The following is a 144,179-nucleotide window of genomic DNA, read 5'->3' on the forward strand; positions in this document are numbered from 1 at the left end:
TTTTAAATGAGTTTTAAAAGTACACTACCAATAGTAGGGGAGGTCCTGATAAGGAGGGGTGGGCTGTTCCAAAGTCTAGGAGCAACCACAGAGAAATGAATACAGTAAATAACAATGCTATCCTGTGGGGTTCCTCAGGGCTCTGCTCTTAGACCCCTTGCATTTAGCTTTTACAGTATATGCTTTCTTTAGGACAAATTCTACAGAGCTGTAGGGGTTAATAATCAGTGCTACGCAGATGACACACAACTATATCTATCACCGAACCCAGATGACTATGGTCCCATTGAGGTGTTGTGTGACTGCTTAGAAAAGGTAAACTGCTGGATGAGTGAAAACTTCCTGTTTAATGTTTTCTGTTGCACTTTTTAATAAGGCAAAGCACATTCAATTGACCTGTGTATGAAATGCGCTTGCCTTGCTTTGCCTATCATCAATGATAATAACATTTTGTCTTATTTTTACATTTTAATCTGTTGTTATAATAGTCAGGGCTTCGTCTCAAAAAAATATTTTACATAAATTCTACACATATTAAGTAAATAATTGTTTGTCCATGCACTATTCTTGATTAACTTAAAGGTATTGTGGACAATGTTTAGCTTCCGGGTGGATCATCAAGACTATTGGTCCTCCTAATTGTCAATCATGTTTACGAAAGGCCATCGTACGTGCTCGTGCTCGGTTCGCACCGGGTCCCTTGAAAATGGATTTTCACTTACCGGTGGCGAGTCTGACATAGTGGGAAAAGTGCAAATCTTCTTTTGTAAGGTAAGCTTGTATGACCGATGCCGACTCCAACTTGTAAACAGAGCTCGTGCACGGTCTCCCGCACACGTAGGCGTGTTGCGCATGCGCATTTTTTTTCAAAACGTGGAGAGGGCGTTTCTTTTTTAAACATCGTCCACAATACCTTTAATTTAGCGTGCCGATTGGACACATATTCTTGATGTGTTTAAAAGACTCCTAAAGGTTCTGTTTGTGATATACAGTATAGCATTTGTACATGCATGATGACATCAAATAGTGCAAAGTAGTGGAAATAGTGCTGGGAATTTTCCTTTTGCATTTTGTGTCATGCTGAGAGCAACATTTTGAAGGTTTTTTGCTATAGTTATCACTTTCTCTGGCTTCATAAGACTATTGATATTTCTATCTAGTTAGCAGAGTTGACAGTTTTGTCATCAGCGATGATGTTTCCATCTTCTGCGATGGAATCCTTCAGCCTGTGGTTATCTGAGTCTAGGCATGAGTTTGTTACGTGGCTTGAATTCAGGCAGCACCAGCCAATATGTCCTGGTACAGGAGGTCAACGCTGTGATGTCAGTTCCCTTTCCTCTCCGGATATTCCCAGCATTCTCTTGCCAGCAGCCGGGAACTCTTGGTAGTGAGAGCTGGATAACAGGCTCCTTCACATAGGCCAGAGCGAGAGAGGTGAGGTTATGTGATGATTTTCTAACACTGAATGACTCATCATTAGGTGAGAATATATGAGGATCTGAATGGATCTGATTGAGCTTGTGAATTGAAAGTTCCATATTATGAATATTAGAGCTGGCCAGTTGATCAAAGAACCAGATTAAAGATTTTGATTCCTGGTCTCCATAACCTGAATCATAGCACATAAAGTCAACAAACTCACCAGAAAGTTTAACACGGTGGGTTCAGAGGATTCAGTTCAACCAATTCACTGTCAAGAAATCAAGTACATCGGGTCATAATGACAAGCAAATAATATCCTTACTTTCTTGTCTCGTTGAACAATTATTTCAACTTTTTTTTCCAAAAATAAAATAAGTAAAAAATGTTAAATAGACAGCATTTTGTATTTCTGTTTTATATTTGCTCTTGGGTAATTTACTGCCCCTCTGGACCCCCTGTCTGATCTGGATCTATTTGGTGAGTGACTCAGATTAACCTGAATCACTGAAACTACCAGTACTAGTGTAAACAGAGCAGTACTGCCTCCTGCTGTTTGCTTAAAGTAAAGTCAATGAAAATGAATTTGTTGTACACATCAGTGTTCATTTTGATTTAGTTTTAGTCATTGTACAGTATTTTGACTAAAAAATGGGGTCAAAATGTAGTCATCTGTTTATTATTTAAGTTATAGTCTAGTTTTAGTTTAGTCAATGTCATAACATTAAGGTCTTAATCGACTAGATCTGTTACAGTCAAATAAAATATAAACCATGAATGTGTGCATTTTTTTTTTTTTTTTTGAATTTCAATAGATTTATTTGCTATTTATCAACCTGATATAGAATGATATTAATGTTTGTAAATACACACAGACAGATTTCATGTGATCAACGTGTATTGGATTTCGTACCATATGTCAGTGTTTCCCAAACTTTATTGCCCCACGTACCCTTTAGCCTTTATTTCTAATCACAAGTACCCCTTAACTCATGTTATACATCATTTATTTGTGTCAGCAGGCTCGTCTAAACGCTTTCCTGTGTCTCGTCCAACATTTACCTTGAATTTAGACCTTTTTATTCGTTTATTTCTGATGTTTTTGCTCGTTTTAGAATTTGAACTTTTAAAGAGGTTTTCCTACAAATTACTAATGAAGGATGAGGAAAAAGTCAAGTTTGGGAACCACTGCCATATGTGACAAAATTATAGTTTAGTTTTTATTAGTTGATGAAAATAATATATTTTGATATTGTTTTTCTTCACATGCATTTTTTTTAAAATTAGTCATATTTTCAATGTAGTCGACACAAATTATGAGAAAAACTTTTAGTGAACAAATGAACACTGATACACATGACTTGACTTAAGTATCCTCTTTGATTGTATTACTTTCTTCCCATAATCTGTTAAATTTACTGAATATTTTGACGTAAAGCTTCTGCCGTGTCCATATGATGGACTGGCGTCTGATCCTGTGTGTACCCAACCCTGCCATGATGTGTGGTGTGTACCCTGAAAATGTAAAAAGGGAAAGAAAAAAACCCAGATGTATATTATTTTCTCCCTTTTCCTTTTAAATGTGTTAAAAAAACAAACTTATAATTGCTTAATACTATTAAATATTCAATCATTTGAAGGATTGTGTGGTTTAAGTGATTGTTGTAAATATAGTAAAAAGGCTGTTGTCTTGTTCTGCCTTTCTTTCTAATGTCTTGTGTCTTCACAAGATTTGAAAAGCAGACAGGAAGTCAGGTCGACACGTATAGTAAAGCGTCTTCAGGAAGTGAATGGTCGTGAAAGCACAACTTTCATGCAGATCAGCAGATATGAAGTTTCTGTACTTTTGAACTTGATAACCCCATGAGCCCATCTGGCAAATTTTGGAGGACGTCTCTGATTCTAAGTCATCATTGACTAACAGTTTTTTTTTATTACATTATCTTAGCACGAACGTGTATAGTAGACATTTATGTTTTAGTGATAGGAGATAATATAGGCCATTGATAACGAAAAGCCCAATAAACATGAATATGGCACATTTACAAAACATCGTCGACAATGACTCCAAGCTGTCATTTTTTTTTTTTTTTTTTTTTGATGAACACTGAAAACAAGAATTTTGAAGTGTATGTTTAAAACTCCATTTACAGTCGAACATTTCGATGCACTGTAGGCTGAGATTTTTTTGATGAATTCAAAATCTGTGCTGATTATTTGACAGCCTGAAGATGTGCTGTAGCAAGTTTGGTATCAGTTCAGCAAAAATGTGGGAGGAGATAGAAAGTTTAACAGTTTTTGAAACAAACAGATTGAATCAGAGACTCCACAAGTTTAAACTAAAAAAAACAAAAAAAAAGTTGAGCTGGAGTTGGAGCTACTGAGTGAAAGTTTCAGATCTGTAGCAAATGATTTGTTATGAATATTTAAAAACTTTAGAGGCCTGCTGTAGCACCACTTTTTGAACAATTGGCTGTTTATGCAGCTGGGGCTGGCATGGGACTGGATCTTTAATCAAAATTTGGTGATTTTTTTTGTGCATGGGATGTAGGATTTCCTCAGAAGAAGAAGTAGATAGATGACAAATTCATCTTTCAGGGTTTTACTTTGACAGATATTCCTTCCTAATGCCCTTATGGTAAAGTTTACAGGAACAAAGACTGAGGTCTTTGGACCAACATAGGGCGATAATTATCTGATTATCTTAGATAACTGTACAGGAAGTCTTCACTGCTTTTCCTGGAAAGATGCTGTTGGCTTTAGATTTCACTCTGTTCAACAGCTGGATGTGATCCATTGCTCTTCATGAGGCTTTCTGCAGCGCAGAAATAAGATTAAAGGGTCCATGTTACGCTAAATAAACTTTTCTGTGCTTTAAACATCATAAAAGTGCTACATGGGCTTCATACACATGCCCAAAGTGTTTTTTTCATTGATTCCCTGAATCTTTAGTTAGAGGGTGATTTGCTCCTTTCTCACTGCAGGGTGAACTAAAACTCTGGAAAACAGGCAAGTTTGGGAAAATAAACCACAAAACGCTATATTTTTGGGCTTTTTAGAACAAATGGAGATGGGTGAAAAATAGCCTGGCATGGGACCTTTAATATGTGAGACATCTGAAGCATGCAGAACGGTGACTCTCCAGGAACACTAAGCTTCATTGAAAGCAGGCAGGAGTGAGGGAGAACTCATGTCATTTGCGCACAGAAATACAACGTTGACATCTTCAAACAGTAAGTTTATGTGCAATATTTAATCTCTCTGATTTACAAAATCATAAAATCAATTTAAACTACTGGTTAAAATTGTATTAGACGCCTCACATTTGCACCAATCAGGTTTCACATTTTCAAGTATTTGCCTCACACTTGTGTGACAACTCTAGTCATCTTGTTTTTTTGTTTCCATTTCCTCTTTACACTCAGGCTCTAGCAGGTTGAAATGGTTGGTTGTTTGAGGTGACACCGGAAGCCAGGTCTGCCCTTCCCTTGTTGCTGCTGCACGCGTCTCAGTTTCTCTCAAAACCAAACATTGTGCCATGTATTACTTGAAAAGAGAAGCTGTGGTTGCCTCTTATTTAGAGTCATTCTGCCTTTTCGTTCCTCAGTCTCAGATTGTCCTGTAGTTTTCTGCCTCCAAGTGAGATACAACATGAGTCTATGGAAACTGAGTGAGTACTGTGTTTGGATGGGTTAAGGTCTTTAAAACAGAGCATCACAGTGTTAAAGTAACACAATATCAATGTGTGTTTTTAAAACCTTTCCTCAGTGATAAAAAGCTATTTAAATGTATAGTTTTCTTAAAATGTGTGTCGAATGTAAAAAAAACCCAAAAAAACCAAAAAAAAAACCAAACAGAGGCCGTGTAAAAGGCACTACAAAATCAAAGTTACGTTGATTAAAATAAAACTCTTTGGTGGTAATAACTCAGTAGGTGGAGATATGAAATTTTAGGTCTTGCAAGACGAGGGTTCAGTTTTTGTTTCCAATTCTTGTAGAAAGAAACCCTCATAGAAGCATTTTTTTTTTTTTTTTTAATTTTCAATTTCAATTTTATTTAATTTGCATTTTTTTTCAGTTGTCCTATACAAATGAAGATTAATATTTACAAAATTCTTACCTGATATTACATGACATCATAAACCTAAAACAAATATATCTACATTTAACTGTCTTGCTATTTAAATATTGTCGAGAACATGGTTCAATGTGCAGTTTTTTTTCCATCAAACTGACATATGGTAGATTTGTTACATTTATGCCTTATTCATGTGTTGAAAGTTGATTAAGACTGTAGCTTACTCCAAGCTTTTTCAGCCTAACCCTTATTATTATCATCATTATTTATTCATTTATTTGACCATATATCAATGTTTTACCTCCAATGACTTACCATTATCCTTTATTTTTTTCTCATGAGGTATGAAATGGTTTGGGAGCCTATCAAATCTCTCTTTTCGTCGATCCACTGAGAAACCAGACCATAAGGAGTCTGGATCTGGAACAGAATGTTCATCTTCAGATGATACTGTAGACTGCTGTCCTGCTCCAGCTTCAGACATAGGTTTTGTGAATGAGACCACTCTGGATGACATGCAGGTCATACGCCCTCGTACTGCCAGCTATGTTCGGTCCAGTGAGAGCTACACACATGTGGGTACGCTACCACGACTGTGGCAAAAGAAAAAAGACAGGAGGCGTGAAGGTATCGTTGGAAACACACTCTACAGTGGGCTAGGATAATTGTTGGTTTATGCTCAGTCTTTCTGTGATATTTGTTTATAAGTGTAATGAACTGACCCACTTTGGGAAATCAGCCATAGTTGATAGGTTTGACCAGTGTTTCTCAAATGGGGGTATGTGTACCCCTAGGGGTACGCAATGGCACCACATGGGGTACTTGACAGAGAGAGAGTGTGAGAGAGAGTGGAAAATTAACAAATAAAGTGTCAATCTTGGTCCCACCCCAGGCATGTGATGACCCGAAATGATAAAAAACTATAGTAATTAATCTGTTCAGGAGCCACTATATCAATGTTTTTCAACCTTGGGGTCGGGACGCCATGTGGTGTCACCTGGAGTTTAAATGCGGCCGCTGGAAATTTCTAAAGAAAAATCCATTTTGAATTTTTTAAATTATTATTCTTTCTTTAAAAAAATAAAAATATAAAACAACACAACCTTAAACACCTGTAATTCTATACTTTCACTTTGCGAATCTAGTTCAACTAAAATGCAGTAAAAAAAAAAAAAAAAAAACTATAAATATATATATTTGAGCTCCAACGTGATAAAAAAAAATGTCTTTGGGGTTACCAGAAATTCTTGATATCAAAATGGCAAAATGGGGTCACAATCCAACCACTGCACTAAATAGTGTTTTTTTCCACTTGTTTACAGAATGAGATTCTTTAACGTGTGCTATCACTCGTTCATTCCATCATTATGTCATTATGCTCTATAGTTGTTTTTATATAGTTGTCCATGCAAAATGTTGTAGTTGGACAAAGAGGGTACTAGGATTCATAAATAGGAGAAAGGAGGTACTTGAGCCACTAAAGTTTGAGAGCCACTGGGTTAGACAGTAGCACTGCCATGAATAATCTAAAATGCCTTAAACTATAAATAAAGAATGAAAATAGAGAACCATTGAGCAAATGTTTTCATCTTTCAATCTGTTCTCATCACTTTTCCTAGAAAGCACCAGGAGTCAGAAAAAGAGCAAAGACAAGAAAGTTATTCACAGAAGTCAAACCCAACAACCAAAAGGAGACCAAAGCCAAGATTCTTTAGGAGTCACTGCTGACCCATTTCATAAGAAAAATTCTCCCTACCAAGATCCCATAGAAGATCCAAGAGTGGAGCTTTGTCTACCAGATAAACAAACCATGGCCTCAAGCCCTATGGCTGCCTGTGAGGCTGCATCACCATCTCGTGGCTATAGCACAGCTCTCCAATCAGAAACAAGCATGGACAATGGAGACGTCAACCATGGAACCATGACATCATCACCATGGACGCAAGAAGAGGACGAAACTCACACAGTTTGGCAGTCCTGGTCAGTCTCTAATGTTCCCATACTTTTATTCCTGTTGTTATTGTCTTTATAAAAGTGTATGTTCAGACACATTTGCAAATAAGGAAAGGAAATATGTGCAAGTGCCCCATAATGGCTTTAAACACATTTCTAAATGGTCTTAAACCAACCAAAATGAAAGAACAAAAACATATAATGGCAAATATGCCATTATATGGCATTTAAAGCTATGGTGTGTTTTGCTTCTTAAAACTGAAATATCAAAATTCCAAGCTTTACTGAACAGAATATATGGTCACACACACACACACACACACACACACACACACACACACACACACACACACACACACACACACACACACACACACACACACACACACACACACACACACACAATGATTCACCATGACGGTTAAGAATTGGTTGTCCTCATATTGCGTATTAGCGTTTCACTAAGATACATACTTTACATGTACAGTTTATTTATACTGAACATGACATGCTGTATCACTGCAAAGTGTGATGAATGGCAGCTACTCTTTAGATTAATGTCTAATACAAAGACCCTCAATATTTAAACTTTGCTGGAAAGCCCACGTTGGACGCATTGGCTCTAAATTAGCAAGAACTGTTGGAGTGTTGGGTTGAGCCAAATACCTCCTGAATGAAAAAGCATCATTTATTTTATAGTGATCACTTAGTACTACCATACCTGCTATATTGTGTTGACGTGTGGGGGAACACCTACAAAACTGCCCTACAGACATGATGTACTGTATATTGTGTAAAAAAAACAAACAAAAAGGATTGTACACAGGGCTTTAAATTAACTTTTGAGATCACCAGCCAGCATGGCTAGTAGATTCTTAAAGTTACCAGCCAACCAGATTTTCCACTAGCCAATTTTTTTTCCAGCAAAAATAAACTACATTATGAGTGCCACAGAATAGATTTAAGCGTTCATGTTTCTTTAAATAGTTTTAATTCAGTTGATTGCAGAAATACATTAAAAGGGTAAAAATATATACATTTAATTTAAAAACAATGTTAAAAACATTTTAGTAAAGTATATTCTCATAACTTAATAAACAAACTTAACTCAAATGAAAATTGGATCCATGGAACAATGTTTGAATAGAAGAAATCAGTATAAAAATGACATGTACAGTACATTCTTCCTTCCTACTACTTTTTGGACCATATATATTGTATGGGGTGTATGGGAGTTTAGGGATTATATTTTTCATTATTGTATATTTTAGTTATTATGGTATTCCATTGTTGTTTGGCCAAAATAAATAAATAAAAAGTTAGAACGTTCAGAGCATCGGTCACCAACCTTTCTGAAACAGTGAGCTACTTGGTACTGTATATTCTGAAGGGCTACGAGCTAGAAAAGCACATCTTAAATACTACATTTTCACAGTTTGACATTAATTAGAGGCTAAGATAATAAGGAAGGCTTGTAGTAACTTAAAAAGGTAGGAAATCCTCATTTATGCAGTTGTTTCATTTTCATTACCTCAAAAATAATCGTTTTCCTCTTTGACTAGGTACCAACAAACAACTTTTAAGTAATCATGCTGTAACATTTGTAAAACTGAACAATTATGTCATATTTTACTCAAATCTACCTTGCGTTTTTAAAATATATCTAACATATATGATATTATATATAACATACTACAACCCATACACCAAATCTGCAGCACTGAGGTCAGTACGTTTCAGTTCAAATGAACATTTAAAAATGGTTCATTCAACACTAAAACTTTATTATTTTATTCTATTTTAGCAGTATTTAACTCTACTATATATAATTATATCTGTCATATGTAGTTATATCATATGTGAGTTGGAATCCTGGAAAGTAAATCAAGATTTTAGATGCAGCTCATTGGTGACTAGAGCTCATGAGGGCTCCTCACATGGTCCATGAGGGCGACCTGGGGCCCGTGGGCACCGTGTTGGTGACGTAAGGATTATGTGGGGGTTCCTTGAAAGGTTTTATCCACTGTAAAGGGGTAGAGCTGGGCGATTTTGCCCAAAAAAAAAATAAACCCGGATTTTTTTTTTCAATGTAGTTAAAAATGACTGCAGACATCAGATATATTGTCAAAAGTGCAATTTTACTGCCGTGATTGTTGTGAAGAGTTAAAATGCATAGAACAATCCCAAAATTAAAAAAAATAATTAAATGAGGATCTGTCATTCAACAATTTCAAGCTTTAACCCAGGTTTAAGCAAAAATGCAGCAGCAACTTCACAGTAGCTTCAATTTTCTGATTAAGAAATCAGATACCTACATATTTTATAACATATAACATTACAATTTTAAAAATTCCCTTAGCATCTCAGCATATTGTGAATAAAAATAAAAACATGCCTGTGGCACACATATACAGTATATGGGAGTATTAGGGCCACAGAAGACAAAAATAAATAAATAAATAAAAAAATTTAAAAAAACAACAACTGGAAAATCAATGTCGAGATTATTTAGGGCCACTGGACAAACAGTCACCATAATTAAATTACGATTTTCGACTTTTTTTTTGGGAGTGCATGATTTTTTTTTTTTAATTTTACCTCCGATTTTTTTTTTCAGTGGCCCTAAAAAATCTCGACTTTTTTTCTGAAATGTACGAGTTTTTTTTGTTATTTTATTTAAAAAAATTTTAAGCCTCCGTATTTATTTATTTTCTTCTGTGGCCCTAATACTATCCGTACATATAGCCTACTCAAAGGGTAAACAAAGATGGGGCTGGCTCACATGGTGCTTCGGTAACCCACAATGACGGAACGCTAAAAAGTTAAGAAAAAAGAAAAGAAAAAAAAAAAACTGTCGTGGGAAAAATAAATAAATAAAAATCGTTATCTACAATTTCGATAAATCGATTAAATCTTTTTTTTTTTTTTTTGCCCAGTAAGGGGTCACTGAATCCAAACAGTCTATAGATGATTATAAACGAGTCTCTGATAGTTTTCATAGCGTCCTAGAGAAGAGCTTTCAGTGTTGTGTCTTGTATGGACGCCAGAGGGCGCTGTTATTCGTGTAAAACCTCTCTCAGCATGTATCGTTCAGTGTGAATGTGTGTGTATATAGTGTGTATACACTTCTATGGTAGATTCTTCCACAGGCAGGACTGTTGTTAAAGCAGTGAGGGAATTACAGGATTCATGACTCTACTGAAGCTGCAGGTAAAATCAATTCTTATTATTGATCACAAGCTGTCGGTGTGCCGAGGTTTTGGAGATTTTTCATTTCACATCGATTTGTACTTACACACACACACCCCAGAGCCGCTGAGATATGAGAGGCTTTTTTTTGTGTGGTTTATTGAGCCTGCTTCATTAATGCTGTGTAAGATTTATCGGCGCACTCACACCTTAAGGTGTTTTGAGGGAGTAAAAATTCTCATTTGCCATTTTTTTTTTTCTCCCTTGCAAAAAGACACTTTAATCTGTCTGCGCAGAAAAGCTCTTATGTGAAGTCTCGGTTTTTCTGGAAAAGCCTCTAAAAGCCGCTTCTCTGGCACCGTTGGGTTGATTCTGATTAAAAGTGACGGAGTTTATGGAAAAACAGCCAAGACACAAATTAGACTTATTGTTCCACAGAGTAAATAAGTTGGTAACTTATTGGAGTTAAACTCATGCTTGAGTGTAAAACTCTTCATGGAAGTAGAAAAAAGCTTTTATATTAGAGTCCATATACATACTTTTTTTTTTTTTAAATAATTTTTTTGTATTCACACCTGTGTAACTAAGTAATTAGTTGATGCGCCTCACCTGCAACCATTCATCCTGTGGCCATGTGTTCACTTCCTACTGGATGTTGCAAAACAGTCATTTATTATAGCTATTACCTCGAGTTTGTAAACGTTATGTGTTATATATGTATTTCTTGTTTAAATGTTTTTTTTTTTACTAATCGAAAACACAACAAAAATTGTATTTCTTTCTTCATCTAGCATTTTTTATTTATTTTTTTTAGATTAATGTGCAGCGGTCTGTTAATCGCCCTGAGTGGCACCTCAGCTGGCCAATCAGATTCCAGGGTTGGCCCATAGGGTTGGTCCGTTGTTTAAAAAGTACCACACAGGCCTGTATTAGGCCTGTAGTGTTGGTTCTGAAATGGTAACACAAGAAGCAGAGAGGATGCATTGCATCCACATCAAGCACAACAAGAAAATATAGCCGCAAGCGGCGATAAACGGCCCTCACTTTCGCAGCGCCACATTCAATTTGCCGCAAATCAGAGTTCGTATGTGCAAATGGGAGCTTTTTTTCCAAAAATTTAATATTTTGTCATTTTTGCGCAAAATTCACGGCTCTGCCCTGCACACACCGTAAAAGTTTTCAAAAATCCATGGACAACTTTCGATGACCCACTTCTCTAGATGATCTCCAGTGATTTTGAACCTCGTCACTGAAACGCCCTAGGAGTCGGAGAAATGCGTTAAAATACAAAAATAGCAATTTTGCCATTTTCAATTCAAGATTCTGGACTTTGTGTATTATTTGGCATGGTCTTAATAATAATTTTTACTTGTCTTGTCATCGTCTACTTCTGTGTCAATTTTAATGATTCGACGATCATTTTTTTGGCAATTCCTATCTCGTAATGTATTTTGGCGTAATTGAGGCTATGTCAAATTTTTGCATTTTTAAAATCGGAATTAGCCAGAAATTAGAGAATTTAATTTCATTTGAATTTTGGATGAAAAGTAGGTGGGTTGGTTCCGACACCGGGAAACAAAGAAGAATGAATAATAATCCAACCCAATAACAACGTTTCCCCCTTTTTGAGTACCATGAACTATACATTGCATAGACTCCGCCTCTTCCCTCGTAGTGTGGCCACTATGAGAGCAAGAGGCCCTTCGCCAGCTTGTGGTGCTCAGGCCTGAAAAACAAACAAAAAAAAAAAAAAACTGTCAGACAAATATGTATGGGTCTTACATATTTGTGTAATGTTAGCTCTTGTTTTAAGTTGGTTCAAAGTTACTGACATTTTTTCAAGTATCAAAGTGTATGGTGTTAACCCATGCATCCACAGGGAAAAGTTTTCAAAATAAGTCATGAACTCGATACAGCGAGACAGTCCATTGTCCTGGGTAGGGATAGACAGATATGGATTTTTTTAGGGCATATGCTGATTTATTTATTTTTTTTCATCAGCATTAGCCGATGATCGATACGGACTGCCAATTTTCTTTAGCCAATATTTGGAGCTGATACTACTTTTGCTCCCGCAATTTACATCATAGAAATTACACAATGATGATAACAAATGGTACGAGTCTCAATTTGAAAGAGTTTGTTGAAATTAACAAAGGTGAGGTAGAACGACAAGTAAAAAAATATTTAATAAATATTAAAAACAGGTGATGCAGAACAAGAACAAGAAAACATGTTTAATACAGCTTAAACAGGTGATGTAGAACAAGAACAAGTAAAACATATTTTATAAATATTAAAAACAGATGATGTAGAACAAGTAAAACATATTTAATAAATATTACAAACACATGATGTGGAACAAGTAAAACATATTTAATAAATATTAAAAGCAGGTGATGTAGATCAAGAGCAAGTAAAGCATATTTCTGCTCTCTGTAAATAATGCGGGTTGGCGAACGCAGCAGCCCGCATCGGTCGATGCCGATACACGTAAAAAACGCAAAAATCAGCCGATAATATCGGCTTATCGCAAGTCCTGGAAACAAAATGCATCAGCTAAACCAATAAACAACTGAACGATTTTTCTCATATTTTTCTCTGGTACACTGACACTCTGTTCCTTTGGTTTGAATACACTCACACATTGTGCACTGTTTTCATGACTTCAAGGGCACTGAGCTTAGCAGAGCAGAGCTCGACTGCTCGTTGATACTGTATATGGCTAAATCACGTTTGTACCTCCTCTTTGTATAAAGGGGGCCCAGCCCAGGAGATAACTGTGCTTGCTTTTTTACTTTTGAACACAGATAGAGATGCACAGAGAGACATAGGCTTCTTCTGCTTGCCACCCATGTGCATTTTACTTATGACTGTAACTAGAATAAGCCACAAATAGAATTAATCTTGTCAATTGACCTGTTCAATTAAAAGATCCAAGATGAAGGTAGAGAAAAAGACCTTATAAGACTACTTATCATTTTGACATTGACAGAGTGATTTTACTGCTTTTTGATCATTTTGGTGCATAACATTTTCAGTTATATTTTGCAACATTTTTAAATTTAAAAGTACTTTCATTACAACCGAAACACTTAACACTACCAGTCACATTCGCTTCAAGGACACATCAGCATGTATTGCCTTGGAATTGAACCCCCAGCCGCTCGATCATCCCTATTGCAGCTACGGTCGCCCCTGAATGTGAATTGATGCTGTAGGTTATTGGCCTGAGTTTACCTATATTTTATTAATTTATTTCACAATATTGCTGTACAAACAATATTAATTGGTATAGCCATGAAACTAATACAAAAACACTTCTTTGTATGTCACTAAAGTCCTCTTTGTTACTTCATTGGCCTGCTATGGTAACAATAACAAACAAAGCCAAACATCTTGAATCTTGTACTGTAATAAACTTTGATATTCATGGTAAACTTTTAGATCAGATAGGAAATCAATGCAATGCTAGCAGTAAAATATATGATCTATTATTGTTTTAAAATATATCATAAAACATTTTTAAATGTCACTCTTATGTATGTAATTTATTCATGAAAAACTATAGGTGTGTTATGCATGGAATGTTATAAACACGTGGATGAGTAAGTTTTTACCGTGACATATGTAAAGAATAGGAACACAAATATCACCAATTTTTTTCACTTTACATCTTTAAAAACCATTATTAGCCGTCCTGTAAATTATTAGCCCCATTGCTAGTCAGTGTATTAATTGTATTTATTGTGTCACCTGTCATGTTTATCTGCTGTATCCTGCTGTACTAACTAATCTCTCCTTATATTTCAAGCTCATCTGAACTACTGACTTTACTCAAGTTATTAGTTTTTTTAATTCAACTTGTGTGTGACTTACTTTCTTTATCGTTAAAGTATTGTTCACATTCATTGAATTCAATACAAATTCTCGCCATGTATTGATGGAATCCATTTAAATGTGTATTCTCCTAATTCCCTGAATAGTTCGTATAGGGAATAGAGCTCTACTACCCAGCTGGGGACCTATTAACATTCCCAGGCATAGCGCCATGTTTGGACTGTTTGATGTAAGCGCTCCGTGCTTGTGTAACACGGCTTTGTTCTGAGCCCTATGGACCCAACATGCCATTGGGAGCTGTGCTGATTGATCCTAAAACCTTTCTGCTTGTGTAATTGCTCCTTTTGCTTTGTCTCACAATGCTGCACAGCAGTGCTGTCACAGTTATGGCACTATTCAGGTTGAGGAGGCCTGCATGAAATGTACAAAGCCTATAGGCTCCATAGAGTTGGTTTGTTTTCCATCTTTAATTGGTTTTGTATTCCCTAAATTCCTTTATTTATCTTGTATAATATGTTTCTTTTGCTTTATTCAAACTCTAATATTTAATTTTCTATATATTTCAGCCCCATGGATCTGACAGATTACCAGACAGAATATCAGCAGGTAAGATGAGCCCTTTCATATATGTGCATACAGGTGAGCAAGTATGACATAACAGATGGATGATGTGCGCAAACGTTTGCTTTTTCACCACTGCAATTTAATTCTTATTTTTCTTTCTTAAAAATAACAGTGTATAGTCTGTGTTCTGTTAGAAGAAAGGGTTAGAAACAGACATTGGTGTTCCTTGTGTGTCGTGGCAGCAGAAATAATGTGGATACATTATGTTGGGCATTATTAGTGAATGCAATGATAAGCACCTGTCACCGATTAGAGACTTCAACATTGTTTTTAGATATATTTTCTGATCTAAAGGTGGATTCTGTAATCCTTTTTAGAAACAATTTTTGTTAAACTGGGTGAAATTGTCCTTCCATCCTAACCCGGGGTTTACACTGGATTCGTCTCCGCTGTGCCACAGCACCGATCCGGTTTTGCTCCGCTTTCCGCCTTAAGGTAATCCCTACCGGTTGGGTTTTGAGTGCGCCACGGTGCACTCAGGTTGCACGGAGTTCTCACGATATTTATATAATCGCGCAAGAACGCAGTTAAATGTATGTGTTATGAACGCAACAATAAACAGATAAACATGTTCCTAACGAAGGAGAACAAGAAGGTTGGACTCTCTGGATTTGTCATAGCCACATTTTTTTGCAACAACCAACAGAGAAGAGACAAAACTGCACCAGTAAAACATGAACTAAATCAAAGTTGCTGCAGTTTACAGTGCAGTTACAGTATGAGGAAACAATATAGTGAATGTGATTTTTGTTTTTACACATTATGACGTTTTGGTGATAGTTGAAATATAATCTGAACTGTTTTATTTAGAAAAGTAACTGGATATTTTGTTGCGGAGTAAGTGCTTAACTTCCTGTTTAACTTAATTTGCTCTGTGCTGATTGATGCGTCGTGCTCTGGTGTCTGCCAGAAATATAAGCCCTGCGTATATCTGGCGGAGGGCACCGGACTGTCGGAGCTGGGAAGGAGCAGACACGCAGTGCAGTGGACCCCGTGGAAATGAACACATAGACTAAAGTGGAAACCTATCATCTCCGGTGGCGCGGCGGAGACATAACGCAGCGGAGCCACATCCAGTGGAAATTGGGGGTGAAAGTAGTCAATACCTTATGAATTCAGAAAAAGAAATGAAAGGAATCAGAGCTCTGTAGCAGCTGCAATCCTGTAACAACTCTGACCAATCCCTGCCATTTGGTCCAAACGGAAAGAACCAATCAGATGCCTTTATGTCTCGTTCTGCCCACGCCCCCTTTGTCTTTCTTTTGTGTGCACACTCATCACATCACACAGTTTCTGGAAATATTGAGCACAAATGAGGATGTAGTGATGCAGAGGTTGCTGTCTTTCTGTTTGACAGTTCACTAATTGTTTTGCTCTGGGAATGGAAAAAAAAAAATTATATTGGTGTTTGTGGGGGCGTGGCTTTTGACGAAGCCCTGACGGGTGCATCTGGGAGGCAGAGGACGGTAGAGGATGTATTGGTATCTCAAATCGTGCTTGCTTTCCAACATCGCAGATTGTACCTTAAAGGGATTCTCCACAGTTTTTACAAATGTGGCCTAAAACCTTTGAAATGTCCTTTTTAGAAGATCTATGCCTAACAAAACACATTATTTTGCACCATATTCATTATATTAACTTTTAAAACTGGGAGAATTTTACCCTGTGTGCCACCATGTTGAAATTACGTCATTGATGACGCCAATTGCCCCTTTCAGCACATAAAGTTCTATGTGCTGAGCATTCAGGATCATTTAGCTACTTTTTCAGTCAAAATGACAACTTGTGCTGCTTTGGGTCGCTCTAAAAATCTGTAAAAGTTAAAAAAGTCGATGTAAACCTCTTTTTGTTGCCCTGAAAAAATCTGTGACTGCAGGGGGCGACAGTTCCAACTCTGCTGTTTTGTAGACGACATGAAGAAAAGAATAAGAGCAAAAAATCAGGACTTAAACCATACCTTCAACCATTTCTGGCAAGAATACTGGTTCTTTGCAGGAGACAGATTCTACTTGAGTCGGCATTAATGAGCAGTGGTTGATCCTGGTTATCTGTACTTGCATGCACGGAACTCTCCCGGCGATCGGCGTCATCAATGACAACATTTCAACATGACGGCGCACAGGCTGTCAAACGGTAAAGTTAAAATTAATATGGTGCAAAACAATGTGTTTTGTTAGTGTCACGGCAAATTTGCGGTTGACCTCATTTGGAGACATGATTTATTGCTCTGGTTGAATGATGAAGTCCAGGCGAGGCATTGATGATTTTATAAAAAAGATTTATTATAAAATAAAATAAAAAGGAGTAAAAAAGAAGCTTCCATCCTGAAAGAATGAAAGTCAAAAGGCTCGTGGCAGAGCAAAAAGGCAAGACCCGCTCTAACAGTTTCACAGCTTAAGCTTTTATACAGATAACAGAAAGGTTCCACCCTGAGGTGAGGAGAAGGAGGGAGTCAGATGCCCAACAGTGGAAACATTTGAGGATGATGAAGACGTGTATATTATGAGGAAGATTGGGCGCCACTCTTATCTATCCTTGATAGTGTGTGCGTTCGTGTATATCTGCATGTGAGTTTGAGTTTTGGCCTTCAGCAGAGACTCTGTGTTGCACTGAGTACAATACGATCTGTACTGTTTAATCTAACATGATTCAGCTGTTCAAAAGTGCAAAGAGTAATGGAGTCATCATGTATTAAAACATGACAAATTGTACACATGAACATACATTTGACGATATGATGATGAATGTAAAAATTGCCATAACATTAGGCATAGATCTTCTAATAAGGACATGTCAAAGGTTTTACGTCACATTTGTAAAAACAGTGGAGGATCCCTTCAAGGCAATACAAGAGAAAGGAAAAAATATATTCAATAAATAAGTGCACTCCTCCTAATGGGAATCAAGCATTGCTTTTAAATTGTTGTCCAACAGAGTCATTAAAAACAACTAATAAAACTGGCCTGTACAAAAATGACATGACTCTTAAAGGGATACTCAACCCTTGTGATTACTCAAGGAAATGCACCATTGCCATAACTCCAACTGGTTTTAATGGTTCAATTCAATTGCACTTTAAATGTACAATTTGTTTTCATTGGTTTGAGGTGTTTTGCGACTGACACTAAGCTTTCTGACGCTGGGCAACACATTTCGCACCAGAATCTCCAGACTGCTTTGATAGTCTTGAGATCTCATTATATGCCTGACCGAGATACAAGACACCTTGTGCCAAGTGCAGCCAAGCAGCACTAGAACATAATGGGACCTCCACCATGTTTCAAGGGAGGTACACCTTTCTTTCAGTGGTTCATTTGTGTGTGAAGGCATAGAGCTAATGAGAATTGACATAAATCTGAAATTGTATCTCCTCTATCAATGGACATTGTCTAAGAAGTTTTGTGGCTATTGGCAAATGACAGTCTTTCTTTCTTCATGATTCACCTTCAACAGTGAAGTCCTCCTTGGTCATCTATTTTTAAGTTCACTTTGGCTCGAGTACAGATACTATGACATGACACTGATGTGGCCTGGCCTTGGAGTTCATTTTAAATCTGTTTGGAAGTTGAAATGATCTGGCTCCAGTTTGTTTTATATCTATTTTTCTCTTGCGGCCAAGTCCAGGAAGGTTACAGGAACATCAAGCATCTTAGGGTGTACTCACACTGGCAACCAGAGCCGTTCCTAACCAGCTCTGTGCATGTATGAAACCATGGGGGGCCATTGTCTGGCCTGCGTAGGTGTGAACTGCACAGCAGGGGGGTAACGGCCCGATGGTCCTGCTGGAAGAGGTGGTCCAAACACTGTGCCAGACTGGTATTTCCGAGGGTTTAAATATACATATAAACACATATTACTGGTATATTAAACCATATAAACCAGAAAATATGGAAATAGGACATTTTACTGCTGCAAATGTGTAACATATTACTGGTATTTTGTGGACAGGACACGTGTGGTTGGCTATTATATAACCCAGAAAAAAATGGAAATTGGACATTGTACTGCTGCTAATGTATAAATAATATAAATATATATATGGTGTTTCAGTGTTCTGGGACACATACTCACAAACTCTGTAGAATGAAAACAAACAAAGTGTCTTGGGGAGCAAAGTGTTGTGTATTAATTTATTCATCTAAATGTAACCAAAAACAGAACATCACAAATACAAGCCCAAATAAATGAAATGTCTGAAAGAAAGGGTAATAATTTTCCAAACAAAAATCAATAAGCCAGAAATAAAGTGCAACCTTTTGCAAAATGTAACATGAACCTTAAAAACAAAACATTTAAACATTGGAAGTACAGTGAAGAAAATAAGTATTTGAACACCCTGCTATTTTGCAAGTTCTCCCACTTAGAAATCATGGAGGGGTCTGGAATTTTTCATGGAAGGTGCATGTCCACTGTATGAGAGATAACCTAAAAAGAAAAATCCAGAAATCACAATCTATGATTTTTTAACAATTTATTCGTGTGATACAGCTGAAAATAAGTATTTGAACACCAACGTTAATATTTGGTAGAGTAGCCTTTGTTTGCAATTACAGAGGTCAAACGTTTCCTGTAGTTCTTCACCAGGTTTGCACAGACTGCAGGAGGGATTTTGGCCCACTCCTCCACACAGATCTTCTCTAGATCAGTCAGCTTTCTGGGCTGTCGCTGAGTAACACGGACTTTCAGCTCCCTCCAAAGATTTTCAATTGGATTTAGGTCTGGAGACTAGCTAGGCCACTCCAGAACTTTGATATGTTTCTTACGAAGCCACTCCTTGGTTTTCCTGGCTGTGTGCTTTGGGTCATTGTCATGTTGGAAGATCCAGCCACGACTCATCTTCAATGATCTGACTGAGGGAAGGAGGTTTTTGGCCAATATCTCACAATACATGGCTGCAGTCATCCTCTCCTTAATACAGTACAGTCGTCCTGTCCCATGAGCAGAAAAACACCCCCAAAGCATGATGCTACCACCCCCATGCTTCACAGTAGGGATGGTGTTCTTGGGATGGTACGCATCATTCTTCTTCCTCCAAACACGCATAGTGGAATTATGACCAAAAAGGTCAATCTTGGTCTCATCTGACCACAAAACTTTCTCCCATGACTCCTCTGGATCATCCAAATGGTCATTGGCAAACTTAAGACGGGCCTTAACATGTGCTGGTTTAAGCAGGGGAACCTTCCGTGCCATGCATGATTTCAAACCATGACGTCTTAGTGTATTACCATGGAAACAGTGGTCCCAGCTCTTTTCAGGTCATTGAACATGTCCTGCCGTGTAGTCCTGGGCTGATTCCTCACCTTTCTTAGCATCATTGAGACCCCACGAGGTGATATCAGTGAACTTTTTTTTATTTGTATATTATTCACTGGAAGCTTCTCTGGGGGCGTGTGCAGTGGTTATTATTATTATTATTGAATGAAGCCAACATTACTGCAGCTCTGCACATCATTGTTGTCCTGTTAAAGTATTTTTATACAAAGACTTAAAAACAATCTGAAATTAGTGCTGACTCAAGTAAATCACCTTTATTATGCATTATAACAATCTGTTCCTTAAGTCTCTAAATTATTGAAACAATTAAAAACATCTCCTAAAAAATAAAATTACAGAACATTAAATAATCATTTAATATACATTTCAATAAATAAGTGCATCCCATGTTGACTCTGAGCTTTATTCTGTCTGTTGTCTGTAGAAGTGATGGGTCTAGATCAGATGATGGAAACCAGGATCAGCTCATGGTTTTAATGTCCAGGGAGGGGCGTGTCCACTCTGCATGGACTTAAAGAAGAAGAACTAAAAGAAGAGTTAGATAATGTCATCTAAAGGAAAACTGAAAGTGATGGAGATAAATATGCTCAGATGGGCACACAGACACACACACAGAGTTTAAACAAACACACAAATACTCTGTCCTAAATTGTCTCACACATTAAAAGCATCTATTTACACTTATATTAATGTACACAAAGACTAGCTCCACAAAATCAGAACGACATTTATTGATCCAGAAATTAAACTGATCTTGCCTTTATAGGCTCAGTTTCCTCCTTTGTTTTCAAATCCATTTGAACCTCCATTCATGGTGGTTTTTATCGTCAGAGAGAGTCTTTCATTTTTAATAAATCCACCGTTATTTGGTCTGTTTTAATCTTTCTTTCTTTCTCACTCACTTGGTTCTCTCTGTTCCTTGTGTCGATTTCGTCAAAACAAAGCAGCATCTTTGATGTTTCCGTTACGTGTGAGTAAAATTACCGCAATATATCGACACTGGCTGTAAAGAGCAACTTCTTATCTTTCATAAACTGGTGGAATTTCTCCGATAGAGCAAATATGAGCAGAGTTACGGTCATTTAAATTAACGTGATGCGTTCAGGGACCCTGGGAAACCCAGTCTGTGAAAAGAGCACGTGTCTGGGCAAATCTTGGTTTATAGTTACCCTACGCAACAGAAAATATGACATTAACAGAATGTACTGTCAACAACAAACCCAGAGTCGCTTTATGGTGACGTAACGCCATACGTGTGTCATAAATTAACGTGATGATGTGTTTCTCTGTGGGAACCGAGTTGAGCTGGTGATCATGTCCGTTCTACCTTGTCAGAAAAGGGACAGGGAGGGGGGGGGATTCCTGCTGTGAGCTTGGAACGGCCCCAGTTGCCAGTGTGAGTACACCCTTAGAGATGGTCTTATAGCCTTTTCATTGTACATGCTTGTGTTTAATTTTATCTTTGATCTCAGACAACGTTTGCCTTTGCTTTCTTTGGTCTATGGTTAGTGTGTAGCACACTATGAAACTAAACAGCAGAGGGAATACTTTTTACTCTATGAAACTAGGCAGAGTGACTAATTGCAAGATTGGAGAAACCTGTGATACTAATTATGGGAAAAACTATAGTTTAAAGTGTCACTATTGTGAAAATATCTTCAATCTCTTCTTGGGGTACCAAATAATTTGACAGGTTAAATAAATCCAAGAGTTAGGTCCACATTGACTAGAAGTTTATTCATTCTGCAAACAGTAGGGGGCGCCATCTAATCAATTCATCAGCTGGAGTCCATGTTGTTGAGTTGTTCAGCTGTTCAGTGACCTTGGACGTGGACATAAAGGATGGATGGATGCACTCACTGTGTGTGCACACTTCAAACAAACGCTACATCACAGATCAAAAGTGGGAAATGATGAATAGAAGGTATGTCTTGAAAAGAAGATAAAAGAAGAACAGGAGAACTGCTGAGCCCTTGGGATCCGTTTTCCAATCGATTACACATCACAGATGAGGTGTTAAAAGCCTTCTCTTGTGACCCTGACCTGTTCCCCTTTTGTAAACAAACATGTTCAACATTCCCTGGCCACAACCAATTGACTGCTGGTAAATCCAATGACTCCTTTTCCCTTTTGAATATATTTAAAATTAAATTCAAGAGCCTAAAAATCCGAGTTAAATCATTCTTATAGACATTGATGTTAAAATTAAATAGATCATAGGCTTTTTCCTCTGCTTTTAAATAATAGAAACATTGGATTTGTTAAGTACATAGAGATTTTGGAGTTGATTACATTAATTTAGCATTTCTTACAGATTCTTCCTCTGCCAAGCCTGGCCAAAACTGGCCCACAAAGTTTGGAGCAGGAAAAAAGAAAATATATAATGCTAAAGTTTAATGATAAGTATTTTTTTAACCTTAACTTAAGACATCTTTAAAATCCCTGAGAACCAGGGCTAGGCTGTGACAAATGTGATATCAGATTATTCAGATTCTAGCTGGCATCGTGTCATGACAGAGGATAGAAAATTTACTGCACTAATTTACTATAATTTAGTTGATATATTGTCAAGTTGTTGGAAATGAAGCTGCAAAATACAAGTTACATTTTTGCTGTAAGCTAAGCTGGTTTTATTCCAACATTTCCTCCTGTTTTGGGCAAGATATCAACACCTGTACCTGGCAACATATTACACTGAAAAAAATCAATTTCTTTAATAAATAAATAAATAAAGTGATTGCTACTTTGATAATGTGATCATCCAGACTTATAAAAGAATGTTTTAAATTATAGTTTTTCAAAATTTGCTAATATGGTGTTATATTACTCAAAGTAAAAAAAAAAAAGCCTCATTGTTTTTATTAGTATATTTTGCCTTTACTCACAGTTAATTCCCTCTGACATGTTTAATACCTCTGCCAGAGATATTTTCACTGGCGTTTATTCATTTGTCTGTTAGGATTACATCGAAGTACTTTAATCAAAGATGACCCTTATGCTATGAAAGATTCCATTACATTTTGGAGTAAATGTTGGTAAATCAATTACCCTCAATTATAAAGTCACTCTTTTTCTCTATATTTTTCTATTTTTGGTCAGGTTGTTGTTGATGTAATGTGTTTGTTGATGATTTTAAATGTTTTTACTGACGACTTTAAATGTTTCTTTTTTGTTGCCGACTTTAATCTTCTTATTGATTTTAAACTGTTAAATGTTTTCTGTTGCACTTTTTGATCATATAAAGCACATTGAGTTGCCTTGTGTATAGGAATTGGATTGTGCATTTCATTGAAAAAAATAGGGGTGCCCAATACATTTGGACCTACTGTATTGTATTAGAGCTGGGCGATTTTGCCTATAAAAAAAAAAAAAAAATCTCCAATTTTTTAAAGAAAAATTTGAGTTTCGATTCAATTTAAGATTTTTTTTTTTTTTTTTTCAATGCACTTAAAAATGACTGCAGACATCAGATATATTGTCAAAAGAGCAACTTTATTGCTGTGATTGTCCTCAAAAGTTAAAATGCATAGAACAATTCCAAAATAAAATGTAAATGAGGCTCTGTCATTCAACAATTTCAAGCTTTAATCCAGGTTTAAGCAAAAGTGCAACAGCAACTTCACTGCAGCTTACGTTTCTGATTTAAAAAAAAAAAAAAAAACGCTTAGCATCTCAGCATAGTGCGAATAAGAAATTAAACATGCCTGTGGCACACATTTAGCCTACTCAAAGGGTAAACAAATGTAAACAAAGAGGGGGCTGGCACACATCACGCTACGGTAACCCATAAGGACAGAACGCAAAAAAGTACCAAAAAACTGTGGTGGGAAAAAAAATAAAAATGCATTTCTTCCTTCCTTTAAAGTGTGAATGATCATAGTATGATGATCAGGATCACTGATCCAGATAACTGCCAACATCTGGCACAGAGGATATTTGGCGCGTGGCTGAGGTTTATGCTCTCTGAGTGCTCTTGTTATTAAAATGCAAAGACTGTGAAGCACGGTTGGTGGTGTTGTTTCCATCTTTAGCCCCAGCTACTTTGTTTTATGACACTTTTAAGCCTTTGTCACCCAAATGTCTGTCCTCTTTCTGTTTTCCTCATTTCCCTGCACCAAAACAACCCCTCCCACCCCGAGCTGGGTGTGATGGGAGTGGGGGCCTTCCAGCTCTCTGAAACATTTATGACAGCTGATGTTTAAATAAGGAGCTGGCAGCACCGTTCTCTGCTATAGGACAGGCTAATGCGTGTGCTTCAGGGGTGTTAGCATGTGCAGGCTCAGCCACGTGTGTCCAACGGCACACACACACACACACACACACACACACACACACACACACACACACACACACACATCAGCTCAGAGCTTTTATTAAGAGATGCAATGTTTGTTCTCTTTTTATGAAGTCTTGTGAGAGAAGTCAGGCACACACTTAAAATGGTTTGTGGGAAATGTGCAAACTTGTGTCTCTGCTCACTCTTGGTTTGTTTTTATATGACGTGCACGAGTGTGGTTACGTGGGTACATGATTCTATTTGTGTGTTTATTTTTGTGTGTGGCCCAGCCCTTGCTTTGTCTCCAGTCTCATTTATTGGCCTGGTTGTGCTTTGAGGGGAGGGGTGGGTTGGTTCGGTAGGGGTTTAATTAGCATATGTGTGGCATGGGACACACAGGGAGTGTTGGAGAAATGTGTGTGCGCGCGTGTGGGACATGGGCTCAGCTGTCTATGCATGTGTTACTGCGTGTTTGATTATGGTTTGAATTTCAGAACTCTAAACGCGTCTGTGTGCCGCCTGATGAAATTACCACTGTGTGTGTGTGTTTGTGTGTGTGTGTAAGTGACAGTAAAGTGAATTATGTGGCGCCTCTGTAAGTGCGTGGCGGCATCAGCTGTTACACACCCCTGTAAAGTGTTTAGTTTCTCATTCTTTTTTCCTGCAAACATTCTGAAAAATACACAGGGCAATGAGTTTTTATATTAATAATGAAGATGATAAAAGTCAGCCTTTCTCAAAGTGTGGTGTGCGGACCACCGATGGCCTGTGAGGGAAATTATAGTTGTTTTTTTTTTGTTGTTTTTTAATTTGTGTTCCTAAAGTGCCACTAATATGATTTATTTAGGCTGTTTTCATGTCAAAATCACATGGTTAAAAAGTCTAAGGTTATTTAAGATGTTTGAATTGGCTGTTTTTTTTTTTTTTCTTTCTTGGATTGAGTGTTTCCTAGTATAAAAAACATAAAAAAAACTGATAAATGTGATTACAGTGTAAATAAATGTCTTTATCCTTTCAGTTCAAATCAATTTTTCAAAAACAAATTCCACTTTGTAATTTATTTATTTTTTTTACAGTTTGACCCTCATGGTAAAATTAACTCTCGAAACCCAGACTAGTGGTTTCTTTGGTCTTGTGTTGAGTTCCAGCAGTAGCTTTGTAGTTCACAGTGATATGGCTCAGCAGGTGCAACCCTTCATTTTTCCAGCAAGTTCATTTTGTCTTTTTTTTTTAAAAAAAATAATATGTTAAGGTTTCATTCATTCAGACAACTTTTTTTCAGGAAATGTACTGTGAAATTAACTTTTATCTCCTGCCAACCATTTTCTGAAGGATAACCTATTTGCCTATTTACAATTGTAGAATGTGTAGCATGTTCATCTTTATATTCAAGGATCTTTGTAGATGCTCAGGCGCGAAACGCAGATACAATATAGAGGTGAAATCTTTTCTGCAATTCCCTTAGGTCACATCATTTCTATGGAATGGGAATGGTTTCCACTGTGGATCATGTGATTGTGAGTTAATGGAAGTGGGAATAATAATTAAAGGTCATTCTAATCTTCGACTATGTCGAAAAAATTGAAATTCCTGAAGCAAATTGTGTGGCTTGAGGCTTTGTTTGATTAATCTTCAGACTGTCCATTTCTCTTATCTCATTCGGTGCCAGCCATTTTCAAAATTTATACCCACTCAGTGCCAGCTGTTTTAGAGCATTTTGACTAATTTTTAATTTTTTTCTTTCATCAGATTAAAGTCTTACATCAGGTAAAAAAAAAAGGAAAAATATTTTTGTTTCTAGCTTGTTTCGTTCTTCCGTAATCAGCAGTTGAATAGAGGCAAGTTTCACACAAATTGCCAGTTTGTGACAAAAAGCTGAGAAAAGTGGCTTTTTCTGAAAAAACCTATTAGTGACTTTAAAGCATTTTTTTTTGCTTTAGTGACACCTCAACATTAGTTTCCTTCTATAAAACTACAAAAAAACACTGAGACTGGGCATTTGATGGCAAAATGATTATTATTTTGATATCTATGTCAGAGTTGAATTAATTTCTTACTGTGTTTTGGCCGTCCTCCAAATCTATCCCCCTGTTAGTTCCCACACACACAACTTCCTCCTCACAATCCAAATCAAGCACTGACTTCAATGAAACTTCACAATATTTGGAGGATCGTAATTTCCTCATGCTTTTTTCACTTAACTGCAGTCATTTTAAATCTCAAATAGTTCAAAGGGCTCAATTTTCCTAAAACAATTTTTCATAATTTCAATAAAATTCAATAAAAATTAGTCACAAAATCAATGAAATTTTCAAAGTAAAAATCTTACACGGAATGATATCTGTCACTTATTGCTTGGATAATGTTGGTGCTTTACGTACTTTGTTTCATAAATTCTGCGGCCCACCTAAGATCAAACTACTTGAATGAGTTTGACACCCTGCTCTAGCCTTTTAGCTATAAAGTAGCACTGCTACAACTAATGCACCACAGAGCAGCCATTGTACAAATAACAATCGTTTTGGGGGGAAATTGACTATTTACTGATGAGTAACTTACTTTTCCTTTTCAAGGTTAGCAAACATGTCACTGAGCAGCAAGCTAAGACACATTTGTGTCTCTTTGATGTTATCACACACTGCCTTATTCTTGGCACTACTGTTGCTACAGCAACACATTTGTATAAGGTTGGATTTTTTTCCAATGCAACTAAACCTTGACAACTGAATTGTAATTGCCACGTTTCACACCTAAATGAATATTTTTCTGCGTGTTTTCACAAACAAAGTCCCAGTATTCCCAGCAGGCCTCTCTCTCCTCTTCTCTCCCGCTGCATCACTATAGCAGGCAGATGTTTTAAGCAAGCTTTGAAACACATCTCTGTGGTTTTGATACGGATTAAGCGGTCGGTGAGCCGGGTCCACCCTGCGACAACACACTGATGACAATCAGACACACGCAGGCCATTAGCTGTACCCTCCTAACCCCCCAGAGGAGCACATATACACACACACACACACACACTAGAGACACACATAGAGACGTGTTTGCACATATAATCTTGATATACCCTCAGTGGAAACCTTTTCATCTTACTCACACACACACTTTTTAATCTTCCTATGTCTTTCCCTCACATGCACACACAGTGTTTCATTAGTAAAGCTGCTTGCAGGCACATGCAGGGATTCTCCATTGTGCTCCCTATCAGCCTGCGGAATGGGGCTCACTAATTAATATTTAACTGAAGACCGCCTACGAGCAGGGGTGATGTAGCGATAGAAAGCTGAAAGGCGGTGAAAGTAGAGGGATGGCAAAGGAGGAGAAGGGAAGGACAGATGGGAGAATAAAGAGTGAGGCAGGCTCAGAAAAAGGCAAGACGGAGGTTAGGCAATTGATCAGAGGGATAAGGTGGAGGGAGAGGTGAGGGGAGGTGCTCAATTATAAGGGCACTTGGAGAAAGGATGGATTTGATAGAGCGTAGTGAGAGGGATACAGGTATAATGAAATGTAAAATGCTACGTGAGTAGATTCCAGCAAGAGCTGACATGAAACCTGACAGAAATATTTTAGGATTAGAATAGATTTTCTGTCTAAAGTTGTACTGTACGTTGTACTGTACAGTGTACATGAAAGAAAAAATGTTTAAGGGGAAGCAATACTGAGGAACAAAGTGAAGTAGTGGCCAGGAGGAGAAGAAACAAGACAGACAAGTCAGGGTAATGACGTGTAAAAGACAATAATGTAAGAGAGACTGGTTTTAGTGTTGTCCGGCACAAAATGAGATACATCACTTCTCCCTCAACCTGCAGAGTTCTTACTGCACAGTAGATATCCTTAAATGATGCATAGCTGGAGGCTTATATAGTACGAGAGGGCCAAGCGTTATAATAAACTGTCTGGGCACAAGGGAATGGGTTTCTCTAATTTAGTGTATGATTAAATTTTAATGTATTTTTTGATGTATTTCTTTACATTTTCACCATATTAGTTGTAGTTCTACTTCTAGCTGAAGAGTGGTATAGAGTATTCTTTATTCATCCCACAGTGGGGAAATTTACTGACATGTCAGCTCAATAAGAAGTGCAATTAAAAAAAAATAAAACAACAGAAGGCAACACCGAAGAAAAAAAAACATATATATATATATATATTTTTTTTTTTTTTTTTTTACAGACAGTACAATGTCCTAGACTGTTTTATTGTACAGTGGTACAGCGGTAGGAATGAGTGACCTGTGGTAGCACCCAGTCTTGCACTGTGGGTGTTTGAGTTGACCTCTGAAGGAGCTGCTCAGACCCTCCACAGGGGTATATTGTTCTCTCTGATTAGATTTTGTAGTTTTTGTTCCTTTTTGTACGACCTAATTGTGGGGAAAAAGTCTTAACATTTTGTGCATATAGAAATGACTCATTATCAATAATGCATGGGCTGTCAAACTGTTCATTCCTCCATAGGTACATCTGGAGTTGTTGTAAAGCCAACTAACCAAACACAACATCTGATCAGCTGTTCCCTCTCAGCTGTGGGAATAAGCTTTGGAATTTTATTCATGTGGTGTCATTAACCAAGGTTTTAATCTAATTTGTGATGAAGTGAATATGAAGGATTGTGTAGTCTGTTGTCTGGTGTAATATACTTAAGGTTGGTTTTTGCTCAGTTTATTTAATTTCACTTCCCTTTTTTGCCAAAGGAACATGTCTCTCACCAGCACGTTTCTAGATTAACACCCACACAGGCACAAAGTGTCTTTGATTGTTGAATGACTAATTTTTAGATCAGTTTTATTACCACTACTTTGTACTTTGCTTTGATTTACTATGCTAATAATGATGGCCAATGGATAAAGGCTTAACCTTAATTTCAACTCACTTTTAAAGTGATTATATTTTGTGATTGTGAATGGAGGTGATTTTCCAGATTAATGTTAAATCAGATAAATTAAACACGCTTTAATTTTCATCTTGACAGACAAAGAGATACAGGGATTATACTGATACACAATACTCAATGATACACTAAGATGATTTTCTCTATAACACTTACTCGATTAATGGTTTTTGACGAGTTCTGACTTATAGAGGACCTTAAAATCCTACTTCTGTGATTTTCTTCACTGTTTGACCTCACACAGTTTCAGTAGTGTGTGTAATTTGCAGCAACACAACATAACTCCCTGTACGTTGTGATTGTTTTTGCTGTGGCATTACATCGGATTGAGAAAACTGACACACATGGCCTCTTTTGTGTAATCTGTCAAATCCAGCACTAGATGGCTTAGGACAATGCAGCAGAGCTCTCCTAAGGGGCCTTTACTCTCCCTTAAACAGTATACGACCGACACTCTGGTGGCTGAAGTTAGCGAGTCATCACGGACTGTTGAAGAATTCCCACCCAAAAGGACTTCTATCATTCTATCGACAGTCCGTGATGACTCGCTAACTGCAGCCACCAGAGTGTCAGCAGCTCACCCTTAGGAGAGCTCTTCTTCTCTGCTACTTTGTATACTACCAAACCACATAGTTGGAATCATCGCCCCCTTGCGGTTATAGATAATTTTTCGAGCCACAACTGTTTTATCCTCTTTCGGTAAACCTAAGGGGGTTACGTCAATATTTTTAAGTTTTCCTGATTATTTAGAGCAACCAAAAGCAGCACAAATTGGCACTTTGACCGAAAAAGCTGCTAGATGATCTAAAAAAACAGGCTGAATGCTTCACTCCAATAGAAAACAAAAAAATTTAAAACAAGAATTCCACTGTACTACAAGAATTCCATTCTACCTATTCTTTTTAACTTGTACATATGGCAATACATTTTATTCTATTCTATTCTAAAACAATGGGATGTTTACAGGCAAACGGGGCTGTGTGACGTCTTCAATCACATGATTTGAAGATGGCATAATACAGGTTTTAAAATGGTAAAGTAGTCACATTTTTTGAAGTTATTAAAACAAATACAGTGCAAAATAATGCATTTTTTAGGCATAGATCTTTAATAAGAACATTTCAAAGATGTTGGGCCACATTTGTAAAAACAGTAGAGGATGTCTTTAAGAAGAGACGCTACATCTGATGAGTCAGTGTTATATTGTATTGCTTTTTATCCATCTACCACTATTCTCTCTCCATTTACTCATTTGAGAGGCATACACGTGTTTGCAGCAGTTACTCAGAGACAGATAGCTTCATATTAACAAATAAACAGTAATAGTTGGAGTTCATCACTTGCTGTCCTGCTGCTGCCTTTATTTTATTTTATTTTATTTTATTTTTGCAGTGGTGCAGAACAAACTCAATGCAGTGTTTTTTTTAAACCAGAAAATCCCAAACTATTGGACACTTGAAGCATCCTTACGAATGATGTCACTCATTCATTGCTGAGGAAACAGAGCTCCCCCTCTCCTGTCATTCTCCTGCTGCTGGTATGTGTGCACCTCTGAGTGTTTATAGTTGTGTGTGTGTGAGTGTGTTTGTGTGTGTGTGTGTATGTGTGAAATGGGCCGATGAAAAGCACACCATGTTATCCTTGAAACACCTGCCTGTGTGTTTCAGTTTATAATGAGCTGTCTGCAGTCTGCATGGCTTTTTAGAGACGCATCATTATATTGTGATACACACACACACACGCGATGCACCTTCTACTTTCTTGACATAGACATGTGTGTGTGTCTGTGTGTGTGTGTGTGTGTGTGTGTGTGAGTGTGCACGTATTTTTGTCACATTGTAGATGAAATAAAATGTGTGAATACATTCATGTGTGCCTGTAGGCATGCAGAGTAGCCCGTTGGGCTCCTTTTTGTGGCAAAAAAAAGGTTGGAGGAATCCTTTGGGAGGCTGCACACGTCCTCCTCATTCCCTCCTGTCCTTGCCATCTTCTTTCATCTTCTCATCTTTTAATTATCTCCCCTCCCATCTTCTCCTCACTTTCTTCTTTACCCCCCCCTCCCTCCCTCCCTCCCACTGTCAGCATTGTCTCAGTGCTGAAACAGGGGGTCATTGGTGGGTGGGTGGGGTTTCCAGCCTGCAATTCGACAGCACTCCTCTCCACTTGTGCCTGCTAGCGTTCACCCCTCCTCCCTCTCTCCCTCCATCCATCCCTCCGGTCCACCCTCCCCCCACCCACACTTCTTTCATCAGAAAGCAATGAGGTAATCCCTAGCAGCCGAGTGAAGTGCAGCAAGTGCAGCGAGAGGGAGAGGAGGACGAGCAGAAGCGAGAGAACACCGGCGCAGAGCAGAGGATGTCAGGAGCTGCGATATTATCACTTGCTGTAATCAGCATCAGCTGTTAGCAGGAGGCCTATATGTCGGTAGTAGCGGATGCTGGAGCCGGTATTTGCAGACAAGCCGTAAATCTCTGCTTGGAACCAGTTAACTTGGAGCCCTGATTTTTGGAAGTGTAGTGGTAGTGGCAATATGATGAGAGGCTGTTGAAGGCACCAGGCACAGATGGGACAGCTTTGAACCCTGGGTATAGTTGGTGGGGTGGAAGAGGGAGGAAAAAACAAGAGGATAAGGAGAGGAAAGGAGAAAGAAGAAGAAGAAGTGAGGTTTAAGAGAAGGCACAAGCTCAGAGAAGGTGTGTTCCCACCATGACGGAGAGGTGTAGTCTGTGGAGCGCCCTGTCGGCTGCAGCATGCTGCTTCTACCGGGGCTCCTTCATGCAGGTGCAGGTAAGAGGAAATGCATGTTTGTTTATAGGAAATGGGCCATTTTGAGACATTTTTGTGTGCTTTGGAATGAAAGTTTTCTGTCATTTTGGTAATTTGTACTGTTCTGTGTGTATATTTGTGTTGAAACACTCTCCTCTGTCCCAGCAGCCACTAATATCAGCCTGCCTCCTAGTTGGCAGATTAATGATATCATAGACTGTACTGAGGGAGTCACAGGGACTGTGGGAAAGCACAGAGTGGAGAACAGTGAGAGAGAAAGTGTTCTGCAGGTTTTAAAAGTGAGTAAATAGGGTTCTGTGGTTTGTTTGTGTGTGTGTGTGAAGCAGGAGAATGCCAAGGGTACAGTATCAGTTTTACTTGGCACTATATTTGGCTTGAAGCTTGAAATCCAATATCTGAGCCTATTCCTTCAACAAAATGACTCCCACGCATTTGTGTGTGTATTCATGAAATTGGAGGTAATGTTTTGCTAAAAAGCATTTTCTGTATTTTGCACATTTTAACCATGAGAAGAAAACAAAACACTAAAGTTGAATTCTGTGCAGATGAGATTGTTGTGATCCTGTCTAAACATGTCAAATGTGGGGTTTATCAGTAGGAACAATGACAACAGAAGACCAATAATGATAATGAACATAGACATGGAGAACTGTAATGTTATTGCAGGGTTATGATACTCTGGACTCAAGTTTTCTCTACACATTTAACCTCAGCGTTTTCTTCATGAATCACTTGGGTTGGTTCGCTCCACTTTATAAATCTAACCCCCGTCTCAGGAGAACTCACTGATTTACATTCACTCCTCTTTTCTTCTCACGTTTTGGAGGCTCCTGCTTTTGTTCAGTGTGAAGTCTTTCAAAGTGCAAAGTAATGAAGTCAGTCTAATTAGATCTGTCATGGGGCTCTGTGTAGTGGTGCTTGTGTCAGGGGTCCCTGGGTGTGAGAGAGCAGGAGGGGGAGGACATGGATTTACACTCAATGAACAGTTTGGGTTTAAAAGAAGCTATTTAGATGGAGAATATCAATAATTGTTTCATTCTTGTTTGCTTTGGTTTGTTTCCAAACGCTGTAATTCTGTCTTTGGATCAATATTGCTTCTGCCTTTATTTATTTATTTATTTATTTTTGTCAAACACAGCCTGCAAAGAACAATCTTTCCTGTCATGTAGCCCAAACTCTCTCACATCTGAGGGAAGCATTACTTTAAACCTGGCATGGACAATCGGTGGCATGCTCCCAAATGACACAATATTAGCGCACAAAAGAACAAAGTGGCAACAGAAACAGACAAAATAACAAAAATAGTGAAAAATACACCAAAAAGAGAAAAATAAAAAAAACCTTAAATAAATAACGAAAAAAAAAAAAAAAAAACTCATCACAGACAAAACAACACAAAATGACAAAAATAAACAATATGATATAATAACAAAACAGAACATGACAGAAAAGTATACAAAAACACAAAAAACCCACTCAGAACAATAACAAAAATGACAGGAACACACAAAATCCATTGTTCTTTCCTGTAATAAAAATCAGGTTGGTTATTATTCCAAATGCTGACTTGAAGTTTAATAATGTAGCCCTTGGATCTGACAATCTCATTTATGTGGCCCCTACTGTGATTAAAATCACCCATCCCTGCTTTAAACAATGCTTTTCTTGTTCTGACATCCAATGCCTCACTGAGTGATTTTTTATCTTAGTTCCCTATCATTGTTTCATCTCAGACAAACCTAAACAAACAGCTTCAAAGTCCTACTTCTACCTTTTTGTAGTACAATTTGACTAAACATCACTGTCAGTTTATACATACAGTATATCTACTATTTTTGCTTGTTTTCTAAGTAATGTCTATTTTTCCTTCTTTATTTTGCACTCAAACAAAAATAAGTACATAGACGTCACAGTCAGATGCACAATATATTGATTAATCAAGTATTTAAAGATTCTATTCAAAGGCACAAACTGCTGCCTGTAATTGTTTTAAAAATCATTTTAGCACAGCTGATTTAGGTGTCCCAAAATTATTTTCAAAACAAAGCAACACTTTTCTTTTGTTAAAAAGGTTTTGTAACTCAACTGTTTTGCACTTATCAAATAATTCCATACCAGCTTGAATTTATATACATTAACAGTTGTAATGGTTTCCCTTCTGTGCTTCTTTAACGAGTACCGTCTGTTTTGTTTATTCTGGTTTTTGCCTCATTGGAGATATTAAAGAAAATGCCTCTCACACAATATTATGATCATAAATAGAGCATAGAGCGGCAAACAAGGATTAATTTGTCACTGCTCTACACAAGGACTGGTGTTTGTTACCTTCATCAATCGAGGTACAGGTCATTTTCATTAGCTTTTTGTTTGTTTGTCTGTCTGTTCGCAGTATTACGTCATGGTACTAAGCAGATAAAAAAATAATCAAAGATAGAACTTACGTCATACGAGATTGATACAAATTTGGAGAAGATCTGGATCGATATGCTGATTCTGGGTCAGTTTCAAAAACCTAAAAATTATTCTCTTATTATTGGCAAAATTTTAAAAATGCATATTTCTGTTCGTAATCGACCAATCTTAGTGAAATTTGGCGCCGTTTGTCAGTTTGGTAACTCAATTACCCTACCCTAGTTTCATATGGATCAAATCCACATTGCACATATAAAGAAAACAGAAGTGCCCATAAATTTTAGACCTACTCTACATTGTTATTAACGGGGATAGAAATTTCTTTAAAAGCCTTAAAAGTATGAATGACATTTGTCCCATGAACAGGATCACTGATCCAGATAAGTGATATTATCTGGCAAAGAGGTTATTTTGGTGCTTGGTGGAGGTTTTTTCTTGTTATCTGTACAGCCAGGTTCTTGTTTATGAGTTGAATAGAAACCTGCAGGACTGATACAAAGTCCTGAGTGACTTTGACAAAAGCACATATCTATTGACTTTTTCGGCAAGCTGTAATTGTTATTCTTCTCAATCAGTTTTTAAATCCATAGTTGTAGCTCCAAGGGTCTGAACGGATTTTGGTTCTTCCAGGTGAAGAAGCAAAAATGAGATGCAGTGTGACCTGCAGCTCATCAGCTGTAACAGTCAAGAGAGATTACACTTGATCCCATAGTCTAGACTGCCAACTATGAAAATATACACACACATGCATGCACACGCAGCTTAACCATTGTGTCTCCATTATACACACTGCTTCCAGCGCGTCTCTGGAACTGGGACAACGAGGGACTGGTGGAACTTCCCATCACCCCACTGAGATTAGGCGCACACTACTATTCACTATCACATAAACAGATGCAGGGACATAAATGTACACAGAAGGATTCCCTTCCCTCTACTTTGATTGTTTTTGATGTTAATCCTTTCCTTGTGTCAGCCAACACGTCCCCCCCCCCCCCCTTCACTGTTTCTGTCTCTCTCCCACTCCACTCTGTACCCTCATTCCCTGCTGACCTGACCAGCATGTGGCAGCCATCATCATGCCAGCAGCCAGACTCCCTCTGCTCTACAGCGTTCCTCTAGCCTGACTGTTTTTTTTTGTTTTGAGAGTGATTTTTATTTTCAGTCTCTAACCTGGCCACCTAGCATTTTCCTGGGTTCCAGTGGATCCTTAAAAAGTCTTAAAAGGAATTAAATTCATTAATCCAAAAATAATGCCTTAATTGTCATTAAATCAATGTTTCAAAAGACTTAGATTTTAACACACAATAAGTATGATTTTATGATTGTAATTAGTCTCACGTTTCAAAACAAATGGTGACATTATTTATTTATTTTTTTAAATATGTAAATTACCGTAACATCGTGCAATTACGACTTCTGAATCAACCACAAAACAGTGACGTGGTTGCTTGTAGCAACTTTTAACAACATGGGGAAATGTACATTTAAAGAAAATTGTTTTTTCTTAATGGTTTGTTGTTTCATAGATTTCTGGCTATTTTTGTAGTCATCTTGTGATTTTGATTATTTTATTCAGTTTTTTTTTATCATCATCATTTTGTGTATTTTTGTGTGTTTAATTTGGGGGCAGCCAGTTGCACGTCTGCACTAGACATTGGAAAAATTGACCCTATCCCTATGTAATTGATGTGGCATTTCCCCCAATTGTATTTACAAGAGTCTTGAATTTAATTTGACTGAAGCTGTAGGAACCCTGTGCTATGGCTATGTTAATGCTCCATGTGCTGCATACCCTCTTTTTGGTGCAAGATAAATTACTTAAATATTTACTAGCAAAAATTATAACATACTAAAAGAATGTATTTTGCGACAGCTTTTGTCTGCACTTATTTGGTGCCATGCTAGGGAAAATTAAATCTCTTGACCAAGTGGATAGTTGTCTATTTCATTATTTAAATGAATTGATAAAATAGGAATTTCACCTGTTCTTTGGGAAAGGTTTCCTTGCATGATTCATAAAACATCGTTCTATTGACTATTGTTATTTGCATTAACTTCTTTGTTTAAAAGCGTAGCAAAGGTTGCATATTCTAACAGTCATTAAAGGCTTTGGGGAGATTTTAGGAGAAAGCAGGCATGAGTTGTATTACAAAACCAAAGTCTAATTGTTGACAAAAACTAAGAATCAAGGGCACAGTCTAACAAATTGTAAAGCAAAATTTGAAATCAAATAAAGTGCAAAACAAGTTTCCAGCTTTAAAAGTACTTACAGAGACAAGATCAACAGAGAACCTCTGCCAAGTGCCAAATATCCTCTTCTGCCAGATATTGGCAGTTATCTGGATCAGTGATCCTGATCATAGTATTATGATCATTCATACTTTTAAAAGCTCGAAAGAAAGTTCCATCCCCATTATTAATGATACAGTCATTCTAAATGTATGGGCACCCCCTTTTTTGGGGGGAAAATCGCAATGAAATGTGCAATCCCAATCTGATCCAGATGAAACTCTGTGTGGTAATTGAAGAACCAACCGGACATAACTGAGTCAATTTCATAAAGATTGATAAATCTTTATACAATAATAAAGAAATTAGGAGGTTTGCATTTTTTAATTTTGCCAATGATGAAAGATTGTGACTTTCCAGTTTTCCAAATCAGTGAATTGATTCGACTCCCCTCAAAAATTTAATGAAATCTCCCATTGTGTAAGGTCTGTTTTTAGACCTTAAAATTTTGTCAAAAGTACTTTGAACATAAACCTCCTAACAGACAAACAAACGCTGGTGAAAACCTAAAGATCTATTGTGTAAAAGTTATTTGTGTTAACTTCTCACCAAGATTATTATACAAACTCCTTTAAAAAGAAAAAAAAATGTAAAATTTGCAATGGCTGTGCTATGTGTCAGTTGAGTTTTAGTTACACTATACAGTTGGATAATTACTCATAGTTTGTTAATGGGTTTGGGGTGTGAGAAAAAGTTATAGTGCAATGGTGCGTTCACACCAAATGCGTCAAAAGCAGCATGTGTACATTCACAATACTGTATATGGTGGACGCGCTTCTAGTGAGCGTCAGAGGTCCTGATGCGCGTCCCGCGCCTCCTGTGCGGCGCGTCCTCGCTTTTCCGGCGCCTCCAACGCGGCTGACGCTGGAGTTGGGATTGTTGAACTTTTGGGGCATATCACGGCGCGTCGACCAATCAGGAGCGTTCCCCAACCATGACGTATTCAGAATAATGAGGGAAAAAAAACACTAACCGGAAACACAGCCTTCTCAACACAATAATGTTCCCCACCACTTCACAGTCACTGGGTGAATCATGAACGTAACTTATTGCCACAATATCATCCATTGTATGAACATCATCGGCAACAGAGAAGCCCCTCCCCTCGCGTCCCGAGCATTTTCAACACTGTTGACAAGCGTCTGTGTTCAATAAGCACAAGCGTCCAACTACACACGTGAGGCATCATTTTGACACCCGAAACGCATTTGGTGTGAACGTACCATAATTGTCACGCATGAGTACATCATGTGAATGCACGTAATGAACATAAACCATTTTTAGCCTTTTACATATACAAATTAGAGAAAAAACAAATCAAAGGAATTGGTCAGCATCAGACATTCTGACTTGGAACAATGTCGTTTTTTTCATAGCAGGGCATCCTACCTTTATTGCAAAGTGCAAAGAAATCCTTCTTCAAATAGATCGCTATATTAAAGTTGCTAGATTTATTGCATTGATATCTGTTTTATGTTTGATATTGTTTGTATTGACAGGTATCGGCAACAATTTAATAACACTGGTGCTGTGCTTTTTCTAAGGTCCTTGTTTATATTACCTCTTAATACAGACTAGATTTTAGTTTTAGGCAACCCTCTTCATGTGCTATATATGGGGCGATTAATTGGTTCTTGTTGGTTTATGTCTGAACTGTCATAGCAGATTAACAAGCAGTTCATCGTCAGTCAGTATTATTTATATATGAGGAGGATACATATTTCATTCCCACAAATTGGGTGCGTGTTTGTCTGCAAAACAATTGTCATGTTTTTAGCATTGAAAATACTCAATGTCTTCTTCACTCTTTCAATCTCACATTCTCTCTCTCTCTCTCTCTCTCTCTCTCTCTCTCTCTCTCTCTCTCTCTCTCTCTCGTTCTTTCTTTATTTTTACAACAAATCCCTTTTTTGTCGGGCTGGCCTGTCGCTCCCCAAAGCCACAAAGTGTGAAGGACGACTGTGTGTGTGAGCGTGTGTGTAGGTGTGTTTGTACAGTATGTCACATTCCGGGTCCATATCCCTAATAAGGCAAATGTGGTTTCGGCATGTGCATCTGCTTTTAAACAATCTTTTCGTGACTCTTCATATACGTCTTTACATTCCTCACGTCGTTGGATGCTATAACTTGGGGCGTGTTACTGTTAGAACAAGATCTATGATAATTAGGGAATTAAACAGGTAGCAAGTGTAGACAAGGTATCAACATATTAAATACGTGACCATCTACCCAACTTCAAACAAGAAGACATAGTCATCGACATTCACCGCCAAAACGGAACAAGGGCAATAACTCCGGGAAAAATTATTGCGCGCTTCTCATTTTCCAACTCCATCAAGGCATTGATACCCTGAAGCCACACACCAAATTTGGTTATCCTATCTTAAACAGTTTCTATCTTAAACCTATATCCCCTTTCCACACTTTGTGGTGGGGGATAATAAAGAAAAAAAGGAGGGCTTAGCTCTTTTTCATTGTCAAACAGCCAAGTGCTGTACACAAGGCAAACTTTCACTTCAGTCTTGCGTATAATAGCCCTTCATACAGACTTTACTGTTGTACTTAAGTACCTATTTACTGTCATGTCATTATAAAATAACGTACATTTGTTATAAAGCTGCCAGATACATAGTGTAGGACTTATAGATCAATAAATCAAAGATAACTTGCTGGGAAAAAAAAAGATGTAAAATGTTGAAGTAGCCGCTCGAAGGTTTGTTTTCATCTCCAACTGTAAATACTCTGACATTGCTGGATCTTTATTACAATAATAAATGTTTTATCTTGCAGTACGGCTTGATCAATCTATTCGCTGTGTGTAATCTCTTCATAAAAGTTTGAGAAACTTGTACTGAGGCTTCAAACAAGTAACAGTATGTAGGATTTACTGAGAAGCAGCTGCAAGAGGGTCCTCTTTGTTTCTCTTGTGCTCAGCATCTTTATAACTTTCAGCTTAGCTTTGAAGGTCAGAGGAAGCTCTGAGAGTCAAGTGGTTCTCCAGCAGTTGGTCATTACTTACTAGATTCTTAGCGGAGTCATTCATTCTTAAATGGGGTTGAAATATGGCTCAACTAATGCGTAGCTCTATCAGTCACAGAGCATCTTCTCAAATATCGTTGAAAAGGTTAATTGTTTATGATCAAAGCTCCTCGTTGGATGTGATTGGTACTTCAACCTCACCGTAATCAGGAACACATTAGTGTGTGAGAGTTTAATGAGCAGAGCAATATAAATAGGGCTGTGGTAGCATGTACGAGTGCCGACTGAAGCAGGAATGTGCCTTCAAGGCTCTCCGGGGTTTAGTGCGTAACATCTTTACTGTGCAAATGAATAAAAATGCACAAACAAAGCGGTTCCTTCATATTCTAGCTGCAGGCCAGGATAACAGCGATTTCCCGCTCAGTGCTTTGTGTAATCTTCAGCCCTCTCGACATGATGGGAAACGGCTTTAGAAAGATGAGCGTAAGAAGAACATGGACGTGGCTGAAGTTGATGGTAACAGTGCAGTCAATCTCAGCCTAGACTCTTTAAACAAAGCCTGTTGAAGACAAGATTAATCCAGTGAATACCTGCCTGCTGGTTCCATTCCATTGCCCTTTACCACACAATTACAGTTATCTGCTCCCTCTAAGCGCATGGTGGAGCTGTGATGGCAACTTTGCTGAAGATTTAAACTTATCTTCATTTCGACTTTGCTTTTCCAATTTATTTTTCACAGTCTACTGATTTATTCTGTTCAACAGTTAATCCTTCAGTAGAACGGAGACTGTGTTGTGTAACTTCTGGTAATCTAACAAAGTTTGTCTATTTTTTAGATTTTTGTGTGTGGGATCAGATGATTTCTAGACATGTTTCTATTTATTTATTTATTTATTTATTTGACAGGGGCAATGCAATTCAACATAAATACAAAAGTTTGCAGCTGATGTGATGCACAGAGTATGTAGCTAATAGGGGTGTCCCGATTCGATATTGATATCGGATATCGGTCCGATATCCGCCAGAAAACAAATATGGGATTTTATCGGACTGCATCTAAAGCGCTCCGATAAGTTTTTGTGGTTTTTGTCCCCGCCCTCAGTTGTTCCCACCATATACTGATGGTAAAAAATAACTGAAGTGAACTTTAATTGACTATTGTTCTCTGTTTGAGTAACATCACTTGATCAAGCCTTTTCTAACATTCCACACTACAAAATAAGTAATAAAAGTATGTATGATTTGTGCTGATATTGTATCGGCCAATACTCAAGGCTGCAATATCGGTATCGTATCGGAAGTGAAAAAGTTGTATTGGGACATTCCTAGTAGCTAATGCTAGTTCAACTCCTGTCCCTGGTTGGGCCTTTCTACACTACAGTGAAATACAGTCAAAACAATAAAACTTACCCACCCACAATCAAAACATAAAAACATTCACATTCACATACAGCTATTTACAAATGGGTACAATTTTGATTTTCTTTCAGCCAAGACTTAAGCCTACTAGTCAACATTTTAAAATCTGATATAGGTTTTGAGTTCTATATTAATAACCGTCTATCCAAGGTTAAACTATAGACATTGATACATTGAAGCTAAAGTTCTACTGGCATGAATCCACTCACTCACATTTTAGAGAAAATGGCACCAATCCAGAGTTTGAGTGCAAACTAGAGTTAAGCCCTAAACAAGATAATTATCCATCACAAGGCTGAAAGTCTAAACGTCGCACACATTCACTACTATTGAAAATGTATAAAACCCAATGAAGCTAACGTATAAAAAGCAAATGTTTACCTACATAAATCTCATTTATACTGTTGAAAGAGCTCTAACGCGAACTCAAAATCCACTGCTTTTCCTGAGTGCTCCAGAATAAGTGTTTTCTATTTGATTATATTTTATTTTTTTAACAATTGCCACTCCGTTAGATTGTTGTTGAGTAAAAATGTTTAGATATAGTTTTCTTTTGTGGAATCAAAGTTATAAGACTCTTGCACATGTCTGCTGACCAATGTTGGCAACAACAGATGATTTTGTTTTGTCAAAAAGGTTTAAAAAGCCAAAAAAAAAAAGAAATATAAACAGTCAATAACTTATTCACAGGTATTTTTCAAACCAACATAAAGAGCAGGGAAACTGTCAAATATTTTCCTATTTATTTTTTGTATTTCCCAACATAGCCAACGTCATCTGTTTGGCTAAGGTAGCATTCAGATGTCCAATGATGCTACAGTTTTTTCTTCGCTGTTTAGATGCATTGATTTTTGCTTAAAACAATATTGTGTGGAATAAAAAACCTTTTAGAAACCTGCTTTGTCTTGTAAGAGTGCAGTTCCACAGGGACTGACGTTAAACTTAACCAAACGTGGCTTGTGCCAATATAAACCTAATTTGCCACTTTTAGCAAAAACAAAATGTGTTAAATTGAGAACATTTTTGGTCTCAAACCAACAAAAGAGTATTTTTGCTCAGAATCTGTTGATTGCTTGGAACATTCACACGCTTTGCTGCCATCTTCTTTGGAAAATCATTCTTTTTTCCTCAGCTGTCAGTCCTTGCAGGATTTATTTTCTCACATTGATATCCACCTGATCCAGCATCAAATTTTGGGCTGATGTGAACTGTTGGTTTTCAGGGAAACTTTCAGAGCTGACACCGAGGGCTTTGAGTGTGAGAATCTGTCTGAATTCTGTCCTTCAGACTCTCCCTGAACCAATCACACGTCAGTCCACGCGTTTTCTACACACAAACACACAACACACTGCTTCCATATGCTGGGAAATGCACAGCTGAGAGCCAATGTTGCATAGTGAAGGGATTTGGAGCCGGAGGTTTGGCAATTGTTTGGTCCTTCATCTTTGACCTGTTGTGATCTGAAAGAACGAGCAGGCTGTCGAGGCTTTTAAGAATCAGCTCCCCCAAATGAAAGAAACAGCCTGTTCCAGCATGAGGGAGCTGAGTTTTAATGCCCATTGTTTGGTACAAAAAGTTTGAAATGATATTCAAGGAATGTTGTCTGGAAGGTGAGCCCTTCTCAGACTTGCATGAAAGAAAAGTGAAAGGCTTTTCATTCTTACAAATTCAAATCACATTTACAATGTGAAAGATTCTCTGAGGGTGCTCTGGCTTTTATTAATCAAAGGGTTCATTCACAGTGTTTGAAATTTTATGATTTATGCAGTTGTTACATTTTTCAAATACAGAAATATGGCTGTATGAATAAATATTGATTTGATGCTTAAATCATTTTTGATACCAAGGTTGAAGTTGTGGAGGTGCTACTGTATATACAACTTCCTGTGTGATAGCCTAAGTAGCAGTTAGCAGCACAGTACTTAACAATCATTAATGGAAATTCTCAAAAGAATAGGTTTTGATTAAAATAGTATCTTTTTAAATAAGTTATTTTAAGTGTTTGTGCAGTACGTCCAAATGAATGGGCACCCCTATTTCTTTTTCGAAAAATCACGATAGAATGCACAATCCCAATTCGTCGCAATGTGCCCTCAATCCGTTTAGCGCGTTTTCTTCTAATGAATATGTATAGTAGGCGGAGCTCACAAGGCGAGCAAAAAATTGGAGAACATGCAAATAAATTAATGCAGTTGGCGCAATGCAATTCATCAAACCAGGAACAGTTTGCGGTGATTGTTTTATGCACTGAAAATAGTACGACTGACAAGCAGGTGCAAACACACACGCAGAGATGAGCTGCACTGAATAAACACAGCGGATGGAAAAAATACTCGAGCTAACCTTTCTAGTATAAGAAAATAATTTAAATAAAACAGTAGCTAATATTAACAGCCACTAAATAAGAAAACACGTGTGGAGTCCAGTGGCTTCGGTGCAGAGAGAATGCTGGATAGATGGAGAGATCCATGGATGTCGCTCCGGACGCACAGCTCCGATGAGCTCCTGTGTTTTTCTCTCCATGTTTTGTCGCGTTGATGTCAGGCCAGAATCAGCTGAGCAGCAATGCGTAATTTACGCTGCGATGGCACAATATTCAGAAATGAGAGCGTGTGTGACTACTCAGGAGCCAGACCTTCTGGATGATGGTCCGTAGATCATCTTTAAATGGTGCAGACTGATTGACGGACTGTGTTGCTGTATTAACTCAGATAAATGGCAGATCAATAAGACAGTTTCTGTCCAAATCTGCCTATTTTTCATGGACTGATCAGAGCAAAGTTACACGACCTAACTCAGCAGTCACATTGAGTTAGGGGAGAAAAATATCATTTGAATATGGCGGTCTCCACCACTTCTGCACGTGCACTAATCATTGCTGCAGTCTTAGTGAATCCTTCGGAGCAGGTGAGGAAACTGCATCACCAAAGGATGCACCTGGTTTACCACCCTTTATTTCAAATCTTAGTGAATCCACCCCTCGGTGTGGTAATTGAGTCTTATAAAGACTTAGAAAGTCAATTATGAACCGAGAATACAATTTATGAAATTTTACCAATGATGAGTCATTTTTATTTTGATCCAAAATCTTTGGTTAATATATTGTGACAATCCATAAGCTAAATTTGATGTAATCCTGCTAACAAATGAACAAATAAACTACTATTACATTTATATGTATAGCCTATGTGTGACGCTTTTATTGTGAAAGGCTAGAAGTTGACGTTGATGTTCTGTGTTTGCAGCACTTTATTTTGCTAACCAGCCACAGAATTGGGAACTATTTTATATTTTCTAGCTTGTCATTTTTTTTTTTTTTTCTTCAAATTGGCCTGTTCACAACAATCGATCCCTGTGTGATATGCAATCATCAGCCAACAAGCAGCGGGCGCCGACAGCAGCTTCTGTGTTTGATCCCACAGGTACTGATTAAAGAGTACTCAGGCTGTCATTGCAAGGATGCAAAATGGAATTGAAATGTTTTTAGACTTGATCGTTTGCTGTTTCTGATGGGATTATGGAGCTGACATAGTTTTGAATAGTATTTGGAGCAAATAATAATTTCCTTGGCAGTCCTTTCAAAAGCTGAGCGAACACTGAACATATTTCATCACCATTATTCACCAAAAAATATATTTATTTAAATTAAATGTATAGGGCGTCTTTTGACGATAACTGTACATTTTTAAGAATTCCATATTTGTGCTTTTAGATGAAGGTTACCCCATTGTTGCTTTTCACATGTCATTTCTAATAAGTCCCTGGAGGCAATCAGTGTTTGAGTTACACCAGGCCTCGGACCTCGACGGAGTTTTTAATGCATCATTTTTCTTTATGAAAAGACCTCGAGCCTTGAAAGTGTCTCTGGGTGATTTGAAGAGAGCAGCTGAGAATGGCAATGAACACCCTTGCATGCGCTCTCTTTATCTTTCTCCTACTTCCCACCTCCATCCCCATTCCCCTTACACACACACTCGCACACATATGCACACACATACACAATAGAAGATTAATTCTCATACAGGCATGATTTATCTGTATTCTTGTTTGCATTGAAATAGTTGTGACATGAATGATGCTGTATTGGTCTTTGCATCATGATAACTTAGATTTTTCTTATATAGACATTGTCATGTTTAAACATTAATTAAAGGTCCCATATCCTGCTACTTTTCACCCATCTCTATTTGTTCTAACCCTAACCCTAACCCCAAGAACATTGTATTTTAGGTTTATTTTCCTAAACTCGCCTGTTTTCCAGAGTTTTAGCCTCTGAAATTTGACTTTCTGAGCAACTCTACACAAACAGGCTGATTTGCAGCCTATTTATACATATTCATGATTGGGCGTGCCTATAGACGGGACACTGACTTCCTCCTCCCACCCACTCCGTAGCCGAGCTCATGCTGCTTTATAAACACGAGACAGAGCGTGGAGGCGGAGCGTTCACCGGTACATACATAGACTGTAGAAAATACATACGTAGCACTGCGTGAAGGATTCTGAAATACTCACCTTTGTGGGGGCGTGTCTGTTTACATGTCAGTCACGGCAGAGAGCTTCCTGGAGGCGCGGCTTCTCCAGGTCAGTGCTGCGTCAAATTTGTCATCAAAGTGGGAACGCGTCATCAAATTGGAGCGAGGTGTTTGGGCTCACCCTGCAGTAAGAAAGGAGCAAATCACCCTCTAACTAATGATTGAGGGAATCAATGAAAAAAACACTTTAGGCATGTGTATGAAGCCCATATAGCACTTTTATAATGTTTAAAGCACAGAAAAGTTGATTTAGCTTAACATGGGCCCTTTAAGAAAAGCAAGGATCAATTAAGTGCAGTATATGGTAGTGTTGTAGTTGGATCCACATTGTCTGAGACAAAGACTTGTCTCGTACCAGAATGCACCGAGACCAAGGCAAGACCAAAACCTTTGGGAGTTGAGACTGAGCCAACACCAATACCATCAAAAAATGTTTTAAAGACAATGACAAGGTTGAACAGATAAAACGTTTTCTCTCTTTCATTTAAATGTTCTTTTAAATAGATTTGACAGCCAAAAACAAGGTGTCATGCAAAAATCTCTCATCTTGACAAATTTGACAAATCTAAACTAAATCCTTGTATTTATTCAAAAGCCACTGGCAAGTCCAGAATTATTTTGATTATTTGTCAAGTGAATGAGGCCTAAAGTAAGTGTTCAGAGGTAATTCTGACAAAAATAAGATGGACTGATGTTAGAGTTTTTGCAGATGTGACACATAAGGCACTGATGAAGCTTTCCAATGAGGCAGAACAATCAGTGAGCTAACGGTAAAGGTTTGAAGTCTAATTACAACATTAATTAATCAGGAACAGTTTCAAGTGATTCTCCTTATTATCGTATTAATGAAGTTGAAGAAAAGCAGATCAGTGCTGGTCTCGACTGGTCTTGACGAAAAAATCTCTAGTTTGAGACCAAGACCAAGACCTTCAAAATGTGATGTCGAGACCGGGCTTTAGACCAAGACCAGTCTCGAGTACTACAACACTAGTATGTGAATTATTTTTGAGGCAATGAGCTGATTCAGAGAATAAATGGACTTGAATGGAAAATGTTGTTCAGCATAATGAAATTACAAAATGCTCTACGGATACAAACGGGTAATGTCAGAACTCAATAAATTCACCAAAGTCCACAAGGCAATATTTACAAAGAAAATTAATGTAAGAAAAATGTGGTTACAGAGTTCAGCACAAATCCATAGTCACAACATATTTCATTATATATTTGCAAGCTGTAAACAATGCTTCACGGCTGTATTTTGACAATGGAAGGGACAAGTTTTAAAGGCATGTCTTTGATTTAGTAAGTAGAGTTAATTCATAAAAGTAATCCATTTTGTCGTGCCCTTTGGTAAGACCTCCTTGCCTAGGATAAATCAGAAGAAATCTCACACTGGTGAAAGGGGCAATCAAAGTTGTCCCAATGCAGCTGTGGCTATAGATGTAGCTCACCTCCTCTAGTATGACTATGGTGTGAAATAATGATGGTTTCTGTAAAAAACTAATCAAAACACAAATTTATATATAATCTATATACTTCCCCTACTTGTTATTGTTAAAGTAATGACCCATTAATGTTGACTGAGCTTTTAAATCAGGGGTGTCAAGCTCCTTTTAGTTCTGGGGCTAAATACGGAGCAGTTTCAACTCAAGTGGGCCACAGATTTTATGCTGGAAAACAAGTTATTTCAACATAACATTATTGAACCATAGTTTACACTTATGTATACAAAAAATACTAAATATGTAAGAAACTGACAATATCCAAGCAATAAGTGACAGATATCAGTCCCAACAGGATCTTCACTTTAAATATTCGAGATTTTATGACCAATTTCTATTTAATTAAAGCAAATATTATCTGATAAATGGAGAAAAATATAAGTATTTTCTAGGAATTGAGTTTTTTTCAACTGTTTAAGACTACAATCATGTGATATAAGCCCTGGGAAAACTGTGAGCACCTGCAAATGTTGAGTTTCATTTACATAATGATTCACGTTTTCACTGTAATTTTTACTTTCTCGTGCAGGCTGAGTTGGATGGTCTAAAGGGTCGGATATGGCCCCCGGGTCTTGAGTTTGACACGTGTCTTATGGCGCGTTTTCACTGCCGTATTGACTCTACTTGGCTTGGCTCTACTCTCCTTTTTCCCATTTCCACTGGGAAGAAGTACCTCCTCCGTGGTACCTGGTGCTGCCTTTTTAGTACCTCCTTTGTTGAGGTTCCAAAAAAGACAGCCCTGGTCTGAAAATGTGACATCAGCTCAAAGCAGACACTGGATATTTCAAAGAATCATCACAGTGTAGAGTAGTCATTAACTCACACACACAGAGAGAAAGCATTTGGCCACCATTGATTTTAGTTGGTGATCTTGTGAGGATTGCAGCAAAAAAGTGGAATTCGTGGAGTCTGGCAGTTTCGCCTGTCAAGTTGGGTCCCAAAAGCGAGGAGTACGGAGCCATGTAGAGCCGACACCGCCAATGGAAACGCGCCAAAAGATGCTGCGTGTCTGTTTTGTAAAGGTAGTTTCTGGGCAATAGTGAAGAGGATTACTGGCAAAGCTATACAAGATTTATGAATCAACCTACCTTTTCCTTGCATGCAGAATTTCTCATGTGATGTAGCTTTTGAGATTGACTCTGGGTTTTTATCCTTTGTTTATTCATAAAGTCACATTGTACAAGCCTGCAAATGACATCATGTGCTAAAAGGGGAACTTGGGTAAAGGAGGAGAGGGTGTGTGCAGTAAAAGGCAAAGAAAAGGGCATCTTGTATTGGAATCAGGAAGAAATTGATGAAAAAGATAAAGAACTAGTATCAGACTAGCGTTGGATGATATTATCTGTGAGGATGTCTCGTAGTGCCTCTCATGGGTGTGTTTATGCTCAAACCTTCAGAGTTACTCCCAGAAGTCCCGTCTGTTTCCTGTGTCCATGGTCTTTGAAGGCAAAGGGAAGGCTGCTTTTGTAAAGTGTGCACATAGATGCTTCAATAAAAAGTGCAATGCTGGTGTGTCTGTATGAGCGTAGTTTGTTGCAAAGTGGGAGTCCTATTTTGCCGTCACCATGACAACAGCCTGGTAACAACAGAGACAACACCCATCTCAACCTCCCCCAACCCCCCATCACCGTGTGTGTGTGTGTGTGCGTGTGCGTCCGTCCATCCATTAGAGAGCGTCCCAGCAGGTAGAATGATGGACACACATCTCTAATAGCTCTGCATGTTTTAGTGAGGAGTGGTCACATACACGCACGCACACACACTGATTGAATGGAGTTGATACATCAGCAATGTTCTCCTGCTGTCTGCCTCAGTCAGGCAATCGCGCAGCCTGCTGCTCACCCCCTGAAAAAAAGATGACATCATTGCTGGCCAATGGGCTTGCAGCTTCAGGGAGTGCTTCTTGCTCGCTGGTCGTTATGAACAGAGGTGAAAGGTGGCGTGTGTGTATGCATGTGTAAGGTGGGGGCTTGAGATGAAACTGATAAATATGCATCAGTGAATTACCGTCGAGATCAAACATGTAATTTTTCTTCAAATATTTTGTCTTCATTCAACTCCCAGGTCTCTTATCCTCTTTATTTTTCATTTTCAACCATTTGCCTTTTTTCCTTCTCAGTCTTAATCCCCTGAACCTTTTATTTATATCTGTCCACTACATCATCTCTTTCCCTAGCCACGGTGTGTCCAGTTACAAAGCTGATCGATAAGTCATTTTGTCTACTGTGACTTGGCTAATTTCATGCGCATGTGTAAACTGACAAAGCAGGAGGATGAATGTTGCTGAGACAAAGCAGGAGAAGATGATTTTTGCTCAAGTTTGTGGTACACGCACTCTGTGAAATTACTTTTCTCCATCTTTTACACTCCTCTGTATCACCTTCGACAGGTATTCAAACCAACCAATTAAAAACCACCAAATCTAAAGTGTGAATGACTTAAAATACAATAATGCCACACCAATAGTGATATCATGATTAAGTCATTCTCTTTGTATACAAAAAAAACATTGAGACTCATCCGGAGCCTGCTGTAACGATGACAGTGTGAGTAATCACCTCAAACAGCAACAAAAGCTTCACTTGTGATGGTCCGACTTGTGTCTGTGTTTCTTGGCTGTGCTTCAGCAGATTAATCCTCTGCTGTCACTCTCTGGATAATTAATTAGATGCTGTGTCACCACAGGTTTATGTAACCTTGACAATAGTCACAAGTACTGGTTTAAAATAAAAAAAACACATTTAATAGACTGCACCAATGAAGCAAACTTTTCTAAAACGCGGAGATGACAAATCAAACAAAACACCCTCAGAGCATTTCAATGGTGACTAAGCGTAGACTTTGTCACCAAAAATAATGGCTTGCTGAACGTTGAGCATGAAAAATAGAAAATATATTTTCTTACTTTTCAAAATATGACTGTTAATTTTAGTTTAGGTTATATTACAGCGGGACCCTAAAGTTTGTAATCTTCAAAAGGGGGAATATTTCAGAACCAGTGGCTCAACTGGAGTCTCTGGATTGCCCATAAGAGTGAATTGGAGTGTCAGTGGTTTTATATATATACTGTATATATATATATATATATATATAACATTATTTGTAGGTTGTGAGGGAACTCTTCATACATAAAGTTTAAGATTTTAGCTTTTTGTTGCTCATATAAAATTATCCAATGATCAGGTTTTGCTGTGAAGTGGAATCAGCTCTACACAGTCTGTTCATTCAAAAGTAGGTTATTTAATAATAATAATAATCTAAAAGCACTAATATTTTTATTTTTAAAGAAATATGTTCATTAGGTTTTTAACAACTTAAATCACAGACACTTGGCTCATATATACTCTACATTATGATAAACATTCAAAGTCAAACAGGAGTCAGGATCAGGATATACATCTTGCACTATAAAACTGTATCAGTAAATAGAGTTGGTGAATACAAAAATTAAAAAAAAAAGAACAATAACATTGTGTGTCTATAGCACAAAGCCTCTTGTAAGAATAGTGGAAACATGTAGTCCAATATATTCCAGAAAGGGTTCTGCAGAAGACATCTTTGGAGCACTAATAATCACTTAAACAACGGACATAATTGTGCTCCAAATTCCAGCCCTCCTTATATTAATAGCTCAAAATGTTCCTGCGTATTATGTTAACCCTAAAGCAGTATGTGTACTGTATGTAACTTTTTGTTTAAAAATGAGATTTTGGAGGCTAATCAACTTTTCAGATAATTTGTAACTAAACAAAAAAGGTTTTACGTTCCCATTATGTTGGGAAAGGGCGAGAGCAATGCATTGTGGTTATGGGGTTTTCCCTCCACACCTGTCACTGTGAAGATAGATGATACCAGTATGTATGATAATGGAACTAGCTTGCAGTTAAATGACGTATAAGAAATTGTGCGTGCAGGCGTGTGTGCATGTGTGTGAGCAATTTATTCTTAAATTCATCCATGCACATTTCCACCATCGCAAAATGTGTGTGTGCACTTTTGTGCGTGCGTTAACAGGAAGAGGTTTGTATTGATGAGCTGTGAGACCTTCCATCTATCAGAGTTGTGACCTTTTACCCCAAAAGCCGCCAAATTAGCCCTTAATGGTTGAGCTCAAAGAAGCGTGGATGACAGCGAGTGGCATGGCCCTTAGGGAAAGGTGTGTGTGTGTGTGTGTGTGCGTGTGTTTGGGGGCAGGAAAATAAGCCTTAAAAGAGCCTGAAAATGACCAGATTTTTTTTTTTTATAGACATAACCCTGTAACGTCACAGCATCATTAGTAAAGCTTTGATACTTTGTTTTTAGAATCAGGACAGAAAATGTGATGACAATCACGTTCATTAAAACCTACCACTCGTCAATCTGCCAAAAGAGTGATTCAGGTTGTATCTCCAGCTGGGGAAAACACTCTTCCAGGATCAGCGTAGACTGTTTGTTTGGTTGCTTTTTAATGAGTTAACTGTATCTCAGTGGGTAATGCTTCTTTCTTCATTCAATAATTCTTAGCGGAAAAAGTAAAACATATTTTTTAAAACCCATCATACCTGCAGTTAAAACTTAACAAAAATCTTATAGTATTGCCTTTTTATTCATACTGTACATCACATGTGTCAAACTCAAGGTCCGGGGGCCAAAGTCGGCCCTTCATAGCAGTGGATTTTAACCTTATTGGAGTGATTGAACCCTAACCCTACATAATAGGAAAAATTTAATATAATATGAATATGAAACATGAATCATTTTGGAAACCAAATAATTCAACTTTGCACGTTCAAAAATTCAACGAAAATCAATATTTTCAGGGGCTCGCAGATTACCTATGCCTTTATCACATGACTGCAGTCATTTCTTTTCGCAAATTGTGGAAAGAAAAAAAGAACAATTTTTGTAAAAAAAAAAAAAAAAAAACCTGCACATTTTCACAAACAAAAAATTGCACAAAATCAATTATTATTTTCACTTATTGCTTCGATATTGCCAGTGCCTGACAAACTATCTATAAGGAAGTGCAAACTAGATGCATATTATTAATGTAGAGTTTTTCTCACTTTGAAAACACTTTGTAGTTAATAAGGCACCATTTCATGTGAATGATCATATGCTGTATAAATAAATTATAGATACAATTTTATGCAAATACAGAACTAACTAAGCTTGCTTTATAAATCTCTACTGTAGCTGCAATGAACCAATTAGTTAAAATGTTGGTGTTATCGTAGTAAAGTGTTTTCACTGTTTTTCTCTAAATTGTGGCTTCGCTGAAGTTGATGCTATTTTCTTTTTTGAACGGGGGAATCATTTTTGACCACCAACACCATAGTTAAAAATACCTGCCATGTGATTGTCCTTGGATCTATCGATTGCTCTCTAATCTATTATTACAGCAGATAATTAAAAGAAAAGATTAGCCTGTTTTAGTTCTTATTTATGTAAAAACTCCCAACAAAGCCCGACCCGAGGGTATCGTCCTACTATTGCATTACATCCTCTCTGTCTATTTGCTTTGCTGATGGAACAAAGTGATCTCTCTGCTACACAACAGCTTCCTCAGTAAACCATTGAGGGAGAATTCATGCTGAGAGGAATGATATGTTTGGCTTAGAGAGCGCAGGTCAGGGAGGGATGGAGCGACGAGAGGTGAACCTGCACTGAAGGAAAGAGAATAAAGCAACAATTTCACTGTCATGAATTGGAGATGGAAACAGATAGTGAGGGATGAGCTGCAGTGTTTGCCTAGCGTAGATGGAAAAGAGTGGGCACTAAAGGAAGCAGTAAAGCAAAGAAATGGCAGTTGATGAGTCAGACCTGTGCGCATGTGAGTCAATGAAAGCCTAAGTGATATACGAGTGGTGGAGAAACGCTGGCAGAAATACAGTGATCAGACCTCAGTGTTCATTGCTTAACAGAGCTGATTCAGCTTTATAATCTATCAATGGGAAGACACCAAGAGAATCTTACAAGTTTACATAATGAATCAACTAAAAACAAAACATGGGCTTTTTTATTAAAACAAAAAAAACTCTATTTAAAGTTTCTCTATGACTGAATGGTGCATTATCCCGTGTTGGTCAATGTTAAAGAAACTAGTTTTTATTTTTGTACTCAAGCTTGAAAACAGGACTACTGGTGCTCATGCTATGTTAATGCAAATCCACTACCTTGCATTGTAAGTCTTGTCTTGACAGCTTGGAGTCTGTTCAAGCATTATATCATGTTGGTGTGGCCATACCAGCCTGTCATTGCCCGATTTCATTAGATCTCGGAAGCTAAGCAGCTGTGGGCCTGGTTAGTAGTTGGATGGGAGACCACTGAGAATTCCAGGTGCCACAGTGGGGGGCGTCGCTCCAGTGGTATCTGTCATTGTGTCCTTGGGCAAGGCACTTCACCCACATTGTCTAGTATGAATGTAGTGTGTGAGTGAGTGTTGGTGGTGGTCGGAGGGGCCAATGGCGCAGCCTCACTTCCGTCAGTCTTCCCCAGGGCAGTTGTGGCTACAATATTAGCTTGCCACCACTAAGTGTAAAGTGAAAGAATACTCCCTTGATTCTGTAAAGTGTCTTTGAGTGTTTAAAAAAGCGCTATATAAAATTGATGTATTATTATTATTTGTAGTGATGTAGTCTCTCATTCTTCATCGAATTTGTCTGGATAAACCATTTCAACAACGGACTGATGGGCTGTTAGTAGAGATGGACTCCACTTCATAAGTAATTATGTAAGAAACTAGAGCATGCATACAGCACAAACCTCCACCAGCGTCAAACATCATCTTCGCCTTATATCTACAGTTATCTGGTACCATGATAATTCACACTTTAAATATGCAAAGTCATCAGCAGGAGGTGTAGATGCATGACACCAACTCTGGTTCCATTCATCAGATATGTTCAAGTGATTGTCGTAATCTCCAAATTTTTAATTTTGATGTATTTATGTGTTCATAACATGTCAATCCACCAATAAACCAGTCATGTGACTTACAGTCAACAATTCTACCACATGAATCTGTCCGGAGTGGTTCTACACCATCGCAAACAGGCAGGATCAATCCAGAAATGTCAAACTTGTTTGATATGGCCAGGATTGACATATTTGGTCCCTCATGTACACGGTTCAACAGAAAGGTGTAGTGAGCATGAAATGACATTTGTAAGTAGTTCTCCCATCAACTGTAAGAATCCTATAACGCTCAAAGCCAATACCCTTTGAGCTGTACAATTACCCAGTAAACTGAAAACTGAAGTAAAAACCAAATAAATAATGTACAGGCTGTTCCTCCTCTCAACCGTGATGGCAGAGGTGTCAGTCACCACCAGTCCCTGTCGAGTAATGTGAACCAACTTAAAACATGACTCATTATATTGGTGCAGCCTGGGTGGTGGAGAGATTGCACTGGTATACAGTTTGTAAGACTACTCCTTTAATAAATAACTTGTTTCATCTATTTTTGCAACTTTAGGTCTGTGATTGATTTTAGATTGAGTGCCGTTTCTGGGAGTTATGGGATTGAATGAAGCTCATCTTATCCACTCATTCTGCTTCTGTCTATTCATTTGATCTGGATATAGATTTGTCCTCAGTCAGATGGTCGATGGTTCTTGTCCGTAAGGGGAAATGTAATGACCCAGGTATTAGGAGAATAATACGGCGGATCACACGGACGCACATGCCAGCGTACATACAATGAGAATACAAGATAACTGCTCCCAACCAGCCTTGTTTTCCTCCTCAGTGCACCCCACTGCACACGACAGAGCAAAGCACACGTGGGGCACATTAACCTCTCTCTCTCTCACACACACTCCTGCTCACACCCAGAATTTTTTCCTTCGAGAAATACCAGCTGAGGCATGCAGACTATGGCGTTTCCATGGCAACATCATCTATAGGCGTGGCGTTGTTGAGTCGGCTTTGAGACAGCTGGATGAGATATGTGCTTATCTTGATCTGTGTGCACTTGTGTAGACATCACAAAGATAGCGTCATCTGATGCCAGCTCGTGTATGATGTTGGCGCGTCTTCTCTCCATTTGTTTACGCCAAACATTTCTAAAGTTTTACAAAATAAGTTATTCCCCTCCCCCTTTTTATTCTTGAAATGTATCAAAAACCAAATCAATCTGTTTATATGTATTTTCTCCACACACACACACCAAATTGAACAGTTGAGTAGTTTGACTGGACTCGAGCATCTCCAACACTGTCGAAGAACAAACCAACAGAGAGAGACAATCTCATACACACAGTTGACTCCAGTGGCCAATCAAAGGCTCCATTGAACTAAAGATCAAATCTTTTTATACTGTCGGGGAGACGGTGGCAAATTAGGCCAATCTGGGGATGCTCCGGGAGAACATGCAAACTCAAATGTAGAGAAACTGTGTCCAACGAAGCATTTCTCACCCATCAAAACACTAACCATTGTCGAGTTTCTATTTTTCATTACTCGCAACAATGTCAGTGGTTCCGAACCTTTTTCGGATCGTGACTTCATTTTGATACCCCCCTTTTTTCCCCCAGAATCAGTTTTTCATCATGTTTCTTAAAGTGCTTTACAAACACAGAAAATTAGTGCACAAAGTGACAAAATATTTTTATACTGCATTTTATTTGATAGAAGTGTAGAATACAGTTGTTTGATATTTATTGAGTGTGATGTGTTAATTCTGAAAATAAAAAAGAATTAGAAAAAATCAAAAAATGTGCTTTTTTAACAGTAAGATTTTTGCTAAACATTTCAGGCAACCCCATTTTATTTCCAGGCAACCCCACAGGATGTCACGACCCCAAAGTTGAAAAACACTGGATTATGTGTTAAAGGGTTTTTAAAGAAGCACTGATAAGAGTTTCCTACACTGGATAAGCTCTCCATTCTCATCATTTGACGAAATGTCATTATCATCAATGTGCATCTTTTGCAATGTGATGCACTGCTGTAAGCTAAAGATACAAACCAGGAATGCAGCGAATGCGCCTGTCTGGATCGTCCACTTAAAAAGTCATGACTGTAAGATGCTGAGAGTGCGTCTTCTGTTCTTGTAACTTTACTAAGCGGATCAATTGGAAAATACTCTTTATAAGAAATGTTGTGCGATGTTAAAACTGCTTCTCGGAGCTCTACTGTTGCCTAAATGAAAGTGTAAAGTTTAGCAGACCCACTGGAGCTTTTAGCATCACCATTCACTCTCTTAGGCGCACTTAAAGTTGTTGTTTTGATCTGTAGGAGTATCCGATTATAGCACTGCGCTGTGTGTGGCCACATTACTGTGTCATTAGCACAAGTATTAGTCTGGTCTAAAGTAAATTAGGCTCAAGCAAAGCCATCTAATTCCATCTCATGGAGCCTCTACTCAAATCTGTAATCAGTATCTTTGTCACACTGTGGGTGACATGGGTGCACTGTTTTAATTCATAACACAACATTCAACTACTGTAGTATCTTTACCAACATGTGCTGCTGTCTGATCAACCTCTGGCTGTGTTTGTGAATGTAAATGTTTGTTATATATCAGATATAGGCAACTGGCAGCCTGGGGGCCACATGTGGCAATATATTTTTTGTCGAGTCCATGTTATTAAAATTTAATGATCTGGTGGATTTGCAGACAGTACAAATTCCATATAGGGCAAAGCGCAATGATTTATCTCAAAATGTACAAAAGTTATTTACTCAGAAGGAAGGAGGGTGTTTGTTTGCACAATACCGATGGTACACAGTAGGAAGAAAGGTTTTTGTGGTGAAACTGTGGAACAGCTTAAATGAGCAGCTCAAGGAATGTCCAAATATAAAACAATTTAGGAAAAGATTTAAATAAATTATTTTTGGATATTATAAAATGAGGGAAAATGAGTTGGTTTAGCTGGAATTTTTTGTTGTTAACATATTGTTTAAATCTATGAAGATATATGTGCTTGTGTTATGTAAGAAAGTATATAAAACCACAGGAAGTAAGCTATTGTATTAAGACTTCGGAAGAGGGAGTGGGAATTAAGTGTTAAACTTCATCCCACTCCTTTTCCGAGCAGCGGTGAATTTTCTGTTTTTTTGGATTATTGTCTTGTGTTGTACATACTGTACACTTTTTCATTGGGTGCTTGAAATAAAACTCAACGACTACTAAATTGACCCCCAAAATGCACAAATCAACAACAAAAATGCAGAAAATGACAGAAAAATACACAAAACTACACTAAGAACACAAAAAATAACAAAAAACACACATATAATGACTCCAAAAAGAACACAAAATGACTGACAAAACATCAAAACCACAGACAAAGACAAAAAAAGACAAAACCCTTTTCCAACCCTGTATTAATGCTCTGTCTGATTGGTCATTATTTTAATGCTGACATGAATATTGATTATGTTTGTGGCCCCCGCTGTGATAGACTTGCCCATCGTTGTTGTACATGCTTAAGATTGTGTGTGTATCTGAGTAATCGAGTGCTTGTTAGGTGACAAAGGAGAAAAGTTCTGTCAGACATTGCAGTCAGTTGACTTTTATATCCTAGCTTCTTTGTGCGTTAGTGTCTGAGAGTGTTGTTTTGTGTGAACCAGCAGGTTGTGCACTTGTGTATCTGTTAGACCCTCATAGGTTTGTGCTAAGGCTGAAGGATTAATTGCATTTGCGATATTATCGCAATATCATAAAACACGATTTTCTAATCGCAAAGACTGCAATTTTTTTTTCTTTCTTGTCCTGTCTTGTACTGTCCTGTTAAGTTCAGAGAGTTTTAAAGAAGTGCCGTCCACATGTTTACACGTTTCATGACGCGTGAAGTTAGTTAGATATGTTGATGAGGTAAAGCCACAGATTTATTTGCTTTGTTGTTGTAATCTGTGCTTTAAAATTTACATTTTTTATTCATTTAAAGTTTAAATCAATCTGAAATTGTTTATTAAGAAACAGATTGATTTATTGCTATGACACGAGGCCTTTGCAATATTGAGGAAAAAAATCGCAAATAGATTATTTTCCAAAATGGTTCAGCCCTCGTTTGTGTGATAATATACTTGTTTCTTGCAGCACTGCACTGACACGAAAAGTCAAATGAGGTGGAAACAATGAAACTCTCTGCAGTGTGCAAGTACATATGATAAATTATCAGCACATACAGAGGACACACAGTCCTTTATGGTGCTTTATGTACAGTATATCTTCTCATCAAAGCACTGATAAATGCTGTTGGTCAAGAAAGGACGTGAATGGAAGAAGAAGAAACATTGGAGTGTGAATGACGTTCAAAAACAAGTGATATGTTACTATTCTTATACATTTAAAATATTATAGGGTTTTTTTTCTTAGTCACATAACAAATAATTGGATGTTCATTTTTACTGAATTCTTATTAGGTAAATAGTTTTTTGCAGAGATTTAATGAGTATTGTCTAAATTCTTCCTGAATACGTGTTTGTTTTACCAGTTCTGCAGAACATCCAGTGCATGTAATTCAGCCATAAATGTGCAGAATATTACTAAATTATCAGAATTTGAATGCGATTAACAACTCTTATTTTCCCTCCATCATACAGTAGTTCTGTTAAACACCCAGGTCCATTGGATATGAATATCCTCGGCTGAGAGTCGCTCTTGCATGTTTTTTTAAGTACCTTTTGGTGAAGGTTTTGCTTAACAACAATGCTGTAATACTAGGGTGATTCACTGGGGATCCTTAGTTGTTTAATTTTTTATTACATATAACCAAAAACAGTATTATGTCACTGACATTTTACCAATAGATATATTATTATTATCAGAATTATGACATCATTAACATCCATGCTGTCTGAATGTTGATCCCATTCATTAATTAACTCCTCACTTTAATCCCAACAGCTTTAATGGATTGGACGGTGTAATTTGTTGTTGGTTGATAATACTTTTATATACTGTATATAGGGGTTTTTTTTTGCACCTGTATATGCACACAAACTTAATCCTGATTATTCGTTTTTAATCCTTATGTAATATTTAATATTTGTTACTTATTCTTGTGTTTATATCGTTATTGTCTTGGTATCTATGTTTAATTTTTTTTTTTTACTTTCTAATTATTTTGTATCTCTTTTAATCGTGTATGTATCTTTGTTAGTGGTTTTTTTTAACCTTTTTATAAATTGTACTTTGAGCCACTGTAACAGAAATGATTTCCCCTAGGATTATTTATAGTATTTCTGATTCGATTCATTGATAGGAAAAGAAACACTGTTGGTTGTTTCTAAGTGAATTCGAAACAAGCTGTTCTCTAAATCAGTGTTTCTCAAATGGAGGTTTGTGTAACTTGAGGGGTACGCGATGGAACTACAGGGGGTACTTGAAAGAGAGAGAGGATAACAAAATAAACTGTCAGTCTTGGTCCCACCCCAGGTGGGATGATTAAAAAAAAACTATAGAAATAATCTATTCAGGAACCACTAAATTAGTGTTTTTCAAACTTGGGTTCGGGACCCCATGTAGGGTCGCCTGAAAATTCTGAAAAGTTATTTTTTTTAAGAAATTGAAACAACGCACAATCTTAAACTGTATTTATATACTTAATTAAAAATACATCTAGTTCAACTAAAATGCTGTAAAAAAAAAAAAGAGAGATTTTTTTAATGTATGGTATCATTCGTTCATTCCATCATTATGCTCTGGAGTTGTTTTTAAATAGTTTTCTAAGCAAAATGTTCTAAGTGGTTAAAGGGGGTACTTGGATTCAGAAATAAGAGAAAAGAGGTACTTGAGCCAGAAAAGTTGGAGAACCACCCTCTAAATAAATGTTTTTAAAGTGATATTTGTCACAAATTGGACAAATCTGGAGTTTTACTTTGAGCTTTTATAGTAGTCGATACTTAAAGGTTAGAAAGGAGAGCGTGTGACCCTAATACTACTCTCTGAAAGCACAGGAACTTCACTTTTAAATGCAAACTATTTGTTTGTGATATTATCTTTGATTCGGCACAAAAAAAAAAAGCCATAAGCCCTAATGGTTGGATGTAATTGGATAGAGCGAGCGGTGCATGTGTAGGACGGTAATATTTTGATCACAGAGGAGTCTCAGTGGGAGTGTTCACTGGATGTCATATCCTGTGCAGCAGCTGTCACTCAGTGCAGGAGGTCTCAGCTCTGACACCATGCTGACTGACAGCTCACTGCACAGCTGGATGGCTATGTGTGATGGAGCTGTACTGTAATAGCCTGCTGCACATATTTGAGACAGTCATTCCTAATGACACGAGAAGGTCACCGCTTTCACTGACACAGTCGTACCAGTTTTCAGCGTCTCCCGTGTTTGAAGCTGCTTCTCCGATGCCGTCTTATTACACCAGACATCACCGCTGCTATTTTTATCTCCATGTTGTCTTTCCTTTTCAATCGGCGGTGCTTGGTGTTCCCCCGCTTGTGCGATGTGTGCATGCATTCTGAAAAAGAGACGACAAACACGTGCAGAAGTTATAGCAGTGAGGAAAAGATTTTGCTCAGCTTTTTCGTTTTGTAATGTTTTTAATGAACTGTCGAGGTTTGCTTTGACACTGTCATTAGTTTTGGTCAAACAAGTTTTGAACAGCCCTTAAAAGTCAGCAAAAGTTTGCAAAGTTCCCAAATGAGCCTGTAATAATATCGCTGGTGGCATTTGGTTTCACTTTTTGAGTAAATTTTCTGAAACCATCAGGAGAGAAGTGTGTTATTTAGCCCTGGCCCAGAGACGCTTTCCACCTTACGTGGGTAGATGGAAAAATGACATGAGTTAGCAGTCTGACGTCTCACAGTGAGGGGGTTCACAGATGTTGAATGACAGGCTTGTTACTAAAGGGAGTCAAAGACTTGTTTTTTTTCCAGAAGGTTTAGGAGAATGAAAGCATTACAATTATGGCGTAATTACAATTGTAATTTTAAAAGTCTGTTGCTGTCATAATGGTAATAAATTGTTTAAATATTTGACTTTTTAATTGTAATTGCCATTATTATTATAATTTAATGCAAAACTGGGGAACCATGTACAGTGCTACACATACTGTATGGAGTTAACAATTATTGAAATGTTTCATATCAAGCTTTACCACATTTTACCAATTAAAAAAAATGAAATCAAGGGTTATACTGACACAAAAAAGGCTCAGACGCTCACACCAAAAAAATTAAAACCTATATTTTCATTGATTAGGAAGCCTAACAAGGTAACCAATCAATAGGAAAGAAGTTATTTGATAGATATTTGATTTAATGTATTTTACAGCTGATTTAGGACCCGTTGTCATTAAAAATCCTAACAGAAAGCTTACACAAGAGGAAGGTTAACTTTTATTAGGTTATTTATTTCATGCTCAGTCATTGTGATTAGTTGTATTTGAACTTTAGTAATTAAAAACATAATTGTAATTGACTTTCTGAAGATGAAAGCTGTTGAAACCCCAAATATACTCTGCTCCCATATACCTTATAGCAGAGGGAGGCAACCTTTATCACAGCGGGGGCCACAAATATGTTTGTTTGCTCGGAGGGCCACATGATTAACATTCATGTCAGCATTTAGAAATAATGAGCGATCTGAGCGTTAATACAGGAAATAACAATGTTTCTATAGTAATTTTGTGTGTTTTCCTGTCATTCTGTGTATATTTGTTGTTGTCTTACTCGTTTTGTGCATTTCTGTTGTCCTGTTGTGCATTTTTCCTGTAAAATATGTTTTTTTGGAGTCATATTGTGTATTTCTGCTGTCATGTTGCATTTTTTGGTTTCATTTTTATGTATTTCTTCTGTCGTTTTGCTTGTTTGTGAGTAGGGATGTCACGATACAACTTTTTCTCTTCCGATACAATACCGATATTGCCGTCTTGAGTGTTGACCGATACCGATATCGATCCAATACGATAACAGCGTGAATCATACATACTTTTATTACTTATTTTGTCATGTGAAATGTTAGAAAAGTCTTGATCAAGTGACTTTACTCAAACAGAGAACAATAGTCAGCAACAGTAGGTAAGAGAAAAACTGACCCATTTATTATTAACCAATTGGTTACATCCATTTTAACATTCAACATAATATTTAGTATTCTCCAATTGAATAAATATAATATAATAATATATTGGTGATTTTAGATGCAGTTCGATATAATCCAATATTCCTTTTCTGGCTGATATCGGACCGATATCCAATATCATTATCAGATCGGGACACCCTATTAGTGAGTACTGTGGGTTTGCGGAGTATTTTTTCATGTTTTTCTTGTCTTTGTGTACTTTTGTTATCATTTTTGGTAATTTTATATATTTTCTGAGTAATTTTGTCTATTACTATCCTTGTTTTGTTCATTTTTGTTGTAGTTTTGTGTGTTTTTGGAGTTTTTTCTGTGTTTTTCTCTTATCTTTTACTGTATTTTCCTGCAATGCTGTAATCCGTGTGTTTTTTGGGGTGAGGCTGAATCTGGAACAGACTACAATCCCTCCCAATTCTCAGTCTGGGCTCTTGAGAGGCCCCCACCACCAATAGTAGGCCACGATAGATGCCTATTCTTAAATAAATAGAGAACAAAGACGTGTGCTGTGATTAATGTGAGTCTGAAACGCTGCAGCACTTTGATTTGGTTTAGAATGAAATCAAATCAAACCAAACTGTTTCAAATCACATCAAGTTGAATGAATTGAGCAGAATGCTACATTAATAAAGATTAATAGAATGAAAGAGAGGTGAGCTATATCAGATCTCACTGTGTGTATTACCCGTCCCTGCTGTTTTATGTACGATCTTTATTTTCCTCACATAGTCCAGTACATTTTATTCTTCAATAGGTGCCTTTAAATCAGCATCTCGTGACTGTCTGAGTTTGTTTGTATGTAATTCCCTTTCTGTAATGTACTTCTGAGATTTTCCAAAGACAGTCTGTCTCAGACAAGAACAATGGAACACAGTTAGTTTTACAGTTTAAAGCTGGCAGAAAGAAGCAGGTTTGGATTTCAGGAAGCAGCGTAGGATATAAACCCAGTGTGTGACTTTCAGCTTTGTCCTTTTTTATTATCTGGTGTCTCTTTCCAGCCAGACATGCTCCAAGTTGGCAGAAGTCATTAAAGTGGCAGACAAGTCGATCTGTAAAATGTCGACTTGGGTAATTTACAGGGACTTGAACATGAATAGTAGATTCCAAAGTCAGGATTGAAAGATCCATTTTGATAAATGTGTCTAAATGTCGTGATGCGAAACGACTTGTGGTTTGTTTCCAATTAGTCTTTGTGTCCATTTTACTCCTTTTTATTAGCGAGGGTGATGAACTGCTGGCCTTTATGTCACTGGTAAAAAAATGTTTATATCTGCAGATTGCAAATGTAACATTAAAATGTCACTGTGTTCCGCCTTGTTGATTAAGTTATAGTATTTACATTTTAAAAGTGATGTAATACTTATTGATTATTCATTTTTATTCTATTTTCTGAAACTGTTAGTTGATTAAACCGACTAAACGATAAAGAAAACCAGTCGGCACATTTTTAAACTAGTGTCATCGGAGCAACTGAAGCTAATTTTTGCTCTTTTGCACACTTTTCTCCACCCAGGTAGCTTTTCTTTAAAGGGCCCATGTTAAGCTAAATAAACTTTTCTGTGCTTTAAACATGATAAAAGTGCTATATAGGCTTCATACACATGCCCAAAGTGTTTTTTTCATTGATTCCATCAATCGTTAGTTAGAGGGTGATTTGCTCCTTTCTTACTGCACGGTGAGCCCAAACACCTCACTGCAATTTGATGACAAATTCCCACTTTGATGACAAATTTGATTAAGCACTGAGCTGGAGAAGCCACGCCTCCAGGAAGCTCTCTGCCGTGATTGACATGTAAACAGACACGCCCACGAAGGTGAGGATTTCAGTGTCCTTCACGCAGTGCTATGTATGTATTTTCTACAGTCTATGTATGTACCGGTGAACGCCCCGCCCCCACGCTCTGTCTCGTGTTTATAAAGCAGCATGGGCTCGGCTACGGAGTGGGTGGAGAGGAGGAAGTCAGTGTCCCGTCTATAGACACGCCCACTCATGAATATGCATAAGCAGGCTGCAAATCAGCCTGTTTGTGTAGATTTGCTCATAAAGTGACTTTTCAGAGGCTAAAACTCTGGAAAACAGGCGAGTTTGGGAAAATAAACCTAAAATACTATGTTTTTGGGGTTCTTAGAACAAATGGAGATGGGTGAAAGCATAACATGGGACCTTTACGTTATGAAATTGTTTCCTAGTTACCCAAAGAAGCATGGGCTCGTCAGCGGAGTGTGGTTGAACTAGTGGCCAACGTTTCCAGGAACAACTAGCTAACATGCATAAAACACTTTAGAAATTGATAGCAATGATTACAGTATACTTGAGCAATTATGTAATTATTTTTTGCGTCATGTTTAAAATCTGTTATTGAATTATTTTTGTGGTCAGACAAGCATCGTAAAAAATGTTTGTATTTATTTCATTTTTAATATTTCAAGCATGTTATAACAGCCAAAAAATGTCAATTTTATTTTGTATTTTACTTTTTAGATTTAATGTTAACTTTTTTCCCTATATTCAAGAATAAAAAATAGAATTTGTTTTACGTCAATTTGGATTTAAATGCACCGTTTAGTAAAACCCTGTGGTTGTTTATATAAGTTATATTGCTTTTTAGGCCTTTAATTAAGTAAATTAAACAAAAAAATCATGAAATTATTTAACGATAGTTTAAATTTGTCTGATTTAAAAAATAAAAACTCCTGTAAATTTGTTATGGAATAAGATTGAGAAGCATGAAGACTGCAAAATGTGCATTTTCTTTTCGATTAACCATTTAAAAACTGATAGATTAATCAATCCCTAAATTAATATTACTAAAAATTCAAAAATTCTAAGTGTTTATTGTCATTTGCATAGTAAGGAACTTGTTTCCCTGCACAATGAAATTCCTATTTTGCTAAAAAAAAAACAAATAAAGAGAAAAGTATAATAACAATAGTTATAATAATTTGAAAAATAATAAAGATATACTGTATATGTACAAGGTAGAAAAGATAGAAATGTCAAATATAATATTGTGCATAGTAAATTATATACAGTTCGACAAAAGATAAACCCAATAAGATGTGGCTAATAATTCATGCACTTTGCTCCAATGTTGATATTATTTTACAAGTAGTCGCCAATGAGAGCCAGTGTATAATACAATAGTTCAAATCAGGCTGGAGGCCACAGAGGGATTACAGCAGTCTGTAGAGAAGTGATACGGTGCACATAAACCTCTATAATATGTACATGCTAATGTGTATAATCGCTGATAGGAGGATTCAAGGGCTTTTACAGCATAATTCTGGTCTGTATCCCCGCTCCAAAATAAAGAACACAGCGTTAGTATGACTCTAAGGGACATGTGACCTCAAAGTCCGTTTGTGTGCCTCAGACCACAACCTGACCTCTGGCGTTGCCATGACAACCTAGTTAGAGGCTAGGCTGTAGCTGTAAGAAGAGGATTCTAATGTGTATTTAGGATTGGTATATTGTAATGAACATATATTTAACAAGAGCACAAAATGCTGCCAAATGCCAAATATCCTCTTTACCAGATTATTGCAGATATCTGGATCAGTGATGCTGATCATGGTACCATGATAATTCATACTTTAAAGGCTTGGAAGAATACAGTAGGACCAAATATATGGGCATATAATGTATGAAAAATCACGTTGAAACGTGCAATCCGGATCCGATCTGAATGAAACTCTGTGGGGAAATTGAGGAATCAACCCGACATAATTGAGTCAAATTTCATAAAGATTTGTGAATTCTGAACCAAGACATGAAATTTTAAAGTTTTGCCAATGATGAAAGGTAATAATTTTTGGATTTTTGAATCTGATCCAAAATCTGTATATTGATCTTGATCCCCTCCAAAATGTAATGGAAACTTCCATGGCGTAAGTTCTATCTTTACTTAAAATTTTGACTTTTGACATATTCTCACTAACAGACAAATAGATAAACATTTATGAGCATAATATCCCCTTTGGCGTAGGAAAAATGGCACGATCTTTTGTTCTCTACTGCATCTCGATGTTTATTCCTGAAAGTTGTTTCTTTTTTTATGTGTTTCTTTATCTGAAGGTGTTAGACATTGTTGTCAGGAGATCATTTCTGCCAAAATAAATGTACTGGTTTGTTCCAGGGTTCACACTTTATCTGTGACTTTATCATTTATCATCAAATGCATACAAATCCAGACTTTAACATCAAGGTATTAAAACAAACTTAAAAAAAACACAATTATTTAAAAGCGGAATAAATAATCCAGTTTGAAAGACAGACTAACCCCAAATAAGTGTAGCGTCCCACCCTCACTGTGACACAAAGAGTGTGCGTGTGCTAATATATGTATAAATATGTGCATATTCCCCCCTTGTTTTCACCCCTTTCATTTATTTCCCTTTTCGGCGGCTCTGTTTTTCTCTCCCTGATGTTGAGCGATAGCTGTGTCAGTTTGAGCTCAGCAGGGCATTGGTGATGTCATCAGGCCGAGCCATGTAATTGGCCCACATCATTAAGTCTAGGCTCAAGTGTGTGTGTGTGTGTGTGTGTGCTGGTGCAAATTAGGTGACGGTTCTCACTGAGTTTGAATTTAGCTCATTTTCACACATGCAACACCTCAAAGCTTTTACACTCTTCTACATTCATCAACCTATAGATCTATAATATTGTGTTAATCATCTATACGCTGATGTTCCTTTCCCTATTGCTCAGGTTTGAACAAAGTAAAATGCCATTCATTAGTAGCATGATTCATGCCGAACTCCCACATACCAAAGAGTGAATGCACGCACGCACACACACACTGGCCGTTCACTCTGCTCTTCTCCCTGGGGGAGCAGAGTCCTGCATCAGCTGGTAAATTGCCTAAACTCTCTTCTCCTAATGGGCTACCTTTCTCTCTGCATGTCTGCTTCACTGTCTGCACTAATGAGACGCTGCTGTCGATTCCTGTGGCCTTCCTGAATGTCTGATGCCTTGTTTTACGTGCATCCTGGATTGGTCGGTCTGTCACTGTTCCTGCTACATGTCAGTATTCTGTTCCCATTGGTCAGTTATATAGTTACAGTCAGCTGGCCTTTCTTGGCTTTGCTTTTTACTCCTTTGTGCATTAAAGTCGTTATACCGAGAGGTGTTCAAATTGTTATTTTCAAGCACTCTAAACTAAAACAGTGCTAATTGCCACATTTGCATGTGTATGCATGTAATCACAGACTGGTCTGTTTTTAAATTGCGAACAGCTTCCATCCCGTCCTCCTGGGTGTTTAACTGTTGAAGAGATTTAAATTATAATTGTCACCTCTTGTAGCGCTTTGGCTTTTTATATCATGAGAACGTGTAGAGAACTCTATTTTCAAAGCTTTCAAATGCTTAAATAGGTTTTGGAAGTATATTGTGTATGCCAAATCAGGTCACAACAGCATATTTACGTTAACTTGTTGGATCATAAACTCTGCTTTTTATGGACTGAGGATATCGGATGCAGTTTAACACTATTTCATGACATATTATTATCATACGCATCGTTGTTTGCTGCTACAAAGTGCTGCCTCTCTCGCTCTGGTTAACTTTTACTTCTATATTCTGTGTCTAATGTAGAACATCTTTGTTTTCTTCTTCTTTTTTTTATAACAACTACAATGTACTACCGGTAAGTTTTTTTTTTTTAATTTTTTTTATTTATTTATTTTTTTAACCCTGCAGAATGTATTGCTTTTTTATTTTATTTTTTTTGGAAAATCTATTATTGCCCACTAATGTTTATTTAAGATTGCCTTCTATTATAACCTCTGCCAAGGAGGTAATATGTTTTTCCATTAGTAGGATTACGTCAAAAGGTCTTTTGAAAACAATTTTTTATTTTTTTTATTTGTTTATTGGAGTGGGACAGTGTGTATTAATGTACAGCCGATTTAGCTAAACGCTAATATTGTCAGTCGACTCTTTTCATTATATCCATGTCTTGGATATATCGCCATCTTGGATTATGTCGTCACCAGCGCGTCATTGCTGCAAGTCGCGCAAAACGATCCGAATTAACTTAAAGCGGCTTTAACCAACTGTTTACAAGAAAGTGGAATTATCTAATTCGGAATTAAAATTGGAATAAACCAGCCACTTAATTCTGGTTTAATTCTGAATTTAATTAGCATTAAGAATGAACTGTTTACAAGGTCAGGTTACAGAGGAATTAACTTTTATTCCGCTTGAAGGAGGAATTTTGTGTAAAATGTATTTTTTCAGAATCAACAAAGGTCTTAAGAGCAAGTACACGTGACGTCGCACACGTTTAGTGTAACAAAAGAAGTGATGCCTCAATAGGTGTCTCCCATTGTGCTTCGTCCCATTGTGTCCTCTCCTTTTGTCACCAGGTAACAAGTGTCTCTAAACAGACTGCTCGCCAATCGCTCCACTTCATCTCTGCTCACACATTTCCATTATGTTAATATATTAGTATGGGGGGACACAACAATGACTGTTGTGAGTTTCCTATCTCTTTGTAAATACCGTGTTTATTGTCTTTCCTTTTTTCAACCGCAGTCAGCCCGTGTCCTCTGATTTCAGCTCATCCCATGAACCGTATTATAAATAGAGGCCTGTTGACATTTCAATTTGTCTCACACACACACACACACACAACACACACGCACGCAAGTTCATGGTTGGAACCTGGGTCCAGCAGCAGACCCCATTTCAAGTTTTTTTTTCACAGAGAGGAGAAAAAGCAATATGTGCGCACTTGACCCCACTGCTCATTTATTGGCCCCTTCTTCCCTTCACACACACCTCAAATCTAATCTGGAATAGTGAGCCTCCACAGCGATCTTCCTCTGTCGTCCCTGGAGAATTGCAGTGGAAAAAAGGAAAAGCAGGGGGTGGAGGAAGGTAATAATTCCATCTGACAGTGACCTGGAGACAATGTGATCTAACATTTGCTCTTGAGCCTTTTTTTCAAAGGCAGCTACACACCCAGTGGGTGCACACTCTTAAATTGTTCTCCCAAAGCGTGGGCCAAGTCTGAAACTTTATGATTTGAGGGAAAGATGGGAGATTCATGGGCAAGAGGGACAACAAGCTTAGAAGTGAGAATAAATAGAAGAAAACATTAACCCTGGAAAGTGGAAACTGATGGAGAGAAGTTATTACTGGAAATGACAGGCAAGGCTCAGCGACAAGGCTGTTTACTGTTTGTTTTGGTCTCCACTCTCATTTCTCCTCATATTCTCAGCAGCAAGTTTTATTTCCTTTCCCTGTTTATTACTTTGTTGATCTCTCTGCTTTGAGAACATTTGTGCATAAGAGTGCGTGTGTGTGTGCATCCTATTTTCTTGATCTTTCTTTGCTGTTTATCTGAACCCTATCTCTCGGTTATAACAAGCGCTAATGTTGTCGTGTCGTGATGCTAATGGTGTCAGCTTCTCGCCAACAGGGAAAGCTTTTTGACACAATAGGAAACATTAAAGTCAGACCTGACATGTAAGGGTGTTTTATACAACACTTCAGAATGTGACTATAGATATGAAATGTAACAACCTCTCCTCTGCTGAATATTTAATGTAATAATAAGAGTTTTTAATTGAAGAATCGAAGAATCTTGTAGTTTTTACTGTTACATTTTGGTTGATGACTCACCCTCCCCAAGTCTGACAAGCCAGTTGACGTTCAGAGAATGCCAAGCAGAGTAGCCTACACTCTGAAAATGTTGCTCAGAGAAAATCTAACTATCTCCTTTCCTATCCACTGTTCCTTCACCCCCAGAAGTGTTTAAGTGGTGGCCATGATAAAGAGCGTCCGAGTTCTCTTTAAGCTCAAGAAAAGAGGCTCAATGCTTCCTTTTTGACCTCCTTTAGCCTAGGAAACACTGATGCATCCTTTACCAAAGAAGACGAGATAATGCTAACCCACAATTCCTTGCGGCAACAACATTTAAAGGGATACGCACACCCGAGCGCTGACAAGTAATGGAAATCATGTAAGTTACTAATGCAAAAATATGCCTTGAACAACTTTAAATAAATAATCTAAAACCCATTTCTTATATGTAAGACATATTATTAGATTATAACTGACACTCTGTGGTTCAAGAAAAAGGGATCAGAGACATTTTTAGCCACATTATGTTTTATTCAACATAATTCATATTTCTGTGTAGAAGGTGAGTGTGAGCATCCATTCTCAATGTGAGGTTTTTTTTTGTTCCTCGTAGCCTGGTAGCCTCTTTTCCTTTGATTTATATTCAAACCTTGTGATATTTTAGATTATATCACCAGAAAGTGTTATAAATGTGCTTTTAGTCCATTTTCGAAAATTTGTACTTTTTCACCACGGCAGACGTCACTAACCTTCGCGGCCATCAAATTATTACGTCACCTAGAGGAAGTGCGTCTGATTGTCAAAACAAACGTGATGGCTGTTTCCTAACACCTTTCCTTAACCCCGTGACGTCAACCACAGGGTTAAATAACAGTGGATAAGAAAGGAGATAGGAGGGACTATATTCGGATGCTGCCCTAACATCAGAACTGCCATTGTTGTCTCTGTTAAGCTGTATATACTCTTTTGAACTGTAGGCTGAACCTGTCAGTGCCTGTATAATCTATGTCCAATCAATCAGGAAGCATCTCCAGATGTCATCAGGCATTCTGACTCCAAAACAATTTATCTCACTGCATCAACTGAACTGTGCACTGGAACATTTCAAACTCATCGTCTGGTTTTCCTTTAGGTTATCATATCAACCCTTCGCTGAACATAAATTGAAGGCAGTGAGATCCATTTATGTATTTGTGCAGTAACGTGTGCTTGAGCGTGTAATTGTCACTATTACAAGCTGCTGTGGAGTGGCCACACTTCCAGGCTGAAGCTGGTTCTCCACAGTCATGTGGATTTTTTCCTCTTAGTAATCAGGTCAGGGCCGATTGGATTCTTTCTGCTCCATGTGTGCGTGAGTGTGTGCATGAGTGTGTGTTAGTGAGCACACAGTGACGGCTTCCTGCAGTGCTTCCATCTGTAACGCAGGTGTGTGATGTTGTGCACGCCTGTGTAGTTATGGGTTTCATCAGACTACAGAGTTGTATTGCTACACTGTTAGCATAAAAAGTGAAATTCTGTTCATTCTAGTTTTCTTATTATTTTCTTTTATTTTTCCGCACAGTTTTCCAAGGATAAGTACCTGCTGGAGTCTCCGCCTGAAAAACTTCGGAAGGAATTGGAGGAGGAGCTGAAACTGAGCCCCGCTGATATCAGGAGCCATGGCTGGTACCATGGACACATACCCAGAGAGGTACCGATCTTTTTTCACTCAATGTGTATATACGCACTGTGTTCATCAGTGGGCTCATTGTTTCCTTTCATTTTAATGCATTTCATGAATGTTGCGTACAAAAATATTAGAACATGTCAGTTATAGACAGAAAGGCCAGGCCAACATGGTTTGAACTCACAATCTGCAAGGGAGCAATATATAACCACATACCAAAAGCTCTACCAGAGGCCTGGGAGCTTGAGGGTTCTGCGCAGTATCTTTGCTGTTCCTAGAACTGCACTTTTCTGGACAGAGATGTCTGATGTATTTCCTGGGATCTGCTGGAGCCACTCCTCCAGTTTGGGGGTCACTGCGCCGAGTGCCCCAATGACCACGGGCACCACTGATGCCTTCACCCTCCAGGTTTTCTCCAACTCTTCTCTGAGCCCCTGGTATTTCTCTAGTTTCTCGTGTATATATATATATATATACATACATACAGTGGGGCAAAAAAGTATTTAGTCAGCCACCAATTGTGCAAGTGCTCCCACTTAAAACGATGAGAGGCCTGTTATTTTCATCATAAATAAACCTCAACTATGAGAGACAAAATGAGAAAAAAAATCCAGAAAATGACATTGTAGGATTTTTAATTAATTTATTTGCAAATTATGGTGGAAAATTAGCATTTGGTCAATAACAAAAGTTCATATCAATACTTTGTAATGTTCCCTTTCTAATTTCTATGGTAACGTTTTTTTAATTTCTTTCATTCACTGCTATTAACATATTGTAATGTGTAAAATAAGGGACAGCTATTCATTGTAAAATTGTAGAAATATTCTCCTTTTAGGCTTGTAACAGCATTTCTGTTTGAAACAATTGTGTTTAAACACAATTTATTTACAATATATATATATATATATATTCAGGATTTATGTTTTATTTAGTAATAGAGTTAAATTACAATCACAGAATGACTCAGGTCCTCAGGGTTTGATCCCTGTATGTTCGTGTTGTTGTGAGGCTGCATTGCTTTGGCTCTCATACTGCAGTGTCCAGTAAACAATAATACTCACAAAGCATTATAGAGACTTTATTGCTTGAGGGAGCTGCTCTTAGCAATGATTTGTGGTGTTTTGCACAGTAGCACAAAGGCATTTTCTTATCACTATATACAAACTCAATGTTGAAACAATTTTGTAACTTAATCCATCAAATCGAACCAGAGAACATGAGCCATTATCTGTTTTACACTCTACAGTATATAACAAAGGTCTTTTGAGATGTGAAGCTACAGCTGGATGATGTGCTACGCTATCCTTATTAGATGTTGCTCATAATATTAGAGGCACAAAGAGAAAGTTTCAGCGTTTCTTAAACAGTGACGTATAGGCTGACATTTACACGGCACATAATCAATCAGACTGGTCTTACCTCCAATTTGAGACCAAAGTTTATCAAAATTCAGTGGTAATATTAAAGGGTTTTTTTTTTTTTGAGTGCTTGGAAGGGTATTGGCAATTTCTAAAGCAGAAATGAGCACGGGCGATCAATGTATTCAGTCTTGATTACAAGCTTTGTTGACGTGTTTTTGTCTTGAATCGAATAATAGAACACAAATGACACCAATAGTAAACCAAAACCTACATTTTCAACATTAGTTTTCCTTATTTTAATACTGTACCGTTACAGTAATTTTGTCCAACTGCAACATAAAAGAAAGGCGACCTGACATTGTAAGGAATAAAATACGCTTTGGTGTCGATTGAAAATGAATTTGTAGAAATTAGCTTATTGCTAAACTTTATCAGCTATGAAAAAATTTTGTTTCCATTTATTTTCCTTTTATTTCTAATGGTGCACATTTACCAAATTGTACATGCTTAAAGATGAATATTATCAGAGTTCACTACAGTCTCACTTGCAAAGGCAGTCACTTGACCTACTGTACATAAATAATGTATCTCCGTTGTGGTTTATAGTCAAACCTCAGCGTCAAATAATCACGTTAGCTGAGCGATTACTTGGTAAGCCCAGTTTAAACGCCTTACACACAGAATGACACTGATTAATGAATCCCATCATCTGTCACAGCTCAGCAGAAATTGCTTTAGCGTTCAGAAATAGAAGAGACTCTGCCAAACAGGCGGCTGCATGTGCTGCTGCTGATGTAAGCAATTGAATTTCACAGCTGGTGACTAAGACACAGATAAACAGATGCACCCCAGCAGACCCAAGACTCACACATGCTACACACACACACACACACACATTTCACGCCCACGCACATGTGTGGCGGCCACTTGTTCTTGCACATTACTTCTGTGACTTGATCAACCTCTGGCTCCCTGTGATGTGCACATAAACACCGTCACAGATTCAAATAAGCCATCTGTGAATCTGATGGTTTTTACATTTACATAAACTATTCATATATTCATGGATTTGTCCCAGTATATATTTGGGGTAACCCCAGGGTCCAAGTTACTAAAACTGTACTCAGTGACTAAATCTTAAGCACACGCACCGGCTTTATCTAAATGCTATTTACCTTGCTGTTAATGTTGTCACTTTGTATGGTAGTCTAATGGAGGTTTTGCCATTAAAAACATCATATGTACTTACATTATACGTACCCAATGTTTTATTTATGAATTTTCTTTTCCAGAAATCGTCTTTGCCAAGGAAAATGTGTGTCTCATAGTTAACACAAACAGTATTTGGGTTGACCCAATGAGTTGAGCTCCTAAACCACTCAGAAACTCAGCTTTATTTCCTGTTTATATTCATTTGAAGTTTTCCTTTTATTACTACTTTAGTGGCACATAAGGCATTGTTAGTAAGTCACCATTTCATGGCTATTGGACCAATGAATTGTGCTTCATGCTGTTTTTATTGGTGAATGGGGTTTTACTTTATTAAATGCACCACTGTGGATTTAAATTACAACATAATATGTACACTAAGTCATTACTTCACACCTGTGTGTTGATTCAGATATGTTATTAAACATTTGTTCACCACAAACGTATCTCAGAGCCATGCCACAACCTATTGTATTTCCATTTGTTTTTCCAAAGTTTCTCCAGCCATTCTAAATCCAACTGACCACATATGACAGCTGATCGTCTGTTCCCTGGTAGCTTTCAGATTACATATTTAAATCCCACTCAATTGTGTTGTTGTTTTTAATGGTTTTCTCAAAGTAGCGCAGCACAAAGTGAGTCACAACTTAAATAGGAAGTGGGTGCGTTCGCCGAGGATGAGGACGTGTGCAAAGAGAACATTTGGCCACAAGCCAATAAATAATACCTGTGTCTAGACCATTTCTCACTCTGTAAAAAAAAAAAGTAAAAAAAAAAAACATTTTTCATTTTCAGAAAGTGTTTTTCAGGTAATACGACTTTGGAAGTAATGCTAAGCATTTTGTAAAAGAAAAATTCCCGCAGGATTTTCTGTGCTTTTGTGATAACTAATGTCTCAGACCTGTCGTGTGTGTGTGTGTGTGATGTCAGCCTCCATAAGTTTCCAGATAAAATGGTATTAGAGAGACACTATCATCTAATCTGAATCTAAAACCATCAAATATGTGGGATGAGATCAAGGCGGAGAGAAATCCACGAGGATCAGGCAGACAAGTGCAAGGCTAGGGTGAGGAGCATCAAACCCCTGTCATCATTTAGAAAGTAATGGCTACTAAAATCGACTCGCAGATGGCGGAAATATGGTTAGAGAAGGAGAGACACTTTTCTTTGTTTACGTACTAAAAAACCACTCATCAAACTGAAGGCTGATCAATGCAAGCATTGATGCGTGGTAAAAGAGGCGTCAAACCAAATCCATCAATATTACATCCAAAAGAAATGACACTGGTAAAAGATAGAAAAGATACTTGTATAAACATGATGTGAACATCACCCACTGTGGAATTTTATAAGTAGGCTGGATCAATGACACTGAATAGTAAAATGTAAAAAGAAGCTATTAAAAATCCCTTTCGCATCACAAGTAAAGATTTATGGACGATTTCCATTTTTCCAGCTTTCCTCACTTCCTTGAACTAAAACCTGCATCAATGACATTGATTTTAGCTCCACAGTCTAGTTAATGCAAGACCAGGCGCTGCATGGAAACGCTCCAAAATGCTTTACTTCAAGGTTTAGGGAAGCACTCAAGATGCAAAATGAATAAAATCATGGAATATTTTTCAAGGAAATCTTTGAATGATACATTTGAAATGTGTTGTTTTATTTAAATCAGCATTAAAACAAAGTCATATATATATATGACTGCTTCATCTGCTACATGTCAAAGTGAGATGAATTACTGAAGTGTGTGGGTCTTGTTTGTTTTTATGCTGCCCCCTGCTGGTTAGTATTATTTTTTGTTTATTTTTTTTTACCTGAAATTGTTGTTGTTTTTTAAGAATTTACTCTTTGCATATCTACGTGATGAATCAGCTCAAAACCTTTAGGTTCCAACATTATGCCTAGTCTATTATGGGTTATTTCTTGTTTTGTCTTAAATGTAATTTAATTCCTCATAGTGTAGAGCTTACAAAATAATAGCTGGTATGAATGCTATCACTTTATCTACCTCTGGATAAAGTGGAAATCAGAAACATCCTCATCCTTCAGGTGATCACATTTAATTCATCTTTTCCCAAACGGACTCAAGCTCAGTACATTTGTATAACTCTATTGTAGCCCCTCCCTCCTTCTTTTTCTTTTTGTCCAACTTTAAAGCATCTGATTTTCCTTCTGTGTTCCAGGTTTCTGAGACTCTTGTCGTTCGTAATGGAGACTTCATCGTGCGTGATTCTATGACCAGCGTGGGAGACTTTGTCCTGACCTGCCGTTGGGACAATGAAGTTCTGCACTTCAAAATCAGCAAAGTCTTGGTCAAGTCCAATGAAACTAAGGTACATCGAACACTCCGTCTTTTAGAAATCCTTCCAAGAATAGTGGTAGCTGTCCAAAACCAAGTCCATGTTATAGTTAAAGTCAAACATGGGCAGCTGTTGGCCCTCGGTCTACTTTTGTGCTTCCCCCAAAGTCAATAAACTAATTATGTATGTATATATATATATATATATATATATATATATATATATATATATATATGAAAGAAATTACAGAAGAAATTCACAAAAGGCCAAAAAAATTACCAAAAAAATTTCACAAAATGGCAGCAAATACACAAAATTGCAACAATGCAACTAAGAATGCATAACAATAATAGAAATAATTTACAAAATGACAGCAAAAATACAGAAAATACATAGAAATATGCACAAAAGCTACAAATTGCATTAGACAATTAATGAAATAACAGAAAATCTTACAAAATGACAACAAAATACACAGTTAGTCCAAAAACCCACAAGACAACTGCAAAAATAACAAAGTATATAAAACCACCACAAAAAATCCACAGAAATGACTTCAATAACAAACACCAGAAATTCACAAACCCTTTGTTCGCTCCTATGTTAATGCTCTGATTGGTCATTATTCTAAATTCTGACATGAATGTTGATCATGTGGCCCCTGCTGTGTTAACAGTTGCCCATCTCAGGTTTAAGTGTTTGAAGACATTTACATTATAACAACTGAATACCTTTGTCCTTATAGTATATAAAGCCTAACACAAGTTTCAGCTCTTCCCTAAAACAATGTTTAATCATTAGCAGCACCTAATAATGTAAAGCCATAAAATAATGTGTACTCTCTGCACTGTTGGTAATAAGTGAAGACTTTCAGAGAGTTTCTACATTTAATGGCTTTTACAGCATGATTACCTTACCTATGGAAAGTCCTTTTTCCTGCGCTCACTCACTTATCCTAATCAGGGTCACAGCGTGCTGGATCTCTGCTGACCCCTGTTGGTAATGGACTTGACTTTTTCTCCCCTTGAGTTGTTCAGAAGTGTTTCGCATTCACCTTTTCACACACACTCATGGAATTGTTCTGCTGAACTCTTAAATAAAAGACTAACCCCAGGGCACCTGAAAATAGCTGTTATTTGTTTTCTTTGTCGGTTCATCCCATTCATGGTTGGAGCACTTTAAAACAGACGGTAAATGTGTTGGAAAGTGGATACGTCTCTAACTTTAGTGAAGCTCACACCGATTGGCCCATTATGGTTCATTTAGTTTGATCTTAAGTGGGCTTAAGATTTTGGGATAAAAATGAGCAATTTCAATATTAACGACAATATTCAGGCAAAAATCCCCCGCAAGATTTTCTTTGAAATTTCATTGATTTTCAGACCATTTTTTATTTATTTCGGAGAAATTATGTGAGAGAATTTCAGGAAAATTGAGTTCTTCAGATTTAAAATGACTGCAGTCATGTGACAAAAACATATGAAATTTGCGATCCTCTATATTTTGTGGAGTTTCACTGAATTTGTGCATTTAGAAGGGCTGTGGTATCTACAGCTGAAATATCTGGTCATTTAGACAATAATTTATGTTTTTTTTCTTCTGTCTTTTTAACTTTCTCCTGCGGACCGAATTGGATGGTCTAAAAGGCCAGATTTGGCCCCCAGGCCTTGAATTTGATACGTGATTTAGGGTATTGAAATCAGGATTTAAAACACTGCTTTTCATTGTCTTATTTCTAAAGTCTGGTGTGATCCACCCTAAGCTAACTTCAGAGTTGAAATAAAACCTCAAATCAATACCTACAAAACTCCAAACTCCATCTGCTCGTTCTGAAGGATTTTTTTTTTTTACTCTGCATCACAAATGTGAACCCTCTCAGAAGTTTCATCTGTTTGTTGAATAAAAGAGAAACTACTAACATTAACTTCTTCCTCCTGATCCACTTTAAAGATAGTTCTTTAACCAACATGTCTTTAATCGAGTTGAGTGAATGCAAAAGATCATTTTGTCCCCGTTTACTGCGTCTTTCATTCATTTCATTTCATGTATTTATTCATTTCAGCCACATATTATAAACCTATTTTACATAATAAAACTAAAGACTCAAAGAACTTATAAAAACCCACCCCTCATCTCTCGTACATCTAAAACAACACAAGACAGACTTTCAGCGTATATTAATGCAAGCAACACATGCACGAGTCTATGCTTGTACATCATTAACAATCAAAGGAAAAAGACAAGCACAATTTAAAGACATGCAAATAACAACGCACATCTTACTTTCTGTTTATGGTCGTACAAAGTGTTCAAATAAGGATTTATCATTTATAGTCATAGAAAATAAATATACCGTACAACCTAGGTTCCCAAAGGGTACCCCCGGGGGTACGCAAATTGTCATAGGGGGTACGTGAATAGAAATTTAAAAAACATTGATTAATGTACTTTACACGACGTATCAATCGTACATGAAGTATGTGACATATCAGTCCCTGCCGGATTTATTGTAACCAAATTTTTTTTAATTTGTGGAAATTGTGTTAAATGATTGCAGGAAAATTTACTTTTCTTTTTAACAATTTCATATTTAAAATTACTGCAGTCATGGGGGAAAAAATTGTGATTCTCCAAAAATTGTGGAATATACATTGAATTTGTGTCTGAGATAGCCTAGCTGATTTATCTACAACTGAATTATTTGGTAATCTGGACAATAATGTGTGTTTTCTCTGTCTTTTTAACTTTCTCCTTTTGGGGACCACTGCCGTAAAATACTGAAGATTTATACAAATTGCAAAGCATACTGTATAGCTTTATTGTTTATGATCGTACAAAATGTTCCGTAAGGCTATATCATTTATAGTCATACAAAATAAATACACCGTACAATAATGAAAAATGTTCTCCAGCATATTTCCTAAAGATAATGTCTTTATACATTCTGTCCTCTTGTTTTACTTCTTTTAGTCTCTTTATCCAACTTACTGTATTTCACAGAGTTATTTTTTTTGAGAGATACACATACTTTTTATGCTTGTAATAAGATGATTTTTTTTTTTATTTCTCACTCGATGAATCAACCTAATTTCAGTCCGAGGACCAAAGTGAAGCCACAATATTAACGTGAACCAGGGATGGGGTCAATTACATTTTTCAGTTACAATTACGCCTTAACTGATCCATGTTCAATTACAATTATGATTACAGTTACCAGCATTTTTACAATTACAATTAAACTAAATGCTATCCTCAGAAAGTCAATCACAATAACGTTCTCACTTACTTAAGTTCAATTACAATTCACCACAATTACTGAGCCTAAAATAAATAACCTATAAGTGAACCTTCCTCTTGTTATTTCTGTTAGCATCTCTTATGATAACGGGTTTAAATCTGCTTTAAAATACACTTTCTATCTATTGGTTACCTTGTTAGGCTTCCTAATCAATGAAAATATAAGTTTTAATATGTTTATTGTGGGCGTCTGAGTTTTTTTTGGTGATTGCAATTTTTTTTGATTTATTAAAAAATGTGGGAAAGCTTGATACTGAACATATTTTAAAAAAATGAACTACATTTGTGTACATCTGTACATGGAACTGTAACATGGTTACCAGTTGTACTTTAAACTAATTAACATTTTGTATAGAATTTTTTTAATGGCAATTACAATTATAAATCAATTGTGTAAACTCAATTACAATTTTATTATGACGGCAAAATATTTTTAAGATCACCACTACGCAATAATTGTAATTCATGATCAATTACAATTAGAATTGAAAGTGTCTAGAGATGCATTAAAGGTAGCCATACATCCCGAGTGGTGTAAGGCACCGCAATGAAGGATTCTTCCGTCCGTTACTGTGGGTTCGAATCCCACTTTTGATATATTTAACACGTCAAAGCACACCTTTAAAAATACATATCCAACTAAAACATTTTAGGGTATTTCCTGGGTTAGGGATAGGGTTAGGGCTAAAATAAAAGGGTTAGCGGGGTAGCTAAAAATAAATATGAGCTAAAATACAGCTGACGAAACTTAGTTACGTGTCAGGTGACCTAAACTGGCCAATGAGGGGCGCTGCGTATGCACAGAGTGGCAGTCTATGGATACGTTTAACGTATTCATAGCCACGGCCATTATAATTGACTCCAGCCCTGACGTGTGTTTCTTTCTTCAGGTCCAGTACATGTTGGAGTCTGACAGCTTCGACTCAGTCCAGGAGCTCGTGAGGTTTTATGTGGGCCAACGCAAAGCGCTCACCCAGTCCAACCCAGTCCACATTTACTGTCCAGTCAGCAGGACGCTCCCTCTGCGCTACCTCGAGGCCACCTTCGCTCTTTCCAACAGCAAGCACGGCTCCGCCTATTCACCGTCCAGTCAGAGGGGAGCCTACATCAAGAGACGAAGCGTGACCATGACAGATGGGCTTACCACGGAAAAGATGATATCCCACAGGTGAGCCAGGAGCCTGAAAGGGTTGGAGTTTCTAACATGAGAGACTGAAACGGTGTCCAAGCTGGGTTTCATCAGATATGTCTTATTTCATTTTGGCTTTATGTTATATACATGATTAGTGATGACTCAGACAGTCCCAGTCCGGTTGATGCATCAGCAGCAGCAGCAGCAGAACCAGAGCTGGACCCTGTTCTCAAATGCAGGTTGTGTGTGTTTTTAACACTGGACCCTTTTGTTCCTTCCTCTATAACGTCCTGGTGTGTCCTCAGTTCACAAACACCATTAGCACCTTCTCCTGTGATGAGCATCGAGTCCTCCAAGCAAAGCTTCACCTCAGTGTGCAAGTTTCAGACACACCAGCGCTGTTTGAAACTTGAGTGTAAAGAAGTCGGAGCAGAAAAACATGTTGTCAAGTGTTTTGTCTTATTTCTGATCTGAAAAAGAAGTCGTAAAGCTTTTAATTTTGACAGCATTTGCAGACAAGTTGAAATTAAACAAAAAGAAGAAAAAAAAGATTTTAATGATAAAATCAGTGGTAGGGGATGAAATGTGAAACAATCTATAGACTTTAAATTAGAAACATGGTAAAACAGAACAGGTCAGAGGAGATGCATTAAAATGTGTTCAGTTGATTTAAAAAAGACAATTTGAAAGGATTGAAAATGATTTTAGACTGACCATGCATTTGTAGAAGCTCCAACTGCAGTGTCATTGCAATTCAACATAATTATTGTTTTCTGACTAATAGTTTGACTGATATAAAACTTAGTGTGCTGATCCACTTCTACCAAAGATTTAAAACATAAAACAGATGTTTATGCACAAATTTCATTTTTTGCTAATTTTGTGAGATTGTATTTCTCATGCACTTTATAATACTACGACTGAATTCATACTTTGTGTATTACTTGAGAAAAAGAAAGAAAAAAAAAAAAAAACATTTGCAAGAAAATTGATTTTTAGGATGTAATTTAAATTTTTTTTTAAATCATTATGTATCTTATTAAATAAATAAATCAGATTTCAAAATGTGTTTTTCATCATGTGGCTTGAACGCAATTTTAATAAAAAAAAAAAAAAAAAGCAAAATTTAGCATTTTTAAAATGTGAAAATTGCCACTAATGATTGCAGATCCGTATTTAGCTTCACTGGGGGCTTATGAAACATGCTGTTAGGTGGCCCCCAGTTTGCCAAACTTGTTTTAAAGTTAACACAAACTGTTGGATGAGTACCTGCTAAAAAACACCATGATGGGAGTTTATTTTATCATCATATTCTTCATTTATTGTTAGGCTTATTAGGGATGAAGACTGGTCAGTTTAATTCTACTCTGATGAGGCTGATGACTTTAGGTTCTGCCTGATTGTCTTACACAGATCAATGTGCACAACATGTTCCTGCTCCTGCTTCTAAGTAGAAAACACAAAGTGTGTTGATGGTGACAGTCACAGTAGTGCTAATGTTCTTGTCTTCTCTCACCCTGAGCGGTCACACCCTCATTCACACCCCCTCACGTCATCAGCGTGACACCCTGATCTTCACCTCTGCCTGTGGTTCCCCTTCATCTCACTGCACTAAAACCCAGACTGAAAGGATGTTTAACGCTATCTTTGTGCTTTCTGCAGCCCGTCAACAATCCATCATCCTAAAGACGCTATGCGCAACTGTGCGATGAGTATGGACCAAATCCAGGAGTACCGCTGCCCACTGTCGCCTGTCGGGGAGACCCCGATGTCCCCCGCCTATAGTGCAAGTAAGAAGACACTGATGAACTGAATTTTATACAAAACAGGTTTTAATTTTAGGCTCTTTTCTTCAGTCACTAGGCAGAGGGCGCACTCAGGCGGGCGAATCCTCGCCATCATCCCTCCCTCCCCTGTGATGCGTCGCTCCAGTGACCCCCAGCTGAGCCCCACAGCCAATAACAATCCTGCAGAGCCACCTGCACTCACCTCTCACTCAGCACATTCCTCGCCCGCCCACCACCACGGCTACCAATCGCATTCCTCAGAGACGGCGGGGAGCTACTGTGACCTCAGACCTTGCCCCGCCGTGCCCCCCAAACCCCCAACTAAGGGCTACGTGGCACGGCTGCGGGTGGAGGAAGGACAACAGGAGGGAGCGAAAGAAGAGAGTGAGGCGATGTTCAGCGTTCCACAGGTGGAGACGGCGTCATCGTTCAGGCCTTCGAGGTACGAGACTCAGAGAGCTCCACACGTCACTGTGTGCATGTGTATCTCCATAGTTACACAACGTTTACAAAAAACTGCACTAAATGAATTACTGAAACACATTATGAAGGCTTTTTGGCAGAGTTCAATTCAACAGTTTGTCATACTGGTTTAATGTTAAAGTTTCTTTTCTGTAGGTCTTATCTACAGGTTGGATTATATACTGAACTCATGATACGATACGATAGATAATGTGCTCTCGATAACAATATGATGCAATATTTTTGGAAGGGAAAAAGGTCAATTACATTTCCCTGAACAATACATCTTATAATGTTTATAGGCCGGCCTACCGGACTCAAAACACCACTCACTTTGTCCTTGTTGTTGTTGTGTACACTAGTTAAAATGGCTACTTCTGTTATTCGTGAACAGATCGAGCTGAAATTTGATTGGTATAATCTATGGATGTGTACGCATCAACGCTCGGAGGCTGATTTTCGCAAAAGAAAAAAAAAAAAAAGTCAAACTCTCATTTATTTGCGTATCAATTATTACGACGGTTGGTGGTACCGAATCATTGGCACATACCAATATATAAATGGGGCCCATTACCCCGTACGTGTCACAGGGGGCTTCATTTTTCAACTGACTACTCCTCCATTAGTTCTCGTTAAATCGGAATGCCCTTTTTTTTTTTTAGATAGGGCCCGTGGGCCCACCCCCCATTTCCGGTAATTTCCAAATTTATGGAAACATAGTCGTGTGTGACATCGTTTCAAAGGTAATTCAACGTAGATTATAATTATGCCTCGCACAATTCGATTTGGGGCCCGGTGGCCCACCCCCCTTTTTTCATCAATTTACATTAAAGCCATTTTCTCATTTATTTCTAAGTCAAATATTGTGACAGTTGGTGATACCGAATCATTGACACATACCAATATATGAATGGGGCCCATTAATCTGTATGTGCCAAATGACTACTGCTCTGTTAATGCTTGTTGAATCTGGCTTTAATTTGACATTGATATTCTATGAGCGGATGTCAAGAGCCTTTCAGAGACCCTTTTTTTACTTGGTGGAACCGAGTCATTTGACTGAATTCTTGGGAACGTGGTACGTGCTATTCGGTGCAGAGACGTTCCGCTGGCGCGGTCGTAGTTCATCTGAACCTGTTAATATCGCAATATTTTGTCACACGATGTTTCGTCTCACCTTAAATCCTAATAGTTCAAACTGATGAGTTATCTCTGCATAACATCCCAGAGTGAAGCTCCAAGTGCTTTAATGTGCACTAGGTGAATGTTGTTTTGGGGTGTTTTTCGTAGGTAATGCTTACTTCATATGAGCAGTGTTCATAAATACAGTTTGAACTGTTTCTAGTTAATTATTTATTTTAATATGGTGAAGAAAAACTGTGTTGAATTTTGACCTTTGTGTATGTTCCACATTTCTCTGTCTAGTACATTATGAAAAGTAAATAGAAAGCATTGTAGATTTGTACTGCTGTTTTTCTCTGACTAAATGATTCCAGTTTTAGCCCTGGTTTAGTTAGATTCATTTTTGCGTGCTCTACCTGTGCATGTGTGTACCGTATTTTCTCTGGTTGCTGCTGTTTTACCCCCATCAAATAATGCACACGAGGAGGTTATTTTGAATCATATTGTCCAAAGGAGAGCTTGTCATTTCATTGGTAACTTCATTGTTAGCTTTTTTCCCATTCAGATCCCAATCCAGAATTGATTTCTGATTAACTCGCTTACATTAAAATACAAATTTAAATGAGCAGCTCTTTGGACGTTGAACAAATAAATCAGTGTGGAAGAGGAAAAAATATGTTAAATGCTTTGAATGATGCTGCTGTAAAAGATCCTGAGCAGTGCATGTAAACCAAACTTCTTGATTTCCCTCCTTAGTGCTTTGGCTGCTAAAAAGGTTTATTTTGCTGATGTGTTTTCTGTCCAAAGATGAACTCTCCTGCTGATAATTTTACTTAGTGGACGGTAAAATAAAGTACCCTAGCTGGCTGTATGAGAAGCAATGCAGCAGAGGTGTGTCCTCACAGAGCTCGGAGAGGGAAGAGACTTCAGCAAACATCTTTTAACCCTGTGGGAAATAGCCTGAGGGCACACGTTATGCTTTGCTCAAAGACACACAGCAGTTAGTGTATTTTTCTGGGCTTCAGCACCATAGGGGTACACAGCAGAGGAGCCTTGTAAAGGGGAAAACGTCAGCCGCACTGGGCTGACTGCAGCAATAACATAGACAGCAGCTTATGACTCTCAGACCTCTGCTGTAAGATCCCAGTGCTGCAGAATGATTGCCTACCACTGGATGAACCTACTCATAATGGTTTGGACAGCAGTGAGTTTCCATGTGCTCCTGCAAACCTGCTGACCTCGTAGCCTTACAGCCTTACACTGCTCACTGTTACTGTTAGTGTTACTGTTAGCGTCTGCACACCTCCAACATAAAGAAGAGGCCAACACGTATTGCACTCAAAAGCAAAGGTTCTCAACCCTAGGGGTGTTGAAAAAAAACGATTTGGCAATATATCGCGATATTATGTGGCGCATCTCATGCATCCATATCGTAACCTTTCTTAAACCAGAAAAGTCCTTTCCACTGCAGGAGACATTGTAACTGCACAAAGAAGTGCCCCGGAAACCAGGGCATGTTGACCAGCTTGTGTTTTTTTTCAATAAAATCTAATAAGAAAGTACTAACTTATGTATGTTCTCTTCATGAGAAGATACATAATGTTCTCATGAAGGTGTACAAATTTACAGATTAGTTGTTTCTTAAGTCATATATTTAAAAAAAAAAATTGCAATAATTGCCTTATACTTTAATATCGGGATATATTGTATTGTATCGTGACCTATGTATTGGAATATGAATCATATCGCCAGATGCCAGGCAATGCACACCCCTACTCAACTCATAGGTCAACCATTGACTTAATTTAAAGAGGAACTAAACCCAGAGGTTTTGGCTGATGTGTATCTAGGGTGGAAAGTTAAAAAAAAATGCCTTTATTATGGGCGGGGCTCCTGTAGCAGTTAAGACTTTCCCACTCTATCTCCAAAGCTATGCTATGCTATGCTATGCTATGCTATGCTATGCTATGCTATGCTATGCTATGCTATGCTATGCTAACGACCCACTCAATGATCACTATACCTCTCTATTCAAAATGGTATCAATCTAACGTACTAGCCACAGATTGTAGAGACAGTTGCTCATTTTTTATTCGACAGTTCAACACAAGAAACCACTAAAATGTCACAAACCATCATTCACAACCAATAGAAAAATTAAATTGTAATAGTCAGAAAGAGGTCACAGTTAATGAAATACAAAGCCTTTGTTACTGTGCTTAAGTTGCTTTTTCTGGTATCTGTACTTTATTTGAGTATTCATTTTTTTTTGACAACTTTTTACTTATACTCCATACTTTTTGAAACAAATATCTGTACTTTCTACTCCTTACATTTTAAAAAATGAGCTTGTTACTTTTAAGACCTTTGATGATGACACCACACCACGACGTAAAAAGACGCAAACCAACAACCGCTTCTCCTGCTTGTGAAAGGCTTTTCAGCAGCCAATGCATTTTCAGACCAGAAAGGGCAAGAACATGATTCTCTTGAGGCTAAATGAAAAATGTTGGTAGTTTGAGCTTTTTTCTGTTACATAGGTCCCTTAGTTTTATGGCTAACTTTTTCAATTTTTTAAAAATATTAAACTCAAAGCTGCTCTGGTTTTAATTGAGCATTTGCATTTATTTTTTTAAACCCTGTCTTATTATTGATGGTACATTTGTTTTACTTTTTACTTAAGTACATTTAATAGCATGCACTTTTTTTTAACCTTTAACTCAAGTAAGGGAGCAACTTTAATACTTTCATTTTTACCAGAGTCATTTTTATTCATGTATCTATACTTTTATTTGAGTACTGTGAATACTTGTACTTTTGTCACCTTTGTAACTGTCAGCTTTTTACAACAAAATACACCAAGTTGAAACACTTTGATTCTAGTCCAACTTTTGAGAGTCAATCAACAACACTTCTTCATACCCAAATACATTTGTCTTCAGCAGGAGAAATGGTTTTCATAAATTTTAAAAATCCTAATCTCTCATCATTGGCAAAATTTCAAACATTCATATATCTGTTTGTAATGTTAATAAAATTTGACTTGGACATGTAGGGTTGGGATAAAGGGCAATATTTTTGTAACATTTAGGTGGCAATGCAATATGTCAGCTTTATTTATACAGCACATTAAAACAGCCACAACATACTAAACTGCTTTACAGTGAAGAGAATAAATATACAACACCATAAAACAAAAGACAATAAACAACAATAAGACACCACTAGTAAAACATTAAAAGATTTTTAAAAAAAATAAAATTTTAGTGTGCTTTCTAGTTTTAATGTATACAAGTAAAGTTCCAAAACTGAAGGAATGAAAAGCTTCTTCCCTAAAGTGTTCTGATTAATCTGACACTGCTTTCTATTTTTGAGTATTTTGTTTTGAAAGTTTGCCTTTAATACTCTGCTACTCTTTGTGTTTGTCCTTGCCTGTGTCTGTGCCCTGTGGTGTCCCTGTCTATTCATTTTTTTTGACCTGCTTTCTCCCTCCTACACAGATTTGAGTCTTGCCTTTTGCCTGCGGACAATAAACCTCTGGAGATGTGTGTGCTGAAAAGAGTCAAAGAGCTGCTGGCTGAGGTGGATGCCAGGACTGCAGCTAAACACATCACTGTGGTGGACTGCACGGTAAACCACATACACACAAACCTATACAACTAGTGTGGTGGGTAAGCATTTACACCATTTTTAACTGGTGTTTTTTTTGTTTCCTTATTTTTCAAAAGGTGGCAAGAATATTGAATGTAACCCCAGAAATGCAAAGAATGATGGGAGTGTCCTCAGGGCTGGAGTTACTGACACTCCCACACGGCCACCAGCTCCGACTCGACCTGCTCGAGAGGTATGAGTACCTTTGATCAGATCCATCCCTGACAAACTCTTTATTTATCTACACAATTACTCATTTTTCTTTATACAGCGGGTAGAGAATGAATAAACGCCTGTTGCTGCATAATGGGGCTGCAGCTGTAAATTAGATTTTAAAGTGAACTCTGGTACATAATGCATTATATTTATATTTAATAGAGTGCATAGTCCCTCTACACATACAGTACATAAAAGACAAATAATCAATAGTCCACCCACTCACTGTTTTTGAGCTATTATACATATCAGTATCATCATGTTATCAATCATACATCAGTTGACACATAAATACAATACAGTAGAGAGATGGGCAACTTTATCACAGTGTGGGCCACAAAAAATTGATTGTCTGATCCAACTCCACATTATCAGCATTCATGTCATCATCTAAAACAATAATACAGGAAACAACAACGGGTTTTGTCTGTATTCTTTTTTTGTGCATTTTGGGGTTGTCTTGTATAATATCTTCTGTTTTTATTTTTCTGGTATTTTTAGGGTTTTTTGTGTTTTTTTTTTTTTTTGTGTTTTGCTGTAAGTTTGTATGTTTTCTTTGGTAAGTTTGGTAATCGTTTTCTTTATTGTTCTGTTATTTTATGGGTTTTGGGAGTAATTTTGGTTATTTTTTCTGTTTCGTGTATTTTTTGTCATTCTGTACGTTGAAGTTGAAGCAAGGGCCGCACAAAATTAAACCAAGGGCCGCATGTGGCCCCCGAGCCACCAGATGCCAATGTCTGCTATGTTTAGTCACAAGTAGTATTTTTAACACATTGATCTTATTGTTGCGTCAGCAGTAATTCAGCTGTAATATAATGACGGTTTTCTCCTCAGGTTCTACACCATGTCCATCATGATGGCCGTGGATCTCCTCGGCTGCACTGGAAGCACAGAGGAGAGAGCAGCTCTGCTCCATAAGGCCATCCAGTTAGCAGCTGAGTTAAAAAGCAGCCTGGGCAACATGTTTGGCTTTGCTGCTGTGATGAGAGCCCTGGAGCTGCCTCAGGTACACAGATACATGTTAAGATCTCCAATGTTTACTATCAGAGTTTCCTCATTTTTACTTATTTTGTCATCACCAAGGCTCTAATAACATCTCAAGGTCTCAAGTATTTAAAAAGCTACTTGGGAAGATCATTTTTTTTATCAGGTTAAGACATCGTGAAGGCCTCATAGATCAATAAATTGGCATTTGTAAAAATCAGTTTGCCATCAAAGGTTTCGCCCATTGCATTGTGGGATGTGGAGTCCTGTAGACGGATGCAGAGAAGTATTTTTACTTCATTCTTACTGTGATTTCTTGTGTTTGCCCCCAAAAACTCAAGCAAAATGACTTCCAAACACATTTCTGGTGTTTTCACAGACTGAAAGTTACGGCAAAAGAACGATGGATGCTTATTTTGGGGTTTACTTAAAAAGATCCATATCCGGAGGAAGTTGAATGTCTCGTGGAGTGTGGTGATATTACTGGCAATAGTGGGAACCAGTCAGACCAAAAATGGTGTCCTCTTTGTCTGGCGAAGAAACAAATAAACATTGATTTCAGATTTTAAGTCCTTCTATTAATAAATGCACATTAATCTTTGACATTTATGTTCACTCTCTCTGCTTTTTGACACTGAATGTTTTAAATGTGAACAAAGCTGGAGTTTTGATCATGTTAGAAAAAACTATTCTAACATCAAAGAACTTGTGTAGAAACTTTTTACTGCATCATAAAAAATAATTTGCCGTGCGAAATATGTTCAAAATGAAAACAATATGTCAGAAGTGGGATCCGAACCCACACCAGCAGAAGGAAGAATTAGAGACACGTTACACTTATGCAGAAAAGGTCCAGCGGTGACGAAACTGCGCATGTGCACAGGAAGTGCCAGAACTATAGTCAGGTTTGTCTGAGGTGCGAGTCCGGAACTATAGACACTTTGTATATTTAATGTTCATTCACGACAGGCAGCATAACCACAGCTGGCCTGTTGTAATTTATTTCCCAGCAAGCTTTGTGGCACAACACTCTAGTACTAGTGTTTATCATGTGTTTAATAGCAAATGTTAGAACTATTGCTCACGTTAATACTGTAGTAATTCAAACACCTCCTGCCTGGTTGGTAGTGCTACATCCTTTTTTTCATTTCCTCAATGCAATACTTTTTAGCATTGCCCTCTAACTTATCCCCACCTAGTGGCAAGTGTTGTGTATTGCAGAATTGTGACGTTACTTTGCTCTTCTGCTCAGTTTTCTGTCTTTCTTGAGCTCACATTCAATTAAAAAATTGAAGAAAACTGCTGTAAAGTGTCGATAGTATCAGCAGAAGGATAAATAATGGACTGCAGGAGAGAAAAACACTGAGTATTATGAATACAAGTTAAAGACACGTTTGTTGAATACTGATTTTTCCTAAATATCTTCCATGAAGTATCTTCAAACTTGTGCAATAGAAGCAGTTTTTTCGTTACATTTTTCCATCCTCTCTCATGGGTTAACATTCAAACTCGCACTCCAGATTTCTGCCCCATTAAATATTTCTTTTTAATGGCTAATAAATTCTCTAAGTGATCTTCACATTTCCTTAAAAACCACCAGTTTTCTTTAAAGAAAATAATAGTCATTTTAATTAATGTCTTTCACTGGGCCATATTTTAGTCAAACGTACAAAAGAGGGAACATAAAAATAAATGAAGAGTGAAGTTTGTCTGTGCTTAACCCTTGAACATCTGTAATATTAACCTTTTTTTATGCTTATTTTGTCTGTAAAATGGTCAGTAAATGTCCTATGAGGAAGTGCTTTTACCATGTTTTACATAACACTTTTTTCAATTTTTTTTTTTTAATCATTTATTACATATTCTACCAGTGTAATATCATTTTAAAATGAAGAAAAACACAAACAAAATAGATTTTTTGCAATTTAATAAGACGAAAACAATGAAAGCTCACATGAATAACAGATTTTTCAACAAATGTATAAAATTTTGAATTTATAAAACTATTTACAAGGCCTGTAAAAGTTCTGTCAGTAGACTAAAGCTAGACTGTGTATCTACAAACTGGTTAGGAAAGCATTTACCAGCTTTAATACGACTGGAAATTTGAGTGAAACTGCTTAGTTTCTGTTTGGATTACATGGCACTAATCTTTGTGATAAACTCTTCCCTTCAGATTTCCCGACTGGAGCAGACATGGGTCACCCTACGACAGAGACACACTGACGGGGCCATCTTATACGAAAAGAAACTCAAACCTTTTATAAAAAATATGAACGACGGTAAAGGTGAGCTGAGCACAGAAACATGTGTACTGTGTGTCGTGTTGGCACGTGGCTGAACCGTGCTGTGCTCCCTCATCAGACTCCAGCGCCCTCTCCAGCACCACCTTCCCTCACGTCCTTCCCGTCCTGTCGCTGCTGGAGCGAGGCGTCGCTGTGGGGGAGACGATGGAGCCCTGGGAGAGCTCAGAGGCGGGGGTGGATGTGGTGATGCACCACCTGGAGGCAGCTCGGACCATCGCACATCACGGACGTATCTACAGAACCAACACAGAGCTCAAAATGCAGGGTAAGACCATTTCTGCTCCTCTTCGGTCCTCTTTTCCCACTTTGATGCATCTACAAGGACCCATTTGTTCATTGGATGCCCATTAACTTCTACTGTTCATGGAAAAAAGAAAAATCAAGATGTTAGTGCCATCCTCATTTTCTTTTGGTTCTCATCAGGTTTCTGAACCATTTCATTAAAGGGTTGTCTTTAGAAGCTGCCTTCTCCTGCTCCTTCTCCTTCTTCTTTTGCTCCTTCTCCTGCTTCTGCTCCTTCTTCTTCTCCTTCTTTTGCTCGGGATGCGAAGCGAGGCTGGGCTCGTGCCGCGGATGGAGGAGCAGCCGCCGCCGCCTTCCTCTCCCTGCCGCCGGAGGCCCGGCGCTCAGGCATCTTCGTCGCGTTGGTGAAGCTCCCTCCCACTTCCTGGCTTCGTCGCCGTCATCGGCCCCCTTTGCCAGGGGTCGGACTGGGGGACCCCGGTGGGCACTGCAGCTGGGGAGATCTGCGAGAAGGGCCCGTCCGCTCCATCCCAGGCGGAGGGGGCAGACGACGACGGAGAGCCCAGGGAATAGGGGCGGAGCGCCACCGACGCGGCGAGGCGGGCTGAGCACCGGGTCTCTGGCGGCAGGGAGAGGAGGGCGGCGGCGGCTGCTCCTCCAGCCGCGGCGCGAGCCCACCTCTGCTTCGCATCCTAGCCTGACCGACGCAGCCCTTAGAGCCAATCCTTATCCCGAAGTTACGGATCTGACTTGCCAACTTTCATTACTAAAGAATCCACATTTAACTGAACTATGACGGCAATTAGTGCACCATTAACCCAACATGAAACTACCATATTGTGCTCTTTTGGCTGTAAACAGAGGCTAACTAGTTTCAGCTGCTGACAGCAATGGCGCTAGGTCGGGAAATGACCGAGCCTGTGGTCACATGACCGCCGTAAAGTAAAACGTCCTCCAGGCATTCTTCAGGTCACATGACCTGGCCAAAGACGGTGCGTCTCTCCAAACTTACATGGTCGGTATTTCAAGGGGGAAGCTCCGCTCGGAGCATTGATACTGTCTAGTGCTGTATATTGGCCTGAGGAATCATTTAAAATAACTCTTTAGGTCACAAAGTCAGCAGTGTGACTTTAAGAAGCATTTACAAGTATCTGTGGTATTTTGGAGGAATACGTTACTTGTTACTTTCACTACACTATGTTTGAAAGACAAATATTGAACTTTTACTCTACGCTACATTTCTATGGGTACTCTCATTACTCAGCACTTTTCTCTCCTGTTTTGCCCTGCTTTAGTTCTGGTACAAAATGTTTTCTGTTTACTCATATGGGTCGTCCCAGTTCTGCCAAACCTTTAATTTGTCAGGCTCGTCAATGCAAGAACCAATCAGAGAGAGGCGGATCATGTCTAATAATAATGTTGTTTGGACAATTGCTTTGGCAGAGAAGGATCAGCATCCATGGTCGTATCTTATGCCCACGTTCAAGGTTTTTTATACCAAAAGTAGCAATGTAATGCTGCCAATATAAAAAAAGAAAAAGATGCAATTAACAAACATTGCATTTTATTAGTTCTTGGTGTTTGGTAAATGTCCCTAATGATGATCATATGTTACACCAAAAACACATAAAATGACACCAAAAACATACAAAAACTATGATAGAAATGATATTGATTAGAACATGAACTGAAAATACAAGGGTCAGTCTTGGTCCGACAGGTGTTTACACTCATTCATTCCATTATTATGTTCTATAGTTGTCGTTTCATAGAATTCTGAGTAAAATTTTGGACAAAGGGGGTACTTTCAAAAATTAGGGAAAGGGGGAACTTGAGGCAAAAATATTTGATAACCACTGTATTGCAGTACTAAAACATATAAACGTGTACATCATTGTTTTCTTACTTGAAATTTTGATGACGAAAATGATGTAGGAGATTTTAAGTAAAGCTTTGACGTGAACGTTTTAATGAAGTCGAGTACCTCTGACAAAGACACTCTCTCTTCTTCTCTGGATGTTTGATGTCGCAGCCTATGATGTGGTGATTGTGTGGAAACACCATTGACTGCATTGATCGTTATTGCCTGAGCAGCAGCTCTCAGTTTGAGCCCATTACTGCTTTATTGAACAGCTTGTCAATAGCTATCAGCTCTCGCCTCTGTTGTGCATTTTACTCTGCTATCGACCTGTCTGACCTCAGTTTGCTCCTTTCCTCAGCACCTCTGTTCATTCAAAACCAAGCTAATACATGTTCAGAAACGAGGTTTATCGTAGCTTTTACTCCCATTTTTCTAGCATTAGAAAGATGTCGTGTCACCAACAGCACTTTGATTTCCCTGAAGATTTACTGCTGGATGTGTTTAAGCTTCAATGTTCATTCCAGTGAAGGAAGAACATTTCAGTATGAAAGGCAGCTGCAACATAATCACACACAGGTCCAAACGCCTCCTCATCGCACACTTTGAATCGACTCCTATTCATGTATAGAGACGTAGTAAAGTGGTGACCAAAATGAGAACTTAGAGTTTGTGGTATTTTGTTGAAATATTTAAAGGTGATTTATGCAGATTTATGAGTCGTATGAAGGGAATGCATTGATTTAAAAGTGATGTATACAAAATAGCAGAACATGGTCATTTATTTTTGGTTGCATTTAAAAAAAAAAAACACGCATTTTTGCCATTTATAATCAGTTAGATTTTGTTACCTTTACTGTCAGATAAATACAAAACTGTGATTTCATTTTATTTTATTCAATATTTTCATGTTTTTTCATGACTGTTTTAATTTCAAATCTCTTTACTTGCAAAAACTTTTTTTTTTTTTTTTTTTTTAAATCTTTTTAAGTGGGACGGAGATTTTAGGTGGGGAAAAAAGTAAATTCAACATTATTGTGCCGTAGTTTGTAATTCCACATGTAACTTATATATACCTCCAAGCAATAGTGACAGATATCAGTAACTCCACTTCTAAATTCTTTAATTTTGTGACAAATATGAGGGTATATATTTTAAGTTAAGTCAAGTTTTTTTTATAAGATCAAAACATAGTAAGCCTTTTCACACTCTGGAACTGCGCTCATAGGTCGATGGGGATATAAACGTAAACAACCTCGTTCACTCTGTTGATATTTTCAACTTAACAGCGTTTTTAATGTTATTCCAGAGATGGTTAGTGTTTTAATAGTGTTTATATTATTAATATTACACATATTAGGACTCGAGGAGGGACCAGGGTTTTCTGCTGATACCACTTTCGGCCGATCCGAGCACTTTTAAAAAGTGATGTGAGCAGCTCAGCAAGGGCTTCCACCCATGGTGAATGAAAACACCGACTATCTGGGTCTCCAGCGGGCGGATTAGACTCTACCTGGGAATGATACACGTATCTGAGCACTTACAAACTGATGAAAGAAGCAATATCAAAGCAACAGACTCCTCTGCTTCCACATTCCTCTCCCAAGCTTTTAACTTTTGATTGTTATGCATTTTCTGTATTTACCTTGTTGTTGTTGGTTTCTTTTTCTGACTTGTGTAATTGGTTTAACAAATGTAAAGTGTTTTAAATAAGATGTATTATTATTATAGATGGGACAAGATATATTTCCGAGTGTGAAAAGGTTCTCAATGTGAAAAGGTAAATTTACGAGGTCCACCATTCACTAACCAAGTCCATGATTATTTTTATTAAGCTAATATTTTAATTCAATTTACAAATTTGAAGGAAGTGCACAAGATGAGAGGTCGATAAGTGAACTAGAGTAACGTCATCAGCTGAAACAGTTTGAAAAATCAGGAAAAAACATAATTTTCAGATCGTGTGCATCATTAGCTTTAGCAGCTAACTCAGTCTTTCTGCCTCAGAGGCCGATACCACATTTATGCAAAAAATCTTTCAAGGAATCAACGTTGAAATGGGGAAACAATCTAAATCTCTGTCAAACTCTCTTCTTACACCGTCAGCCATGGCGAGTGTATCGCTTTTGACCTTTGAACTAATGCGGAAGTACTGAACCAGTGCAAATCAATCAATAAAACAGGATAATATCCGATTAAATAGTGATTGTTTAATTAAAAACAGTAAAAATGCCTTTAACCTTAATTTAACAGAGCTGAGAGTTTTTTGGGAGTTTGTTCCACAAATGTGGAGCATAAAAACTGAACGCCAGGTTTGATTCAGGGGAAATTACAACATTTCTTTCCACAATTTCCAATTAAATCATGGAAAAATTGCCCTGCAGACATTGTGAAGTTTCATTTAATGTGTGATTTTGGATGTGCTGAGAGATCTACAACTAAATGAGTTGGTCATTATGATGATGCTGATCTTTTTTTTTTTTTCATCCTTCCTCTGCAGGATTTCAGGGACGAGCAGAAATACTGGAGATCTTCCAGACTGAGTTTCAGATGCGTCTCCTGTGGGGCAGCCGTGGCTCCGAGGGCAACCAATCAGAGCGCTACGAGAAGTTTGATAAGGTTCTGACTGCACTGTCCCACAAGCTGGAGCCCCCAGTGCGACACAGCGAGCTATAGCGCCCCCCCATGTGACGCCCCCTTGCATTGCCAAAATACTCCCCTTCGCACTTACCACTTAAAGTTGGTATGATTTTGTTTTGCATTGCAAAAAAAAAAAAAAAATGGAGTAAAGTTGAGCTCTAACACTGGAAGATGTGGGTGTGAATGAGAAGGCAGCTAAATGAGCATGTGAGTTATTAACGTGTTACACTCACTCACTCTGGACAGTTTCATCTGTGGACTTCTTCACTTTCTGCTTCAATATTTGAATGCAGAGGAAGATGAGATGAGGATGAGGAGGAATTACACCAACGTGGTGTAGAAGAGGCACAAACTGGCTTTGCTCCAATAAACCACAAACACGCCGTCACACACTGTAGGCAAACAGACATCAATGATATTAATATGTCCAGCCTGTGCGATGCTCGTGTTTATGGTCCTTCATTTTTGTAACTTTTGTACATCATAAACGTTTACTTATTTGTGTTATTTATTTGTTTAAATCAAATGTTATTAAACCATCTAAAAAAACTCTGTCTGCTCCGATCAAAGGAAACTCAGTTAATAAAAAGGCTTTTAAAATGTGCATTCTCATCAATATTGTGTATTAAATGTATTAGAACTGAAACATTTACAGAAGCAATGCTGAGACTTTACTGGGATAATAATCTGATTTTTAACACATTAATCTATGGATTCTACAGACTCATGTCATTATTGTACAATTGAATTAGTATTTTTTTTTATATATATTTTGATGCCTCTTGGTTATCTTACCTGGATAGTCTATTTTCCCGAGACTCCTGCAAGCAGTTTGATTTATGGGACTTGCTCATTGGCCCACAGTGGATTCGACCCCATGACTTTGTTAGCGCACAAGCCTGTTTCTTTATAGGTGCAGTCCCCGACTCTCAGATCCCTCTCTCCCCCTCCCTCCTCGCTGCTCTCTTGTCCTGCCTTCAAACTTTCCAAAGTCCCTCCCTCAGAGGAGCTAACAAGCTAATGTTAGTCCACCAGCAACATCACAGTAATATAACATGATCTGTTAAAAACATTTTACTGGAGCGCTTCTCTCTCTCAATGTGCACACACCTCAGCAGCAGGAGCAACAACACAGTGTCACTTACAGCAGCCCACACGGTGGCTGCTGCGTGCACATGAACAACACATGCACCACACAGTTCTAGTGTAACAATTACAAATCAAACATAATGTAAATCAAGCAGCAGTAATTACCTTTCAAGCAGAAAAGTCACCAATTCTATCTTCTACTCCTCCACACCATACATCCGGGAAAGGGGCGGGGCCTGTGAGCAACAGCTGTCAGACAGCCCATCAAACACAATCCTGGCTCTGATTGGGTCTTTTTGCTCGGTCGTGGTGCATTCTGGCAATCTGCCAAAGGCTGCAGGAGCAGCTGGGCTCAGGCTATCACTATCTTTGTCCACATGGATATTAAAATCTCCTACTATCAGTATTTTATCAGAACTGAGGACTAAGTTTGATATAAACTCAGAGAATTCTGATAGAAATTCAGAATAAGGGCCTGGAGGACGGTAAATTATCGCAAAAAAGACTGGCTGGCAGGTTTTTGATTCGGTATGAGATAAATTTAGAACCAGGCTTTCAAAGGAAGTGTAATTGGCCTTTGGTTTAGGATAGATTAGGAGAGAGGAATGATAAATAGCTGCTACACCACCTCCACGGCCTATGTCTCGTGGCATATGAGTATTTAAATGACTGGGAGGAGTGGCTTCATTTAAACTAACATATTCATCTTGATACAGCCATGTTTCAGTTAAACAGAATAAATCAAAGTTATTATCTGAGATAAGGTCATTTACTAGTAGAGATTTGGATCTCAGTGATCTAATATTTAATAGAGCACATCTAATGGTTTTATGTTTTGGTGTTTCTAGATTTGAGATTTTAATTTTTTTCAGATTTTTATAATTGATAGCTCTTTTATTTGATTTTATGTTAAAATCATTGTGAAATTTGGGTCGGGGGACAGACACCGTCTCCATGAAATAATATTCATCACCATCACAACAGTTGTCATGGCGATTTAATGAACAATAGAGAATGGTTGATTGGAGTTCACTGCCTTTTTCCTACCACCAGGCACCAGTTTTAAGATAGAAACATCCCATAATAATAATAATAATAATAATAATAATGTCAAACTATTATATTGCTGTTATTTGACTTTGACATTATTTCTGGGAACCTTGCTCCACTGATGGAAATGGTTCTTTTTGAGAACACACACAGAAATATGATGTACTATGGAGGTAGGTTTGTGTCTTTGTTATTTAATTTAATAAAACAACAACTTTTCAATAAACACTTTTTTAAAAAATCACTTCAATCAAAAATAAAAAAACATTTTTAATCCAAAAAAAAAAGTTCACTTCAATCAAAAATAAATATTTTCAGTCAAAGAAAGTGTTGAAATGCAAAAATAAATACATTTTTGAGACCCAATTATTATTATTATTATTATTATTATTTAATAATACAGACACATATCTACCTTCATTAGGTACAGGCATGTGAACATCTTTATGTGCAGTCCATAAAAAAGGCCAGTAGAGGGCAGCATCCCTCTGCTAAACTAAAACATTCACAGTTTTCACACGATCTTCAAATGTAGATTTAATTTGAAATGCAAATGCGCCACAAAAATGAATAAAAACATTATTCCATCCTTTTACAGATATTTTTGTGAAAATCACAGTTGTTGAAGATGCAAACATAAAGTGCATGTTTATTTGTGTGTGTTGCTGTTATAGTGACACACACTGAATTCACTGACATTTATCCTCACATTAAGGTGATTTTTGGATTCAAACTGTGCATTTGAAAGTCAAGAAGGTTTTCTTGTGCTAATTCTGAAAATTCCTAAATGTGAACGTAAATAGTAGGGGTGGGATGATAGACTGAGTTCACGGTATGTGTTTGGCGATACAGGGCTCACGATAACGATACGATATTTATTTATTTATTTTTATCTAACTTTAACTCAGGACATACTTACGGTAGAGCATTAGGGCCCCAGAAGAAAAACAGAACAAAATTGGAGGCAAAAAAAAAAAACCTCATGCACTTCAAACATCAAAGTCAAAAATCTGCATTTTCAATGTGAAAAAAAAAAGCGCGCCATCTAATGTGTAAACCCATGGTTTTCATTGTGTTTTTTTTTTGGTTTTCATTGTAGGTTTTTTTTTTTTGTTTTTCATTTTCACTGTGTTTTCTCCTAAACAGCCTCCCATAGTGCATGACGATTTTTTTTCCCCTCCAATATTTGTTTCTTCTTCCTTGACCCTAAAAAAAACTCAACATTGATTTTCGACTTTTTTTTCCGAAGCGCATTAAGTTTTTTTTCTTTTTGTTTTTTGTTTTTTTTTTTTTTTTTGCCTCAGAATGATTTTTTCTTTAAGTCTGTGTAAAACCTTTTCAACTCAATATGAATATAATACATAAAACAAACCAGAACTATCTGGTGTGTAGTAGAACGTGTGGATTTTTAGTTTTCAATCTGACCCCCAACAATACCATCAACGATACATCTTGTGACATTTTAATATTGCAATATCTTGTACAAACGGTGGTCAATAGGCTTTACCACCATTACTAATGGAGAAGAGGTCATGTATATGGTTTCAAATGTTTAAATAAAACTTGTCAATAATGTAAATATGTATCTCTATTTTTATTCTATTTGAAATCAGCTTTTTTTTTAATTAAATAATTATAATTATAATTTTTGACCTCAGTAATTAGTTTGCTTTACAGCGACGCTTCCAAAACTATGGGTCCAGGTCCCAAGTTGGTCACAGGCGGATGGTCGTTGGATTTCTTGTTGGTGAAGATATCCTAACACTTAAATGATTTTTTTTTTCTAAATCACATCTTTTACAAATAGTATGCATGTTCAAATCAAATGTTTTATTTCTTTAATACTAAGGTTTGATGGGTTTTTTTTTTTAATCGTTGGTAATCGATGTTGTAATGAGTCACGATATCCACATGTCTGTGTCATGTTTTAAGCCAGGGGTTCCCAACCAGGGGTACGTGTACCCCTAGGGGTACTTGAACACATTGCATGGGGTCCTTGAAAACATTGATGAATCTATTTCCAACATGCTGAGTCATTTTTAAGCCTATTTCAGACACTGTACATGCTCATCTAACATCTTTTCCACTCGCTGACAATAAACGGCATTAATAGAATAAACAATATTAATAATAGGATATTAATATCCTACTAAATTGTTATTAACATGTTATGCACGTTACTAAAAATTGAAGTAAATACATTCTCTGATCTATAATAGTTGTATTGCACAAAATTGATATTTAGTGTGCGTTAAAAGTACAGGTTGACATTTTCAAGCTATTTCAGAGGCCAACATGTTAACAGCATGTAAATAAAATAAGAAAGGTTACTACACTGGAGTGACGAAGGGGGTCTCCTAATCTGAAGAGAGGTCTCGGGGGGTACGTGAGACAGAAAAGGTTGGGAAACACTGTTTTAATTTATAAACTTATAGTAAATCTCTGTTTAAAGTAAACAATGGATGAGTGTACTGTCATCTTAGATGCAGCGTGTGTATTTCTAACACACCTTGTACATTGTGTTGGGTTCTGTTTGTTGGGTGAATAAAGGAGCGGGTCAAAGGTAAAGTTCAGGGTCGATCAGAGTTGTACGTAATGTTGACTGATTATATTGCGTTGCACATCAAACCCATGGTGTTGGCATGAGGAGGGAGGCAGACAGATGGCGTTCATGTATTCCCACACAGATGTTGGCGAAATGCTCCTGGTACTGGTCGCTCCCTTCATATAGGGGGCAGTAAGGCAGCTGGTGTCCTGGGGTTGGCTGTGGATGGGGTGGGTGGGGTCAAGTTTAATCCACATAACATGAAAACAAAAAAAGGATAATTATAATAGTAATAAATTAAGATATCAGAATTTATTTATTTCATTTTCTTGCAATGCCAGGAAGAAAAGACGACGTAAATGGGGGAGAAACACAATAGAAAAGCCTCCGATCCGCAACAATGGATGGAAAAATATGATTTGCTGGAGTCATTGTGTGCCCGTTGCATACAGTTCCATAGGCGTAACATATTATGTGTGTAATCTCTAAGAGGATTCTCCCTGCTTGGCATGATGGTACATGTTAATTTCAGCTCTTTATGTTCCTCATTGAAACAGACTCGAGATGTGTGAGGCCTGCCAGAGAGGGTCGCCCAACCAACCCACCCTCATCGATGCACCCCCAACTCCCCCTCCCCTGTCTTTCTATAGCTAATCCGTTGTGTTGGTCATTGTCATCTGATCATGTGTGACCTTGGCTGCTCGATAGCTGGTGCCTGCATTGATGTTTCCCTCCATCTTATGTACAGGCACAACAAAGGATGTGGAGAGGACGTTTAAACTCAGCGTTTATTTATATATTCTATAGGTTGATGTTCATAAGTTTGGTACCACAAATATAAGTATTGATTGCGGCTTGGAATGTTGTAGCTTTCTGTTCACAAAAGTCAAATTTGGTTATTACTAACACATGCGTTAAGGTTTTATTCATTCAGACAATACATTTTTTATCTCCAGGAGATTAAAAAAATACATAAATCCTTGTCTGAATAAACAATACCTTAACATATATTTAAAAAAACAAGACAAAATGAACCCAGGGATAATTGCCTCCAGAAAATGATTTTCAGGCACTTTGTTTATTTATTAAATACATAAATAACCCCTTAATAATGAAACCTGGACCTGTTCTCTAGCGCCACCATCAGGCCAAACATTTTTAATTAGAATTGATTCATCTTGAATCATTTTCATCCAAATCCAGCTTGGAATGTTGTAGCTTTCCGTCCACAAAAGTCCCAGTTTGAATATTACTAACATATTTTAACCTTGGGGTCAATTTGACCCCTGCTATATTTCCTCAAATATTACTAACTTATCTCCAAGAGATAAAAAAAAATCCTGAAAAACCTTGTCTGAATAAAGAAAACCTTTACATATATTTAAAAGAAGAAGACAAAATTAACTTACTGGAAATATTACTAACACATTTTACTTTTGGGGTCAATCTGACCCCAAGAATATTTGCCTCCAGAATATGATTTTCGAAAAAATTTTGAGCAAATTTTTGTCAGGCACTTTTCTTTTTTTTTTTTTAAATTAATTTCTTGAATACATAAATAACCCCTTAATAGTGAAACCTTGTTCTCTAGCGCCACCATCAGGCCAAACATTTTAAATTAGAATTGATTTATCTTGAATAGTTTTCATCCAAATCCAGCTTGGAATGTTGTAGCTTTCCGTCCACAAAAGTCAAAATTTGGATATTTGAATTTGATATTACTGACATATTTTACCCTTGGGGTCAATCTGACTCCAGGAATATTTCCTCAAATATTACTAACATGAGAAAAAAAAAATTTTTTATCTCTTGGAGATTGTCTTGTCTGAATAAACGAAACCTTTACAAAATGAACTTACTGGAATTATTACACATTTTACCCTTGGGGTCAAAGTGACCCCAAGGGTATTTGCCTCCAGAAAATTATTTTCTGAAATGTTTTAATATAATTTCTTGAATACATACATAACCCCTTAATAGTGAAACCATGGCCTGTTCTCTAGCGCCACCACCAGGCTTAACATTTAATGTATAATTAATTTATCTTAAATAGTTTTCATTCAAATCTATTCCAAATTTACTGACAACATTATTGACCACAAGAATATGAACCCTATTGGTTGTGGTGATGATACGACCTTTCCTGCAGCGCCGCCATCAAATCTAACTTTCCGTTTTAGAGTTTAGCTGTGTCCAAATAGTCCCTCCTATCTCCTTTCCTATCCACTTTTCCATAACCCTCATGATGACATCACGGGGTTCATGGAGGAGTTGGGGAAAGGTGATCACATTTGTTTCCTATTGTTTTGACAATCAGACGTACTTCAACTAAATGACGTAATAATCTACTTATTGGGAGTTTCTGTGAGCACTCGGGTGTGCGTTTCCCTTTAAAAGTTGTCTCCGTAAGGAATTATGGGTTAGCATTATCTATTATGTTATGCTTAATCAATAATTGTGCCCACCAAATTAGGAAAAGTCATGAAACATGAAGCAAAAAAAAAAAAAAAAAAGAAAGTCAACTCGGGCTGGGTGATATATCAGATATATTGAGTTTTCTATTTTGGCGATATAGAAAATGTAAATATTGCTTATACGTGTAGCTTATTTTGTATCAAAATACCTGTTTTAGGAGTTGCTGCTTTCTCTACTTCTTCTCATTATCTACTTATAAACAAGCCACACTACACAACTCACTCACACATGCTTTCCCTTTGAGGAGAATAAGTCATATGTGGCACATAATGTGCAGCTGTTTGTTAATAACGGTGCCTGTGCGGCATTTTGTATCAGCAAATCTAACCCTGAATTGTCTTTTTGGTAAAACTTTATTTGAATTATAGTTATCAAGATTCATATCATATATCCCTATTTTGAGAAGAAATATTGAGATATGAGTTTTGGTTCGCGTCCAACCCTAAAGTCAACTATAATTTTCTGAATGATAAACATTGAATGGGGTCATATTGACCCCAAGGATAGAAGGATGGTTAACGCAGCATGCAGTAATGGTGATCGAATCCCCAAATCAAACAACTGGCAGCTAATCATGTCTTTATTACTATCCAAACTCTCCCACTCTTCTTCTCTTCTATCACATGGACTCCTATATTTTTCCCGCCTGCCTATATGCATGCATCCACGCCTCAAAACTTTCCCTGGAACCCGCCCGGCCCCTGGTCAATCTGCCCTCATTAACACATGAATACAGACAAGGAAGGGCCTGCTTTTGCTTGGACACCAACAGAAGGCAGCAGATTTGCAATTCAAACCCCAGGACCGTACACTGCACCCCCCCACCCCACACCCCAACACACAATCTCTTGCTTCCCGCCTGCGACACATGCTGGGACTGAAAGTGTCACCAGTATGATTGAGGATGTATGTAGGAAGAGAGTGGGCAGAGGGGGACGGATGTGTATTCACACACTCCTGTCATGCCTCTGCACACTTTTGTAAAGGCAGAGGCAAAATGCAAATACAAGCAGACATGCATATGCAGTGTGCAAAGTGATGCTGGGTGTTTAATGAAACAACCCTACAGACATATTGGCCATGTTTACGTGGGAGCTTTAATTCCTCTTTAAAGCGGAATGTAAGTTAATTCCTCTTTAACCTGACCTTGTAAACACTTAATTCCTAATGCTAATTTAATTCCGAATTAAACTTAATTCCGAATTAAACTAAATTCGGAATTAAGTGGCTGGTTTAGTCCATTTTTAATTCCAAATTAAATAATTCCTCTTGTAAACAGTTAACAACACCTAAATCCGCTTTAAGTTAATTCCGGTCGCTTTGCACATGTGTGACTTGTGGCGATGGCGCGTTTGGTGACGACATAATCCAACATGGCCGCCCGGACTAGAGCCGACATAATAAGAGCCTTAAAAGACATGGATCTATTGAAAAGAGTGGATATACGGAGGCATAAATGTGCAGAAATTAACACGTACACATAGATGTATTACAGCGACAGTGTTAGAGCTACTATATTTACCAGAGAGCAACTAGTTATTGTTTCCTTGAGTTTTACTGGGCTTTATTTACCAGTGATTAGTTCCTATTTCCTTTCCGCTCCTTGAACCAAAGTGTGTTATTGTCGAGCTGTTGCTTCAAAACTACAATCAAAATAAAGGTGACAACAGTTTTCACGTGTGGTGTTCTGTGTTATAGCCGACAATAACAGGTTTGTTGTGTGTTTTTCCCAATAGACGTGACACTTCACGTTCTCCCCCTGTCCAATCAGAGCCTTCCCAACACCCAGACCGAATTAACTAAAGCCGAATAAACCCATTTTCCATGTAAGCCTCAGTCCAGGACTTACTATTTCCATTTTTAATTCGGAATAACTAATTCCGAATTATAAAACATCATGTAACCGTGGCCATTCTGTCACGTAACACAATAAAAACTGCAGCAAAGCTTTTTAAATGTTTGCTAATAAAGTCATAAACTGCATTTCCCATTCTTTTTGATCCTCTTGAGCGTGCATTGTACTCTGATTTATTCTCACAGTGCAAAAAATGGTTGTTGCACATTAAAGGCTGTCAGAGTGCATGCGTGTGTGTGTGTGTGTGTGTGTGTGTGTGTGTGTGTGTGTGTGTGCCTGTCTTTTTCTCTTCAGTCCTCAGCTTTGATATAGATATACACCCTTGTCTTTTGACTCTCACCAGGAAAAGAAGGAATACAGTAGATACACTATCCCCTCTGATGTCTTCACACGCACTACATCATCATGGGCATATTTTCATATTTTCACAAACAGCCAAACAGGATGTCAAACACTTGACTCAACATTGATGAGTGCCACTGCCTTCATTTGTCCCAACTATAACTCACTGATCCATTTAACCACACAGGGTTAGCTGCAGAAGCACTTTTATTGCTTTTCTAAATAACATGTCACTAAAGGTCACTGCAACTTCCCCCAAAAAAGAAAAACAAACTCAATAACTGCAGCAGGTTCGAATACCGTATTTATTACTGCACTTGTAAAGGGTGTGCATGAGGTACAAAGCGGTTTAACAAGACATTTTTCCATTTTGCTTCAGTAGCATCGTTAGCCCACTGTAGACCATTGGAATCTACATAAATGATTCTGTAGACCAGCGATTCTCAACTGGTGGGTCGGGACCCAAAAGTGGGTCGCGGATCTGTACTAGGTGGGTCGCAGGCAGCTGGTCAAAAATAAATAAATAGTTGGACTTGTCTTTTATTTTGAAAGAAACTTTTCTTTCGACAGCCATGGTGTGCAATGCATGTTGCACAGGAATATTTTATTTATTTATTTATTTATTTATTTATTTATTTATTTATTTATTTATTTATTTATTTATTTTTATTTATTCAGTTTATTTCCGACATGGTTGCATTCACAGAAGTTTTGTTATTCCTTTTTTTTTTTTTTTTTGTACATGCCGAAAAAGGAGACGAGAGAAGCAGTTTGCTTATCCAAGTCCCGTCCCCTGTTTTGTACACAGAACATTTACATCAAAGCTTGTCTCTCTGGTCAAACAGTCTTAGGTTGTTCTGAAGACAATTTCATTTTTATTTTTTTTTTCCTTTTTTATGTTGGATTTAATATACATAGATTTATGTTTTTAAAAAGATTATATGTGTGCTTTCAACAGCTATTTTTGAACAAACTAAATTTGGTTGGTTGAATTCTCAAAAAAAAAAAAAAAGTGGGTCACGATTTAATGACTATGGCAAAATTTGGGTCCCAGGGTGAGACCAGTTGAGAACCCCTGCTGTAGACTTTAAAAATATCAATTGAACAATGAAAAGTTTGTTTAAATTTAGCTTTGGAAAAACTATCAATGAACCTGTGTCGTGTGTCAAACTCAAGGTGCGGGGACCAATTCTGGTCCTTTAGAACAGCGATGGTGGTCCAAAATAATGTCTCTCATTTTGGCCTTGTCTTTTATTTTGAAATAAAATTGCACAGGAAAATATATAGACTTATGTTTAAAAAAAAAAAAAAAAAGATCAGAGATGTGTATTTTCAACAGCTATTTTTGAAAAACTAAATTTGGTTGGTTGAATTCTAAAAAAATTGGGTCGCAATTTAATGACCGTAACATTTTGCAAATTTACTGCCTAATTCAGTTTTAGATATCTCTGTCACTCCAAATACACAAATGTAATTAAACTCCACAATATTTTCTTGAGCTTGTTATTTTATTGTACTTGTCATTTTTAAATGCTAATTGCCAAAAAGAACTCTCGATTTTTTTCTAAAATCCTGCAATTTCTCACAAAAATGACAAAAATGAAATTACACACTAATTTATCACAAATTCAAAATTGAATTTTTATTAAAATAACGGTCCTGCAGGACCTGATACCTGTCATTTATGGCTTGGATCTTGTGCCTTACATACTTACTATATCAATATACGTGGTAGTGCAAACTTGGGGACAATAATGTTGAATTTGTTTGTTTTCTCACACAAAATCAAACTGCTGCATCTTTGGGCCCCTGAGCAAAAATGAGTTTGAGACCCCTGTTCTAATGTGTCTGATTTGTTCCATCCAGTATATCATTTTGTATAGAAATGATTGTGCAACAGGAGGCAGATGATATTTGTATTTAGTGGTGTCTAACATTCATTTTAGCGTTAAAAAATTTTAGAGGAATAAAGGGAAAACTTAATCTCAGAATGACACTAAACATTTTTGTCTTAATTTTCTAATTATGTGTTGTTTTTCTCTACTTTTAAAAAAAAAAAACTTTAATGAAGATGAAAAAAGAACAAACGTGGTGCAAGTCAGAAATTCACTATAGTGAACGACAACAAAAAAAATATAGCATGAGGGAATTTTGAATAAACAAAGCAAAAATAGAAAAAAATACAATAATAATTAGCACTCAAAAATAGTTTTCAAGTAGAAATGGGGACTAAGTAAAATGTAACGTTTCAAAACAAGTATATATGCTTTAGTAAATTATAAACATTTATTGAGTTGCATTACAGATTAAAAAAAAAATGTTTTTGTTTAAATACCTCTGTTTCAGAAGGTATTTGAGTTTATTTAAAAAATTGTCACCAACAGGAGAATAAACCCACGTTTTCTTGTTCAAGAAAAAATAAATACAAAATTTAAATCGATAATACATTTCTTAAAGAAAAACCCTCAGTTTCTGTTGCTCATTAACATATTTACTGTCTAAATATTTTGTTAGCTATACAGTAGATACTTCATCTATACCTATTGTATCTGTTTTTGTTTGTTAAAAACTCCTATGCTCGATGGTGTATTTTTAAATTGTAGAAAAAGAAGAAGAAGAACCCCCCCCCCATCCTTCTTCTGACGTCATTTCCTGCTTCTGCACGCATGCTTCCTGCATGTGGAGACAATATGGCGGCCCCCGTGAGGATTATTCTGGAGTTTGGGTGAGCGGCGTTAAATGCTTTATTTATGATGTTTGGTGGAGGGACTGTGGGGGAGAGGGAACGATCCCAGCTGCAGCAACAATGACGCTTTATCTGTAATAACATCACTTATAACAGGAGAAGCTATGACAGGGCGGCTCACTAACAGTGTTTATACAGACACAAGAATGGACATTATATAGAGTTTTTCATAGCTGGAGTGAGTTTATGCTAATGAAATTTAAGCTTTTTGTGAAGCTTAAATATCACAACCATCAAATCCTATATATTTACTATTCTTTTATGATGTAATTATAAAATTAAGGTTAACAATTTAAAACTTCCAGTCCCACCAAAAGCAAAGGAGACTTTAACTGTTGTTCTTTTTGTCATGTAAATATTGAAGTTACAGAACCCTTTGATGTGGTTTTTCTAAGTTCTATAGCTTTTCCCCAAGATTTTCTCTCTTCAGGACTTCTTCAGTAAATAGATTATATTCATCTGGATTTCTGAAAGATGATAAACAAACACAAATTAGCTTAAATATATATAAGCCGTGGCTAATGATACGGAAACGTATCAATAGCAGTCTATTCACATGCAGCGCCCCTCATTGGCCAGTTTAGGTGACGTGGTAGGTGCACCACGTGACTTAAAGTGTTGTCATTTTTATTTTAGCTCATATTTATTTTTAGCGACCCCGCTAACCCTTTAATTTTAGAAAGTGTCTGGAGGGGCCATAGCCCCCCAGACTATAGGTACCACCCTTAATGTGGGTTTCGTTAAAATGGTTTTGAATTCCACGTTTGACAAATAATTTTTTTTATTTAACACGGCAAATTCCACCTTTATAAATACATATCCGACAAAAATAAACATTTTAGGGATAGGGTTAGAGTTACGGTTAGGTTTAGGAATCGATTTAAAGTTAGGGTTAGGGATAGAGTTATAGTTAGGGTTAGGGATAAAATGAAAGGGTTAGCGGGATAGCTACAAATAAATATGAGCTAAAATACAAATTACGGAACTTTAAGTGACATGGTGTACCTATCACGTGACCTAAACTGGCCAACGGGGGCGCTGCGTATCCATAGAGTGGCAGTCTACGGCTACGTTTAACGTACCCGTAGCCATGGCCGTTATTTTAACCCTAACCTTTAACCTAATCCAGGAAATACCCTAAAATGTTTATTTTTTTGTATGTGTATTTTTAAAGGTGGAATTTGCTGTCTTAAATGTTTTAAAATGAAAAAATATATATGACAAAAGTGGGATTCGTACACACGTTAGTGGAAGGAAGAATTATTGAGTCAGGCGCCTTAGACCACTCAGCCGTACGTTTTCCGTAAATAGACACTTCCAATATTATAAAATGGACACACTTTTTTTTTTTCCACAAATGCAAAATTACAAAAACCAAAATGTCATTCCTTACTTTCACAAAGAACTGTTCAATTTCTACTCATCACGAAGCTTCATGGAATCCAAACATGCTGTTAAAATTCAAAAAATAATCAATAAACTGAAAATGGAAACCCTCTTGTTGTTGTTGGTGGTGGTGTTTTTTTTTTGCCGCTACAAGACAAGTGACCCAAAGGCTCATCCTCCTGATTTTGACCATATCTTAGAATATATTATTCAGAACATTGTGTGAATAATCTTCAAAATAGGAAATTCATTTTATATAATTATATATATATTAAAAAAGCAATGTGATATTATGTTTAAAAAGTTAGTTTTTAGAAAGAAAACATACTATAAGATGTTTAATATATGTATTCTAAATAATGGTACACCTTAACAACTATATTATCGACAATTATTTTATTCTCAATTTCTGCATTTCCTGCTTTGTAAGATATTTATTTAAATATACAGAATTGGAAAAGTAGATTTCCCAATGTTTGTGTACGTTTGTTTCCTTTTAGTTTATTTTTCAGGTTGAAGAGGAAAGTGCAGACATACTTTAGATTCTGAACATGTATTAAAAATACAATTTATATACTTTGTTTTGCTGTTCTACTGAAAAATAAAGTTTGGTTCTTCTTTTTGACTTTTTTCTTCCATCCATTCCATGTCTTTCTACATCTGCTTTACATGAAATTATCATCAGGTACTGCAGTTCTCCTCAAACAATATAATAATATTTTTGTCAAATATTGTGATTACATTTGTTTGCCTCATTTATTTAAATGTCTATTTATTTATTTTATTTTTTTTAGAGGAGGAGCAGAGCTGCTTTTTGATGGTATGAAGAAACATCATGTGACTCTTGCAGGCCAAGAACAACCATGTGAGCATCTTTTTAACTTTTTATGATTATTACAACTTAACGTTTCCAGTTCCTTACAGCTCCTAATCAAACAATGAATGCATCATCTTAGCATCTTAGTTAGTGGGCGTGTTTTAGAGCCCGATTTGTAACAACGACTCTAAATGTAATAAGACCCAAATTGTTATGTTATATATACATATACAGTATAAAATATTAATGTAATAACTTGGTCAATAATGTATCAACAGTGCTAGGACCGAAATATAAAAAAAAAGTGTGTGTGTGTGTGTGTGTGTGTGTGTGTGTGTGTGTGTGTGTGTGTGTGTGTTTGTGGTGTGTGTGTGTGTGTGTGTGTGTGTGTGTGTGTGTGTGTGTGTGTGTGTGTGTGTGTGTGTGTGTGTGTGTGTGTGTGTGTGTGTGTGTGTGTGTGTGTGTGTGAGCTTCATTAGAGCCTAATGAAGCTGGGTTTAAATAAGTGTTTGTCCTGTGTTAATCTGTCTTTAATCCAATGTGAGTTTAGATAAGCATCAGCAGATTATTAAAAAATAATCTTTTTTAAGAAAAGCTTCAACAATCCCTCCATCTGAGACTTTTTGCTACATTTTTGTTGCTCTTGAGCAAATGAGAATGTTTCACAAGACTGCTTTTTTGGGGGGTTTTATCTTTGTTATTTACGTGACATGAATTTATAGAACATGTCTTGTAACAGTTGGTAAAGCTGAAATGAGTCTGTCCATTATTGGAGCGCAAACTAATGTATATTTAACTATTATTCAATGGGTTTATTATTGTAAAATCTTAATTTTCATCCCAACTTTTTAGTTGTTTTTATTATTATTATTATTATTATTATTATTATTATTATTATTATTTTATTTTTTTTACTGATGTTCTTTTTATTTCTGATTTATATTTCTTTGTTTTCACCACTGTATTTTGCTGTTTTAACCTGTAAATAGAATGTATTATTATTATTATTGTTGTCATTATTATTATTTTTTAATTTTAAAAAGGATCCACAGATTTCTGCTCCTTTCGTTCTGTTGTCACTGTTACTTAGCAATTTAAGGTGTGTGTGTGTGTGCGTGTGTATGCAAGCATGTGCGTGTGTGTATGTTCCTCACAGAGAGAACAAACAAACTAAGAAAATGTGTCTTTGGTATTTGACCAAAACAAAAGCTTTTCATGCGTGCTGTTCGTGTTGCCACGCCAACAAAAAGACAAAAGTTGACCACAACAGGGAATGTGGGCCTGATGTGACCTTGCTGCTCCAGCTGACCTGTGTGTGTGTGTGTGTGTGTGTGTGTGTGTGTGTGTGTGTGTGTGTGTGTGTGTGTGTGTGTGTGTGTGCGTGTGCGTGTGCGTGTGCGTGTGCGTGTGCGTGTGCGTGTGCGTGTGCGTGTGCGTGTGCGTGTGCGTGTGCTAGAGATTTTACCGTAAGTTCTACATTTTGTGTCGACGATTGGCGACGCATTTAAAGACGTTTTCAGCCCCACATGCTGCATCCTGGGTAATAATCATAGTTGTGGTTCTTGTTTGCATATAGGTTTGCTGATCCTGAAAATGTTACAATGTTAAATTTGCTGTGTGTGTGTTTTACTGGGTCTGTGTGTGTGTGTGTGTGTGTGTGTGTGTGTGTGGGGGGGTGATGGCAGTTATAATTGCTTCTGAATCCTTCGTATTTCTTTCTGACCCCAGCCAGTGATTGATGACCCTCGACTGAAAGACCCCTCCCCCTCTCTTTCTCCCACTCTCTCTGAGTCACACACACGCCCAGGAGTGTATGGAGCACACCATTTCTTTACTCCTCACATCAGCAGAAAGATGGATAGCCCATCCCCATCTCATGACCGTCATAAATGTGCAAAGACAAAAAAAAAAAATCGCACACAAAAGACAAGCGGGAACCGTTTTTTGAATCAACATCAAAATGGTGCCCTTTCTCTCCCCGCTCCCTCTATGCCTCCTTTTTCCACCATCGCATCACAGCCCTACCCAAGATGCATCGGGAGACTGTGACGCAGCTCCTCTGCACATACATTACCCTCACGTTATTCGGCTGCTATCAAACCCTTCTCGTCGTCCATCTTTTAAAGTCGCCTTTTTTTTTTTTTATCTGAGACGAAGCTGATCCAACTGAAGCTGCACTACAACTTTATGCTCAGAGCGATTTTTAAATTAGTAGCTTGTGTAACCGTTTACAAGAAAGCCTTTAAAAAAACCCCAGGCCTGATGTCTACGCCATAAAAAAAAACTTAGCTGATGAAAGTTTGAGCCGTGGTGAACACGTGTATTGATCACGGGCGATCCATTTACTTTCCCTGTGATTGTTGATGTTTGTACTTTTTCAGAGAGGGAAGTAAAAAAAAAAAACAAAAAAAAGGAGGGAAAGAGATAAGGGGGAAAGGTGCAGAGGGCGAGTTATATAAGAGAGAGAGAGAGAGAGCTGGAGTGATTGGAGACATCGTAAATGTGGGAGAGGATGAGAGCGTGACTGAGGGGTAATGATGGAGAAAAATAGTGAGAGTGCAGAGAAAGAGTTGCAACAAAGGAGAAGTTATGGCCGCTGTGTGTGTGTGTGTGTGTGTGTGTGTGTGTGTGTGTGTGTGTGTGTGTGTGTGTGTGTGTGTGTGTGTGTGTGTGTGTGTGTGTGTGTGTGTGTGTGTGTGTGTGTGTGTGTGTGTGTGTGCTGGACTGCAACTGTTAAAAAAACAACAACAGCTGTCGTTACATATCTGAGCATCCCTCCACTGAACATGACCTCACCACATACATTTCTGCACTGGAACTGAACAAAAAGCTGCTGACTATCTGGTTCCTACATGTTATTCATTCTAACTTTAAAAAGTATTGGATTCATTGTCTTATTTTTCCTGTTTTTAAAAAAAAAAAATTATTATTATTTGAATTCAAGCTCTTTGAAACCATGTGATTAATATTTTCATTAATCTGTGCTCGCATTGGATGCTGGAAAATAGATATTTTAAAAAAAAGTGGTTCATACATATGCAACTAAAACTTATATTGTGTATTCTTACAATTATTCAGTGTAAACAATATGATTAATTTTAGAAGGAAGTTTATTTATTTATTTATTTTAATCAAAAACCTCAGGTAAATTTAAAAAAGTCAATTTGTGCTTTCAGATATTTGGCTCATAATATATATTTATTTAGCCTTCATAGTGTCCTATTCATAGCAATTTTTTTGCTCTTTACTCTTGCATGGCCGTCAGGGTTGGGGTCAGTTATACATGTAATTTGTAATTAATTAATGACTGTAATTTACATTGTAATTAAACGTAACACTGGGGAACCATGTTACAGTTCTGTGCCTTACACATAGGCCTACATAGTTTAGCAATTATTAGAATATGTTTCCTGTCAGTTCTCTTGAAGATCATTTTACATTAAATTTTTTTGAAGATGTAATTGTAATTTTCAAGTGTAATTGACCCCAAACCCTGATGGCCATATCTCTACAGAAGTGTAAAGGATAATTCAAACCATGTTGTTGAAATCTGGAACAATTTCTCCACAAACAATTAGAACCATTTTAAATCAGGAGTGGGATCTATAGTTATGGAGAATATAGAGAGATGCTCTGAGCTGGGATTGATGGAAATACCTGAACATAGGATCCAGTATGCAGCTGGATGTCAAAGGTGTGACGCCAAAGACGAGACGAGCCTAGTGGATGAGCTTCAGGCTGCCGATGGCGGCCATTTATTTTTGTGATGCTTGAACGTTTTCTGAGATGTGCCTTTAAAATACAAGGTCAGAATGTAATTATTAAGAATTATTGTCCAACAAAAAAAAAAAAAACTGTGAGTAATTTAACCTGCTGTTTTATAGAAGAGCCCATTTTACCCGCTGTGGTTACACAGCGTTATTCCTGCTCTGTACGGCTGTGTCTAACCTTTTTCCTGCGCTGTTTGAAATGGATTTCATTCACTCATACCTCAGATCTCTGAGTGCTTTAAAGAATTTCCTGCTGCACGGCGCACTCGCTGTCCTGACACCTGGCTCAGGATGACTCGCTGTCGTCCTCATATCTGTTCCATCTGCTCCTTTTGTCATATTTGCTCTCACTTACTTTACTTCATTTACAATTTCTCTTTGTCCTTGATATGTTTTTTTTTTTTTTTTTTATCCATCATCTCCCTCTTGTTCTTCCATTCTGGTGTGAACTAGAAAAGGTAGATCGGCTCTGTTTTCCTGACTGTGTGTGTGTGTGGAAGAGTGTGTGTGTGTGATATCGCCTAGCTAACACACATCCGCCGTGATCAAACACACTCACTCGAAAAAAAAGATGAAGTTTTGTTTCTCTCACTAAGAACACACACCTTGAATCTTAAGTGTAACTGTTAATATATTCATAGTGAGGTGTTCGGAGGGGATTTGTCCTAAAACCCCTCGTTGGCGTTGCCTTTGTTGCTGTCACTCGGTCACACTGAGGTTCAGCCTATTGTTGAGACAAGGTCAATCTGATTGTTGGCGAGGTCAGACTCATATAAAATTCAAGCAACGCTGATATTTAAGTCGTAGATGAGAGGCGTGGCCTTTAATGACCAACAGGACAGTTGATTTTTGTGTTATTTTCATCATTTTCAAAATAAAGTCATGTCCATTTTCTCCAGTAAGGTGACATTATACTGTATGTTGTTGTGTATTTTGACCATCTTTTTTTTTTCCTACCAAGGTGAACGTCGTCACGCTCGGCCACTGCTGTCGCTCTGCCTTCCCCCAATTTCTGACGTCGTCTCCTTCCCCCCCAACATACACAAACACTCATAAATATACATGCACAGATGCACACACAACTTGTCCCGTCTGATGCCACAGTCGCGTCACATCGACCCGGGGGCTGGAACCCTGCACCTTGACCTTTAACACCCCCCCCTGACCTGTGACCCCTGTTGTCTGCATCATATTTGTGCGTGTTAGGGATGGAAACCGCTAAATTTCTCGCCGTTTCCACAACGTCCGAAGATGTTGAAGCACATGTGGGGGTTGTTAGATTCATCATCCAGCTATGCTAGGTAGCTGTCACCAATAGAACCAGGCAATATATGTAGTGTTTATGCACAAACAATGATAATAGTTGAACCTAGGGTTGGGCCATCTGGACCAAAACTCATATCTTGATCTTTTTTCTCAAAATGGCGATAAATGTAATAAATCTCGATATTTTTAATTCAAACGAAGTCCGAGTGTGGGTTAAATTTGCTGATGCAAAATGCCACATAGGCACATTTATTAACAAGCAGCTGCACAATATGTGCTACTTTTGCTTGTTTTTTTTCTCCCTATAAGAGACACATGTGAGTGAGTTTTGTAGTGTGGCTTGTTTAGATAAAGGTCTGGCTTAGGAGGCACTCAGTGATTCATCTAACTCTGCTTTTCATGCTGTTCTGTGAGGAGTATAGCAAAAACAGCGACTCCAAGCCATAAAAATAAATATATATCCATATACTGTAGGTGATATTGTGATTTTCTCTATCGCCAAAATAGAAAACTGTGTCTTGAATCTCGATATAATGCCCAGCACTAGTTAAACTGAACCTTGCCTTGATGTTCTCTGTGCATGAACCGTCAGAGCTCCAGAAATTTCTGTCATTGCCACAAATTGGACTTCGTCGTCACCCGTTTAGTTCTGAATCTATGACCTGGAAGACGTCTGGTGTTGCCTTTACATTTTCATTCAATGGTATGATTGATATTGCTTCAGAACCAGAGTAATAACTCCATTTTTTCCCAACATGTTTAAAAGCTGCTGAAATGAAAAGAAACAATTGATGCCTAGATGAGAAAAAAACCTATTAACAATGTTGAATATGAGAATGTCTGAGACCAGACCTTGTGACTGCAGTCATTTCTCCCAGTTACTGATTGCATTAACGTCTCTTGAAGTTATGGAAACACCTGTGTGTGTTTGTAGGGGACATAAAGCAGCTGCTGGTGTGGATCCAACGGAACCTGCTGAAGGAACGGCCTGAGCTCTTCGTCCAGGGCGACTCTGTGTGAGTGCACGGACCCTCACACTCACACTGGACAAAACAAAAAAAACCACAAACAAATAAACAAAACATCTTATGCAGTAACAAATACAAAAAAAAAATCTATTTGGTAAATAATAGGAGGTATGTAGGTAAAAAAATGCTGAAATGGTGTGTGTGTGTGTGTGTGTGTGTGTGTGTTGGGGGGTGGGTTCAGGACTCAGAGCATCATTATGGGTCTCGCTGACTTTTACAGCTACCTTTGTGCAGGACTATTTATAGCACCATCTACCCAATGAATGAGGGGGAAGCAGAGCCAGCGATAAAACTCATAGATAAGGTGTGTGTGTGTGTGTGTGTGTGAGAATATCCGTCACCATGCAGTTTTCTTACATTTTTCCAAAGTTGGTTGTAGCTCTGAGCGATTGAGTCCACGTGCAGGTCGTCCCACTCCCCTCTCCCTCTGTGACGTCACTGGGCGCGTGCAGCATATACAATATCTGCTTCAGGCGTTATCTTTACCTCTCACATGACCTCTGCTTAAAACACAAGCGTCTGCTGAAAACATTTTACTCATCGGTGCCTTTTGTCGCACCCCCCCCCCAGCCCTTCTACCCTCCTCTTTTGTATGGTATTTTTGGACCCCATTAATTTCAAGTGGCAGTTTTTTTGCCCCCCCCACACACTCCTTTCCTTCACTCATACATTTGCAATACAATACAATACAATTAGTCACAGTAACACCGCTGTGCTAATGTGTAACAATAGCACTTTCAGAATCCCATCAGAAGCCGAATATATTCGTATATCTATTACAGGAGGGCTGTACATAATAATTATCAAATTAATCTGCACCTTAATGTATGCATTACACTAATGTCTGTATGTAACTTTACAAGATTATCATCATTGAACATTTTATACATGAAATGCATTCATTTGCTATTATTATTTTTGTGTATCTGTATGTGTTAATATATGTACAGTTTAATTGTATTATTACTTTTATTTTTATTTAATATATATATATATATATATATATATATATATATATATATATATATATATATATATATATACAAATATTGTGTGATGGTTTTGTGTTTGAAAAATACCAAAAATAGGTTGTATGTACCTTGAGAAGAATATATATGAAACCCAATAAAAATACTTGGGGACACACACACACACACACACACACACATTTATTGACTTTATAAAGGCTTTCTGAAAATGGTTGATTTATTCTTTTTGTTCACTGGATTAGATCAAGTGGTAATGTTTCACTTTTAGACATTTTAATTTTCACTCTTTATATATATATATATATATATACGTATATTACAAATATATTCAATGTAAAAGGACACTGACATTTTTTAGTCATCGTTTTTTTTTCTTTTTTTATTAAACATTTGTCATTTCTAGATGACAAATATTGCTTATTTCAGTTGTTTTCCCGTACTACGAATAGTTTGTGAAAGATTTTATTCTATTGCATCGAAGGAATTTCATGTTTTCTGTAATTTCGTTGCCAAAGTAGTCATTTAAAGACAGATTTTTTCATTCTATTTTTTATATTTTTAATGGTGGTGTGTGTGTGTGCGTGTGCGTGTGCGCGTGCGTGTGTGTTGGGGGTGAAAGGCTGCGTGGCTGTGCAGACACCTTGGGGAGATGCTCCTATGACCTAAAAGGTTGTGTTTTCCCACAGGAGGCCAGGTATCCTGGTGCTTATCAATGATGCAGACTGGGAGCTAATGGTGAGCACTGGGAGTCGCACTGACTCACTGTCTATTATTTTTTTGAAATGATGTTGACTTTTTGAAGGTGTAGTGCTGTAGTTACAGAGTTTACTATTTAATTAATAATAATGCTCTATATAGAAATATGTGTTGCTTGTTGTTTCACCGTCAATGATCCCGAGCGTTTTTCTCACAGGTTATAATTTGAAGTTTGTCGTGTAGTTTCATATCTGAACACATTATACAAATGGCAGATTTTGATTGAATTAAAGGACAAAATGCAGATTGTGAGTCAAGGAAAACTGCATTATGTATTGGATACATGTGGAATACACACATCTATTGTGTGTGTGTGTACGTGTGTGTGTGTGTCTGTGTGTGTGTGTGTGTGTTAAACGTCAGGGGGAACTGGAGTATCAGCTACAAGACCAAGACAACATTGTGTTCATTTCCACACTTCATGGAGGCTAAAATAATTCCCACAAAAAGGGGGATGCACAATAATTCCGGAGACTTCCGGCCTTCTCCCAGCATCCTCTACACTGTGCGCTCCTAAACCCTCCCACCTCTCAGCAACACGCCATCCCATTGGATGCTGCCAAAGCGTGGACCTGCACTGCTGAAGCTGAGAGGATCGGTGATGCTCTGCCAGGAGTGAAAACTCAAAGATGATCTCAGAGATTATTTAATAATAATAATGGGCAACGAGTGGACATTTTAATCTCTCAGTGCAAAGATACACAATCATTTAAAAACACCTTGTTTTGGTTTCCTGTTTAAGCAGAAATGCATTTAAGTTCCTATTTCTTTAACATCACTATGTTACATCCTTTTTATTTAATGCTTCTTTTGTTTAAAATAAACGTTTGTTTTTCCTGATGTCAATTACTCATGAGAAAGTTCAACTAAAAGCCTTAAATGTGTATTTACATGTCTCTTTATAACATGTTTCTAACTCAAATGCAGTTAATTACCGGTATTTTATTCCAACAAAGTCAACTTTTCATAATTTACTTATTTTATTTTTTTAAAATAAAATTATCATGCAAAAATCACCTTTTTGAGAATAATTATACCCAAGTAAGTCATTACTAATGTGTCCATTATTACTGGATGACGGGTTAATACAAACCCTTGAATAAAAATCCTCAATTATTAACGTACGGACCGTTCTGTGAGTTTTAAATATTTGTTCATTCCCTGCCAGACTCAGCTCTCCTGATTTTTGCCCATGTGTCAAATGTTTGACATCCCTTCCATTATAGTCTGTATTTTCGCTCATGTTTTGCTTGGTGTGTCTGAATAAATGGTGTTTTTGGCATTGCCTTTAGTTTTTGTCATTTCATTTAAAAGATTATAGTCGTGTTATTTTTTTCACTTATCACAGCAGCAGAAATAGCCTAGATTGAAATCGCATAAAACTAATTGAAGTGTGTCCTTTAAAAATGAATATTTTAATAGAATGACAACTTTCAGTGTATAATATACTTACTTAGGCCTTACACCCCTAGTGGGGCATATGTTCCCTTAACCTGGGCACTTTTCTCCAGTCGATGTCAGGTGGGACCAATCTTCTTGATCCCTTCTGCAGGTGTTCCATAGGTCTGCCTCTCTTCCTGTGGGTTCCAAGTTAAAGCTTGTCTAGTGATGTTAGTATATAGTATATATATGTATGTTTTCAGTTTGTATTTCTTCAATTAATATTTTGTTCAATATTTTCATTTGTCTTTTCATATTAATGTTTGTGTACTGTGTTTCTATATTAATTTTCCTCATAAATCAAAGATACATTGTGCATTTTGTCTCATGATTTTCATGCATGTTTGTTTATAGTCTTTATTTTACATTTTTTGGGGCTTCGTTGCACTCCTTGAACCTTTAATGTTTTAAAGTTTGTTTTTTCATGTGTGCTAAAAAAACCAAAAAACACAATATTTTCTAGTTTTCAGAATCAGAATCACTTTTATTTTCCAAGTACAGTTTAAAGACAATATACAAGGAATTTAGCTTGGTGGATAGTGCGAAGAACAAAAAACAAGCAAACCAGAAACACTATAATAATAATAATGAAAATGTTAAATATTATCTTGGTTTTGGGTTGCATTGATAATATAGGGAATTCATTACACTGTCACATGATCAAATATATATATATATATATATATTTTTTTTTTTTTAATGATGAAATATTCTAGCAGTGCTTCAAATCTCTAATCGATGATGAAGTATGGAGTAGTTGTGTGTGTGTGTGTGAGATTTTTCTTTTCTTTTCTGATATTAGTCACGATTGTCATTCACTAAAGGGTTTTAAACCTAATATTATGCTGGATTACAGATTATATGTGATCAACATGGATGGATTGGTTTATAGGAACATTTCACCTGTTCCTGCCTTCAGCAGAGCTGTGCACATGTGTAGTGTGTGTATAGTGTGCATGTGGGTGTGAAGCAAACACACACTGCGGGGGGTCGGGGTCTTGCCTCCGGGCTGCCCTCCCCTGAACGCCGGGGGCGACCCTTAAAACCTTTTTCTCAGAGGCTCAGGCCGATTTGCAACGGGAAACCGAGCCATAATGGCCGCTAGAAAGGAAATGCTAATGAGTCTGTGAGGGCCTTCTGAGAAGTGTTAACACTAACCCATATCATTTTAACATTTAGATTAAATATCAGTACAATTCAGACGGTGACCAATAGCCTACTTTTGTATTTCTAAAGTTCACACAACCGATAAACGACGGACTTAGTTTCATATATATATATATATATATATATATATATATATATATATATATATATATATATATATATATATATATATATATATATATATATATAGTCTGATCCTATATTTTCTATATAACCCGTGCCAAAAATCTCAGTTTTATTCGTTGTAGTTTATATATTCAACTATCATAAAATGTCATGCAACCATTCTTTAGTGTGAGAATATCAAGCAAAAGACGGACATTGCCTACATTTTATATATATTATTATTTATCTATTTTAATTTTTCATATTGGAATTAAATAATCCATTCAGGTTTTTGGAATGCTTTTATATATTTAGATTTTTTTTTAAAAAAAATACTCATTTTAACCTGACAGCTTTTTTGTTTTATTATTCTTGTATATATCTGTATTATTATTATTTTCCTACGGTATAATTTAAACTTGTATTTAATCCTTATTTAATTTTTAATATACGTTTTATTTTTTCTTTATTTATTTAGTGTTTATTGTTTTCATTTGCAATACTACTTAATAAAATAATTTCCCCCTTGTGATAAAATCAAGTATTTCTGATGTGAATTATTATTTTTTTTTTACCAAAATGCAAGACTCCAAGAGTCGAAGTGTATCTGTATATTTTTCATTATTTCGATTTTATTAATGATTTTAAATGTATGACTTCTGCGTTGGGAGCAAACAAAGCGTTTTTACTAATTGCTTTGGAATTATCTTTAAATGGTGTGATTAAGGAGGAGCTGCTTTTGAACACAAGCATGTGTGCATCATGATGCACTAATCCCGGTATTAAAGGAGGTGAGCCTTTAATGGTGGACGACAATACACACATTGGATGAGTGTGTGTTCGTGTGTGTAAGCTACACTGTAATTTAGAAGCTTTAAAAAAAAAAAAAAAAAAACACAAACACGTATCTTCTTTTTTATCTACTGAACCGAATTGTTAAATAATAAAATATATTAAAAAAAAAAAGTTTGATTATTTTTAGAAAATTAAATGTATCTTCAATTTTTTATTTTAGTTTTTTATTTAAAAAAAACGAAAAATAAGAATTTATATATATTGAATGTAATTTATTATTAGAAAAAGGTATATAAGATATATTAATTGGCTCAACAGCAGCTGTCATGTTTATTTTTTGGTACATTTTATTTACATATTAAATTTTAAAAAAAAAAGCAATCCTACAGTTTTACATTATTAGGCTTGGTTTTAGGTTTAAGGAAAAAAAAACCCCCAAAAAACAAAATAATTTAAATATTTTATATGTATTTATTTTTTTAGAAAAAAGCAAATAAATGAATAAGTCTTTAAAATGATTTATGAATTGGCTGAACAGCAGCTGTCACTTATTTATTTTGTCGGTGCTTTTTATTTATATGTATTTTCAAAAAGCAATCCAACAGTTTTACATAAGCTTTAAGGGGTTGTTCATTTATTTATTTTTTTTGTATGTGAAATGTCAATTTTATGTACCATGCATGCATGCATACAGTACATTTAGCTTTATTACACATATGTGCATCTTCTTTCTTTTTTTTAAAAAATGCACTATTTCTGATAAATAATAATAATCTGATAAATAATAATTTTAGATTTATAATGACCAAAAAAATGTATCATTCCACACACACACACACACACACACACACACACACACACGCGTTTGTGATGCACAATCATGAGGTCTCATCTGTTCACACACACACACACACACACACACACACACACACATGCAGGCCTCTCTGTGAGCACTCAACTCACTGCTTTCTACTATTTGCCAAACACAGTCGATACATCAATGCCCTCAGTCGATATGTGCCATTTAAAACAAACAGTCTTGATTAGATCTTCGACAAAGTGTAAATACCAATCGGGCCAACCACAATGCACGAGCCGAAAAACACATTACATGAGGCAGAAAAGGGTTTCTCCACTTTATTGGCCCATAACATCCAGGGTTTTGGGTGTTTTCTTTCCCCATCCCTTATGCACAACATGCAAATACAGATCCGTGATCTTACCTGAAACGAGACAAGATAGAAAACAAAAACGAGGCTGAAGGCTGAAGGCCTCCGCCTTGGCTTCTTTGTGGTTTGGAGGCCTAGACCGTCACGATGGAGCCCAGCAGTGATGAATGGGAATCTGCAGCAACAGATGTCCATACACAATTCTTGGGGGTTGGATTGGAGTTTACTCAAGAATTGCGTTTGGACAATCAGTCGCTAAAGACTCAGAAAAAAGCTCTGTGGTGAAATGAAAAGGAGAAATTAAACATTTGATCGTTTGGATTACAAATGCGCACATGGGGGCTCTTATTGTGAAGGCCCATGGGTGCACCTGCCATGACTGCCTATATATAACATGCCCTCTGAGGGGGAAAAAAGGAACTTACGTGATTTCTATTTGAAATTTAAAAAGAAGAAAAAAATCATTCACTAAGTAACTGTTGCAAAAAAAAAAAAAACAAAAAAAAAAAGATCAACTTTGATTGTCTTTTTTTTAAGCAATGGAAAAACGCTGATACAACACGTGCAAACCCTTTCTCTTCTTAAGAATGATGCATTTTGCAGATTGTATGCATGCATGCATCTCTCTCTCTTTTTTTGTGTTGCTCTATTGTCCTCTCTCAATGTTTGCATTTTGGCTGCAAACTTGTTCGTATCCTTTGGCTAAGATGGCTGAAAGGCTATTGCAGGTTTTAGGCAAAGTGTCCTTTTGATTCTTGATCCTTCTTAAAGTTCTACTCGAAAGCATAAAATAGAAGAAAAGAAAAAAGAAGAAGAAGAAGAAAAAAGGCAGACATCTGGTCATTATATTTAGATTGAAGTCCTGGGGTGAGGACGCCATGCATGCAGGAGGGGGAAAAAAAAAAAAAAAAAAACGCAATTTCTGCATCTGTGTCATCGATTTAAGGAATTGTGGTGTTTCAAGATGCGCAGTGGCTTTTCCAAGGGTTTCAATTAGAGGAAGAAATCTTTCCTTCTGCTTGGATGGAGCCAGTGTGGAGCAGCAGGAGTAGTTTGTAAACGCATAGATTTCAGATCCTCAGGTCGGTCCCCGTCGGTGCGTGCGTTCCCGCTGGGTCCCCATGACGCACCTGCTTCTCTGGTCCCTGAATGCGCTTGGTCCTCATCCTAGAAGAAGAAGAAGAAGAAGAAAAAGAAAAAGAAGAAGAAGAAGAAGAAAAAAAGAAGCAATGGTCCGGACAGAAAGAAGCCCGATGCTTCCTCCCTCCCTTCCTCTGCTGACTGACTGGATGCTCGGTGCTCTACTGGCTTTTTCTTTGCGCAGCTCCAACAAACAAAACGCTGTGACCAGGACGCGAGGCGGAGTGAGGACTGGAGAAGGTCCTCGCTTGGTACTGAATTTGAATAACACCGCGGGGTGATAAATGTCCATTGTACAGCTTAAGTAATGAATCTCCTCTGTCCTCTGTGTCACACACACACACACACACACGCACGCATCCGCACGCGCGCGCTCACACACACTCACCTCACACACACACACGTCACGCGCGCACACACGCCAGCAGCTGTGATGAGGGACCAGCAGCTCCTCTTAAAGACACAACAGCCCTATTTTCTATGCAAAAGAGAGAGAGAGAGAGAGAGAGAGATTACAAACCTGACACTGTTTCCATCCTGTCTGAGCTCAGCACTGGATGATGGCGTGTTGTGTGTGTTTTTTCTTTCTGTTTTGTGAGCAAACTAGTGCAACGCTGTAACCAGACACTTGGAACATAAAGCGGTGCCTTCAGCGCCATGTGCAGCCCATTCTGCGCCAAAGAAGAGGACGTGAGCCTGTACAACTGTGTAGGCCTCTGTGCAAAGTGGGGACGCTCATGTGATGGACGATTGATGTAGTCACAGAAGGCAAATTGTCTCTTACTTGCAGAACGTCATTTCTACGACAGATTTCATACAGACAAAAGACAACCAACAAAAGGTCAAAAAGAGTACGCAATCATTCGCTGAGCACCTTTGTCAAACGCATCTGCAATTTACGTAAATGTAGTCATTTTAAAAAGAATGCATTTCATTTTTTTCCTGTGCAATCATTTCGAGGTACTTTTGAAATATTATGTTTTTTTTTTGTTTTTGTTTTTTTCAGAAAAGTCCCCAGAAAAGAAATAACACTTAGTAGCACCTTTTTCCACATTTAAGAAAGACTCTATGCTTACGCAGCACCCCTCATTGGCCAGTTTAGGTCACGTGATAAGTGCACCACGTGACTTAAAGTTCCGTCAGTTTGATTTTAGCTCATGTTTATTTTTAGCTACCCCGCCAACCCTTTTATATTAGCCCTAGCCCAGGAAACACCTTAAAATGTTTTTTTTTTTTTGTCGGATATGTATTTCTAAAGGTGGAATTTGCCATGTTAAATATGTTAAAATGAAAAAAAAAATGTTTATGTCAAAAGTGGGATTCGAGCCCACGTTAGCGGAAGGAAGAATCCTTGAGTGCGCCTTAGACCCGCGGGCTGTGGCTACGTTTTACGTATCTCTAGACAACTTCTTTAAGAAGCCAACGCTGCACAGACAACCTCCTTAACACATGAAAATAACGTGAAACAAGATATCGGAATATTAAAACATCGCTATACATATCGCCCATGGTGGTATTGCGATTTTTTGAGGGGCATCCCAAAGGTGTCAATTAATTGCTGGCAGATGATATAGACATGCTAATATTGAACAAGAATTTAAATCTGGCCTGTGTACACTGCCCGGGTTAAGTTTGAGAAAAAAATAAAAAATAAAATAAAATAAAAACTTGATAGGAATAACCTTTTGAAGAATGTCATGATGATGATGATGATGATGATGACGAAATTTGGTTTTTAATCTTAGACTGGAATGATTTGACCATCTTTGTTTTTATGACAATTTGCAGAGTGGCACATTTTGCGCTAATATATTAATATTATTAGTTTAGTTTAGTTTTTTATATTCCTATTGAGTTTAAAATGTTGTACTGTATGCCCAGAGTTAGTCAAATAAAAGCATGGTTATGTATTTTTTTTTAAAAAAAAAAACATAATTTATTTATTTTTGGTCTTTTTCCCTTTCCAAAAACATTGTCTTGTTTCGTTATCGTGAGCCCAGTATTGTATACCGTCTTATCTCATGAACTTTGTAGGTCATCCCGCTCCTAAAACACTGATCAAATCTAGCGTGTAGCTATTCTTGCTCTTCTAAAGAGCCCACGACTTTTCCTTTCCTGTGGATTGAATCTCAGATTTTTTGATGTATAGATTCTATAGTTAATCAAATTTATATTCTTAAACTCTGTGAAATATTTGCTGTTACTGATGTGTGTATGAACGTCAACGTCATTGTCTAGGGTGAGAAAATGATTGTTCCAGGTATCACAAATCTATAATTGCATTACCAAAACATAAAATACACGTATAACTACCATGACGCTTCCAAAAGCATCCAGCATCCAACTTTACCTTACACAAGCATCCAGAGTGCATAGTTTGGCAAAATATTGCCAAATGGATTCCGACGTCATCTATTGAAGTTCTGTTTTGAGCTATAGCCTAAATACATCTTGGAGTTTTTCTCTCTTTTGATCATTGCACATATCTCCAGACAAGTTTAATGCATTAGGATTTTTGTTTTATTATGTGCTATGTAGTGTCTATTACCAACATGTGTCCATTTGCTTCCAGTGTAGCCAATGGAAGACGGGCTGAATGCATATCAGCGTTTTTGAATGGAGCATTAGCACTGCAGCTTTCAGCCTTTGGATGCTCTTCTCCCTCTCTCTCTCTAATAAATCATCCTGACTGATCCCGCCCCGGGCGCAGGGGGTCCTCCTCTTTAAAGCTCAATCCGTTTTTTCCCCTTTTCATCTCTCTGAAGACTCAGAGTTAACCTCTGCTGATCCACACAGCCAGAGCCCCTCTCAACCTCAGCCCGCCTCTCATTCATTCAGCCAGCCACTCATTCATTGCTCTTTTTTGGGGGGAAAAGTAAACCCCTTCATCTCCACCTCCTCTCTCTCTTTCTCTCCCACTCACACTTTCTCTGCCTTTTTGTGCTTGGCTGGAGGAAGTCAAGAAGGCCCACTTTCCCTCTCACCTCCAAATTCCTCACTAGGATGCTTGAGAGTTTATTTTGTGGATTGCACCATATTTTTAATCTTTGCTCAAATTTACATCAGACAGTTGTCCAAACAAAAGTGTGTTCATGTGGAATCTCCTTTTTCCTAATTGCTCAATTCATTAAAGAGCATTCAGAATAGTTTACCCATTGGCTGCAATTTGGGGGACTTCTCCTAACTTTTAGCACACGTGTCAAATCCGGCCCTTTGTAGCGTCTAAAGATTAAACGTAAATTAATTCAACGAAACTCAACAATATTTGCAGGGCCCACAGTTTTCCCATGCTTATATCACACAAACTATCACAACAAAAAATCACCAAAATGGGTAAAAAATGTAACTTGAACAAAGTAAACATTGTGACTATTCTTCGCAACTCACAAAAGTACGATAAAATGTGCAATTACATATTTTAGAACGTTATATAGTTCTTTAAGTGTTAAGATTTTACATGTTCAATGTGAGCAAGGCTATTCTTATTGCCTACCTGTCATGGTATTACGCCCGATCAAATATTAATTTTGATTCATATTCGATTCAGATTCAATTTCTATTCGGATTTCAATTTTGTTTTTGATTTGATTTTGATTCACTTGATTTCAATTCGGATTTGATTTCGATTTCAATTTTGATTTTGATTTCAATTTCAATATTGATTTCAATTTCAATTTTGAATTTTGATTTCAATTTCGATTTCCATTCTGATTTCGATTCAATTTTGATTTCAATTCGATTATGATTTGATTCCGATTCGGTTTCAATTCAGATTTGATTCAAATTTGATTCCATTTTAATTCCATTTCGATTCCGTTGTAATTCCATTTTGATTTCATTTCAATTCCATTCAAGGGCCGTGGATTAATTTAAGAGAATATTTTTTACCCATTTAACATAATCAGTTTCATTTCACCTAAAGTTATAAAAAACACAAAGCAATTCTGATGTTTTGACTATTTTGTTGCTGAAACCTTTTGGACATTTAAACGAAAATCAATGTTTTGACAAAAGACAAAAACAAAAAAAAAAAAACACTGACAATGTTGATCAATGTTTCGAGTTTCCATCAATTTGATTGGATCATTGCTTAACCAATCTATATATAGATCCAGATATGGATCATTACACCCCTACTGTCTAGGAGCGTATCTCAGGCGTATCTGAAGTTTCATTTCGAGCCTCATAAAGTTATTTTGTAGGAAAAAGTGAAAACACACAAGTCAGTATTTAGCTAATCTACCTTAAAGGGCTGCTACTGCCTGATTTAGGGTGAAAACAATTGGAAAGCAAAAGATTCAACGCAGATAGAGAAATACAGAGCATTTGTTCAATGAAAAGCTCAACTCTGCTTATTGTACAAACTCTTAAGTTTAGTGAACATACAGTAGCTTCTTTCTGCCTTTCCCATTAAGAGCCCCAAATACACTTGTATACGCAATGTACCGTTTTTGGTTGTCATTATATTATAAACGTGTCATTAAGATTAAGTCTAGTTAGATGAGGTATAGACCTTTCTGTTTAGTTTACAAAGACAGGTTAACACCAGAAATATTGCAAATTGTGAAGCCTCAGTCTAAATTGATATACAATCAGTTCTTAAGTTAAGCTGCTTTAGCCGAGTGTCTTTCATGTGGTGTGTTACTCATAGTGGTGTATAGTAGGGGTGGGTGTGTGTACACACAGAAACAGTGGGGGGCCACTGAGCTCCATGCAGAGGCCTCTGTGCTTCCCTCCATTCACAAATCAATGTTTAACCCGTTGGCTAAAAGGCCTGGCAGGGGAGATGGAGGCCCAGTGAGCGAGTTAGGCAGTGAAACCATCCAAAGGAGACACAGCGCACAGTGAGAGGACAAAAGGAACCAGGGAATCCGAAAAAATACAGCTCCCCTGGTGAAGCCATCTTCTCCCCACTGATAGACCACAGCTACAGGGGATGAAGAACACAGTGACGGGGTTAGGGAGAGGCAACGCTGTGGCAGGGAATGCCATTGAAATTTATAGCAGGGAAGTGTGTTTTGGGCAACCAAGGCCTAAGTAGTGAATGAACAAAGAGGTAAATTAGGTGGAGAAAAGGCTCAGTGGACAAACACAAATTCTCTACCCATAAATCTACCTGCTGGCTCATTGTGAAATGTGAGAGGACTATCATGAGGGAGCAGCTAATTTGACTCAGCAAGAAAAGAGGGATTTACTTGTCTTTACCGCGGATACTTGGGGAATGTGATGCACAACCATGTGGGCAAGGAGGAGGCAACAAGTGCAGCAATGCTCCGCCAGGCAAGGACACAACAGAGAAAGTTTCAAATAAATACCAGAATAATGCAAATCAAGTGTTTGTGTTATTCCTATCTCTTCATTGGATCAATACTTATAATGATCATGTGTATTTTTAATAAAAAAAAATTGTTTTAATGATATGTAAAAGGAAGTGTGATATTTTATTATGTTGCTCCATTTTGCACTGTATATTTCCTTTAATTTGTATTCTCTTAGGGTGACATTTGAACATTCTGTTCAGGGACTACAGATGAAAAATAGGCTTCTATGTACATTGTCCCTGTTAAATAAACCAATGAAATAAAAATGAGATTATACAATTGGAAAGCATGTGTAATTCTAATAAATTTTTGCCATAACTTATGCTCTGATGATGAGCGTTACAGGGTTATTGTGAAGTCAATATACAGTACATATTCCCCAATCAGCATTTCTATTTTGGACTTACAATTAAATGTTTGCATTTTTTACAATATTTTAGATGTAACCACAAGTGTAAACACCAAATTTAAGATGCAACATCAGAAAAATAAAAAAATAAAAAAATGCCATTTTCAGATTTAAAGAAGAAAACGTTGTTACTCAGTCTTGTATTGTGATCCAAAAACCATTAAAGTATTAAGAGAAAATCATTGTGAGTTGTTTCTCCCCCCACAACACACACACACACACACACCCCGCTGGACATGCCGTTGCTCAAACATCCCCCCCCTCCCCAACCCCCTAAATTCTTTGACAGTGGTTGGCCTGTTGCCTAGCGACCGTTAGACAGACAGCGGCATCCAGGGAGAAACAGAGAAGATGAGAAGATGGGAAGTCTTCACTAATCTCATTACTTTGAGCAGAAAAGAGTGTGAGGAGAGGGTTCAAATATCCTTTAATTTGGAGGATGTGGTTTTTTATTTTGTTTTAGTGACTATGAATTATGTTACATAAGTTCATGTAAAACGTGAGACTAAAAACATGAAGTGACGCCACAGTATATATAATGTATATTTATATAGGGCTATACAGGTATTACTACATTTTAACTACATTTTAAGTTGGGCTGGACAAACAACTTACATTTTAAACAAGGAGAAATGTATTTAAAGAAATAAATCCTACTTTTTTTTTTTCATTTAGATGGTAACAGATAAACACATCAATAAACAAGCTTCCACAGAGAACAAACTGTGAACGTTTTTTTTGTAAGAAAACCTTGTTTAATGTGATCAAATGCAAAAAAAGAAGAAAAAAGTAATACAACAGTGAAGAGTTTTCCACACTCAAACAGGAAGTAACATTTTTCTTCCACTCAATTGATTTATTTAATTTCTGTTATAAAATGGTTGTGGTAAATGTTGCCTACATTAATGAATGACAAATAATTGTCATAATTCTGTTACATTTTTACAATTTAAGATAACAACAATGTTTTTTTTTTTCCCTTTTTTTTCTTTCTTTTTCCTCTTTTTTTCTTCTTTTTTTCCCTTTTTTAACAACAGCGTTGTAACGACCAAATGTTAAATGGATTTGATTTACTGAGTACTTTAATGACCACTATAATAACCTAAAGCTCTTTACACTTCTGTGATGACAGAGCTGCCGTATAACACGTAATAATCTGCCATAAGATAATTGTTTATTATGCTTCTCAAGAAAAAAAATGTTTTTACTCACTTTAACAAAGCGCAGTACAGTGTGTGCGCAGAGCTGCAAAACTTTTGAGCAGTCATTGAAGGTGATTTTTGCTCTTTTATTCTTATTTTTATGATAGACCATTACCTGGGCCATTGTTTTTAGTAGGGCTGCATGTGGCCCACACAACCCACCAGCAGAAAAGCACAAATATTACATTTTAATGATAAATATTGGAGGAAGATCATCAACAGTAACAACACCTAAAGGAAAATACGCAAAGCTTTTGCATATTAGTCCCTTAAAACGTTGCAAACTGAGAAATCTTCCTGATTCCAGTCATTTCATTGTGATGAGTTATGTGTAAAGGTAATGCAAGCTGCATACAGACATCAATGCATCCCTCACTGCAGTCCCAGAGTTGGAGTTTTTTTGTGCTGACAGGGTTATGCTGTGTAAAGATCCAGCCTGATTTAAAAAGGTCTTTTTTTACTGACACAATTCTGTTTAAGTGCCGGAGTCAAACAGCAATATTGGGCACCAGGGGAGGAAAAGACATCTCGCTGGCCTGGCTGTCAATTTATCTATACTGTCAACGCTACAGCATCCTCTCCTCTTATCCACCGGATCATCACACCTGTTAGGTTCATGATTTGGGTAGAAAACAAAACCATAAACCATTTTTTTGTCATATTGCTTGTTGGATTATTTATTCATTTGTTCATTGTTTGTTCTTGCATTCATTTATTCATTTACTCCTCAAGTGTTTTCGGACTGTGGAGAGAAATTGGATTATCCAGAATAAACCCATGCAGTGCTAAGGTGACACTGCGATCCATTTATAAATACACCTTTTGATTGGCTGAATCATAGTTTTTCTCACCTAAATGTTTTGTATGAATGCAGTTTTATTTCACAGCTTAAAAAAGGAACGGGAAATTTACGCCAGAAGCAAAAAAAAAAAAGAAAAATTGTCAGGCTGCTGTGCTCGTATGAGTTTATTTATATTTAAGGCTTTTTCATTGTTTTTGTCACCTTGGGCATAAACATGCTGTAAAAGAAGTAACATTTTCCAGGTGTTTGGAAAGTTAAAAACATGCATGCTTGGAACAAAAATAAGGGAAAAAATGCCCATTATGAGTTTTTGTTGACTTATTCATAGTGAGAATGATATTTTAATATGAATTACAATATGTGATTGTGTTAGTATTTTTATTTTATTTATGTATTTATCATTATAATAATAATTCTTTTCAGAATAACTATTAAACTTAAATATATGAATCCATGCTGAATGTGTAAAATATGAGAACATAAGCTTTTAAGCTGCACAAACATTGCCCTCCTTTGGTTCATGCAGCTGACATGTAGAAGCAGTATGAGGTAGCTGCCGTAGCTGCTGAGTAAGAGGGTATGTGCCATGACTCTGAGTGACAGGTATTGACCTGCTCAGCCAAAAGACGTCTCTGAGGGAACACTATTGATTATTGCCACAGCAATAAAGGTCCCGGAAGCTTGTGAGAATGTCACGACTCTCTGGTTTCCAACCAGCCCTGGTCCCACCACTCTAAGACAAAGACGAGAAACACTCTGTCACATCCTAACCTACAGCCTCTTATTCTCTCACCCAAACTAAAGCCTTCTGACTCAGTGGAGAAGAGATGAAACCAAGATTGGTGGCTTTGTTCCTCTCTGGCAGGCAACGACGTTGCTTTGTGTAAAGATGCATGAATTGTGGGCCTCTTTTAGACCCCTTTTAAACTGCTTCAAAGACTCAGATCACCCACATTTAATTCAATTTGATTGATATAGTACCAAACACAACACCACAGTCGTCTCATGACAACCTATCATAGCAAAAATGAAAGCCATTGATTTCAAACAGAAAAAAAAAAAAAAGACACCTCCACAAAAACGCTTCCATTGAACAGCAGAACCAAACTCAGAGGTGGCGGCTTTCTGTTTTACCACTCTGGGTTGGTGGAACAGAGAAGAGAACAGAACACGATAGAAAGAGAACCTCCAAACCTTCCTAGTTGGCTGGAAAACAAAATGCAGACCAGGAACCTACAGCTACAAAGCCAATACACTAAGGTTTAGTTAATGATTGAGTTCAGTCCTTTATATCTGTGTAGCCTTTAGCTTTCAATATTTCTTAACTCAGTTTTTTTTTAACTCCCTTGGATGACGTCACGGGGTTAAGGAAAGGAACTAGGAGACTTCCTAATGGAGTTGAGGAAAGGCCATCCTGTTTGTTAGGCTTGGCTACCGGGCTTAAAACGCCACTCACATTGTTGTTCTTGTTTTTGTTGTGTACATTAGTTAAAATCGCTACTTCTTTGTTATTCGTGAACGGATCGGGCTGAAATTTGGTAGGTATAATCTATGGATGTGTACGCATCGGCGCTAGGAGCCGGATTTTTGATTTGGGGCCTAGGGGGCCTCAAGAGGCCCCAAAAGGAAAGAAAAAAAGAAAAAAAACGAAAGTCGATTACCCCCCTTTTTTTTTTAGCAATTTCCATGAAAGTTGTTTTCTCATTTATTTGTGAGTCAAATATTGTGACAGTTGGCACTCCCCCTTTTCTGGTAATTTCTAAATTTATCGGAATATGCATAGTGGTGTGATATATCGTTTCAAAGGCAATTCAGCATAGATTAAGATTTTTGTTATTTGGCGCGGAGACGTTCTGCGGGCCTGGCCGTAGTTCATCAGAACTTGTTTTGACAGTTAGACGCACTTCCACTAGGCGACGTAATAATCCGACGGTGGTGATGGTTAGTGACGTCTGTCGTGGTGAAAAAACTACAAATTTCTGAAAATGCACTAGTAAAATCACATTTACAACACTTTGCCCTGTGCCTCTAACTGCTGATATAATCTCAAATATCACAAGGTTTGAATGTAAATCAAAGGAAAAGAGGCTACCAGGCTACGAGGAACAAAAGTGAAACTAAAAGAATGTCACATTGAGAATGGATGCTCACACTCACCTTCCACTCACAAATCAACATGAATTCAAAATAAGTAGGATTTTATGAAATTGTTACATTTATGCAAGATATAGGCCTACATAACGTTGTAGGCATGCACATGTACAAACGCACAAAGCATTCCTAGGTGAACTAAATATATCGAATAAAACATAATGTGGCTAAAAACGTCTATGACATCGTGCTCTGTTTTATGTCAGTTATAATCTGATGATTTGGCTTGCATATCACAAGACATGGGTTTCAGATTATTTAAAGTAGTTCGAGGCATATCATTGCATTGGTAATTTACATAATCTGCGTCCCCTTTCAGTCTTTGTGAGTTTCCGTGAGCGCTCGGATAAGCGTGTCCCTTTAAATGTTGATGCCGCAGGGAATTGTGGGGCAGCATTATCTGGTCTCCTTTGGTAAAGGATGCATCAGTGTTTCCTCGGCTAAAGGAGGTTATAAAGGAAGCATTGAGCCTCCTTTCCTTAGCTTTAAGAGAATTTCGACGCTCCTTATAATGGCTGCCACTTAAACACTTTAAGGAAAAATGGATAGGAAAGGAGATAGGAGGGACTATTCAGATGAACTCAAAATGTTTTCTGGTTCATTGTCATCGACAGTGCTCCTGTGCTGTGACATCCAGCCTTGTTTGCTTCCCAGGACAAATCTTTATTACACTTAGTAGTTAAGTCAGGAAAACCAACAGATTCCCATACTCTTTTATTAACTCTGCTATCACGCTGCTAAATGCTGAGAAGTAGCTATAACTGTCTGGTTTTGGCTAAATTGGAGTCTTAAGGTGTTTTATTGCTATATTTGCTTTTAATGTTTCTTCCACATGGGTCCATTGTGTTTGATCCTGCTGATCTGTGATACTGACAGGTGACTGTAATTTTATGTGCTGTCCATGAATGTTGCATTTGTCTTGTCATTTCAGTGGAAAAGGCAGGGTATGACTGCAAATTGAATTGCCCTTCGGGGATCAATACAGGCGTCTGAATCTGAATCTGAATCATTTTGAGTGTGATCTTTAAACATAGACTGGTTCTAGGAATAATACTCCTGCCTCCTCATCTGGGACCTTCAATACTTCACTGTGTTACAGATAGAGATAGGGAGCATGAACCCAAGGCAGCATAACTACAGAATCTACTAATCAGGATGACCAGATAAATATGAGGAACTAGAGAAACTATGTTTGCATTAATAGCAAAAATTTTGAGGAATAAAATTTTTTAAGTAAAACGCGTTATTATTTTGTTATGTGCTACTTTTTAGCCCAAGGAAGCAACAACCCCAATGGATTTGGTTACATTGATATTATATTAGTGGCATCTCATGGTGTCACCTCCAAGAACTTGCACCAATAAATCTCAAACTCTTTGAAACTGTTTGTAAAGGCAGCTTAACCTTCTTCAAACTGTGTATTCACTGCGTACTGACTTTGTAAAAAAGTCAAGTGAAGCAGCATTACACTGAAGTAGGTAATAATTCTAGAGACCCTCGCTCCATATCTTCAGCTGTGACCTGTGCTCACAGTGATGGTCGTCTCTTTTGGTCAGTGACCATAAAGCCCTGAGCTCGTTGGCTCCTCATCTTTGGCTCCACAAAAATCCCACAACAATCCATTTTCACTGCTGCAATCTGGTTCCAAAACAATGAAAGTTGTCTTTTTGTCTCTCTGGGTCCTTCCCTCGTTCGCACACCCCTGCACACAAACACCATGTCCACCCTTGACCTCGCAGTGAAAAGTTAGCGCGACCGTGGTTGAACTCTCCCAGATCAGCTGCAGCCACAAACGCTGGGAAAGTGCCCCTGACATACGTCTGTGTGTGCGTGCCAGCATGTGTGTGTGTGTGTTTGCGTGCGAGCGTGGCAACACTTGGGGTGTCATGAATAGGAGGGATTTGACCCTCAACCTTGTTGACCTGGCCACACAAACGTCCCCTTTAACCCAACTCCACCATTGTCCGCCTGTGACTGCCATCGTTTATGCTCACAGCCCGCCAAAAGGCTGAAAATTCATTATATACCACTTTGCTTATTATTTTCAACCCACTGTTTTCATTCTCCTCCTTTCGTTCCCATCACTCCCCTTTTGGCAGCCTTTGCCCTGTTCATCTCAACTCTTGATCTTGATTTTTCGTTTGAGCAGCAGCTCCAGAATGTCTGCGATCAACCTTCACTGAAAATGTATCACATTAAATATGAACCTTATATTTTAGAAACATCACATGTTTGTGAAAGAGGTATAAAGTCCCAGGGTCCCTGAATATGTTTTCCTCAGGCTTATAAAAGCTGGTGCTGTCAGAGGGAGTCAAGTGAATTGATACGACTGGACTTGGTTATTTATTTTCAGAAAATTAACCTTGATATCATAGTTAATAATATGCACCAGTAAACATGTGTGTTGACTGAATATCCTTATCACCTACAATACATATAGAAGGTGGGTCTCCCTCTACCCGAACCCTACAAGATATTGCAATATTAAAACATCACAAGCTGTATCGTGGATGGTACAAGTGGTACCCAGCAGTTCTTTGTATTTTTTTCTTTTCCAGAAATACTGAATTAAATCCTTAAACCCAAAATTACTTTTTTTTTCTACAGAAAACTAATTTATTTGTATGTGAAGTAGTGTTATTGATTAATTATTGTGCAACTCATGACATTTTATTCAAAGTATTTCAATTTGCCGTATTTTCTTGTAAAATTGTAAGAGGGACTGGGTGACAGTGGTTCCCAACCACGGGTACGTGTACCCTTAGGGGTACTTCAACACACCTCAGGGGGTACACAGAAACATTTGTTAATTTATTTTTCTAAAATTTTGAGACAAATTTCCGCTTGCTCACAGACATTTTCCTTATCTATCAATAATACATTGTGGCACAACTCTTAAAAATACATAAAAAAAAAAAAAAAGGTGAAGATCAACATGTAAAATGGTCAAAACATCGGAAAAGTATGAGTGGAGATGAGCCTTGTGACTCAAATTAACAAAATAAAGGGGTATTCGCCTTAAGACAGAAAAGAAAAGAGGTACATTGGCTGAGAATGGTGGTTTGTGACGTTTTGGTTGTGTCTTACGTCATGTACCACCACTAATGGCTCCGCCCCTATTATAAAAAACTAGTAACTGTGGACTCTGCAATTTGTGGCTATAGGTTGGATTGATAGAATTGCAAATAGAGAGGCAATAGTGAGTATTGAGTATAGTTAGCATAGCATAGATTGTTCTTTGAAGATTTTAATATATTATAGTATAAACTGGGCGTATCTTAACTGCTCCAGGAGCCCCGCCCATAATCAAGGCATTTTTTTAATTTCCAGGCTAGACGAAAAAAAAAAAAAACAAGATTAAAGAGTATATGAAATATATATAGAAACGTATATTGCAGCCTTTAGCCATGACCGTCAACTGCATTATTAAGATTAACTGTAAATGTGAAGGCACAAATACTGTAGCTACGGAAACAACTCTGACAGGAAGGACGACTGGAAGGATGGATGCTACCTCCGAAGGTAAAGTATTGGTGAAAGTCTGAGCATTTCTTTGTTTTGTGTCTGTCGGCCTTGTTTCATCAATAAGCGAATGAGTCCAAGTGAAGACAATACACCTGTTTTAGTCCTCGGCTTTCATTAGTTCCCTATCCTGAAACTCATTTAACTCTAAACCCTAATCTCCAAGCATGTGTGTATGTGTGTGCTCGAGCATCTTCCGCTCCGCTATTGACCACAAACTCCTCAATACTCAGCACATTAGAAGGACCTAATCTATTCTCTTTGGTACTTCAGGAGCTCATCTGTGTTTTCTTTGCTCCTTTTTCACCAAACAGGCTGTGAGTAAGCACTAAAACCTTTATCCTCTACTATCGACACAACACTAAACGCTGTAGGACCGCGATAGATAAAGAGGGAGTGTCAAAGTGACAATGACCTCATGGTTTGTGTCGTATAAACGTGAAGAATCTTCTAAGGTCATCACCACTAAGTCACATGTTATAATTGTTTTCCGTATCTTTAGAATCAACATTGTTTGCGTTTGGAATAAACCAAATCAAAATGATATATATAGCAATAGCAGACTCATTTTAGCATTAGGGGCCCAGTTTGGTCTCAAGTGGGCCAAACCAGAGCTAAAATGAACACTTTCACTTGTGAAGGAATTTCTGAAGGAGTATTGCATGCGGTTACAGATATTTGGAACTGAGATGATATATTAACCTAATAACTAATGCATATGTGTCAAAAATCAAGGCTTGCAGTCCAATATTGACCCATCATAGTTTAAGGTAGAAAATTATTGAGAAAACCGGATTTATATAAGAAAGTGTCTATTTGTACGGTTGCCATACGAACAACCCCCGGTGCTATTGGTACGATTACCAAAGTATAACTACGTAGCGTCTTGGGTTTAGGTTACAACCCAATATCACAACAATTTCTAGGGTTAGGGTTTGGTTTAGGGTTTAGGGTAAGGTAAGGTTTAGCGTAAGGTAAGGTTTAGTCTTAGTCACGCGACCTAAACTGGCCAATGACTGACCTATCCCATGACCTAAACTGGCTAAATAGGGGCGCTGCGTACGGATAGAATGTCGGTATATTGATATGGCAACCGTACGGAACGCCACTGCCTTTATTTAACTAAAACCCTATCTTGTAATGTTTCAAATGTTTGTGCATCGTTTTTTTGCTTTTGAGCAAGTTGTTTTTGATCCGTAAGTAGTCATTTACATTGATTAAGGTCAACATATATGGGGCACAATTGTGGCAAAATTGTTATTATTTCCTAATGTTTGGATTATTCTGATTTGGTCCATTTCATATCAAACTGGGAGGAATGTTGCTCCTCAGATAAAGCGAGTTTAACACTTTCATGTCATTTTGGCTTTGAGCTAAGCAGCTGTTATGGCTGGCAGGATTTGGCACATGGGCCTTGAGTTTGATGTCCCAAAACACTGTTTCCCAAACTTTAATGCCCCATGTACCCCTTAATTTCTTTTTGCAAGTACCCCTTAGCTCATGCTATACATCATTTATTCGCGTCTGCAGGCTCGTCGAAACTCCTGTGTCTCGTCCAACATTAACCATGAATTTAGGCCCTTTTTTATTCATTTGTTTCTGATGTTTTGCTCGTTTTATAATTTGAATTTACACTTTTGGTGTATTTTATAGAGTTGTGCCATAAATTACTATTGATGGAGGAGGGAAAAAGTATGTGTGCATGTAAAAAAACCCAAAAAAAAACAAAACAAAAACTATAATGTACCCCTAGGGGTACACTTACTCCAGTTTGGGAACCACTGCCCTAAAATCTCGTTTATTAGATTATTTCTCATCATTAAGACTTCAGTGTTTGTTCCACTCTCTATTGAACCCATTGACGTAAACACCATCGTCCAATGACATGTTTTTTGGTTTTCACCTTCCTCATGCATTATTATAGACATGGTGTATTTCTAAGCTGCAGATGGATCAGATCATCTGAGGTTTAAAATACTTTTGAAACCCGAGTAACACCATTAAGAGCTTCTTTGTGATCTTCACCCTTTTCATCATTCTGAAAGAAGTCCCCAGCATGTCATCTGCAACCTTTAGCACATCAGTAAATCTCTCTGTACTCTTCTTTTTTCCCATTTGCTTTACAGCTAAATCTGAGATATACACTTTCTCCTTTACACATGTCCAAACCATGTCATTCTGACTTCTCTGACCTTATCTTCATAAACTCATAATCTGTCACTTTTTCTTTTCTTTCTTTTTTTTTTTTTCTTAAAGGGTCCTTCCTTCAGTCACACATTAATCCCAAACACCCACATCTACTGTATATACACCACTCATTTATTCTTTTTTATTTCAATTTATTCTTTTAATTAGCCTGACAATTCCATATTCTAATCATAATCCTATAGTTCCCAGCATGTCAGGGTTTACAGTAAATTCTCCTCATCTGGGTTAAAAGCGCCCCCTGCTGGTAGAAATGAAACATACCAACAAGACTTTATTTAATTTCTCGACATATGAACAAATATGAAGCAAACATTTGATATAATTGTTGTAATGTTAAAAACATTAATAATTGAGAATTACTCGAAAAATCATATACTCATATTCTAGTTATGTTGATATTCTTTTATATCAATTTGATTTGTAATAATTAAAATACTGTGGAATTTACTAAATTGTACACTGGTAATAAATAGGCCTATACACACATTACACATTACAGATTAGTTATATCTCTGCAGAGAGAGAAACCCCAAAACATCCTGTTTCATTTCAATATTTGCTCCAACATATGATGCTCTTTTGTATATAATCCTTTAAAGCAATGTGTCAAACTTAAGGCCCGGGGGCCACATCCGGTCATTCAGAGCTTCCATTTCGGCCGGCAAAAAGAGACACTAAATATTACATCAAAAACATGAATCATTGTTTAAATTACCAACGAATTCAGTTGTAGATATCTCAACTCCTTCAAATACAAAAATGCAATGAAATCCAACAATATTTGTTAAGGCTCAAAGTTTCCCTGTGTTTATAACACAGGAGGGCAGTCATTTTTTTTAATATCAAATAGTTCAAAGAACTCTTGATTTTTTTCAAAAATCCTGCAATTTTCTCCAAATTATTCCATAACATGACATAAAAATGAATCAGAAATCAATCTGTCACTTGTTTGGATATTGCCAGTGCATAGCCTATGCTTTTATTACATTTGCACGTGCAAACTAGGAAATAATAATGTTGAAATTGCTCTTTTCTTTGTCTTCACCTAAATTATGTGGGCTATTAGAGGACAAACTGGTTCATATTTGGCCTCTAAACTAAAATAGGTTTAAATCAAAGTATTACAGAGTTAGCTAAAGCAGTGTTTTTTGAACGTTTTTGGTTCAAGTACCCTCAACATTTTGCTTAGAAAACTATATAAAAACCACTATAGAGCCTATTGATGGAATGAACAAGTGATAACTAGGGCTGAACGATGAATTGCATTTGCGATATTATCACGATATCATAAAACACGATTTTCAAATCGCAGAAGCTGCAATTTTTATTTTATTTTTTCCTTGTCCTGTCTCGTAGTGCATAATCGCACATTAAATCGCAATTGCAATATTGAGGGGGAAAAAAAAAATCGCAATTAGATTATTTTCTAAAATTGTTTAGCCCTAGTGATAACACACATTTTAAAGCATCAGATACAGTATTAAGTGCAGTGGTTCCCAAGCTTTTTTTTTTTTTGGGGGGGGGATTTTTCCAAACCGACTCTCTGCAGTGCCATCGTGTACCCCTAGGGGTACCCGTACCTCCATTTGAGAAACACTGAGCTCCAGCATGTTAATGCTAATCAGCCACATTCCTGAAAGGTGTGGATTATTGTGCAACATTCCAGCTGATTTGGACCTTTTGGTCGTTGTTTCTTGCTGTTTTCTCCATGATTTGAAGACTAATAGTAACATGACGTCATCGTGTAGGTTTCCAGGGAGTGTGAAACACTTCCATGTCTGACAGTAGGGGGATGAATAGTTGCTTCTCTTCCTCTCGGACTGCTGACGCGTACAGAGGTCGACGGAGAGACGCTCTGTAGATCTCTGTGCTCTGCTTCCACCATGATTCTTCCCTTTTTACTCCTTTTTGCCTCGTTTTTACCAGCTAAAAGCTACTTCTCGGAGGAAAAGTATCCCGAGGAGTCTCGAATGCAGCCTCCCACCGTGGTCATCGCGATCCTGGCCAGGAACTCCGCTTACTCCCTGCCTTACTACCTCGGAGCTCTGGAGAGACTCAACTACCCCAAACATCGCATCTCACTGTGGTGGGTTTGTCTGTCTGTCTGTGTCACTGTGTCCATAAAAGGTCAGTGGTATTTCAATGAGCTCCAGCCCTCCTCCTGTCCTCACATTATACACTCTATAGTCTGCAGACAAAAGCTCCATTATGGTATCTATGTAACACTGTGATGATGTCATGTTAAAGTCAACATCAACACAGTGTAACAAACTATTGACCTTTGTTTGTCTGAAGTGTTATTAGTAGAGATGTAACGATTCACTCAACTCCCGATACGATTCGATTCACGATACTGGGTTCACGATACAATTTTCTCACGATTTATTTTACAAAATGGGACTGTAGACAAATGATGACTGAAAAATATTCCTTTATTTTTTGGGGGTTAGGGTTAGGGTTAGAAAATACTATACTATTTTCCTTTTATTTTTCATTGTCAAAAGAATCCCTTGATAAACTATTCAAAACAATGCAATTTAACTAAAAATAAATTTTGAATGAAATAAATAAAGGAATAATACACATGAAGAAGAAACCTATTAATTTAAATTCTGGTTCTATAGTAAACAATTCAAAACTACATAATAGTTCTTTTTCTTTTTAAAAGTGCAACTGAAAATGTATTTTGTACCTTAACAATTAGACTTTAAAAAAAACTAAAACAAAACAGTCATTTTACTGTATTTACGTCAGATATTTGTTTAGACCAGCAGAGGGCGCTGGTAACCCAGTGGTCGGTTGGCATGCAGATATTCCACCAGTGAAGAAGAGATGCAACGCTAGCAGACAGAGCTAATAGAAAAACGTGATTTTTACAGATATTCACGTAATATTACAGATATTCTTTCGATGCTAAAGGAGTCAGGAATAATTTATGAACATGTTTAAGAGTAAATGGTGGCCAGAAAGAAAGTAGTACCAGATTCCGCCCGCCACGTCCGCTTCTGGAAGGATTAATATATAGCGCCCTCTGCTGTTTAAAAAACGTACTGCGATTCATTTTTCAGAGCATCAATGTGAACCGTGGTACCTATGAATCGATTTTTAACTGCCTTACGATTAATCGTTACATCCTAGTTATTAGTAGTAGGTCCTGTGTTTAAAGTAAAGATGGACGACTTTTGTCACAAAACTGTGATTGTCTGATCCACAATATTAACATCACGCCTTAAGAAAGATAACAAATGTGTATCATTAAAACAAGAACATAACAAAGGGTTTGTGTGTTTTTGTAGGTGTTTTGTGTTTCTGACACGCATCATTTTGTGTATTTTGATTCATTTTGCATATTTACGTTAATGTTTTGTGTATTTTCAGTCATTTTGTATATTTTTGTTGTCGTTTTTTGATATTTGTCAGTATTTTTGTAGTCATTATACTGTATGTGTTTTGGGAGTCGTATCGTGTATTTTTGTGTTATTAGTTGTTTTTGTGTATTTTTTGCTTGTGATTTTGTATGTTTTTCAGTATTTTTGTCGTCGTCTTGCCCGTTTAAGTCGTTTTGTGTATTTTTGTTGTTGTTTTGTGTGTTAAGAGTCACTCTTTGTGTTTTTCTGTTGTCATTTTTTTATATTTTTCTGTAGTTTTGTAATCATCTTGTGGATTTTTTTTTTTTTTTGGAGTAATTTTGTCGTGAGTTTTTGAAGTATTGTTATCCTCTAGTCTAGTGTTATTTTCTGTAATTTTCTAAGGTTTCTTTTGGGGGGGATAAGAATTTTTGTGTATTTTGAGTCATTTTCTATATTTTTTGTGTATTTTTGTTGTCGTTTTTGGATAATTGTTAGTATTTTTGTAGTCGTGCTATGTGTTTTTGGAGTCACTTTATGTATTTTTGTGTCATTTTGTATATTTTTGCCTTATTAATTGTTTTCTGTATTTTTGTTGCGATTTATTATTATTTTTTCAGTCTTTTTTATAGTCGTGTGTGTGTGTGTGTGTGTGTGTGTGTGTGTGTGTGTGTGTGTGTGTGTGTGTGTGTGTGTATTTTGGTTGTTTTGGGTGTTAACAGTCATTCATTGAGTTTTTGTTGTCTTTCCATGTAATTATTTGTATTTATGTTGTCATTTTGTATATTTTTCTGTAGTTTAGTACTTGTTTTTTGTAGTCAGTTTTTGATTTAATTTTATCCTCTAGTGTATATTTCTGTAATTTTTTTCTGGGTTTTTTTTTTTGGTTATCATTTTTGTGCAATTTTGCTTGTTTTTTGTGTGTAGTTTTCTGTATTTGTTGTTTACTTTTGGGGCCACAG

General features: G+C 37.3%; 3 protein-coding genes and 1 pseudogene across 6 annotated transcripts in view; all 4 read left to right on the forward strand.

The window, feature by feature from the left end:
- The first annotated feature begins 4,940 nt into the window (after positions 1-4,940).
- Positions 4,941-96,929, forward strand: sh2d3ca (SH2 domain containing 3Ca). 3 transcript variants are annotated; one of them, XM_028463448.1, is made up of 15 exons: positions 4,941-5,089; positions 5,839-6,123; positions 7,116-7,476; positions 15,045-15,084; positions 71,647-71,775; positions 76,511-76,660; positions 80,815-81,092; positions 82,719-82,846; positions 82,913-83,285; positions 87,928-88,057; positions 88,156-88,271; positions 89,129-89,300; positions 91,455-91,566; positions 91,643-91,849; positions 96,186-96,929. In XM_028463448.1, the coding sequence occupies exons 1-15, from the start codon at positions 5,071-5,073 to the stop codon at positions 96,359-96,361; spliced, it is 2,676 nt and encodes an 891-aa protein (XP_028319249.1). In that variant the 5' UTR covers positions 4,941-5,070; the 3' UTR covers positions 96,362-96,929. The 3 variants fall into 3 exon arrangements, with proteins under 3 accessions (XP_028319249.1, XP_028319251.1, XP_028319250.1); XM_028463450.1 differs by lacking the exons at positions 4,941-5,089; positions 5,839-6,123; positions 7,116-7,476 and adding an exon at positions 10,553-10,659 and having other exon boundaries at positions 96,186-96,361; XM_028463449.1 differs by lacking the exons at positions 4,941-5,089; positions 5,839-6,123; positions 7,116-7,476; positions 15,045-15,084 and adding an exon at positions 31,752-32,332 and having other exon boundaries at positions 96,186-96,361.
- On the forward strand, positions 53,687-53,804 carry LOC114473860 (uncharacterized; annotated as a pseudogene).
- Positions 96,930-108,319: 11,390 nt separating the features above from the next.
- On the forward strand, positions 108,320-119,723 carry urm1 (ubiquitin related modifier 1). The gene is made up of 5 exons (XM_028463572.1): positions 108,320-108,406; positions 110,608-110,678; positions 116,601-116,682; positions 118,370-118,418; positions 118,803-119,723. The coding sequence occupies exons 1-5, from the start codon at positions 108,348-108,350 to the stop codon at positions 118,869-118,871; spliced, it is 330 nt and encodes a 109-aa protein (XP_028319373.1). The 5' UTR covers positions 108,320-108,347; the 3' UTR covers positions 118,872-119,723.
- Positions 119,724-141,479: 21,756 nt separating this feature from the next.
- cercam (cerebral endothelial cell adhesion molecule) overlaps positions 141,480-144,179 on the forward strand; it is a 15,460-nt gene continuing 12,760 nt past the window's right edge. Inside the window, exon 1 of one of the 2 annotated variants that reach the window (XM_028463227.1) lies at positions 141,480-141,956. In XM_028463227.1, coding sequence (XP_028319028.1) covers positions 141,754-141,956 — 203 coding nt within the window. In that variant the 5' untranslated portion in view covers positions 141,480-141,753. The remainder of the gene's footprint in view (positions 141,957-144,179) is intronic. The other variant, XM_028463228.1, reaches the window with a different exon arrangement.

Source organism: Gouania willdenowi, chromosome 12 (genome assembly GCF_900634775.1).
Source record: "Gouania willdenowi chromosome 12, fGouWil2.1, whole genome shotgun sequence".
NCBI lineage: Eukaryota > Metazoa > Chordata > Actinopteri > Blenniiformes > Gobiesocidae > Gouania > Gouania willdenowi.

Excerpts from the sequence above, each read along its gene's own strand:
- sh2d3ca (XM_028463448.1), top strand. Across the intron at positions 6,124-7,115 it reads AAAAGACAGGAGGCGTGAAG|AAAGCACCAGGAGTCAGAAA; the intron begins GTATCGTTGGAA and ends CACTTTTCCTAG. Across the intron at positions 83,286-87,927 it reads TCATCGTTCAGGCCTTCGAG|ATTTGAGTCTTGCCTTTTGC; the intron begins GTACGAGACTCA and ends CCTCCTACACAG.
- urm1 (XM_028463572.1), top strand. The coding sequence starts at position 108,348 with ATGCTTCCTGCATGTGGAGACAATATGGCGGCCCCCGTGAGGATTATT. Across the intron at positions 116,683-118,369 it reads TTCGTCCAGGGCGACTCTGT|GAGGCCAGGTATCCTGGTGC; the intron begins GTGAGTGCACGG and ends GTTTTCCCACAG. Across the intron at positions 118,419-118,802 it reads ATGCAGACTGGGAGCTAATG|GGGGAACTGGAGTATCAGCT; the intron begins GTGAGCACTGGG and ends GTTAAACGTCAG.